We start from the raw sequence: 144,179 nt of genomic DNA on the forward strand, positions 1-144,179 counted from the left end.
TTAATTCTCAGACAAATGAAAATTACAAGTTAAAGAAGCAAATTTATTTTTAATCAAAGCTGTTTAACTTAGAGATATAATACATTCTTTACAATGAAGTTTAAATTATCAGAAAAGCAAACTGTGGAATCTCAGACAACTCTGCCATCATTAAAATGTTACTTTTGGCACACCACCTTACCAATTTTTCCCTCCATTTAAAGAAATTGCTAATGCTATCTTCTTTTCTAAGTCTCTTGGAGCCAGCTTTTAAAGAACTTAGTTTTGTGGCAGGCCTTTCTTATCTCTGAAATTATCTTGATCAAGTCTATAAATGAATAAACTAGTTTATTTGGTGATTTTAGCTTTCTCCAGCTTCCAAACCTTGGTGTAAGTTACCGACGATATTTACATACTAATTCCTCCTTCAGGAAATTCCACCTTTATCAGTATCCCTGATATAAGTTGTTTTTAAATTGTGTTCAAGGCCCTTGAAATGAAAGATGTAAAACAAATATTTGTCAAATTAAGTAAAATGAGTTGTACTATCAACTAAAAGTTATTTGAAATTAAAATATGAATTTAATCATTTGTATGAACGGGTTTATCTTTCTCATAGTGTGAAAAATGTGATTCCTCATTACTAAATAATTAGTAACTTTCCAATTCAGTCTCATTAATAGGATATGAATATTGATTTAAGCAAAAATCAGCATATTTAAAACAGACCAAATTTACTGATTTACTAATATCAGACATAGATTGCTTTCCTTGCTTTACTTATTTTAGTTAATATTTAGTAAAGTGTGAGGATTTAGATGATGCTTAAATACATGTTCCTGCTTATTAAGTATATGAGCTAGCTACACGGGAACGGTAGGTCTTCATGTCTGAGATAGCCAGCATACCTCAAAATCAAGAAAACACAGGGGAAAGGGGGAAAAATAGACACACAGAATTCAGTAGAAACAAGCTGCTCATGTCTTCCTGCTGGGATGAATAATTTCCCCAAGTTTAACTGTTTGCTTTCAAGGTTTAATGAGACCAGTGATGAGGATGATGGGAAAGAATCTTCCTTTCCCGAGTTGTGGAAGGACACACCCCTACCCCCTCCTATTCCTCTTCCTTCAGGGTGACGAAGTGATGAGCAGGGGCTTGTTTCTACTACATCTAAATGGATGCTAGTGAGATTCAACATCCCCTATTTATTGCTTATTCCTTATTTTTAGATGCTCTTAGAAATGTAAAATGGCAAAGTTTCGTCGTCATCGCTCACTGTGGACTTCAGCCAGAAATGAGATCTATTGCTTATTTTGCTAATCAGCTCCTTCCATATCTGCATGCTCATTTTCTGATAGCTGATGAGGCGACAAGGTCATTGGACGTACAAGTACTTATTTAAAAACAGACATGAGAGTGAGATAGAGGTTAGTTGGGTCTATCAGAGCTGTCAATCAATTAATGAAAATTATTGAGCAAGGACACTGTGGGGGAAGTGAACAGAAGGAAGGAAAATGACCATGGAGACAGAACATAGGGAAAACGACAGAACTGACTAAATGTGCTCACGTGAGTGCTAAAAACAGCCGTGCTCACATCCCAAGTGAGAGACAGCTCTGAGAAACAGCGACTGGAGTCGATGCTGCTGCTCCAAAGCTCGAAGGCTGACAGCACGGGGCTTTTGCCCAAAGGTATACCCTGAACAATGCCTTTCCTTAGACGTGGAGGAGAGAGGCAGAATGCCTGATGAATATTTTATTAATGTGCCAAAGACCTGTGGCCAAGATATTGAGTAATTTAAAGACACTATTATCCAGACCAAAATTTGTGGTAAATAGAGGCCAAAAGAGTACCAACAGCCCCCTTATTCGAGCAGAGAAAATATTAGATTCCTACCTATATGACAGACACAGAGAGCAAAACTGAGTCATACTAGAAGGGGCTTCAAAAAGCTCTCTAAATAGCCACTCTGTCACTCCTGTACACCGTCTGCTGGCACCGGACAAGCGCACACTGTTTATCAGCACAAACAAGAAATAATTCCTAACTTGATCCTTGGGGGAGAATGGAGGAATAGAGAACTAAATAAATGAGAGGAGTGAGAGAGAGAGAGACTGAGGAATGAGGGGAGAAAAATTGCCAAGATGCTTGTGTGAATGAAAGATAGTGAGGGAGAAAATGAAAAGGCTGCAAAGTCAAAAACGGGGAGATACTGACACCAAATCTCTGCAAAGCGTTCAAAATTCTCCAGCTGCCACGCTTTTAATTTGCTACCATTCTAATTAAAATGCAAATTAAATTTATAATTAGCCTCAGCGCTTTCTAAAGAAACCTTCTTGTGCGCTGCACAAACATATGGGACGATGCTGTAGTGTAAAGTTTGTAAAACAGAAGTAATGGCACAAAGTGGTGGGGGCGGGGGGCATGAGATTTTTCTTTTCCCTGGGAAATAAGTTTTATGCAGAGGCGGCTTGACTGAAGGGGATGGCAGTGTTTCTTAGAGGAGGCTGGAAGCGGGTCAGTGTCCCATTGCAACAAAAGGATTGCTGAATATGGAAGATGGGCCGCAGGGCCTGGGTGTGACTTTGTGTTGAACCAGGTGTCAAGGGTTACCCTGCATGTCATCGGGATTGTATGAGAGATGCCAAAAGGCAAAAGGGGTCAAAGCTTCTAATCAAAAAGTCTATGGCCAAAATTAACCGCTGCTTGCTTCCAGATAATTAATTTAAAAATGGATGGGGAACGAAGTACCAAAATTACCTCATGATTCGCACATGGATCATGTTTTCAAAGTAAACTCTCTCCCCAACTTGCTCTCCAAGGCTGGGGGCGGGGGGGTGGGGGGGGGGGAGGCGGTGGAGATCTGAGAAACACATTAACCAAAGAGGGAATTGGCATGGTGCTTAATTTGCTTAGGGGTATGCAGGTTGTATCACAATAGTCCATTAAATGTAAATATATTAGTCTGATATTTCTGTTATTTTTTATTCAGAAATTTGGTTGTGTTCAGCGAGGCTCATGGAGCAGAAACAGGGAGCTTGCTGCTGCAGTGGGAGAGGTAAAAATCCCTGCCACAAAGTCACTCTTGTATTCCATATTTTGATTTAAGGGAAACTTTATGAATTAAAAAAATAAATAAAAATCTTCAATCCTCCTGGCAAGTGGGCCTTGCTTTCCAGTGGAGGACCCTACGTGCACCTAAGTGTCTTTAATATTCCAGGGACTCTCCTTTATCTATTAACCAGGCTCTCCATCAGATATTTTAAAATTTGACTGTAACAGGAATGAATATTTCATAGATGTGTGTTAAGCTGTTATTAAACTATAATGTAAAGCAGGATTGTAGGAATATTTTTATATGTCAAAAAGTCAATTAAAATGATAAGCCTGTAATATCACTATTGTGGTGCTGTACAAAATGGCATTTCATATGCACGGGAAGTCCTCAACCACCTAGCATTTGGGTGGGAGGCAGGAATGTTACATATTCAGAGGCCTGTGTACTTCAATTTCATTAGTAACACTTAGGTTCATTTTCGGCAGAGATTAAATGGAGAGCCAAGGGGGATAAATCTTACCTGACTTGATTTTTATTTAGTATTACAAAAATGACACTAGGCATTCTTAAAGGTAGGTGCTTACCTAAATGCACTGTGGATTCATTTGGAAATAAATGTTAATCCCTAGGAGAGTGAGGTACCTGAAATAAAACGTCTAGTGAGGATGGCGACATTGTCTTGAAGAAAAGTGATGTGGTGCCACTTGGGGAATAATATCATCCAAAACTGAAGGTGGAGGTGCAAGTTAAAACTATTGCAGATCATAATAATGGAACACTTTAAAAGAAACATAGATTCCTGTTTGTTGACTTTAAAATAAAAATAAGCTTTGTGCGGGGGAGTATTTTCAGTTATTGCTTGCATGCTTAGGAAGAAGTGTTTAGAAGTGTAGTTGGTTGAATCATACGATGCCTTACAAAAAGTTAAATGCTTTCCCAAACTTCCTTTGACCATCCGTTCTTCCCCGGGCAATGGCCATTGTCAAAAATGGGATGTTAAAAGATGATCTGTTTGACAGATTTGGCATAACTCAATTAATCAATGCTTCACCAAAGAAAGAAAAATAATTCTACCCAAAGGGCGATGAAAAGTGTCTTCTTAGAGTCACAGAGTAGAAGTTCCTTATTTTTTCCTAGTGTCTAAGAGGAATGCAGGCCTCCTAAATAAGTCTTCTGTGTGATGGACAAAAGCCGGAAAACTGTGGCATAAAAGCATTTCTTTGTTTAATTTCTAATTGTTGTCCTTCTCTTATTCAGAAAATGAAGTCACCTTTGTCGTGGTTTCATGAACCGCTGGGTAATCAAAATTATTATGCCGCCACCTGTTGTCTGTTAATTATTCTGAGAAGATACTCATAAATCATAACACCGGACAATAAATCAAACTGTCAGTTCCCAGGTCAAAGGTTACCCATGAAAAGTTATAGGTCACCCACAGGGTGTGAAAGAGCAGGGTTTTAGAGCATCACTCATTGTCAAGCACTGTTGGGAGAAGTGCCATTGGAACAAAAGGAAAATTGAAGTACAGAGGAATTCCAGTCAGGGGACGGGCTCTGGTCCCCTGCACAAGTGGAGTCGAACCTATGTGACATATGGGACCAGCAAGATAGTCCTGCTATGGCCTGGCTCAGAGACTCCCTGTTCCTTTGCAACCTTCTTGCAAGCAGTGTTCCTTTCGGAAAAGTCTGAAGAGCCACGGGTTTGGAACATTATCTTCTCTTATTCCTATTCACTGGAAAATGTGCTAGAGAAGTTCACGTCCCGCTGCATTATTCATCAAGACACTCACAATACGTCAAGCCGTAGTTGATTGGAGATGCTTCAGAATGTCTTACTTCCTAAATTAATTTGGTTTGGAATATGTTTTCCTTGTGGTGTGACAAGAACTTGAACTGCATTTAACATTTTCAACTCATTTATTTTCAGTTCCCTGTATTTAAAATAACATCATCACTTCAAACCAGTGTGTGTTGATGGATATATTTGATTTAAAACCTGGCTAGGGGTAAATTATTTCTGATGTGGTGGAAGCAACTTTAGGAGAAGGTATAATGAAGACGTAATGATAAGGCAGCTGGGAAACAGCACTAATGTTCCAGTTGGGAGATGCATTGCCTGCTGTCTGAATTCAATTCTGTAAAATGGACGCCATGCCTTGATGAAAAATTTCTTTCTAAAATATTAAATTTTTTCTTTGTGTCATTTTATTGTTTTCTGCTCAGATAACCATGGCTTTTCTCATGAGGAATAGGAGACCATCAGAGTGTCAACTGGGGTCTGATTTTTTTAAAGGACACACCACAGTTTCTGTTCAAACCATATATCTCAGAACTGACACTCAAACACTGTACAACACGTAATCTGCTCCCCCTTTCTCCTTCAGTCTGGAAAATCACTATCACTCCATTTCTAGTTGAGGCAAATGAGCCTCAGAACTAGAGGCAGCATTGGAGGTCAAAGCCTGTTCCTTCATCCAACCTTAACCATGGCTGCAAATTTATATACATGCGTCAAATAGTTTTATTCTAAAATGACAATAACCTTCTTTGTGGTTGCTGAAGCCACCATAGAGCCAATTCAGCAGTTAATCCACGAACAATTCCACATGCAATGTCATAAATTATGAAGGTCGTGTTATTTGGCAATTCTACCATCACAATGGAATTTGTCGAAGCTTTTCCCATAATCCTTAAAATTTCACTTTGTTAACATTTGGGCGTGTTCTTGCAGGTTGCTGAAACAGAAATATGAGCAGTGACTTTCCCAGTTTCCTTTCTGAGTAGTTGGGGGCTTCTATTCATTCAAGACAGATGCATTGAGGACCTGCTAGAAGTCAGTAATAGATCGAGTATCAGATATAGAGCTGGAAGAACATGAGCTGCTCCCGGAGCGTAGAGACCACTCTGTTCAGCAGGTCTTCTAGGTTCTTTCTTTTGAGAAAAGCACAGCTTATTGATTTTACTTGGAAAGGGGCTGGCCATCCCTTGATGTCCATACTGAGGATGGGTGCTCCATGCCAGGTGTGTGGGAAATCAGGAGATCTTGTCAGCCTCCGCAAAGTGAGGGTGTGTTCAATTATCAGGAAAGAGCATCCAACCTCTACTCTAGAAAGTTTGGATCATGGACCATTAAGCCCTTGTTATGGGCTTAACTGAGTCCCTTCAAAATTTGTATGTTGACATCCTAATCCCCAGTGCCTCAGAACTGACTATTTTTGGAGATAGGGTCTTTACAGAGGTGATTAAGTTAAAATGAGGCTGTTAGGGTGGGCTCTAATCCCATTTGACTGAAGTCCTTATAAGAAGAGAAGTTTGAACACTCAGAGAAACATTAGGGGTACACTCACAGAGGAAAGACTATGTGAGGACACAGCCAGAAGGCGGCCATCTGCAAGCTAAGTAGAGAGGCCTCCAGAGAAATGAACCTTGTCGACACCTTGACGTTGAACTTCCAGTCTCCAGAATGGTGAGGAAATAAACATCTGTTGATTAAGCCACCTATTCTCTGGTGCTTTCTTATGGCAGTCCAGCCAACCAATACAGCCCCCTTCCTGATGCAAGGGGAAATGGCCCTAGGGATGAATATCTAGAGATGAAGGTTCTGAGGGCAAGGGAGACTGGTGGTCTATGTGAGCCAGGAACACTGTACTCCTTGTCCCTGATGTCACAGATGAGCCACCAGCAGAGAAAACAACCGAGGTGGAGAGAGAGACTCTGGCCTGGAAAACTTCTGTAGGAGTTGGAGAGGTCACTACAAATGCAGCTCAGACAGGAGACACTCCAACTTCCCAGCGTGGGCACAGGTGTGAGCGTTGCTTTCAGTCACTAGTCTCGAGCATCCTTGAGTTTCCTGCTGTTCCTCACACAGGCCAAGCACCCCCTAACCTAGGGTCTCTGCACACACTCCTCCCACTGTCTGGAAAGCACTTCTCTGGGAGTGCCCAGGGTTACTTGTCCACTTCATTCAGGCTTCAGCTTGAAAGGAGATGACTTCCCTTGTCATCCTCCTAAACAGCTCTCCTGTCACTCTCTGTCTCCTTACTTTACTCTATTTTTCTTAATAATACTTTTCAGCACCTGGAATTATCTACATAGCTACACAAGAATGTAATGCACAAGAATGGGGGCCTTGTTATTTTTGTTCCCTGCTGCATCCCAGTGCCTAGAAGAAGGTTTAACCCCTGAATGAAGACCTCTCAGTATGGTGTGAGCATTAATGGGCTCATGCACATGAAGTTCTTACAGTGGTGCTTGGCCCACAGCAGGGCTCCAGAAACCTTGGCCAATATGGATGAAGAAACCATATGAGGAGGAGTCTCCATCTAGGAACTGTTGGGTTCAGCAAAAAAACCTGTATAGGAAGCTTGGACTTCACAGATTTGTCTCTTGAATAGTCCCCTGAGTTTTTGTTCTTTTCATTCTAATAAAACTTCAGTTTTATGTTTTCTGGCCAAAATATGTAAAGGCAAGGCAGTTAGTAGCTGCCAGCAAAATACAAAATTACTGTTCCATGATCTCTTTGACCTTCACACTAAGGCACGTGGGTCCAAGTACCACTGATCCAGGTTTCCATGAACGGTCACAGTCATGAGCATACACTCATGTATCTGGTTTGCAGCACAACCATGGGGGTAGCTGGTTTGTCCCTACACAAATGTTACATTAGTACTCTCTGCCAAGAGCACTTGCTATACATTCATTGAGAATATCTACTGTGCCAAACTTCATATGTAAGGCTGGGTATGGTTTATCATTATCATTCTTCTCATTTTTTCGATGAGGAAACTGAGGACGAGACATTTTATAAAATTAATCCTATTTTTTTTAAGGTTCAGGAAATTTCTCTAATAAGGAGTGGACTATTTGGGCAACTTGGTGACTGGGTGTTCTTGGACAAGTCCCAGTGGCTTTGTGGCTCAGGTTTGTCCTATGTTCAGTAAGGTGTCTGAACTAGATCAAGGTTTGGCAAGTAAGGAAACACATCCCATATGTTACCCACTGTTTGTTTTTGTTAATAAAGTTTTGTTGGATTATAGCCAAGCCTATTCACTTATGCATAGTCTATGGTTACCTTTGTGCCACAACAGTAGAGTTCAACGACTGGAACAGAGACCATGAAGCCTAAAATATTTATTATTTGACGCTTTACGAAAAAGTTTGTAGAGTTGCAGACAGATAAATTCAAAAGTCTTTCATGGTACTATATTGTCCTATGGCAGAAAGTTGCTGCTGTACCCTCAGAATTTAGTAAACAGTTGTGTGCTAATTTTACCAACCATACTTGGAAATGCTGTATTACAGTTTTTCAAAGGCTCTAACTAGTGACAAGGTAGGTGGCTCAGGTGATGGAAATATTTTCCCAGTCAGTTCTGCTATTCTACAGTGAATAGGGAAAGAGGTAATAAGTCTGATTGTATTAGGATAAAGTATTGTAGGGCATTGAATTACTCCTATTTTTAAATATCTTTAATATCTATTTGAAACTAAGTTGTAACTTTTAAGATATTTTAAGCAGTTTTTACTTCAGATGCTCTAAAGTAGGAAACACTGAAAATTTGATCCATTTTGATGTAATTTTTCTCAAAGATAATTTTACACTAAGAATACAATTTTGGAAGCACAGTTTGAAACCTTTTACTTTAATTTGTTATTTCTCCTAGCAATTTATTTCATAGTTGTTAAATCCAAATGACAGTAATCCTCATATAGAAAGCTCAATATTTTAGTAGTCACACAGACACTAATAACGTGAAGACAATGGGCTTATACTGCCAAAGTTGTTAAGAAAATTCCTGCAAATAGGTCCCAGTTACTTTCCGGGACAACTGCGGCTGTTCTGCAGTGGGCTAAGGGCTGCATACTGCCCAGAAAGTGGTGCTTGGAGGGTCTGTGTATCCTGAGGCACAGCGGTGGCCTGGGACAGTCATCCACAAATCATTTTTACTTTGAGTGCAGGAGGATGCAATCAGCATGACCTGGTGGGAGAAGAAAATTCTAGCTACTTCTTTTTCATTCCTTCTCAGCTGTGGTGTAATGGTCAGTTTCTGTCTGACAAAGCTCCTGAGCCAATCCCAATCAGTGTATCAGTTTATCTGTAGGTTCCCATTTAAAGTGTTCTGAGGTTCTAGAATCACTAGAGAAAGGATAAAAGTAATAATTTCTATTTAAGTCAAATAAGTCAAAGATTTATATGGTAATATCTGGGTAACCACTAAAAAAGGAATAAAATAATGTACAACTAACAAGCTAAGAGAGAAGAAGCAATGGGATAATAATAACAATAAAATCATTAATCCCAAAGAAAAGGGAGAAAAAAGGAAAGAACTAGGTCAAATAGAAAAGTAGTAAAATGATAGATATAAGTCCAACTATAACAGTAACTACATTAAATGTAAACAGACTACACATCTTAGTTGAAAGGGATAAAAACCAAAGTCTACATAGACCTAACTTCTTAGAGAAGCATCTGAAATATAAGAACACAGAAAGGTTGAAAGCAAAGGAATCAAAAAATATATATCACATGTACATTACCTGAAAGATAGATCTATTATACTACTATGAGATCAAGCAGACTCTAAGGCAAGAAGCATTACTAGAAACAAAGAGGAAATTTTTTTTTTTAAGATTTTATTTTGTTTTCCTTTTTATCCCCGAAGCCCCCTGGTACATAGTTGTATATTATTCTTTGTGGGTCGTTCTAGTTGTGGCATGTGGGATGCTGCCTCAGCGTGGTTTGATGAGCAGTGCCATGTCCGCGCCCAGGATTCGAACCAATGAAACACCGGGTCACTTGCAGCGGAGTGCACTAACTTAACCGCTCAGCCACGGGGCCGGCCCCAACAAAGAGGAAATTTTTATAATGAAAATAGAGTCAAGAAAATATAATACTTTTAAATACGTATATATACAATAACATAGCTTCAAAATACATAAGGCAAAATTGACAGTATTATGAGAAATAGAGAAATCCATGATAACAGCAGAGTTTAACACATCACAATACCTGATAGAAAAAGCAGATACAAAGCTGGTGAAGCCAGAACATACGTACAGTATCTTTTGTATATTATGTATAAGCATAATCATTGCATCCAACAGCTACATAGAACATTAAACCTAAAATCTCATCATTTTCAAGTGTACACGGCACATTACATGACCTCATATTTCCCCTTTTGGGAATATAGGTGTACCTCTCTTCATGTAGATGTTTTGCCCTCTGGGAGGTTTTTGCCTGTCCATTACCTCTCGTGGCCATGTCTAACGTGGGTATTAGGAAATATGTCCTTCTTGGGGACTGAGAACTTTTCTAAGTCCAATTCTTGACTGTTGAATATTAGAGGACTCAAGATTAAGTCTCAAACCATCTCAAGCTCTTTTATCCCAGGCCTACAGATTCTCAACCAGTACAACTCAAATCTTGGTAGCTCTTGTCTGTTGGATTATAGATAGTGTTCTCCAGCCTGAACTATTGATGTGCTTTCTTACCCTTACCTTCATACTAATGGAATAAAAAGGGAAGCAGCATTGGTCTGTCTCAGGAGGGTGAGAATCGTATCACTGACATGGCATAGAATTGCTGGCACAAGCAGATGATAAAAAGACTGATTTTTGGTTGGTTTTGTAATTGTTTTAAAATTCTCTGTTGATAATGCACCCAGTTATTGCCTGGATATGGGGGAGACAGGTCCCATCACAAAAACCCTCATTTTGCTACATCCCATTACCTCCTTCTTCCATGTTATGTGGAGGCTGTCTCCTTGAGGTAGTCAGGCTTCTGTGGGAAAGCCACATCCTTAATTTTATCTCTGCCCTGAGTTATTTTACTCAACTCAGGCATTTTGACATCTTGGAGGAATACATCTATATTTTTTTGATCTGCCTTTCTCCCTCAAAATCGTTTTAAATTTTCTCTCTTAGTGTTTGGTGTCTAAATGGAAATGACTTTTATATACTGGAAAACCCTAAATTTCTGGAATCTCTCTGTTCTTACTATTGCTTGCAAACTTGTCAATTGTTTTCTAAGTTCATCTCTTTCCTGTAACGCCTTGACAAATGTAGCTATTAACCACTAACACCGACGACTGAGGTATGTCTGTCAGCCTCTTCCCCTAGAGCTACACAGCTACACGCTCATTAGGCATGGAGTCTGCTCTCCAAGCATCCACACATTTACCGTGTATTTTGCTGCATAAAGCAAACAAGCTACAAGTCTAACATGGATAGTCACTTCACATCAGTCTCCTCACCACCTTCACCTTCCAGTGTCTGACATAATTTCCTCCTCTTATATTAGTCAGGTCGGGCTAGGCTTGTATTGTATGACAAACAATTCAAGCCCTCAGAGGCTTAAAGATGAAAATTACTTAGCACTCGCATCAAGTCCACTGCAGGTTAGGCAAATATCCATTGCACATCTGAGATACTGGCTTCTTCACCCCTGTGCCTTTGCCCCGTTAATAAGGTCTCAATTCTTTACATAAGAGAGAGAGAGAGTTAGAAGGTTTCAAAGGGGCTTTCCTCTGCCTCAGTGCAGGAGTGACATATGTCTGTGAGCCAGAACCAGTCCTGTGACCTGTCTCACTAAGAAGAAGGAAGAAGTGCAGACTCCATGAGTTCAGGAATGAGAGAAGAACCAGATACTGGGAGCCCTAGTGATGTTTCTCACAGATATGTACTATAGTCTCCATTTTACAGATGGGGAAACTGAGACTCAGAGGCATTAAAGCAATTTACCCAAGATTCTACGTTAGTAAGTGACAAAGTCCAAAATCAAACTCAGGTCAATCTGATATTCTGCTATGCGACACTCCTCTCCCAATTTATTTGTTTTATTATTTCAAATATTTTAATATTAGATTATTGTCTTATGAAGATCACTGAGAGAATTAAAAGCCAGATGTTTCTTTATAAGATCATAATGGCTCTCCCAATTTTTTTTATATATATAAAACAGTTCTGCTGAGAATACATATATTTTCAATGACTAAGTTAGAAGCATGTATCTGAGAAAGGTGTGTTAATTTCACATGTATCTTCTTCTGGAAGGCTCAGAACTTGCTGCTAATGCGTGAACTTCCCCAGTGCGGTAATGGATAGGATCGCTTTGCAGGCAGCGTCGATATGCTTGTAGCTTAGTAGCTGCAACAAAAGGATTTAGGAAGATCCAATGTCTGGAACAAAAAGGAGGACTTAGCTAATGAGGGTAACTTGAGAGACACCTAGTCAAGAAGGGGTCAGGGTAAGAAATCACTAGATGCAGAAGTCATGGAGAACCACGGGGATTAGATGACAATGGTTGAGAAGATGGAGATTACCAGTTGATATTTAGATGCCAGAAAACAAACAGGCGAGGGGATTGTAATAGGAGGAAGAGTCAAAACATGACAACTAGTTGCCGTGGCTTGTTTTGACAGCTAAAATCTGTCCTTTTTTGTGTCACCGCGTCTGTTTAAGAAAACAATGGTTGCTGCCTGAAAGTTTTCTCTACCAAATTTTATTACTTTGAGGCTGCATAAAAAGGACCTGAAGCATTGGGTATGGGTATACCTTATCTGAAAATCAGGTTTTTAAAAACCAACTCTAAACCTCAGCATAAAGGCCTAATGCAAAAGCCCACAGCTTAATTTCTACTTTTTTCTTTTTTAAAATATTGTTTCATCGTTTTTTAAAAGCACCTCAAGCTCATTTTAATGATTTAAGTCATATTTCAAAGTCCCAACAAAAGTAAAAAAGGAAAGAAAATCATTTCAAAGCCCATCTTTTAGAAATTGCCATAATTAGATGAATAGTTTTTCATATATATTTATATGTCAGTGCTCAGATCCAATAGTATTTAGACAGAAATAATTTTATAAAATGATTTCACACTATTTCTACATTATAATAAAAATTATTAAACTCCATTTTTCTTGAATTTGACTAAAGGATAAGAAGAAACTAAAGAAATTTCTGGACTTTATATACATATTTCCTATTTTTCATTACTTCCTATATGAAATCTCTAAGGAGAAAAAAGAAAAATAAAGAGAAAGAAAACATAAAGAGGTTAAAGCCATCTTTTCATAACGTTTCAACTTTAGATGATGGCAATTGAGCCCCTGCACCAAAAGAAGGAAAAATTGGCCATAACATTTAAAAAAAATTTCTCTTCCCTCATCCCCCTCCACTTTTATGAGCTAGAGAATTGTTTTATATTTTCGAGATGTATAATATTTAGATTCTGTTCTATAGCTGTACCATCCACAGTTGTTTAATCTTAGTTCTATACATGAGTGGGTTCACAGCTCACTTTTGATCGTCAATTCACATCGTGCTTCTCTGGGTTTGATCACTAGGTAAGATTGCTTTTGTTGTTGCTGTTGGTCTCGTAGAAGCTGCTTAGTTGAGCTTTTACATAATTGCAAATGTCCTTACACTCAAAGGGCAATTTAGCTGGATATACTTTTCTAAGGTAATTTTCCTTCCATCAGGGTTATTTTAGGCATCGTTCCACTATCTCTTGGCCTGAGAATTGCATCCATCCTTTTATCACAACTTCCAATCCTTTCCATTTCTTCCTTGATTTTCAATGTCAAGTAATTTTTTAAAAAAGAGTTAGTGGTGTAATATTTCTGTAGGTGGTTCACCTGATTGATGCTTTTACATTTGAAAGACAATTGTATTTATATTTTATATTTCAAAGGCAAATTCTTTCTTGGGTATAAAATTTGGGGGCCATTCTGATCTGTTTTTTCCTTTTATAAGTGATTTGCTTTCTTTGTCTGATATTTGAATCTTTCTTTCTTTCTTTATCTTTAAATTTCAGTATTTAACAAGGTTTTGTCTCTGAGCTAATAATTTTCTATCTGGGAGATAAGGCACCACTCAAATAAGCAAGTAATTTTTTCTTTGGGTTCAAGGAAGTCTTACTCTATGTCATAAGTTATACTCTAAAAGGCTTACAAAGGGCTCACATATATATAGCAATATACAAAGTGGGCTGGGTTACTTGGGGGTGGAGTGATGGTGCCTGTGATAAACTAATCATAGATGCTCTATATTGAAACGCTTAGGCGTAATTTCTAAGAAGAAAGAATGCACGGGTCAAACGAAATACATTTTCCCAGTTTGTGATCCTTGGTTTGTGGCTTTGTATATTTTTTCCGTTCCATTTTTATTGTGTGTTTTTTTTTTTTTCTTACGTTAGGGACAATGATCAACCTATGTTAAACTGTATTTTTTCTGTCTTCCATAATTATTGTCTTCTTTCTTATTACTGAGATATTTGTATCTTCTGTTTTCTTTGTTTCTTCAACCTTTCCTTTGTGCCAGTCATTTACCATTGTCTATTCTCTGCCTTAATTTCTAAAATTTATTTTAGTTCATTAATGGTGTGATTTTAGTCTTCTGTTAGTTTTGTTTACTGGTATTTTGTTATTTAAGATTTGAGCTCTAATTTATTTGTTTGTTTTTCTTCTTTTTAAAACATTTTATAAGTTTCAGGTATAGATATTATAATTGGAATCTATATACACTACAAAGTGATCACCCAAAAGTCCATTCCCATCCCTCACCCTGCAGTCGACCCCCTTCGCCCCTTTGCCCATCCCCTAACCCTCTGCTCCTCTGGTAACCACCAGTCTGTTTGAGCTCTAATCTAATTGTATTTTTATCATTGTTCCTTTTCTATTGAATTACCCAGTAATGGAGAATTTACAGTGTCTTTTGCCAACTTTTTTATAGACTAGGTTCTTCATTTGTCTTTTACGTGTAATCTTTTATTTTCATCTTTTTATTTTTTAGCAGAATGCTTGCGTATTTTCCACGGCATTTCTTATTACCACGTCCAGAGGATGAGTCTCTGGATTTCTGCTTGCTCTGATAAGTGTGGGTGAATTCTCCCTGACTCACATCTAACCTCTGAGTCATGTTTACGTTCTCTGAGCTAATTTTCCACAGACTAATAGAGGATGGGTTCAGAGAGAAGAAGAAGCCACACCTCTTAGCTAAAGCTGAGTGCTGGCCTTGCTTTTGTAATGAGGCTTTGCACTCCCTTTTGAATTTTCTTAACTTGCCTGCTGGCTACCAGGGTTACCTAGCAAGGTGGGCCAGGCTGTGCTCAGGATTCAGGGGCCCCTCCCAGGACAGTGTGAGGCCTGCATCCATAGATCAGTCGGAGTTCGTCCCAGTTGTTCACTTGCTCCATTTCATTCTTTCCTTCCAGGAAACTGTTTCCTCTTTTCAGGCAAATGAAAGAACGGGGAAGCATATGCTCACAGTCCGCAGTCTCTTCAATTTTAGCTTAAGTCCAAAATTCTAAAAGTTGAACATATTTTATTTTGGTGGCATTTCTGGAAGACGAGTTGGAGATATGCACCACAACCATCTTTTTCAAATTACATTAGACTCTTCTCCTTCTTTTTGTCACTTCATCTTTTGAATTTTTGATATAAATATATGCTCCTTTCCTGGTTTGGTTTTTTTTGGTATGTGTTTTATTATTATTATTATTATTGTTATTATTCAGGTATTAGGAGGAAAGAAGTGCAGTTGTCCTTCTTCATGTTGCCATCTGTTCTCAGAAATTCTTTCTCTGTCTCTACTCTATGGAAAGGAAATGTATCTTGTTGGAAGGCATGTTTCAACCTGTCTCAGAGCTGGATGAAATGGAACCATTTGTGATTACCGTAAAATGGTTCCTTGGTTACTAATTTGCAGCTATCACACAAATGGATAGACAAAACTGAAGAATGAAGTACAGACTAGCCCAACAGTTCTGGGGTAATGTATTCCTTCTCTGGTCAAGTTATCTGAATAGGAGGCAGCCTGGGAAAAGACTCAACACCACAAACTTGTAATGGTTTCTAATGAATGAGAGCAGGATTTAAGTGAGTTGGGGCCAGCACGCAGATTGAAACAGCAAAAAGGAGACCTGAGGATGATGAGGGGGCAGGCACTTTAAGGGATAGGATGAGATGCTTTATGAGACCTGAAAGTTTCAGGGTGGTCTTCTCCCTCTGAAAGGACGGCCAATTGGGCAAACACTAAAATAGTGAATTAGCCTGGAGGACATAACTATTAGGAGGATTAATTGGTGCAAATGCTACCAAGTTGGGAGACATTGTATTAAAGCCCAAAAATTCTGATGGATCAGTTTGATCTGCAGATGTTTAATAAGCCTGACTATGGTGGGACTTTTTTCACTCTTGCTCTGATTTTCTGACTTATGTTTATCTTGCTACATGAACATTTGTAAAATGCCTCAAATCCTTATTGGCAAAAGTGAGGTATAAATACACATGTATTATAATACCTTAATTATGTTATTGTTTATAATATATTTTTAAGAACTAAGTCTTCTAACTTTGGGTTAGTCCCAGTGCATTTGAGTGTTATCTCGATAACTAGACACATCACTACCACTTGCAGAGGCTAACCATTTTGAGCATCCCTTGACATGACTGTGTTACTTTTGGTGATCCTTCTTAAAAGATGAAATCTTGATTCAACTTTGAAAAAGTTGTTAGTAAAATGCCATTTAATCTTGGTGGTGAGGCAATGAGGCAGAACGTTTTGCATGTTTGCAAAATAAGCTTCATTTTGATGCATTTGACTTTACTGATTATATTAATTAACTTAACAGCAAGTGTGAAGATTATTTATGATGCATTAAAAATGATTGGTTCTTAATTGCTTCTATGGTAGAACAAGGGACTTGAATTTGAGGGGAAGGTTTGTAAAAAATTTAGCTTGCTGGAATGCAAATTCAAATTTTAGAAATGGTCCTTTGAAAACAAACGAAATCTCATGATGAGGTATAATTACGCATAATATTTCCCTCAGAAAGCTGAATTCAAATGTTTTATATAAATCCCACCTTTTCTTTTCAGTTTATGCTTACAAGGCATCTCTAATTTGTTTTTTTAAAGATAATCATTCATTTATTTTAAGAAATTCTTTCACTTATTTAGTAAAAATATACCAGTGTATATATTTTATTACCTATAATACCTAAAAGCTAGGCATCTTGGGAAATATAAAAATGAGTCATGTGTTGTTATTGGTCTCTGCGGTCTCATCCCTTAGAATGTCTTCAGTTGATTTTATTTCAAAACTTTAATATTTTCATTGTGTTTTTTATTTAAAATTTATTCTAATGCCTTTATAAACTTCTTTCTCTTCCTACACAAACTGAGGATTGGACACTTTTGTGCAAAACATTACTCTTTTTTTCCTGTTTGGTTCCTCATGCACCGTGGGAAGCAATGAATTTCTAGATGGAAGTTTATGTGGATTCTTCAAGTTCATTAGCCCCATGGAACTTGCATTACCTGTTACCAACAGTCAATTTACCACACAGGGAAATGTGCAAATCTCCAAGGAATAAGAAAAGAGTGTTTAATATTCAGTATGTAAAATTTAGCTGACTGGTAAAGATGAGATTAATAATTTCGAGCAATCTTTTAAATCTCACATGTAATGTGTTTTGTTTTCTTCTGCTCTGACGACTGTCCTTCTCTTGGTAGGAGGCAGGTGTGTAGTAGATCAGAAGTTGGTGGGAGCAGTAGAGTAATCTACACATCTTCACCAACATGGCTACTTGAGACCCTAATTATTATAGCTACATAGAACAGGTTCGTGCCTATGTTTTTTGGTCCTTAATGCATTGAAATAGAGTCTGAGGCCGCATAGTTTCTATGAATGCGTGTGTAATGTCTGTTTGATAAGTGTCTTCTCACACCCTGAGGACTTTTGTAGGCAATTTGCATTGCACAATGAGAGAAATCAGGTGGAGAGGGTTTATTGTTTTGTATAATAGAGAGGAGCGTGAAAATATCCCAGTTCTACAGATGGCCCTTCTCGTTAGCCTTGAACATACACATGGGCAAGGATTGTTTTATCTTAACTAATACAGCCACCAAAAAGGCCAGTTTTAGAGGTGAATTCGCAGTTTGGTAGGATTGCAATAATTAGCAGAATTTCTTTAAAGATACATGAAGTACTTGTTTGAACTCCTGACTGTAGAGTGACTTCACGATATTGGGAAGGAAATTTCCCTTTGCTTCAATCTCTTTTAAACAGTAGATTGTAATAAGTCTATAATGCAATCAGCCTGATTTTTAAATAACTCAGAGGACAAATCAAGGCATGTAGAACCAGTGCTGCTGTGTGGGAACTCCTCATTTGTGGCAGCAAGATACAAATGAAAGCATACGCATAAAAGAGTCAAAAATCTGGGTAACAAGACAAAAGTCTCTAAAGAAAATCTTTGAAAGAAAACCACATGCACTTAAAAATGCATATCAACGAACAATAAAATCTTGTCAGAAAACTTGAAGATACTCACAATTTATAAACTTAGCTTGAGTCTTATACTATTCCATCTTCAATTTGAATATTAACTTCTAAATTTGACAGAGAGACAAACGAAAAATGATTCCTATTGATTGATTGATGGTACTACTACCCAATCTGAGTATTTATATTTATCTTTTCATGGAGAAACAGTCACGTATCTCAGCACTTCTCAAACTTTCCGTCTCCTTGTCTCTTTCCATTCTTGGAAAGTGTTGAGGGTTCCAAAGTGCGTTTGTTTGTGAGGGTTGTATCTAGGAATATCTACCATATTCGAAATTAAAACTGGTAACTGTTTTAAGGTGTTTATAAAATAATTTAAAAGCAGCAAAATAAAACAATCACATGCTAACATACATAGCATTTTTATGAAAAAGCAGAAATAGTAAAAAAACAGTAGCACTCACTTTCATTTTTGCAAATCTCTTTAATATCTAGCTTAATAGAAGACTAGGATTTCGTGTCTGCTTTTGAAATCAATTGGTCCTGATGTGTTCTTTCGGTTGAAGGATATGAATCACACCTAGATTTACATTGAAATTTAGTTGGAAGATGGGGAGGTGTCTTAATAGCCCTTTTAGATAATCATGGATATTCTTTGATATTACACCAAAACTTGACAAATGGCAGTTTTTAAAAGATTAATTGAAAGTAGAATCTTAAATTATATTAGTAAACCTTAGAAAACTCAACTACATTAAAATTATTTGATGTATCTCGCACTTAGAATGGATGTGTTTGCCCACACATGATTTACATCATCATGCATTGGTCATTTGTAAAATATTAGCTCACTAAATTATGTCGGTATTATAAATATTGACATATTACAAATATCGACATAATTTATTACCCAATATTTACAAAAATAGACATTCATTAACTTTACCATGAAATCAGAAATGTCTTTAAGTTTTGGGAAGCTATCACACTTATGGAGGTGGTTACAAAATTTCCAAAATTCTTTTTTTTTTTATTGAGTTATTGATAGGTTACAATCTTGTGAAATTTCAATTGTACCTTAATGTTTGTGAGTCATGTTGTAGGTGCACCACTTCACCCTTTGTGCCCACCCCCCACCCCACCTTTCCCCTGGCATCCACTAAACTGTTCTTGGTCCATAGTTTTAAATTCCTCATATGAGTGGAGTCATACACAGATTATCTTTCTCTCGCTGGCTTATTTCACTTAACATAATTCTCTCAAGGTCCATCCATGTTATTGCAAATGGAATGATTTTGTTCTGTTTTGCAGCTGAGTAGTATTACATTGTATATATGTACCACATCTTCTTTATCCATTCGTCTGTTGCTGGGCACTTAGGTTGCTTCCACGTCTTGGCTATTGTAAACAGTGCTGCAATAAACATTGGGGTGCACAGGACTTTTGGGATTGCTGACTTCAGGCTCTTTGGATAAATACCCAAGAGTGGGATGGCTGGATCGTATGGTAGTTCTCTTTTTAGTTTTTTGAGGAATCTCCATACTGTTTTCCATAGTGGCTGCACCAGTTTGCATTCCCACCAGCAGTGTATGAGGGTTCCTTTTCCTCCGCAACCTCTCCAACATTTGTTGCTATTAGTTTTAGATAATTTTGTCATTCTAACGGGTGTAAGGTGATATCTTAGTGTAGTTTTGATTTGCATTTCCCTGATGATCAGCGATGATGAGCATCTTTTCATGTGCCTATTGGCCATCAGTATATCTTCTTTGGAGAAATGTCTGTTCATGTCTCCAGCCCATTTTTTGATTGGGTTGTTTGATGTTTTGTGGTTGAGTTGCGAGAGTTCTTTATATATTAAGGATATTAAGCCTTTGTCAGATATATGACTTGCAAATATTTTTTCCCAGTTAGTGGGTTGTTTTTTTGTTTCAATCCTGTTTTCATTTGCCTTGAAGAAGCTCTTTAATCTGATGAAGTCCCATTTGTTTATTCTTTCTATTGTTTCCCTTCTCTGAGAAGGCATGGTGCCCGAAAAGATCCTTTTAATACTGATGTCAAAGAGTGTACTGCCTACGTTTTCTTCCAGAAGCCTTATGGTTTCAGGTCTCACCTTTAGGTCTTTAATCCATTTTGAGTTTATTTTGGTGAATGGTGAAAAAGAATGGTCAATTTTCATTCTTTTACATGTGGCTTTCCAGTTTTCCCAGCACCATTTGTTGAAAAGACTTTCTTTTCTCCATTGTATGCCCTCAGCTCCTTTGTCAAAGATAAGCTGTCCATAGATGTGTGGTTTTATTTCTGGGCTTTCAATTCTGTTCCATTGATCTGTGCACCTGTTTTTGTACCAGTACCATGCTGTTTTGATTACTGTAGCTTTGTAGTATGTTTTGAAGTCAGGGATTGTGATGCCTCCCGTTTTGTTCTTTTTTCTCAGGATTGCTTTAGCAATAGGGGGTCTTTTGTTGCCCCATATGGATTTTAGGATTCTTTGTTCTAATTCTGTAAAGAATGTCATTGGGATTCTGATTGGGATGGTGTTGAATCTGTAGATTGCTTTAGGTAGAATGGACATTTTAACTATGTTTATTCTTCCAATCCATGTACATGGAATGTCTTTCCATCTCCTTATGTCGTCAACCAATTCTCTCAGAAAGGCCTTGTAATTTTCATTATATAGGTCCTTCACTTCCTTAGTTAAATTTACCCCAAGGTATTTTATTCTTTTTGTTGCGATTGTGAATGGTATTGTATTCTTGAGCTCTTTTTCTGTTGGTTCATTACTGGAGTATAGCAATGCTACTGATTTATGCAAATTGATTTTATACCCTGCAACTTTGCTGTAGTTGTTGATTACTTCTAACAGTTTTCCGATGGATTCTTTGGGGTTTTCTATATATAAGATCATGTCGTCTGCAAACAGCGAGAGTTTCACTTCTTCCCTCCCTATTTGCATTCCTTTTATTCCTTTTTCTTGCCTGATTGCTCTGGCCAGGACCTCCAGTACTATGTTAAATAAGAGTGGTGATAGAGGGCATCCTTGTCTCGTTCCTGTTTTCAGGGGGATGGGGTTCAGTTTTTGCCCATTGAGTATGATGTTGGCTATGGGTTTGTCGTATATGGCCTTTATTATGTTGAGGTAGTTTCCTTCTATGCCCATTTTGTTCAGAGTTTTTATCATAAATGGCTGTTGGATCTTGTCAAATGCCTTCTCTGCATCTATTGAGATGATCGTGTGGTTTTTATTCCTCAGTTTGTTGATGTGGTGTATCACGTTGATTGATTTGCGGATGTTGAACCATCCTTGTGTCCCTGGTATGAATCCCACCTGATCCTGATGTATGATTCTTTTGATGAATTGCTGAATTCTGGTCGCCAAAATTTTGTTTAGAATTTTTACATCTATGTTCATCAGTGATATTGGCCTGTAGTTCTCTTTTTTCGTGGTGTCCTTGTCAGGTTTTGGTATCAGCGTGATGTTGGCCTCATAGAATGTGTTAGGAAGTGTTCCATCTTCCCTAATTTTTTGGAATAGCTTGAAAAGGATAGGTATTAAATCCTCTCTGAAAGTTGGGTAGAATGCCCCAGGAAAGCCATCTGGTCCTGGGGTTTTATTTTTTGGGATGTTTTTGATTGCTGTTTCAATCTCTTTCCTTGTGATTGGTCTGTTCAAATTGTCTGCCTCTTCTTGAGTGAGCTTTGGGAGATTGTAGGAGTCCAAGAATTTATCCATTTCCTCTAGGTTATCCATTCTGTTGGCATATAGTTTTTTGTAGTATTCTCTTATAATCTGTTGTATTTCTGCAGAGTCTGTTGTTATTTCTCCTCGCTCACTTCTGATTTTGTTTATTTGAGCTTTCTCCCTTTTTTTCTTTGTAAGTCTGGCTAGTGGTTTGTCAATTTTATTTATCTTCTCAAAAAACCAGCTCTTTGTCTCATTGATCCTTTTTACTGCCTTTTTCATTTCAATAGTATTTATTTCTGCTCTGATTTTTATTATTTCTCTCCTTCTGCTGACTTTGGGCTTCATTTGTTCTTTTTTCTCTAGTTCAGTTAGGTGTGCTTTAAGGTTGCTTATTTGGGATTTTTCTTGTTTGTTAAGATGTGCCTGTATTGCGATGAATTTTCCTCTTAATACAGCTTTTGCTGTATCCCATATGAGTTGGTATGGCATGCTATCATTTTCATTTGTTTCCAGGTATTTTTTTATTTCTTCTTTAATTTCTTCAATGATCCATTGCTTGTTCAGTAGTGTGTTGTTTAGTCTCCATATCTTTATGCCTTTCTCAGCTTTTTTCTTGCAATTAATTTCTAGCCTTATAGCACTATGATCTGAGAAGATGCTTGTTATTATCTCAAATTTTTTAAATTTGTAGAGGCTTGCCTTGTTTCCCAACATATGGTCTATCCTAGAGAATGTTCCATGTGCACTTGAGAAGAATGTGTATTCAGCTCCTTCAGGGTGGAGTGATCTATATATGTCTATTAAGTCCAATTGTTTTAGTTTTTCATTCAGCTCCACTATTTCCTTGTTGATTTTCTGTCTGCATGATCTGTCCATTGATGTGAGTGGGGTGTTGAGGTCCCCTACTATTATTGTGTTGTTTTTAACATCTTCCTTTAGGTGTGTTAATAGTTGCTTTATGAATCTTGGTGCCCCTGTGTTGGGTGCATAGATATTTATAAGCGTTATTTCTTCTTGATGAAGTGTCCCTTTGATCATTATATATTGTCCCTCTGTGTCTCTCTTTACCTGTCTTATTTTGAAATCCACTTGGTCTGATATGAGAATTGCAACACCTGCCTTTTTTTCCTTGCTATTTGCTTGAAGTATTGTCCTCCACCCCTTCACCCTGAGTCTGTGTTTGTCCTTGGGGCTGAGGTGTGTTTCCTGGAGGCAAAAAATTGTTGGATCTTGTTCTTTAATCCATTTTGCCACTCTGTGTCTTTTTACTGGAGAGTTCAATCCGTTCACATTGAGAGTGATTATTGATGCATTTGGACTTAATGCTGTCAATCTGTCACTCATTATCTTGTTTTCCTGTGTTTCTTTTCCTGTGTGCTTTAGACTACCCATTTAATACTGCAATTTCTTATGCTGGGTTTCTTAGATTTTTCCTTATCTATGATTTGTGACTCTGTTCTGTACTTTATTTTAGTGTCTACCTTGAAGTTTATATTTAGAATCTCGTGTATAATATAGTCTATTCTCTGGTGGTCTCTTACTTACTCGACCAATACTGATTTAGACCTTTTGCTCTTCCCCTCCTAAATAATTATTTTCATTTTTTATTCCAACTCGTCTTATTAATTTGTAGTTAGAGTGCTAAGATCGTCCTTGTTTTGGTAGTTTCCTTATTTTTACCCTAATGCTATAGTTGAATATTTTCTATCCTGTTCTGATTCTATCCATCGGTCTCCCTAGTCTGTGGATTGTGTCCCCTTTCTCCCTTTTTTCTTTTTTCAAGTATGAGAGCCTTCTTGAGGATTTCTTGTAATGGAGGGCTTTTAGTTACAAATTCCCTTAACTTTTGTTTGTCTGGAAAAGATTTAATTTCTCCCTCATATCTGAAGGAAATTCTTGCTGGATAGAGTATTCTTGGCTGAAGGTTTTTATCCTTTAAAGCTTTGAATATATCACTCCATTCTCTCCTAGCTTGTAGGGTTTCTGTAGAGAAATCCGCTGACAGTCTGATAGGGGCTCCTTTATAGGTTATTCTCTTTTTTTTTCTTACTTCCCTGAGTATTCTTTCCTTATCATTCCTATTTGCCAACTTTACTATTATGTGCCTTGCGGTGGGTCTTTTTACATTGACAAATCTAGGAGACCTAAAACCATCCTCTACACACATTTCTCCGTTGATCCCTAGACTTGGGAAGTTCTCTTCAATAATTTCGTTAAGCACACTTTCTGCTCCATTTTCCTTTTCCATATTCTCGGGAATTCCTATGATCCTTATGTTCTTACTCCTCATTGAATCCATTATCTCTCGGAGATTCTCCTCGTTTTTTTTAATTCTTAGTTCTCTTTCTTCCTCTGGCGCCATTCAGCCTGTCTGTCCTTGATTATGCTGATTTGCTCCTCTATGTGGTCTACACGGGCATTCAGGGAATCCGTATTCTGTTTTATCTGGTCCATTGTGTTTTTCATCTCAAGTAATTCTGTTTGATTCTTCTTTATGATTTCAATCTCTTTTGTGAAGTAACTCCAGAACTCGGCTTGTTTCTCTATCTTTCTCTCTACCTCATTGAGTTTTTTGATTATAGCTGCTCTGAATTCATTATCACTTAGTTTACCTAATTCCAAGTCCTCAGGACTTAATTCTGTGTTTTTATTGTTTTCCTTCTGGTCTGGGGCTTTTATAAATTGCTGGATGGTAGAGGAGCGGTTTTTTCTCATGGTGGTAGAATTCAGTTGCAGTTACAGCCTGTCGCCACTAGATGGGGGTCGAGAGAGGCGTGTTAGCTCTCCGCCTTGGGACAAGATGGCTGCGCCCACTGGCTTTGCTGGGGGGGAGGGGCTGTTACTCACATGCGCCAGTCTGGGTTCAGATCAGTTCTGTTCTCTGGTCTCCCAAGGCCCTTGATTTATAGGGTCCCCGCGGACGGAAGCTTTCCCCCCGTCAGCGGGTCTCCCCTGAATCAGCGGCAGGAGTCCTGGATGATCCCCGGGTCGCGCGGCCCCTCCCCCGCTCCTTCCTGACCCGTGCCGCAGCGATCACAGACTCTAGGGGAGGGAGCGATGTTCTCTCCTACCATTCCAGCGCCTCCGAAGGTGTAAGCAAGGTTATGATCTCTGCCTTCTTGGTATTGTAGGTCTCTAACGAGCTGCCATTATGTTTATTCTCTGAAATTCAGTTCTTCCAATCTTTTGTTGTATTTTGGAGGGGAGAGAATCCCGGGTCAGCTCACCCTGCCATTTTGCTCCTCCCACCCTGCTCCAAAATTCTTATATTTGCTGAAACTTCAGACTTTCCCTTTGTCAACAAAGACGGTTAACACCTTTTCTTGAAGAGATAAGTTCGCACTGTTAATTTTTGAGAAATTGTCTGCCAAATGTCTAAAACTAAATAACTCTTTTATCTATCAGTCATTCTTTCAATTAAAAATAATTTTCCATGAAAAAAAAAGTGGCTAGTTAAGTTGACAACTGAAACACTCGTGCTTTTCCTAGGGACAACCATTGGATACACATAAGCAGTTCTTTATGCAGACTTTACACTTTGTCAAACAGAATATTTTAGAAACAATGTGAAGATATATACTCAAATCCCAAGATTTAATAAAATGTATCATTTTTACTGCCTTAACAAGGACATCCTTAAGCGAAATTGACATTTCCTTTTTTGTCAAGGAGTGTCTGATGGTAAAGAATACAGTATAGGACATTTTGATATTATTTGCCTTGATTCAAGTGATGGCACCAACAATTTTATCCCTGTTTCTTTTGCACTACTAGTACAAATGTTAACACAGTGAAAATAGCAAATAATCTCTATATGAAAATAGTTTCGAACTCATGAACCCCCTAAAAATGTATCAGGGATCATCAGGAGTTCACAGACGACACTTTGAAAACTATTGACATCTTCAATCACATGTAACAAAATACTCCATTTGTGTGTAAATGGTTTTTCCTATTAGAAGAACCAAGTCTTCTTACTTCGAGTGTTCTAAACTTTATCATCTGTCTAATTCGGGCCTATGACTTTGATCTTCAACTTTTATTATGAGTGATTTACTAGAACAAGGAAGGACTTTCAAAAGGCAATTTAAAAAATTCCATTGAATACTTCTATAAATAACCCAAAAAGCCAAAACATAACATGTTTTATTTGTTATTTTAGGAGTCAGAATCAAATCAGCAAGAGAGAAACCAGCCTAGGCATTTTAACATCTGGAATTTAATTTAGTGAAATGGATTAATGTCGGGAAGTATTTGAAGGTTCAAATTACAAAAAGATAAGACTTTATATATCAGAAATTATAACTGTAGAGCCAAAGAACTTGAGGAGATGTTCCAGGACATGGTGCTTAAAACTCTACAGGGTTTCTGGCCCTGCTTCTGTTTCTACTTCTAAGGAGGTGTGATGAGGCTCTGAGGAGGAAGGAAGCTGGATGATGATAAGGAATCCCAAAAAGAGAAACAAAAAGTAAAACAATCAAATAATTTTTAAAAAGCAAGTCCCTTTTCTTCTTCTCCCACTCTCCTTTCTCCTTGGAGAGCTTCTGGTTTCAGAGCCTAAGAAGTTAGTTTCAAAGAATTCTGCAAAATGTAATATTCTTAGTCTCAGCCCTAGTGTTACCGAGTGGAATCTAGAAAAGTAGATTTCTAGCTGAGTGACAACAGACAAATGACTGGCATGTCCACCTCTTTGGTCCCCCAGAGTCCAGACTCATCCTTTTACACGTGTTTGAATTGCCATAAAACGATAACAATTTTATGCTTTGATCTAAAAGGAAGCCAGTCCCTCATAGAAACAAAGGTGCTTCCAGCCTCTCTCCCAAAAACAGAGACACAAAATCTTAATAGTCATGGTTCCTACCTCACAGAAAAAGTCAGTGAACATGGGTTCATCTGGGACATGTTTATTCCTCTTGTAGGGCAGTCTCAACCCCTCAGCTGACTAATTTGTAACCTAAACTCAAATTTGGAGACAAAATTCATAGAAAATAGCAAGAGGAGAGGAGGAAGGTAAAATTAGTTGATCCATATGAATACCATATGTATACATATTATATATATAAAATTATGCAAAGAAGAACCTGCTGCAGTCTTTGCTTCTGTAAAGAATTAATTGGTCACAAAGTTCTAGTTGGTATTTCTAACATCCTTCTTCTACTACCCATTCAGGCTCTGTGAAAAATTGCATCTTAATATTGGTTATTGCCAAAAGTATACTGCAGCCTATAAATGAGACCCCTAATTGTTGCAGGGTATTGTTTCCCAACAGACACTATAAACCTGAGATTTCCCCATTTTATCAGGGCAACTGCTACTGAGTAACGGGGTACATGGGAAGATTAGTTAATTCTATGTCCACGAGCCCACTACAGTTAATTTTGTTATTGTTGTTGTTAACAAATGTGTTTCTTGGTCAGAAGCAATGTTAGGTGGAATATGTGATAGTTAATAAGGCATTCCTGTTATAAAGGCCTGGCTGTCATCCACACAATTTGTAATCTTTTCTACTTGATGATTGAGAGCCTGCAATGGTGTCATTTGGTGAGCATTCACATGAGACAATATCTCCAGCCTCTGTGTCTATTCTAAGACTTTCATCTGCAAATTTCTCCCTTTCCCTACTCCTTATCATCAATCTTTTACCCTCTAAGTCTGGCCATTTAGTTATACAGATGCCCATGAATCAATGTGTGCCTATACCTTTGACCATCTTTCAGTTCAGATGAAGTGGATTTCCAAATGCATTGTTTAAAGTTCTCTCCACTGTGGAGGGCCTCCTTCACTATCATCTTTCAGAAATGTTCCTGTTTGTGCCTATAATACTAAAAACACCTCTAGATGGTACCAACATATTGTTCAGGAACATCTATAAACCAGGTTCGAGTCTTTTTCCTTCTCGGTAATGATGAATTTCCCATGAAGTCATAGATATGGATTGAGCAAGAGGAGACAATGAAACAGGCATAGGTGACCTATGAGTCTGAGATACCTACATGGGACTTCAGGATCTCCTAAAGATGATTGTTTATATACCATTTTTACTTGATGGTGGAATCGCTGCTGTGCACATCAAACTTTACTATTATTTACTAAATTGTATGGTTTAGCAGGCCATATAACACCAGAAATCTCAGGTTGCATAGTCACTTGAAGTTTCATGATTATGCGTTCAGTTTTTATCACAGCCCAGGAATGATGTAGAAGCTATTTCTTAAAAACAGAATTGCTATCTGCCAAAAAAGGTGTGGCTTTCCTTCTTTAAACAAATCTCCGTTGGTCTGCACTGTGATTCTTCTATTGTGGTTTATAAGATGCTCCATACAACATGCTGTTTGCCTCAGATGCATAGAGTAATCGAGGCTCTTCCGAATCACTAGGATGAGTTAACAGAGCAGTCTGTTTTACAGAATGGGCAATGAACTGCTTTCTTTTTCCCAGGAATTGGCCACTGTATATGTTACTCTAACCTTTATAGATTCCTGGCTACTTTATAGGGTTTTTTTCTAGAAACTGTCCACTTTTTAGGTTGAACAATAAACAGGCTGTGTCCACACACTCAATGTGGCTCACATTGCCTCTAAAATCCAAAGAGACATGCCCTTCAGCGTGAAGTATAGCAACTGTCTTTCACTTAGAGGGGCTTTCCCTCATATTCCAAGAAACTTCACAATGTAGCGGGTTGTGACTTCTCATGACATTTCCTTCCTACTCTCTGGCATATTTGTGTCTTAATAAGTTATTTAGGGTATTTGGTACTTCTTGCTCATCAGGTCCAATCAGCACCATTGCTATCAATGAGGAGGAGCAGTGTGACAGTTTGTGGGATGTGCCTACAGTCAAGACTTCTGTGAACTGGGTGATGTCCGAGAGCAAAAGACCTGCCATGGCCCTGGGGCAAGACAGTGAAGGTGTGCTGCTGCTCCTGGCAGGTGAAAGCAAACTGCTTCTAGCAGCCCTTGCAAATCAGTATACAGGAAAAAAGTAGCAGATAAATAGCTAGGTGTCAGGTATTATGAGATACGTTGACTTGCTCCACTAAATAATTCATCTCTGGAACAGCCACTGTAATTAATTATCTTATAAAGTTTATGAAAATCTACCGTCATTCTCCAAGATCCGTTGCCTTTTGCACCAGCCCAGTGGCAGAGTTCAATAGAGATGTGGGAGGAAGCCAGCTGCATCTTTCAAGCGTTTGGTAATAACACTAATTCCTGCAATTCACTCTGTGGTAATACATTTGCTTTACCATTCTGATGGAGAGGGGAATTTCAAGGGATTTCTGTTAGCTATTTTTACCATAATAACCCTGCTGATTGTCTGGCCCTTACCTGATCTGGTACTTTATGGCTCAGGGCTCTAATTTTCTTTCTGTGAACTCTTCTTTCCATTTGAAAGCAGCCAACCCAACATACAATTCTTGTGGTCATCATTGCTGCAGTAACAGTAAGCGCATTAGCTATTTGGTCTTCCAAAGCACTTGCTTCAAAAGGTACTTCCTTCCAAACAACCAAAAATGATAATTTACTTATCTTGATGCCACCGCAAGACATGGATTACCAGTATTCCATTTTGTATTGGCAATTTGCTCAGTACTGTGTTTGCAGCCAAAGACATAAGCAAATCGGTCCTAGAGTACCCGCTCTGAGAATCTCACTTATGGTACCAAGTAGTATTATTCAGGGTCTTATCAGGAAAAAAGAAACCATGCCAGATATTTCAACAAAGCGGATTTAAATCGGCTACACAGCTGTTGGGGTTGTGAGAGGCAAAGAAAGAAAAGAGAAAGAAAGGAAAAACACAGAAACAACCAAGACAACTGAGGGGAGCAGCAATCACTTCTAGATCTGGGGGAACAAAGAAAAGAGTTGAACTTCAAGCACCTAGGAGCATGGATGAGGGGCCCCACTGAGAGTCTGACTTATTGCAGCTGGTACCTCGGGGGAAGTTTCACAAGGCTGATTCCTAGAAGCTGGGGGCTTGGAATAGCTGCTTACTGAGCCCAGCTGGCACTGCATGGGCAAGCTGTCGAAGTCCTTCCTCTCTCCTCCTCATTCTAATTTTCCTGTAGTGCCTCTTATTGACCAAACTCATCAGGAAGCCAGCAAGCAAAGGAATCTGCAAAACATAGTTATAAACATCAACATTACATATCAGACTATAGAAGGAGCTAATACACAAATGATTGGCATATCTGGATGTCTTTTAATTTGTCATATCCGTGGTCCAGCTCATTGACGAAGTTAATAGTATATATTGTGGGGAGGCTGTGTGGGAAGTGGCAAGGACTTAGGCCCGGAGACACACTCACTTATTTTTTCTCTTGCTAGTTCTGTGATCTTAAGAAAATTATTTAGCTTCACTGAGCTTGTTTCCTCTTTTATAAAATGAAAAAAAGTTACTTTGAATGCTTGATGTAATGATTAAATAACATAAATGAGTGTAAAGTGCTTGGTACTGTGGCTAGTACATGGAAAGCACTCTTATGTGTGAGTTATTAATTGAAAAAACTCCCTGTAATTTTCTTGTTATTGGTACTCTTTCAGATGGGTGAAAGTTATTTTATTTTCTCTTACTAAATAATTTTCAATGCAATAAAACTTCTTTAAAGCCCAAGCAAAGCAGAGGAATAGAAAAATTAAGGCTGAAATCATTGATTTGTTATTGTCACTTATTTTTCTGAAATTTTCAGCTTTTAAAAAATTTGGGTTCCCTTTCCGTGATAAAAATATACACTGTTTTTACATGTTTAATTCACATTTTAGAATTTTCAATTACTTTTTACATATGTAGGAAATAGGAAGTCTTTTGTGAAAGAAGGTTGGTGGCTTTATAGTATACATAAATGTAATATTATCGTTATTACAATCACAATTTGAGAAACTAACCCAGAAAAGCTGGTGTTTTTGTTTTTGTTTTGTTTTGTTTTTTGCAGGGAAAGATTTGCCCTGAACTAACATCTGTTGCCATCTTCCTTCTTTTTTGCCTCCTCAAAGCCCCAATGTGTGGTTTTATATCCTAGTTGTAAGTTTTATATCCTAGTTGTAAGTCCTTCTAATTCTTCTATGTGAGCCACTGCCACAGCATGGCTACTGAAAGACAGGTGGTGTGGTTCAAGGACCTGAAAATGAACCCAGCTGCTGAAGTGGTGAGAGAGCCAAACTTTAACAACTAGGCCATCAGGGCTGTTTCAAGCTGGTGTTTTTTAAATCCTCACTCATAGCAGTCCCCTTTATAAGGTGGTTTATACTTTTGAATTGACTTCAGGGCATTTGCTTAAGCTATAATCATGATTCTTAACAATTTTAGCATGATAACAACATCAGGATGAACCTAAGTTTCATTTATGAAAGGCCCTGTCAGGCAGCTGAGATGGAAAATATCCACAGCAATTACTCAATTCATACTTGACTCTGCTTCATTCTGTTCTTCCCTGACCTTGCACCTTGATAGCATTTGCTCCTCTCTAGCAGAATGTCAAGGAAAGACTGAGGGACTGAATCTGGAATTTGGGTTACCGTGTTGATCAGGGCGGAAGTTAAACTGTACTGGGATACTCAACCACAGTGATGCAACAAACCTTCACCAGGCCCCTAATATGCTCTCTGAGTCACCCTATCTCTGGTTAGAGAGGAAGTTAAGTGCCTGACTTAGTCTGGTAATCCAGCAGTTGGGCAACCTAATGTGTCTGCTGGCAGAAAAAGCTCACTCTCGGGTGAAATAAATGTGTTTCCAACGTCTTTCAAGTATGTCTAAGTCTAAAGTTTGCACTTAGGCATAGGAATGCATACAACTTTTAGTGGACAGATCTGTTTGACTCTTGGGTGTGATATGTAGCTAATTAGCTTGGAGGATTGGCCAATGCCAAAACTCTAGATGAAAGAAAATATTTCATTGCTCTTATCTTAATTTCCTTGTGTTGTAATGAATGGTGGCAATATCAAAGATTTAGGGGAACATTAAATGTGAATGTTAAGTCTGTGAAAAATTCCAAATTTTAAGCAGGGCTAGGCCTATTTTTCCATAGATTTTGAGAAAAACTGAGTCAGAAACTGTTAATTGACTTCTGGAGTTACTGTGAAACAACAGAAAAGTACCAGAGCAAATAAAGAAGAAATTTGTGCTACTTGCATTTTTTTCATGCAAGTAATACGCATTCTTTCACATAAATAAGAAACTGCAGATAAACAAAAAAAGAAAGTAATGCATAGAAATATAGGAACTTTATAGCCAAGTTCTATACTGCATTTTCTAAAATCCCATATTTTACCTTATTTTATTAGAATGTTATGTGTTTCTTTTAGAAAATTTAAAAGTGCATATTAAAATTTTACTCAATGCAGAATCCCACTGCCCAGAGATAAGCACAATCACCATTTTGGTGCATTTCTTTTCAAATCTATATGTGCATTTTGCAGTGGCACTGCATTTTATTAATATGTTTTACTACTTGGAATTTTATTCAGCTTTATCCCCTATTCTCACCCTCTTCCTGGGAGCAATAGTCTCACTCAGGCTTATTCTCGTCAAGGTAGTGGCAAAGGCATAAGAGAATATGTCCAAGAGAATTGAGTATGCCCAGAAGCACTTCAGTTCTCTGTTTCTCAGTCAGCTCTTATCCATTGGCCAACACAAGTCACATCACAAAGCCAAAATGCAAGGGATGAGGAAGTGCCCTCCCCAACTACAGAGAAGTCACATGGCCAAGCCTAACCTCAAAGGAGATGGGGTCACCCAAGGAGATGGGGCCAGGGAAGGACGTAGATATTTTTGAACAATAATCCAATCTTTTTTTTTTTTTTTGAGGAAGATTGGCCCTGAGCTAACATCCATGCCCATCTTCCTCTACTTTTTTTTTTATATATGGGACGCTTGCCACAGCATGGCTTGATAAGTGGTGCATAGCTCCATGCCCAGGATGCGAATCGGCAAACCCCAGGTCGCTGAAGCTGAGTGGGCAAACCCAACTGCTACGCCACCAGGACAGCCCCCCAATCTACTATTTTGTTCATTCAGATAGATGTTTTTGTGAAATTTCAGTTCAATTATTTTTCCCATTTTTTTTCATTGTGTTCTTTAAGTTTTCTGTACTCATATTTTGGATAAGTGCTAACATTTTCCCAGGAAAAGATCTAATTTTTTTCAGTATTGCAGAAGAGGAAGGAGGAGGAGGAAGAAAGGAGAAAAGGAAGGGAGGGAGGAAGGAGGGAAGAAGGAGAGGAAAGAAGAGAAAATCACTGCCAATAACTCTATTCTGGTGAGCAAACCTTTATTCACCTTCCTTATAACATATTATGATGATAAAATAAGATAACATAGGTAAAGCCCTAGATACAAGTAATATAGTATTATTATTAAATTATCTTTTTGAACTCTAGTTATCAGCACATTTTACTTCTACCTAAGACAGAATCATGATTTGTTAGGGTTCATCAAAATATATTTCATGGTCAGGAAATGCCCTGGGGACTTGGGGGGCCTCCTGATTTTGCTGGGGGATTCATGACAGAGGGCCTGCCAGGCATCCCTGACATTACCCACCTGGTTCAAGAAGATTCAGAAACTTTCTGAATGAACCTTCTTGTTGACAAAGGGGAGGGAGTTCCAGGGCCGTCCACTATCCTAACATCGCAACTCAAACTTGAAGTGTTTTAAGGTTTACAAAGCCTAGTCAAGTACATTATCTACATTTCTGTACCCATATTTTGGATGAGTGCTAATATCTTTCTCCAAAAAGATTTTTCTAATTGAATCCATTATTGCAGAACAAGAAGGATGAGAAGCATCATGCTAAACATGATCTTTGCATGCTTAATATTGTATATTTACATAAACATATGTTTATGTATAAAAGGGAACAAATTAAAAAGTTATTTGCACTTTCCAAAACATTTCATTGAAGAATCCAGAGCTATATTAACTGCCAAGGAGTTTGGCTCATTTTTTTCTTTGTTTCTGTAATGCTTCTCTGCGTTGGGATTATTGATCTACCCTAACCCACGTGAAACTATTATCCACTAACTTGGTGAAATGTTGTTACTTGCTTTTATGCCTTCTTGTCAGCAAACCAGCAAGTCCACCATCGTTTGGAAGAGGTGTTCTAATGAGTCCACAGTTTTCTTATCAAGAAGGCTGATTGCAGAGATGTTCCTCCGAGAGGCATCCTTACATTGTCTCACATTTCTCGGGATTGCTGACACTTTCACTGCTTTCCCAATGCTGTCAAAGGGAAAATACATTTATATTAGAAGAAAGAGGTGGAAAGTGATCAAAATGAGGACTGGATGGGAAGTGTGGCTTCTGCCTATACAGCAGTGCATCCCATTCTGCGATCGTTTCCTTGTTGCCATTCTTCCATAAAATGGGACGATCAAAAATAAAGAAATAAGGTATGTTCAGAGATAAAGCTTATCTGAGAATCCTTAGAACGTTATTTGCCTTTATCAAATGCAAAATTTTTGGATGTATTAGAACTTCATTCTCTGCATTTCAGTATATAAATATTTCTTCCTTAGCCCTGCCTCCCAGGCAGCTCCTCTGCAGCATTTCATCTTGGAGTTTACCGTTAATGGTCTGTTCAGAGCTTCACTCTCGTTCATGGAAAATTCCCGCAGGTAGGGCTGTTCCACTTTCAGCCTGCAGGAGGCCTGACTCCTTTCTTATTTTAGCATCATCTGTGTGTGACAGATCGTGGGCCCTTCTCGATTCTCATCTGATGGAATAACTCAGTTATATTTTAACAAGTACATCAATGGGGCTTGCCTTGCTTAACAAAACAACCAGAAAACCACAAAGAACTAGTACTCTTTCAACCTGAGTAATTAAAGGGAAAAGTCCATTTACTGTTCCTTGAACACACCAGACTCACTCCTGCATCAAGGATTTTTGTACTTGCTGTCCTCACTACCTGGACCCACTTACGCTTAATTGCAAGCTGACCAATGCCTCTCCATCCCCCTATCTTCAAAGAAGTCATTCCCTTTCAATATGCACATAATTTACTTACTTATTTGGTTTATTGTCTGTCTGTCTTCACTGGATTAAAAGTTTAGACAAAGTCAGCCCCCTCACCCCTTTTGGGTAAGTTTTGTTTTATGCTGGATTCGCTAGGTACCTAGAACACTGCTGGACTGCACACAGCATTTTCCAAATGCAGACACCTGAATGAGGAGTGTGGAAGGGAGGGGCAGTTTATACTTTCCCTTTAGTCTGCTTTCCTCTTCAGCTCTTTCTTTACCATCTCATCCTGTGTCCCTCACACCTATCTCAGGTAGCACAGAAAGTATTAGACATTCCCAATCTATCCCAGATCCTATGGGGAGGTGGTGTTAGCTTTCTGGAACTGCCTTCCTCAAAAATCAGTGATTTCCTTGCATAAATATGTGTTGAACGTCTATTTGATACAAATGCGCCCCGGCCCTGAGGAGGAAGAACAGATAAACATGCATGAGTATAGTCTCCTCTTTCTTGGAGTGTAGAAACTGGGGAACAGGCACTGGGAATGGACTGGGACCCAGACGTGATCGTTTTCCCTCGCTCTCATTAAATATGATTAGTAGAAATAGAATAAACAGGGAAAACAGCTATTGAGCACATTTGGCATGAAGTTGTAATTCATAATCCATCCAATGCTGATTTATCTTGATGTCATAGTTTACAAAGCATTGTTAATAGATAGTCTTTGTAATGTTACTATTTTTTGGTCTTCCATTTTTAAAATTGTGTTTCTTGGTTGTAGTGTTTTCTCAGGACACTTGCCAGTTGTTCAGTCTCTTCAAACTGTGCATTTTCCCCCCTTTAGATTTTCCTCTCTGTCAATTCCTGGACTTTATGTCACAGAATTAGAGACATCAGCTAAAACAACATACTTTGTGTTTTGCTTGTACAAATCATAGTATTTAATCTAAAATATATCACTATGGGAGGAGAAAAAATAACTTTTTTCATTATATGCTTTTAAAATGTGTTAGGTTTTCTAATCATAGGCATGGATTTGCTGTTCTGTGTTAAGCATTATGGTTATTTCTGTATTAATTTTCAGATATTTAAGCTCTTATGTTTCTATTTGAATTGTGTAAGTCCTATTTACATTTACACTTCATAGAGCTGTAATAGAATTCAGCAAAATAAAGATTTATATTTATATTACTTTTAGGTATTCTTAGTTGAAGGTATGCATGGTTTCAAAACTATTTTTTTTCCACCTCGGCTAGTTTTCTGTCTTGACCAAATAGAGTACGTTATGTGGTCAGTCATGGAAATTGTGTGACCTTTTCCTCTGGAAAACTGTCTGAGAAAATAAGTACACATATATTTTGGGCAAGCTATTAAACCTGACAGTAAAAATATACATATTATTTCTAAACAAATACCTTAACTCACTGCCGTCTCTATGCCACTTGAAGACACACTTACTTGTGAAACTTTCTATTTTCTATGCTTCAAATTACTCTGAAATTACAGTCTACACAACTGATTATCAGATGGAAACATTGAAACAGAAATAAAAGGTCCTCCATACTCTTCCAAACCTGATGAACCAAATCCGTCATTTCTCTCAAATTAAACAGCTAAATTGAGCCACCTGTGAAGAAAACAATGTGATTTCTTTCCAGTAAAAGTAATTCCCATTCTGATAACCTCAGCCCAAAGCAGAAGCCTCTTAAGGCACTTTCTTCAACTAAACAATTTCTGAATGGCTCTTTATTTTCAGCACCGCTCCTTGGCTCTGAGCATTGGGAAACATCAGTGAATTTTAAGGGTCCGCTTGGATGATGTGTTTTAGTTGCTGTTAAATTTCAATTAAACAGACAGTGTTCTTTTCTGCTAGAAATGTTCTATCATTGTTGTGATAGCTGCCTAATAGATGATTTCCATACACCATCCACAGTGCACTACAGAGGAAAACATTGATGGATTAATACACTCAAAAATTGAGAAAGTTAAAAATATAGGCTCTCCCAGCCATGAATAAAAGGGTTAAAATAGCTTAAAAAAGCACCCTATTTGCAGACTCTGGCAGGAAGACACATCCAAATTCAGAGAGAGGTTTGAATAAGGTAATTTTATAAAATAAATTTTATAACATAATAAAATTACTGATAAAATTATTTAAGGATCATTTATTAAATTTATTAAAATTGAATTATCATTTTTAATAACAAAGGGCTGTATTTGAACTATTTAAGACTCTTTCTGGGTTTGGATAAACTTTAGCTGATTGTCCTTTGGGTTTGTTCTTTCGGATGATTCTTAATATGTTACGTTATTATTTTGTGGTACATAGAAGGGTTTAATAATCTTTAAATGAAACATTGGCTGTACCGTTTTTTATAAACAGAAATACACCCATATGTGCATCTACATCTATGCATATAATTAGAATTATAATATATTTACATTATTTCGGAAAAAGAGATGCGTAAAAAAAGTTGTGGGAAGGGATATATTTCACGGAAGCAAGTTTTTATGACAATTTAGTCATGTCCACTGGCTAGAGTCAACCTGGCCCCCTGATTTCAACTCTGTTTGACTAATTTTTCTCTCATTCTATCAATATTAAAAGTAAACTATATTGCTTATCCTCAGATTTCAGGATGCATTAAAGCGCATAGTAGGTACTTCATATATACCTTATAATCCTCAAAACAGCGCTATTGGGTGGGCATTAATTATATTCATTTCACAGTATTTAAGGAAATGACACAAACATTTCTAAAAGCTTCACATACACAGTGTTCAGTTTAATATTGGAAACAATCTAAATGTCCACTAATAGGATCATGTTTAATAAACTGTATTATATGGGAACTTATGCAGCTGTTAAAAACGATGCATGCAGAGAGTTTTTATCAACATAAGACAATGCTGTTATTTCATTAATAAATGAACATAGCAAAATGTATGTTGAAAATTGTCTCAGTTATGACAAAACATGTGCACAGAAAACAATTGGATCACACTTTATTAATTGTGGTAACCTCTAGACATTTTCTTATATTTCTAAGCCGTTTTTGTGCTTTTAAAATTTTCCCCATAATTATCCATCACCTTTAATTTTAAATAAACTCTGTGAAAATAGAATTTTTGTCACCTTTTCCATAAAGAACTGCTGAGTTTCCAAAGATTTTGTACTATTCAGATACCTGGGGACATGATGAGGGTTGGGACAGCGACACTGCTATACAGTTAATCTTAGATCCCTGTGACAACATCAGCCTATTCCGTGATGTTTTCTAGCTGGCACTTCATCAGCATATTGATTTTAAAGTTTTATCGACTCTTCTGAGACACTGCTAGGCCAGCTGTAAGCTCTTTCTGTAAGCCACTGGTCCCTCTGCTCTTCACTCCTTGGCTTTGATCGAGCTATTGAAAATTTCTTATGTGAAGCCTGGTCCCATTGGTGAGATTTCTAGCCTCTGAAGAATTCAAATGTCCAGCTATGTACAATTTCCTAAACTTTTGCGAAGCTCCATTACTTTTGTGAAAATGTAAATTCTGCACGTATTCACTTCTCTGACATTGACTCTTCCTCCTCCCCCATCCATTGGCTCATACTCTTCCCATCTACAAAGCCCTCTCCATCTATTCGTGAAGCAGACATTTTCTGGAGCTCCAAACATGCACAGGCCTGGGGCTCACTGCTGAGGTTGCAAAGATGATGGAACCAGTCTTCAAAGAGCTCACAGTCTCATAAGGAAAATGACTCAACCATGATATTGGTAGAATAGAAAAAAATGCTATGGGAAATGGAAGTACAGGTGATTTATCTCTCTAAAGAAGTTGGACCTGGACCAACGCGGGGGGGGTGGAGAAGATTTATAATAATCCCCGAAGGTAGAGAAAAATTTAGACAGTGAAAAAGAAAAAGAAAGGCTGTTCAGCCAGAGAAAACGATGTACAAAGAGCAAGAGGAGAGGGAGTGTAGGGTATGTAGAAAGAACCCCATCTGATATCCCCAGAGAGTATAGTGCCTGTGAGGGAGCCGACTGCAACAAAGGTGAAAAGGAGGTTTGCCCTCATAGCTGGAGAGCTTTGAATGCCTGCTTAGGATCATACTTCTCAATCTGGGGCAAATAGAGAGGTGCTGGTGATTCTTAGAGCATCAATTCAGCGGACAATGTAAAAGAGTTGCCATATGTGAAAAGATGCTCAACATCAATTATCATTAGGCGATTGCAAATCCAAACCACGATGAGACATCACCTCACATCCATTAGGATGCTTACTACAAAAAGTACAGAAAATAAGTGTTAGTGAGGATGTGGAGGAATTGGAACCTTTGCACATTGCTGGTGAGAATGTAAAATGGTGGAGCCACTATGGAAAATAGTACGGTAGTTCTCCAAAACATTAAACAGAGAATTGCCATATGATCCTGCAATTCTACTTTTGGGTGTATAACCAAAAGAATTGAAAGCAGTAACTCAAATAGATGTTTATACACTTGCGTTCATGGCAGCAATAGTCACAGTAGCCAAAAGATGGAAAAAACTCAATTTTCCACGGATAGATGAATGGATGAAGAAAATGTGGTATATACAAATAGTGAAATATTGTACAACCTTAAAAGGAAGAAAATTCTGATGCATGCTATAGCATGAATGAACCTTGAACATGTTATGCTAAGTGAAATAAGCCAGTCACAAAAAGACATGCTATATGATTCCACTTACATGAGATACCGAGAGCCATCAAATTCACATAGACAGAAAGTAGAATGGTCATTGCCAAGGGCTGGGAGGAGGAGAGGAATGGAGACTTGTTATTCTGTAGGTATAGAATTTCAGTTTTGTAAGATGAGAAATGTTCTGGAGATACGATGCACAGCAATGTAAATGCACTTAACACTATTGAGTGTACAATGCATTATTGTTGGCTGTAGGTACAATGTTGTACAGCAGATCTCTAGAGCTTACTCAGGAAATTACAAGATCAGATTTGTATTTTAGGATCTTATGGGAGGGGAATGAATAGAAGGAAGATGTTACTGGAAACCTGTCAGAAATGGGGCAAAGACCCAGAGATGGAAATTTATCTCTTGTGCTTCAGGAACAGCAAGGAGGCCACAGTGGTGATTATGCAGAATGCATAAGAAGGGTAGAAAGTCAAGTTGTAGAGGAAGTTAGGAACTAGGAAATAGAGAGGGTGGAAGGCTCTCGTGAAAGACTTTAAGTTTCCTTGTAAGCACGATGGAAGGCATTTAAGGGGAAGGGGAGGGGACAAAATTCGCTACAAACCAGGAAACTGGGAGTCATCATTGCGGTCTTCACTTCCATTCCTCTATGCCCAATTACCACTGGTGTTGATTTGACTCCCTAACTATCTCCCACGTTTGTGTATTTCCAGCAACCATCATCTCTTGCCTGGAATACCATAATCACCTAATTGTAATAACTTTCTAATTCACTATTCACCCTACAAGAAAAATGTCATTTATGTTGAAAATCTCTCCTTTGTTCGCCACTGCTGTTAGACTGAAGTTTGCATCCTATTTAGGGCCTAAAACTCTGCCTGCCTTGGCCTTTGCCTGTCTCTCCAGCTCTTTCTGTCTCCTCTTTCTGTGCTTCAGTCACATTGAACTTACTCAGAATTTTTAAAGGAGAAAGATTCCTTCTTGTCTCAATGCTCTTTCCCCTTGACTTCTTGTATTGTTGTTCCACTGCATCTTTCACATCTCAGCTTGAATGTCTCTTTCTCAAGGAAATGTCCCGGACCCTCCCGACAGACCCAGACCCCTGTCCTATACACTTACAGCTCCCAGCATTACTTCTTCATGGAATCCATCAGAATTGTAACTATTTGGATGATCATGCTTTTATTTGTTTAATGTCTGTCTTCCCCGCTGAACACTGTTTCCTGAGTGCTGAGACCATGTCCATGTTGATCGTTATATTCTCACAGCCTCCCACAGAGCCCAGGACATAGCAGGCACTTGACAAATACTTCATACATGTTTATTGAATGAATGAATTACTCAGTGGATACACTGTTGGATTCTGATAGCACTCCTGGTGCTAGCACATAGTGGCAGATTATTTCACATTCTCTTTCATTTGACCAGATTTTTTGTTTATTAGAGGAAAGGACCTTTTGCATTCTCTACCACATCTAACACTGATAGTAGATGTGAAGCTTGAATTCGGTGGTCCCTTGAAAGAGTCAAATCACCTAATTAGACACTCCTGACTAAACGTAGACTTTGGTTACTATTTGAAGCAAAACGAATGAATGAAGACCAGTGATTTTTCCCCTTTAGAACTCATATTTGCATTTGATGCTTGGTCTTTGCCCCTCTGTCTCAAAACCTTCCCACCCTTCAGACTTCTGCATCCTATCTGACTGCTGACTCTCCATCTGTATCACCTTCCTAGGTCCAAAGAATGGGCATTCCCAGGGGTTTCTCCTCTGACCTGTCTTTTCTCCTCTCCTCAGGTTTTGGAACACAAGCTCTAAATAGGTGGGTAGCCACTAAATTTGTGTGGCCAGTCCCAGTCTGTCTACTGAGGCACAGAATGGTTCTGCTGGATGTCCTTTGTAATGGAAAGCTCAACATATTCAGCAGCTTCTCCTCCCAGCGCTATATCCAAAAACACAAAACATAGTAACAACCACTTGGGAAATAACTTTGACTCTTCTTTTTCTTCTTTGCCTATTTTCCCTAACTTCTCTCACAACTATCTCTCTCTTGACAGTTTATGGTGCGACCCCAAAAAAAGTATTTTTCATACGTCTCTCTGGCTCCTGAGACGGTCTCTGAACAGATTTGCCAACTTCCCATATCTCCTTTCCTCAAACATTCTTAAAAAAATGTTTGCAAGTTTGTTTCCTAAAGTTCACTTCTAATTCTAGGAAGATTTGCATTGGAAATAGCAGTGAGAATCATTGCTGACATTATTGCGTACTTACTATTAGGCACTATTTTAAGAGCTTTATATGATCTAAATCATCTAACCATCATAATGACTCCAAGAAGCAGATACTCTATTACCCACAATTAAAAATGAGGGAACTAAGGCACATATAGCTTAAATACTTGTCCAACATTGTGCAGATTTTAAGTAACAGAACTAGGATTTAAGCCTAGGCATTTTGGTTCTAGCATCATTCTCTAAGAATTAAGCAGGCTGCCTCTCTGTTCTGGTGACTGTCTAGTCTTCATTCAAATCCTTCAGTAGTTCCCTAATCCCCACCAAATTAAGCAGACACTTCAAGGACCCTTATAAAATGATGTCAACTCACCCCTCCAACCTCATGCCCTGCTTTCCCTGTAAGTGAACGCTGCCCTCTAGACAAGCTGGGCTACTTAGTGACCCCTAAATATGCTTTACTGCTATGCAGTAATGATTTTTACACCTCCTAAGAGCCCTGCTACCAGGCATCTATCTCCCTATCTGGATTCTACTCATCTTCCAAAGTCAAATCAACTACAATGATATCTTTGAAGCTTTCCCAATCTTCCTACTATTCTTTGTCTTACTCAAGCCTTCATAGCAAGAATTGTCTTTCTCTGTTATTCAAATAAACACTTTCTCCACCTTGTGTAATCTCCTTCACTATAGAATAAGATCCTTGAATTGGAGCAGTGCCATTTCTGTTTTTGCCACTTGCACAGTGCCCAGCACAGTGCAATACACAAAGAACTATGTTCTGAATTAAATAAATTTCTTGAATTGCCTCCATGACGTGGATGAAACGTGGGTCGCGAAAGCTCTCCCATTAATGCACCATCATAGATCTCTCCCCTCCCTTCTCCCCAGACCAGCTCTTAAAATGTTTTCATTTAGCCTTTGGGGAACATTTTTTCTTAAAGTCTGTTTTGGTGTCACAAACTTTCAGGAGTCAAATGGCTTGTTACATTGGTCATCAGATGATTAATTATGTCATAAATGATGCCTGATACTGAGAATTACACATATTGGCTGAAATATATCCATTTCTAACAAACATGAAACTACCTTTAGGGTAAAAATCAGCCTCCTCCCTCACCATCAAAATCTTGACCTTAAGCAATAAAGCAATCAATGCTTAAAGGAGAGAATGAAATGTGAGCAACAAGGCCTTTTCCAACTTGCACTGTTTTGCTTTATACATTAAGGTTTAAAGAGTTATGAAGTGATGCACGCAAAGAACCTGCTTGACAAAAGCGTTCAAAATTCTGAAAAATGACTTGTTGCCTAGTGAAAGGTCCTATAATTCATGAGCACATTTCAGCGGCTAATGCAGTTTGTGATACTTTATAATCCTTACACATTCCAGAGCCCCGGCTCTTGGAAGGTTAGACCTAAGGGATACACTTCAGAAAAGTTACATAAACAACTGTGAACCCAGGCACGGAAAATGTACACTTTGAACATGTTGAAACTCTCCATATTAAGTCAGTTTAGCACTTTGATTAAAGAGTTTAATCAATCACCATCCTAAGCTGTTTATTAATCACTTTATCAAGCAGTTGATGCATTGCCGGTTTTAATAGAATCCATTTATTTTGATTTCTACCTACTTCATCTTTCCAAAGGGCTTTGCGAATCAGCTGTGATAAAAAGGAGAGAGAGAGGGAGAAGGAGAGAGAGAGAAAGCAGGAGAGAGCGGTTGCATAGAAAACCCGGTGAGAAATCTCTAACTGCACCTAAACGTACTTTATTATCAATGCCCTACGAAGACTTGGCCAATTTATTATGGGTGAAAAAAACGCTCTGGGAAGTGAATGTTTGGGTGAACCACACGGTTTAGCTCAGATAAACACAGGCCATTCGTTTGCTTTCACACCTGACACCCTCATGATATATGATCCTAATAAGAGTAATCTCCACCCACCCACCCCCAGCCCTTCTTTGTTCCAACCTATTTGAGATCTTCCACTTTTCTTCATGGACATTTTCTCCACCTTGGGTTACAGTTTGTGGTTCGAGTTAAAGCCCTTGTTTCCTCACTACAAGGAAAACAAGATTTGTGGGAAGAAAACATTTGTTATGTGGCTTAAATTTTACACAGAGGCTTTTACTTTTTTTATGCCACAGCATGAAAGGAAGTGAGTCTTGGAAGACGTCCCATGCAGCCAGCCACATCAGGTCTGAACGCTGGATCCTTCCTACACTGCGGGCCTTACAGTGTTCTGCAGGCTGTTCCTGTTCTCAACTAGCTATTCTCAACCAATGCCAGGAATTGAAGACGGATAGTGGTTATCTGCATTTCTTTTTATTCTGTTCTTATTGCCTTTGTTCGTAAAGATGACAAATATCACAAAGTTAAACATTTTAACTGTATATTTTCTGTTTCTCCAGTTTAAAATAAAATTCTATACATGTCTCCCTCCTTCATAGTTTTTCCACGAGAGGAAAATAATATCATCGGGAACATTATCTTGAATATTTGCATCATACGTAAAGGGAAATAAGTGAACCCTTGGTGTATCTTTACATGATGGTGCTTGTGTTAAGTACTTCCTATATGCTGTGCCTCATAATTTGGATGACAGGCCTAAGCATTATAATCCCTGTGCTTTGGAGCTGTGTTGTTCAATATAGTAGTCACTAGACACTTGTGGCTACTGGGCACTTGAAATGTGGTGGATTCAAATGGAGATGTGACGTTATAGAAGATGAAAGATGTTGATTTAATTTAAAATCCCATGAGTGACTGTCATAGAGACATTCTTCACTGAGGAGATCACATAGATGGTGTAAAGATTTTTACATCATTGTCTATCGTCATCCAAAACTATGGGAATATTGCGTTCTCTTAACATTTATTGAGCAAATGCTATGTTAGGTGGCAGGAGTACAGAGGTAAACAGAACAAGCCCTGCTCTCAAGGGTTATAGTCCAGTTCAGGGGAAAGCCAAAAAAAAAAAGAGAGAGTGAGGAGTGTCATGTGGTACTTAAAATGATAATGCAGTGCACAAGGCACAATGAGACCAGAGAACAGGAAACCAAACCTTCTGGAGGTAGAGGGTAAGAAGGTGGAGAGAGCTCAGGGATTTTCTAGTGGAGGGTGTGCCTAAAGCAAGGAGTAAAGGATCCTTTGTAAGAATGCCTTATACATTACCTTTCAGACCTGGGGAGGGAGGTGGAGGCTGGTGGAGATGGGTGGGGAGCAGAGACACCTCAGATGGAGGCACAGCTTAGGCAGAGACACTCAGGTAGGAAAGTAGCATGGAGTGTGAGGGGATTGCAAACACTTCAGCATAAGCTAAAGGGAATGACAGAAAACAGAGCTGGAGAATTAGGAAGGGCTTCCCCCTGGGAAGTTATGAGTGTATGTGAAGAATTTAGCCCTTTATCCTGTAGATCCAGGAGAAATCATTGCTGCATTATAAATGAAGAGATGCGGTCAGACTTGCATTTAGATCTATCACTCTGGTGGGGATATACAGAGGATGAATTTGAGGTGGACAGACTGGAGGGAGACCCATAAAACCTCTGGCAGCTGTCCATGTGAGGCATGATAAGGAATTGGAAAAAGGCTCCAGATTCAAGGCATAGCTGGTAAGTGAGATCAGCGGGCACAGCCATTGATTGGATAGGGGATACACAAGAGGATGGCTGGCTTGGGTGACTGAGACTGTAATCATACAACACAAAGGAGGTTTCGTGGAAAGAATGATGAGCTCAGTTCTTGCTACACTTAGTTTGAAATGTCTGTGTACAGTCAAATTGGTAGAGCAATTAGTGGTTGGATATTTCAGTCTCCAGATAGAGGGCTGGTCTTGGGCTGGAAAAGAAGCAGGAGTCAGTCATACGTTGGAGGTTATTGAGGCTCTGAGATGGGTGGGAGCATTGCCCAACGTGAGGAAGGGCCAAGAGCCAAACCCTGGGAGGAGGCTGATTAATGGTGTCCAGAGCAGCAGAGGTCTGGCCAGATGACAACCAAGGTGGGTCTGCTGGCTTTGGCAAGGAGGATGTCGTTAGGTATTGGAAGGCAGATCACAGGACATTGATGAGTCACTGGGGGTAGGCAAGTGGAGAGCTTGAAAGAAGTTCAGTTGAGAGGATGAAAAAAAGAGTTTGATAATAGCTGGAAAAGAACAAAAGGTACAGGGAGGGTTTTGTTGTTGTTGTTGAGGTAACATTGGTTTATAACATATAAATTTCAGGTGTACATTGTTATATTTCAACTTCTGCATAGACTACATTGTGTTCACAACCAAAAGTCTAGTTTCCATCTGTCCTGGTACAAATGTGCTCTTTATCCCTTTTCCCCTCTCCCCAACTCCTTCCCGTTTGGTAACTACCAGACTGTTTTCTCTATCTATGTGTTTGTTTGCTATTGTTTTGTTGTTGTTGTTTATCTTCCACATATGAGTGAAATCATATGGAATTTGTCTTTCTCCATTTGACCTATTTTGCTTAACATAATACCCTTAAAGTCCATCTATGTTGTTACAAGTGGCAAAATTTCATCTTTCTATGGTTGAGTAGTATTCCAATGTGTGTGTGTGTGTGTGTGTGAGTGTGTGTATCACATCGTATTTATCCATTTGTCTGTCAACAGGCACTTAGGTTGTTTCCAGGTCTTGGCTATTGTAAATAATGCTGCAATGAACATACAGGTGCATGTATCTTTTTGAATTAGGGTTTTCATGTTCTTTGGATGAATACCCAGAAGTGGAGTAGCTGGATCATATCATACTTCTATTTTTAATTTTTTGAGGAAACTCTGTACTGTTTTCTTTAGTGGCTGTACCAGTTTACATTCCCACTACCAGTGCACAAGGGTTCCCTTTTCTTCACGTCGTCTCCAACACTTGTTATTTCTTTTCTTTTTAATATAGCCATTCTGATAGGCATGAGGTGATATCTCATTGTGGTTTTGCTTTGCATGTCAGGGCATTTTTTTTAAAATGCACTTACGCTTTGATAAGACGGAGGTCTAAGCAAGTTTTTAGGACAAAGAATAGGAGCGAGGAGGTGATTTCTAGTGGACTTAGTCTCTGGAAGAGAGAAAAAGGGTCAAGGTCAAAGGCACAGGTTGGAGATTTGGCTTTAAACAGACCATGTCCCTGTCACGGTCTCTGAGACAGAACAAAGGGAGGCAAAGATGCATGTAGTTATAGGTGCGTTTGTATGTAGGGCAGATTGAAGATGGTTGACAAAGCAGATATGATTGTCCACTGTGAGTTCACGTGACCTGATGATACTAGGAAAGGTTTGTACTCGTCAATAGGGGAAGGGAAAGTAACTGATCCAAAACAAGTTCAAGAATTGGTGGGAAGTGTTGAGAGAGTGTCTGAGTGATTGTCCCCAGAGCTCAAGGATGTGGCTATAGGAGCAGTGTGGGCAGAAGGTAGAAGGGCCCCTGGTTGGCAGTTGGCTTGGTGGCTTAGTATGAAGACTGGGGCAGCTAGAAAATAAAAGGGGCTGGCGAACTAATGATTTAGATGGCCATGATGGGATCTCAGCTGGGCCGGGAAGGGAAAGAAGCCAAACAGTGGCTAATGGATTGAAGAAATCAGGGGGATAGGCATTCCAATAATTTTAAAGAGTGAGTATTGCTGATTTATTTCACTTTAAATTCCCATGATTTGTTACTCCTCTTCTAGTTTTCGAAAGGAGAGACTGAGGCACAAAGAGCTACCTCTAAAAGAGAGTGGCATTAAGTTGTGGCAATCTTGAGTTTAGGGATCGTGGCTTTTGCATTTCTGTATACCTAGTAAAAAACTAGGTGCTAAATAAATATGAATGAAGCAAATCCTAGACCTGTGTCTTTGGCAGCCTCATCTGCGAGTTCACGCAGGTCACATTATTACAGATAGAACTGAGGAGAAATCTGCATAGAAAAGTGAAAATGCTATGATAATTAATTTCGTTACTTAAATGTCACGTGAATCAATTATTTTCTACTAATACCTTAGATTTGACCTCTGCTATTTCTAGGACGTGGGCAAGGCAATAGACCTCTGTCAGCCTTTCCAGGACCCTCAGGGGCAAGGAGGCAATTTGCGTCTGTGGCCCCACAGTGTATGGAGATGGCTACCTATTCCTGCGGTGCACTGATCGGTGTGGACAGCAGACACTGGGTCTTACTGGTCATTGCATTCTAGTAGCTACCTCTGGCTCTTGTGCATAAGAAATGAGCAATAAATCTTTATCAAACAAATGAATCAAGGAGTGTGAAATGAAGTAATTACGTTAGGCCATTCAGGTGTCTCTGGTGGGCTGTCATGGAGTCCTCACTCAGCTCTGTGATGGATCACAAAGATCACGTTCATTCTTTTCAATCTGACCATCCTAACCCCTGGATCACTGAGAAATCTTGAATACCCTTAGGGATAGGATGCTAACCTTAGAAGACTTGACATCTTTCTTTCCAATTTATTGTTTCTCACTCTGTCATCACTTTTTGTGTCCCTATCATAATTCATTCTCTGTTCACCAAACTTTACTCTTCTTCCCCTATGTAGATCATACTCATTCTCATGCCAAGAGAGACAACCCAAGTCTCACCCAGTTCTGCATCCCGCTCAAAGTCCAAGATGTCTCTGTGATGCACAGTCCCTCCTTCAAGTCTAGAAATAGCTCCCATGGTCTGGGGATATATAAACTAAAAAGAAAATTGACTTTACCCCTTAAACTGTACACCCATCTTAAAACACAGAGTAGAGAAAGAATAACAAGCAGTCACTAGTCTAGAGGACCCCTGAAATCTCGCTGGGCAGACATTGTGAGAAACCTACCTTGGGGAAAGAGGCTTCCTTGACTAGGCCTGATTCTGCTGTCTGTGAGGAGCTTCCTTTTCCATTTATCTCTGTGACCCCTGCTCTACCCTATGAGTTCTTTCTCATTGTCTATTCTCCTACTAGGTCATATTTGAGAGGAGTGTTAAGGAAGTTGGCATCCTTGGAGCAACCCAGGTTTTGTAACCTACTTTCAGCCGAAGGGTTGTTTTAAAGCTCTATCAAACAACTCCAGTCTTTTCAGGCCAAACTTGAGGTTTCTTTGGCAACATAATTCCTTTAGAAACTTAGTAGGAGCTGATGTATTTGTTTCCCATTAGTTCTGTGCATCAATAACCACACCCAATGTTCCTTCTAGACTGTGTCTCATGTATGTTTTATTTCTTTGTACTAGCTCTCAAATATCTCTCTGAATTGAGTGATGACTGCCTTGATTGGGAAGACCACATCCTTCATTTGATCTGTCCTTCAAGGCTGAAACACTGTCCACTGGGAAATCTCACTAGGCTTTTGTCTCTATAAATCTTTCTTAATCCCAGAAGTTACTCTTCAGGGTCTAGAAACAGTTGGTCTTTCTGACCCTGGAAGTCTCCATATATTTGAACTTTCTCTATTCATTTTTAATTTTTGCTTGCAAAGTAGTCAGTATTTTCTAGAGTTCATTTCTGTCATCAAATACCTTGCCAAAGGCAGCCAGTAAAAAACAACAAAGAGCATTAACATTCTGCTTTCCAGCTTGTTCCATCAGAGTAACAAGCTCACTAAGCACATGGTCTGCCTCACAAGTTATAACACTTAGGGTTTTACAAAATATTTTGGTACTACCTAACATGGAATTCCAGCTATCGATCCAGTTATATTCCTTTCTTCACCAACTTATGGCTAAGTTAATGTGATAAAGTTGAAGATCTTATTTGGCAGCTCTGGAGTTCCAAGTGCCATATTCCATATCAGGGTGGACTATACAAAACGAAATCTGAAGTCTAACAGATTAATACAGTAAATCCTAATTGTTTTCTCCCGTCACAGTCCACTGTGGTTGGTGGAGGGGAGATCTTCTCCATGTAGTTATTCAGAGACCCAAAGCTCCTTCCAATTTATAATTTTGCTGTTGTCAACTCATGCTTCCAAGGACCCCCATGGAAGAGTAAAACCCATCATGGAGGATCTCAGGTGGGTTGAGATCAGACTGGAAGTGGTGAAGAACACTTCTGCTCTCATTTCCTTGGTCAGAACTCTGTCACATGGTCTCAACCTAACCCCAAAGGAGTCTGGGAAATGCAGTTTAACTTGTGTGCCCAGGAAGCAGAAATTAACTTTCTAGTCAGTCTTCGCCACACATAGGGTTAACCAGCTCCCTACTTTGCCTTAAATTAAGCATAATTGCCACCAAAAGCAGTCAAAATGTAAGAATTCCTTATTGTTTCCTTTTTATAAGGTACCAGATCATTTAGGTTCCTCCTTAAACTAGATTAACTCAATCATTGTTTGGTAGCTCATGGATTCACCAAACTTTTCTCTCTGACATTGTTCCTCTAAAAGTTGAAGATTTTTAAATGTTGACCCCTTCTCTAATTTTGTACTCCAGTAGCATTTTCTTTTTAATTTCAAATGCTAGTGAGAGGATGAAAATGTTTCATTGTTATAGAGACTAAATATCCTCTCATTATTCACTCGTTTATTCACTCACTCATTTAACATATGTTTGCCAAGTCCTTAAAATGTGCAAGGCTTTGCACTCAGTGCATATACTCTTATTTTTATTATTAGATTTGAGTTGTTCAGTCTACAGATGTTAAGTGAGCACTAAGCTGAGCGAGGGACTGTGGAGACCAAGATAGATGTCACATTCCTGTCCTGAAAGGGCCCTAGTTTAGGCAGGTGACCGGCAGGCAAGCCAGGGTTCTCATGGGCTTATAAATGCTGTGACAGGGGGTTATTTTAGGAAGGGTATGGGGGCATCTACAAGTGGAAGGTTGGTGACAATCAAGCTGAGGCTTAATAGGTAACGTGATAGGTTACTTAATAGGTAACAAGAAAGAAATAGAAAGGAAAGGAATTTCAGAGAAAGGAACCTGCATGTGAAGGCGCTGAGGTGAAGCAGAGACCAGCTAGAATGCAGGGGTAAGTTGGCGAGTGAGTCCTCCAAAGGACTGCCGAGATATGAGGCTGCAGGTGGACATGGGAGTCGAGGCATGCGCAAGCGAACATATCCACTTAAAGAGTTCAGACCGGAGCCTGAAGGTAAGGAGGGTTTGAAATATCGTAAGTATGTGAGCAATCAAGTTGGAGTTATATAATAAGAAATTTGCTTTGGAAATGATATTAATAAGGTTAACAAAGTAGCAGATATTTAGGAAGCACTTTCTCTGTACCAGGCATTGCTATAAGTGCTTTGCACATCGTAAGCTGTATATACATGACAATGACCTTGGGAGGATGGTGACTCTTTTGTATTCATTTTATGGTTGTGGGACTGAGGCCCAAAGGGGATCCATAATTCAGCCAAACTCACATGGCTCACAAGCATTGGAGGTAACAATGATGACCCACATAAGAATACCAGCCAATAATTATGACAGCCTCCAATTATTATGGGTATGTTGACGTGTGTGTGTCTGTGTGTGTGTACATGTGTGGCTTTCTCCTTAAAAAAACTGATGTGCAGTGAGTTAGCTCCCCTCCCCCAAGATCTCACAACCCCTGGGTGGTACAGAAAGGATTCTAATCCAGGTCTGTGTCCCTGCAAAGCTGTCACAGGCATTCATCTCCTCTCCCACTCCAAGTCTGTAATGTTGGAAGAATAGATGATGGATTAAAAATTAAGAGACCCTCCTCCTTCCAGTCTGTCTGGGTGACAACCCACTGGCCTCAGCTCCAGCTATTTAACTTCTCTGGACCTTGTTCTTTTCCTCTGTAACTCAAAGGTGTTAAAACGAAATGTGTTGCAGGGTCTTTCTAGTTGTGCACTATTCCATGTTCTCTTTGGGAACTCTAGGTTGCAAAATGGAAGGCTAGTACTTAGCATGTGCATAGGGCCAGAGAGGAAGTGGGAAAACTCAGGCAAAAGTGCCAGTGACCGTCTAACCATCACGCCCTCAGCAACCTGAGACCATGATTTTCAAAGTCAGGAGCTGAAGACACGATTACATCCCTCTCTTCTTTCTGCGTCTCCCTTCTCTCCATCACCTTCACGTTACATGTGATGGAAGGTGGCTGCCTCTGAGCTCTCTTGTCACCCAGGCCTGGGATCTTCACAGCTGGGCACTCATCTTCCAATAATAAATCCTCTTCCAACTGGCTCGCCACTGGGGTGGCACAGTTACAGGGGCCTCCAAGCAGTGATTCCAGAAATATTAATTATGGCTGAACAAGGCTGCTGAACAGCCCGATTCCAGGCTCCCTGGGCGAGGGATGTGTGGCCCAGCTGTGAAAGCCATTTCCAGGTGACTATCAATTGTAAGGGAATGCCCATCCAGCTGAATTGCGGTAGTTCCAAACATGCTAATTAAGCAGGGGACATCATTGGAAGCAGCAGCTTGTGGCCTCCCCAGGAACTAGCAGCAGAAGGCTCCAGAAGCTGGAAACGTGCTTCTGCTGCAATGGTTTTTGTTTTCATTTCATGTTCAGAATCCAGGGTAAATAAAGCACTTCTGATGCCTGCCTTCCTTCTTTCATCCTTTTCTTCCTCCTCCATTTCCCGTCTCCCTTCCTCTCTCTCCTTAGTTATTTTATTTCACGTTATTTCAAGCCATCTGTGGAAGATGGCACTCTGACAGCCTTGAGGGAGCATTTGAAGTTCTTTAAGATTCCTGGGAAGACTCGGAGCTAAGATGGGACTTCTGTCAAAATCCATTCAGAGGCAGCATTCTGCAGATCTGGGTTCAAATCCATTTCCTGGCGTTGGTCACTCCTGGAGCTAGCATCATCTTTGAAACTGCAATCAATCATGTTGACTTAAGCAGAAGGATTTTGATTGCAAAATTTTCCTAAATTATCTCTGGATGGAATTTAGTTCCATTTGACCTCATGAGAACTGGGGTGTAGAGCACTGGGTCCCTCTCTCCTCTCCTGTGAGGCTGCAGCACCTCTTCGTCCTGTATTCCCCAGTGTCTGCTCCATTCTCTTGTCTCGCTTTACAGTCTGGCTCCTCTGTCCCTCCTAATAGTGATGTGCATGGAACTTTGGCTAACCGCATCTACTTTGCCAACTCAAGCACCTCCTCAAGTCCTTTCTGGCTTAGTAGTTATGAGCACAGGCTCTGAAGGCAACATGCCTGAATTCTGATCTTCCTTCTGTCACTTAACAGCTGTGTGACTTTGGGCAAAGTTCTTTAACTTCTATAAGTCTTACTTTGTTTACTTGTAAAAGGGGATAATGATAGTACTTACTTCCTAGGATAAAATGAGATAATTCCTGTAAAGACCTGGCCTGTGGAAAGTGCTCTTCAAAGGCTGGTATCAGTGGAAAGTGCTCACTTTTATTCAACTCTTATAGTCTCTACATCTCTTAGCTCCAATTCTTGACTGAGAAAATAGGATTGGCTCAACCTAGCCAAAGGATTGGCTCTTCTTGGGACAGTTAGGCAGAGGGGTCCTGTGGGGAAACAGAGCAATTCATAGGGTATATTCTCTGAGAAGAGAGTGTGGGTTGAGGCAATGATTGACAACTGAAATCAATATTATAGTTTTTCTTATTTTCTACCTGTTTGACTTCATTTTCCCTTGGTTAGATTTCTTGATTCTTTTATTCACTTATTCACTCAATATATTCTGAAGAAAGGCAAAGAGACAAAGGAGCCCCAAAAGGAGAGGAAACCAGGACTTTATTTAACTGTTAGCCACCAGTACAACTGCACTGGTTGTTAAAATATTGTAGTATATTTTGTTTATGTAGTGCTTTCAGTGAGCAGAACTGAAGTGTTGGATTGGCATGGGGACAATCGTCTGTGAAGTACTAACACCAAATTTTAGGTTCTTGATCCATCATTTCTTACGTGTGCAAGTGTCTATTTCCCTACCTCCCTTGAAACAGTGAATGTTATGGGCCTTTAACATTTTTTGCCAACTAGTTGACAAAAATTTGGTATCTTACTGTTTCAGGTTGTATTTCCTGGTTACTGATGAGGTTGAACATTTTTTTTAAATGTATATCATAAGCCAGGTTTTTCTACATATTTTCTATCACTATCCTGTGCTTATTTTTCTATGGAGTTGCCCCAAAGAGTTTATTAACGCAGGAAGAAATATTGTAACATTTAGTTAATAGCTTGGAGGAAGATGGTCTTTGGAAAATCTGTAGAAGGAGAAGGGGGGAAGCTGAAGGAGAACCGTGTTGGAGAACTTTTAAAGTAATTCAGAAAAAACCTATTTTTGTTGGAAAATTGAGATTACCTATAAAGTTGCAAATGTAGGATAAGAGAAGCTTAAACAAATAGAAATCAATTTGTCTCATAAGAAGACCAGTTAGATGGCTGTCTTGGTATCATTTCAGTAGCTCAACAATATCAAGACCAACATAACTGCAGTCATTTTGGCTTTCTTCTCATGATTGTTGACATGAATACATTTGTTGCTGCAACTCCAGCCACCACATCTTCATTCTAGCCAGAGAAAAGATATAGATGCAACGCAGGGACTTTCCTAGGAATGAAAAATGATGTCGGCAGATGACTATGCCTAATTGAAAGATCATTAGGAAGAGTGAGTGTTGGGTCAGTGTGTGATTGCAATTATGCTGGTGTTGAAGGAAAATGGACATCTCTAAGACAAGTAAGTTTCCTAGCATTGGAGATTGGGTACGTTTTGATCATTAAGGAACTGTAAGAGAAGAAATAAGTTGATGTATTCCAAGGTCCTCCACATGTAAGGCAGTTAGAAATATGGATCTGCATTTGGAAGAGAGGTTGAAATACAAAGAATAGACTGGGAGTCACTTAGGTTAGAGACTAGAGAGTAGAGTGAAGAGAAAGGGGAGAGGGTCAAGGAGAAAATGTGAAGAAAGTTTTGGAAACACTTTTATACCTTTTAAGTTTCTTGGATTAAGTTCTCAGAATTGGCTAGTGGATTTAAAATGGCACAATGACATTCTTTCACCATTGTCTTGCTTTTTACAGCTTATTAATTCACAAACAACAGACACAGGCACTTTTGCACTGAGGATAAAACTTTCAGAGCTTATGAAGCAGCTCTTAGATCAATAGCAGACTCCACTCTCTAGAACTATTTTTTCTCTCTCACTAGCTCTTCCCTGGTAACTATTCTGATTATGCATTTAAATAAAAGGATAGTAAAAACGAATTCCCTGATACATTTAACTGCCTTGAAGGATAAGAATATGCAGCAGTAAGTGTGATATGTAAAGTGTCTGTTCCTGTGTGGCCACACGTGTGAAGGTATATGCGGTCACCCTCTGCCGAGCCTTTGTACTGGGCTTCAAAGTCATAATGCTGGAGCTCAAAGGCCTGTGGGAGTGGTGGCATCTTCCTCCTTTATACTGAAACTCAAGTGTGAAGGTACTTTGATAGTTGAGTTGGTGTTTAAAAATCTTGGTTCTGGTAATGCACTCTTCTGAATGGATTTTCCATTTCATAATCTCATATTCAGAATACAAATGGAAACTCTATTTACATGAATAGTAAAATGGGAAATTTGCTTTTGCTGAATGCTGAGTGCTACAGAGGGAATGTTGAAGTTGTCAGCTATGATGAGACTGTAAAAATATAAATACCTAACAGGTATTGAACGTCTACGTTTGTTCTAAGCACGTTAATGAATTACTTTTTGCAACCCCTATAGGCATCCTACTTAGCTGATACTCTGATTATACCCATTTAATACCTGAGGAAACTGATGCTTAGATAAATTAAGTGTTGTACTCTCTCTGCTAACCGTAGTAGCAAATAACAATCTACTTTGATTTGATAGGTAGGTGTTGATAAGAAGTAAAAACATAGAGCTTCCAAGAAAAACAACAAATGTCACTGTCAGGATGGACAAATGGTGACTTGACACAGACACCGAGACCAGTGGGCTGGGTAGCAATGCCTGAGCTGCGTTCTGTAATCTAATATGGGCCATGGCTGCTTCCCCTCATCTGTCAGGAGACACTAATAAAAAGATTCTGGGTTGAGGATTGGAAGTGGGAAAAAAACTCATTGCAAATTCAGAAAAAAACCAACATTTCCAATTTTGTTGTAGTGCTCCAGTGGGAGCAAGTAATAATGATTTAAAACTAACACAATTCCATGTATTTAACACAATTCAAAAAGTGTTGTATAAAGCTTGTGGAACTTCCTTGGCAAATCTACGGTAATTATATTTTAAGGAGTATTTGTAAACTCTAGTAATTACCTAAACAAAGACAAGTAAAAGACACATGAGCTATATTATGATAGAAAACCAGGTGTACTATTGAAATAAGGAAACTATTTGAAAGTGTCTTAACATCCTTAAAGGAATTCTCTACACAGAGACTCTGCCTCAAGTCAGGGCAATATTTTAGCTCTTGTGTTTTGTACAATTTTCCTAAACAAATTGAATTTCCATAATGGATTTAGAGTTTTTGTTTTTCCTAGGGTGAGTTGGAGGGCATTATGGTCTAGAGTGGAAGGTGGCACATAAAAAATAAAAAAGAAAGAAAAGAAAAGCTTCATTTTCTTTTGCTCTTCAATTTTGACTCAAAAAAGGCTGAATCTGGAACAGCTGTGAAGAACTGGTTGCATTTACATCCACATATCCTGGGGACTTGAGCCTCCATTTTGAGTTGGTAGAAACTCCTCAAATACAGGGACTTAAGTTTCATTGGGGTCCTAACATTTCTGGTTCCACCTTTCTGTCCACCATTTTTAATTGAGACCCTATGATGTGCCAGCCCTGTGCAAGTTGCTGGAGATGGGACAATGGAGAAGAAAAAAGTTTGAGGAGGCAGATGTCTCTAAGTGGGGCTGAAGTGGGACCAGTGAGGAAGAAGTCATTCATTCTACCTGAGGACATGATAGCCTGCAGGGAATCTTAGTAAAGATTGAAGAAAGGCAACCATTTTAGCAAGTCCACGTATTTCAGGACCATGCAAATTTCCCTAGATTACTCTATGGCCTTGTTCTAAAACACACTGGATGAAATTCTTTTCTATTTGCTTTCGTTGTAAGTTTTCTTTCTTCTTCAGAGCTCTCCAGCTATACGTTTCAAGTGCTGGCTAATCAGGTTTCTAATCCTGTCAGCAAAGTCCCTTAAATCTTGTTGAAAATGAGGGGTCTGGTCTAATGGAGTGAATGAGTGAAAGCTGACTGAAGCCAATGCTTTCAGTACTTGCATTGTTTTTACTGGTGTTCAGCATTCACCCACAAATCACAAAGCCAAAATTCACTACTTAGGATTTGTATTTTACTATCTCAGACAGGTGTTTCCTACCATTGGGGAAGGTGGTATGGTGAAAGACTCCTCACAAGAGTGTGTAGGGAAGAGGTTGAATTCAGAAATTGTCAATAGACAGCTATATTCATTCATCATCAACTATCGGTAGGATACCAGCTTACATTCTAGCCCCATGCTGAGCACTGGGGACACACTAGTGACCAAAAAGGACTTGGTTTTCCCCTCATGAAGTTAGTACATGACTTTAATCATTTCTTCATTGGTTTGCGTTTGCTTGAGGCAAACTTGATTTCCCTGTCCTTCTCACAACATTTACAGTGCTTCTCAACACCTTATGGTCCATCCTTTAGATCCTGTGAAGGGAAGCATGCACCCTCAACAGCTTGTTCATAGCCATGCTGCATTAAGGAAGCTTCTACAAGATCTGTCATCCACCATAACTAGATTACAACCTTTCTGCCCAAAGTTTTAGGCAGAGTGAAAAAAGAAGAAAAACAAAAAGGAGGAAAAGAAAAACGTCAGCCTTGTGACTTCCTGGTCACAGCTGGCGTTGAAGTTTTTAACAGTTGGACTTTCCTATCTGGAACAAACTGGGCCCTGTGTGCCACTAGCATTCTTGCTTTTCCTGTGTCCTGTTAGTTCACTGACTTACAATACAGGGGAGCTAAAGAGGAGAATATAGATCTAGATTCTGTTCAACTTCTCAGGTAGGTCATTTTGGGGCTTAATTTTCCACATTTGTAAAATAAGAGATTTGAATTAGGTGATTTAACTCTTGGAGTCATGGATATCTTTAGGTATCTATTGAAATATATGGATCCACTACACAGGAAAACGAACAAGATACACACAGACACACACACACACACACATGATTTTGCACACAAGTGCAGGAAATTCATGGCATTCTAAGCCCATGATAGGGAACCTGCTTAGGAGTTCTTTAATATCCAGTATTGTCTGGGATTTTCATCATTTTTGCATTCAAAATGACTTTTGCATTTTTTCCATATTTAAAATTGATTCTCAAGTGATGAAAATGTGGTTCTCTGGATGATAGTAAAAATGATTTGTTGTAATTAGAAATACTTTCTATCAGAGGAGACCTATAATAGTTTGATCAATAAAATGATTTTGATAAAATTATCAATGATTTTGGTAAAAATCTTTGAAGCAAATTGTGTTGTCTTTCTGAAAGACAACATTGGTGAGAAAGATATCAGATTGAACATGTTCATACATTTTTGTTAAGAAGTCACGTTATCATATATCACAAAAAGAGAACAAGTGCATGAAAGGTTTAAAGAGTAATACAGAAATGTGTCCTTGGGATGGAGAAGGAGTAGACATTTCTCAGAGGAAGGAGGAGGGAGTCTGAACAAAACAGATGCCGTGTATTGGATGATATTAAAACAGAATTTTCAAAAGTGCATTTAATGAAATACTAGACCCTTGAGACAGTGAGGGAAAAAAGTGTTCCATATTCCATGCTAAAATAACTTTAGGAAGTATTGCAAATATTATATACTTGTGGAACACATTTCAGGTTAGTATACTGATGACTCTGAGAGGTAATATAAGAGGAAAATCTATTAATGCTGTTTAACCTCCATTTTATAAATTTATTGGACAATAGACTACATTTTTATCCCCTCTCAGCTATTAAGACTAGTCTTGCTGAGCACAATTTCACAAAAACATATTGTAAGATGTCCTAGGGAAGAGAAAATGAAGAATTAATTTCTAAAACAAAAGAAATGATGAACTGAGAAAGCATTTATTTGTGAAAAAAATAGAATAAATGTACATGGTTTGTGTGGGAAAGTTGACAACATTTCCCTCCTAGAGTATAGGGATTTGAGAGTGGGATGAAATAATATAAAGAGTTATTTATATTCCACTAGGGCTGTTAGCAAAAGGCATAATAAGACTTAAATACAAGGTATACTGCTTACAAAATGACAGAGTTTTTTCATAATTATAAAGTGTTTCCACAGCTGATGACCTTGGAATGTAAAGATGTTTCTCAATCTTTTAAGAATTCCTGTGGCTAAAAAGACCAAAAAGAGGCAGAAAGTCCTATCCACTCTAAACTAGCAACGATGATGAAGCTATTTGAGAAATCTGGTACATCCCCAGTAGTAGATCCTATCCATCATCTTGGTAAAAGACTGAAGACAGCACTGCCTTTAGAACTTGGCCTGGAACTCATGTGAATCAAGGTATCAGGAGACTGTGCTGCCTGAGTGAGAGAGTTTATTGATGACTTTCAGCTCCGTGTTTCTGATGACAATTAGATAGAGGCTGCCAAACAAGTATTAATAGCTTGATATAATGATAGTAATATTGACAGGAAACATTTGTTGAGCTCTTAGTATGTGTAAGACATTGTTGTATATGATGATTATCTCATTCTATCTTTATTATTTTTATAGGGCATGTTCTTCTGTCTCCATTTAATAGAGGAAGCTACTGAGGCTTAAAGAGTAGAAGTTCTTGCCTAAGACCACACAGCATGTTTGTGAGGGAGCCACGATTTGAACAAAGTCTTCTGACCCTAGATATAGAGTAGACTTGGGAGTTCTGAGGAGAATGGTCATGACTGGTTTTACCTCAGTCACTTTATAGACCTTTGATTGCAGTAGGATGCCACTCTAACCTTAGGATACCCTGCAATTTATCTCCTTAAGGAAAAGCTAATGCTAATTCAGTTGCTACAAGATCAACTCATGGGTGAAAGAAGTTGGTCATAGAGATGGAGCTGAAGACATGCTGATCCCAGAGATTTTGTGTAGCTTTTGGAGATTCACTAAATCAGCAAAGCAAGTAGGTCCAAGGAAACATCTCACTAGTAGATTAGGGACATTCAGGATATTGATACCTTAAGTGTTTCCAAGAAAATGAAGCTTCATTCTCTACTTGGAAAGGAACCTTTGAGTCAAGTTTATTTGTGTTAGTCTCCACTGTGGGTTTGTGGAGGTGGTGGGGCTGGAAATAAATAAGACCCTCACAATCTCACAAGTGATTGAACCCAAGGTGTAGGTGGAAGCTAACAAATGAGCCATCTTTTGTGCTGGAGTTTGAAATTGGAGCGAAGTCTTAGTTTTCTCTTCTTCTCTAACACTGGACTAGACAGTACAATAGTAGCAGAACTAGACCACAGAGTATGTTTGGAAATTTAGACACAGACAAGCAATTCATTCTACATGTTAGGGATGTTATGTGTGATGAAAGGATGCTGTGTTGAATCCTTGACTTGGGATTCTTATAAGGCCTTAAATAAAAATGTTTACTGCACAATCCTAAGGGCACAATTCATAATCTGTCCACTCTGCAAGATGTCCCTGGGACTGACATGGTCATAACACCATTCTAGAGTGGAACAGGACAAAGGGAAGATGAGTCATTTCCTTCCTCCTCTCATGGCTCTCATCTGGCCACAAAAAGAACTGGGTAGCAGCTGCCAAGTAATTTCCAGAATTCTGTAATATCTCAAATGATTTTAATAGCCTTCTTGGGGTGAGGGGGAGATCCAGTTTTTAACAGCTTACCATTCTTTTGCATTATTGATTACATGGTGTAATGGAATTAACCAAAAATTCAGCCTCAGTAGCATGGCATTTGGTTAAATTCTATTTTATAAATATCCCCACTGGAAACCAGAATGCTGGACAAAAGAGCCTCTCCCAGAGAAGGCTGATATTATGTTTTAGATAAGTATATATTTGGAAAAGAAATCATCAGAAAATTATAGAATTCTAGTCTTGATTGAGAAAGTTAAGTTTTATGGAGTATATACTTTATCTGAGAAGCTGTTGCTTAGAGCAAAACCAGAACTCTTTGAGACACATTTAAAAGACAACTCAATTTGAGAACGCTTCTGTCTCTTTTCCCAGATTGATACATGTGGCCTCCTACATTTAAAATGAAAAGTCCTCAGACAATCCTAATCACATTGTCAGTCAGGCAGTCATCTCCTGAAAGGGGCTCCTCCACCTTTAAGGATGCATGTACAATAGTGATATGTAAGCAGCTCAAAGACTCAATACCCCTTTTTTCTGCAAAGCAAGGCTGGGTTAGGAAAAAATCAATATGTTGGAAGTAAAGGTCAGACTAGGAAAAGTGACATGAAACAGAACTAAGAGAACAATATCCTTCATGAAGACTGTTTGAAGTTTCCTTTACCCTTGTGCTAGCTTCAGTGCAAATATATTTTATCCTAGAATAGAAAGCTGTATTCTTGGGGAAAAGTCATATTTTAAATATTTATCTATTCGGCAGCATCCTTATTGCATATTATCTTTGTCCTATTGACTAATACTCAAAAAGAATAGTGGGTACTTTAAAGTGCACATTGCCTGTGAATTGGAGTTGCCAGATTTTTTTTTTTTTTCTTGTAAGCAATGGGATTCGAACACACATATGCATTTACCTACCTTTTTGAACAGTTCTCAATTTACTTTTTCAAGTGGGCCAGATGTACTACTATAGTCCTTAAAAGGGTCAGGACCATCTCCTTATTTCCCCACTCTCTATACTTATTGCTTGGGTATAGCTTTAAAGTAGCCCATGAACCCTTTTCACTCTTGCAACACATTTACCCACAATTAACAATCAAGCCGTCTTCCCTTCATTCAGGCGTCCATTCTCCCCGGCCTCATTTTCCCTGCCTCTCTCTTGATCTACCATTGTGCCGAGAGCTGTTTGTGCCATCTCAATCTGCCCCCCTCACCAGCCGCACAAGGATTGGGTGAAAGAAAGCGCCCGGCATTCAGATGCTGAATAGCAAATTGCTCTTGAGTGTCCTTGCTTCCCCCGGCTCCCCCCCTTCCTCGGGAAGGACAAGGGGGGCGCTGAAAGCAGCCATACATTTTGTTCAGTGCTCTTGAAAACAAGCGTTTCACACCTGAAGCCTTTCACGGCAGCCCAGAAGCACCCCTTCAAACCACTTAATTGCCAATTGCTTCAGAGCTCCTTGTAAAAGTCCATTATGTCAGCCAGCTCCATGGCGGAGACAAAGTATGCGAAATGAAAGAGTCCTCCTTCTTCCAGGGCCAATGCGGCATTAAATATCCCCGATCACTGGTTTTCTTGTTGGTAACAGGCCGTGATTGGCTCCCGTTGGAGATATGCACAGAGACCTTCTAGCGTTATTTGAAAATGAAAGATGCAATTTTCCTTGTGTTCTTTGTCAAGATAGGGTAAAAATAAAGAGGAACCGGAGAGATCCAAGAAAGGGATCTTCACACACTCATTTTCCACACTGGGGGTTGGGGCGGAGAATTGGACGGGGTGAGAAGCACCTAGAATAGTGCACCTATCAGTATTGAGTAGCCTTCTGTTCTGTTTTTGTTTTTATTCATTAGGTTGAAAAATTAAAGTGAGTGCAAATTCTCAAACTTAAGAGGTTCTGTCTTTGAAGTCCAAAGAAACTCGCAAAAAGATATTTCACAAGAAAAGAATGCTCACCTTGAATACAATGAAACAAGGCTTATTCATTGGAGAACTGTTTCAAAGTTGCTGCTGTGGAAATTGATTTTCAAATGACTTGGCTCTTTTGGAGACCTCCCCCGAGCCCTAGTCTTTACTACAATTAGCCACAACACAATCAATTTGATGAAGAACCACACCTGGTAAGCATCTGAGTAATGAATGAAATGTTCTTGGAGAAATATATTTCTGGTAGGGAATGGGACTGTCCAGGTGAGGGAGATAATATTTATATTAATAAAACATGATCCAGTCAGAAAGCCAACAAGCCTGATGGTGGAGGCATGGGGTCGATTGGTTAGGAGATCCAGTATTAGTTCAAGGGAGGTTCTTTACAGTATACATTCTGGTTCTTGGACTCCCACTGTTTTTCTCTTGGCACTTTGAAAACCACAGGCCTGGTGCTAGAGCAGTTTGAATAACGTGTAAGCACGTCTTCCAGTTTTCAGGGTGGTGTGTGGTTTTTCAGATGCACCTGTGTTCCTCTGCTTTGAAAAGGTTGCCGCTTAATCTGATACTTTTGAACTGCGATTCCTTGTGGAATTCCGTGCTTTCCTTCCTGTAAAGAGTCAAGTGGAAAGTGGAGTATGAGAGGGCGAGGAAATGTCTGTCTTCTAATGAAATGTATGTAAGTGTTGGCTTTTATTTTGAGCCAAAACACTCCTCTGACTGTTGTAATGGAAGAGTTATCTTCTTTATCATCTTCTTTATCACATGTAAACTTCCTTTGAATGAATGAACTTCATTCCACTGAATGAACCTTCCCTGACAACATGATTCTACTGTTTTCTTTATTTGTCCCTACATTTTTGATGGGATTGCCCTGTGACTTGCACCTGCCACTCCTTGTGAAACCATTTGGTCCAAGCTTACTCTTGTGACTTCTGAGGCTAAATCACCAGGCTTTCTCTCCTTCCCACCATGATAAGTCTTTAATTATCGGCCCTGGCCCACAATCTACAGTTACTGTGCCACGCTTTAGATCTGCGCTGATTTAGAACCCAGAGCAATGAAAGATGCATTGTGACTTGGGAACGCAATCTTGGTCTGTCCACATCCAAAGCCCTTTAAACAGTGAGGCTCATCCCAGAGTTCCTATAACTCATATTCCAAGAAGGGTTCCCCTACTACTGTGTTTTATCAAGGGCCACATATATGAAATCTATTCTCCGGTATGAAATCTATTGTGCAGTAAGCATTCAACCTATGGGAAGTAAGAATGAGCTTTCACTCAAGGTATTTGCTTTTCTTTTTTCCTGCTCTTTCCCTTGGCTTCTTTTCTTTATGTTTGCTTGCTTAGGTTGCTTCTTTTCTCTTTCTATCATTTATCAGTTTGCTCTACAGAAAAGTTTCCAACAGATCTAGCAGACCTACTTATGTTGGAGGATGTATGATGCATTTTCATGAGATCTTGTGATATTTTTAATGCCAATATGAATTTTTTATGCACTAAAATAGTAAATAAGAAGAAAGCAACATTGACAACCTCCTGCTCTTCTGGCCCCCCTTCCCTTCCAAAGCCCATGAAATAGGGAAGTGTGGATCATGATACTGCAGGGGAAAGCTAGGCGGTGCAGTCTTGTAAAAAGTTTCATCTTAGCATAGAAAGCCTCAGGACAATCCATAACTATAGCAAGGTCAGCAAGCTTTGGCCAGTGGGCCAAATCTGGGCTGCCACCTGTTTTTGTAAATAACACACTATAGGAATGTAGCCACATCCATAAGTTTATGTATTATCTATGGCTGCAATGACTTAGAGTTGAGTAGCTGCAATGGAGACCATATGGCCCGGAAAGTCCTAAAATATGCACTATCTGGCCTTTTTTCAGTCAATGTTTGCTAACCCCTAGAATATAGAAAAGGAACCGCTGAGACCTCTAACAATACATTTCACCCAGGAGAACATGAAACGTTTGCTGAAGACTTAATCAGATATGCTTTTTTCACGAGTCTGATCTTTATGTGCTAGGAGGAAAACACTGATAGACTATATAAGCATATATGCATGTTTAATTAAATTCTATCTAATTAAGGGCTGTTTGCATATCTGTCTCTCCTGGTAGATTGTGATCTTTGAAGACAAGGACACATCTTATCTGTAAGCTGACTGTGGCCATGTCTATCAAACAGTTGTCACTCAATATGTGTTTGTCACATGGGCATCCTTTAAATGAATGTTCTTTGCGAAGAAAAAGCATTTCATAAACCTCTAAGTCTTTAGGTCAAGCTCTTTGTAAAGGGAGCTCATGAAACAGTGAAACAATGCACTGGTGGTTATTTTCAAGACGGGCCCATTCTATCACTCTGCTTCTGGCCATTGCAGAGTGATTTTGATTTCTTAGTGAACAATTGTATGCTTTTCAAATGCATTTTCTTCTTCCCTTGGTCTTCACTTTATTTCACTTACTCCAACTTTCTGGCACTTTTGAAAAGAAGTTAGCACTTTCTCTTAAGGAAGAGGTTTTATGTAATTGCTTTAGCAACAAAAACACCTTTTATTATTCCACAAACAATGCATTTCCCACGATAGAGCCTCACTTCCTCTTGGTCAACACATTCAATATAACATCTGCTTTCTCCGCTTTCCCTTGGCACAAGTGTGCCAACTTTCTTTGCCACTTACCTAGCATCATTTGTTGACGCAAATAGTGGCAGATGTAATCAAAGTCTTGCCAGTACCTCCCAGTGCCAGATTTGTAATCTTCCATTATTTGGGGCTACCGTGGCCATTTCCAAAATGAAGGAATAAAGGAGTTTTCTTTTTCTTGAAAGAGCAACTCTCCATCGGCAGAAAGACGGTGGCGGAATGGTGTTCCCACTCTCAGAATGGCATTCACTCCACTGGGAACTTTTAAACCAAGGGAGTTGAAATCTGTCTAAAATTGTTTGAACTTCTTTCTGAAGCCCAAGAAACTTTGCTTAAATATGTCTAGATTACAACATACCTTCATACATAGTGTTGTTTTTGATCAGTGCTTGGAATTTTAGCTATTGGAAAGAAGTGGTCGTAATATTTTTGAATATTCATTCTGAGTCAAGCATATTTAATTTAATACTCACCTATGTATGTTATTTAATTTACTATTAATAATTGCCCTGGTGGGAAGCTGTTATTATCCAAAATTTACAGATAAGGAAATGGAGGCACACCGAGGCCAGTCATGTTTACAGAGCTCGAAAAGGGCCGTCTCTCTTTCCACTCCCTCAAGCTGTTGCAAAACAATTTCTCTCCTATCACTGGGAGCCCCAGGAAATTGTGGATGATAGTAAACCGTGTGCCAGTGTGCAACTGCAACAAGCTGATATCTCCATATAAGCAACACTTTAGCTGAAATAGACTAGATGTGGTACGTCCACATAGCGCCAAATGAAAAAGCCAGAGGATTTTTCCAAAATGAGCATAAAATTGCTCGGCCTGAGACTAAAAGAAAAGGCTTTGGGTGGGATGGAATGGGTAGCAGAAGTGGATCTAGAATAGACTTTATAAGGAAGGATTGATTATATACTCTATCCACTCTGCATTACGTAAAATCTGTGTTACTACTGAGCTTCAACCTGTGGTCATTGCTTGTGCTTTAAATATTGATGGTACATAGGCTTTGTCCTTTCCTCTCTCATCAACATTATAATAATAGCAACAATAACAATAGCAATAATAATAATGGTTAACATCCATTAAACACTACCCACTGATATTTTATATGCATTAATTAATTTATTTCTTTACCCCATGAGTGGATATTATTATATCTCCTACTGAGGCTCAGGAATGTCAAATGACAGCTTACAGTTATACAGCAAGCAGACATCACAGTAGACATGTAAATGTAAACACTTGGTGTCTGATGCTGAGCGTATATCCTTTACCACTCTACTCCAGAGTATATTCTATATAAGATCCGTGAATGAACTCTCCACAGCCATGGCTTCAGCTACCCCTGAAATATACTGATGGTATACCATCTATGTCATTGCCCAAGAATATTCTGCTAAGGACAAACGTTATCTACACACAGGAGTAGAAGTCTTCACTCATGCCCAGATTTGAATTTGTAATCTTCTTCCCAAGCCCCCTTCTTTATTTTGTCTCCTGATAAATGACATCTTCTGTCTACGTGCCCAAGTGTAAGGCCTGGAAATGATCCCAGTTCCATCTCGTTCACTCTCCAGAGAGATCTCTGACCATACTGTTAAGACTTCCTCTTTGTTTACTCTCAGATCTGTCTCTCCCTCTCCTTCTCATTGCCCAGACCTTGAGTCACAGCTCATCTCTGATCAGTGACTGCCGTCACCTTATGTAGGCTTTCTGCCTCCAGCCTGGGCATCTGGAAATCCATTGTCTGCACTGGAACTGGAGTGATTTGTCTAAAGATGATTCTGATTGCATTCTCCACTGTTGGAATTTATTTAGTGGCTCCCATTGACTCAAGATCTTCTTAATCCAACATACAAGGCCCTTCATGATCTGGATCCTCTTGGCTGTTATTTTCCTATGTTTCTCCCACACTAGACATCAAGCCTCTCAGAGACAGTAGCCATGAATTGCCAGCACCCAGACTGGTTGATGCCAATAAATGGTTGTTGAATAAATGAGTGTGCTCTCAGTCAAAATATTCTATTGGTCATAACTTTATATTTATGGTTGTAACTTCATATTTAAGGTCTTTAGTACAAAAAAAATTTGAGCTAATTTTGGTTTTGTGGGCCAAATGGAAAATTGTTGCAGGCTTATTATTTTCCAAAATTGTTTGCAAGTTAGCAATTAAGCTGTTAACACAAATCTTCATATCATCGCTTATACTTCACTGAGCCATTCTTCTCAAACTTGAGTGAGTGATCGCTTACAGAACACTAGGTTCAAGTCATTTAAGGCACATGCCTAACTTTGAAATGAATTATCTTTTTTATTATTTGAACGAAAGCCAATTTTGTTGTTGTTATTGTTGTTTCCTGAAGCAGTGGCGCATCACGCCTGATCTGCAGATACGAAGTTAAGTTTGCTTGTTCACCAGCAGGATTTGGCAGTAAGCATAGGGAATGGCTTTGGCAGACTTAGTTGAACTGACTTAACCTTGAGCACTGGCTGCCCCTCGCATAGAAATTCCCAAAGCTATTCTTAACAGGCCTCACACATCTAATAGTAAAAGGATTTGCTGATGAGAAACATCTGCCTTAGGGCCTGGTGAAGACTCGATAGAAAGTTATACTTTCCATGCTGCAACTTTATACAGATTTCCCCTACTAATCTTTATCCTGGGGAAAACCCTTGAAATGTTCCCTCGTAGTTTCATCACGAGTTTTTCATATACCTTCTCTCTTTAGCAGAACAGATTACACGGTCTTGTTGTTAGAAAGAACAGAGAGGCTATTAAAGATAATTGAGTTAACTCCTACCCCATCATTGCCCTAGGACCTGGAGCTTTGGGTCTCTGTAGAGTGAGTTTGGAAAATGTCAAAAAGAGAACCTGTATTCATCATAAGACCATTTAAACCAGAAGAAAGTACATTTAAGTAAAATATGAATGTAGCAAGTTTGATCATTTTAGTTTTTCTGATTTGTGTAGAAAAGGGATTTTTGAATGAAAGAAACTCAGCTCACGTACTCTTGAAGCAGTATATTGAGTCCAACCCAAGACCACACATATTGGCACTGATGAAGGTCAAAAAAGTCAACCAATATAAAGCCATCCACTGCACACAGAAAGAAACGTGGACAAGTGCTTCATGAGTGTTAGATTCAAATATCAGATTGAAATTTAGGATCCATGTTTTCTAACTAAAATGGATGATATCGATTTCACAAGAAGTGAAAAATGAAGAACTGTTACTGAAGAAAGACAAATTATTCAGTGCAGGGAGCCTGAGTTCTATTTCTGACACCTACCAAAGAAGCCTCAAGCTATACTACATCTTGCAGAAAGGAGTGCTTCTCTCTGCTGATGCATATTTTACTCCCCCGCTCTCTTGGTAGGAAAAATCTAATTTTAATGTGTGCTTAGGCATGTGGTGTTTATGGGAAAAGTTGTGTGTGTGGGTGTGCACTGAACTACTCAGGAGGGATCTGAAGTATGATTCAAATTTCAGAAGGCTTTCCTACTTCTGAATATCAAGAAACCAAAACAGTCAACTGGATGAATCTACTTAAAAGCCAAGAAAAGCAACAAGACATTTTCATATCACAAAAGTAGGGTAAATTTTTGCCATGAATTATTTAAGAAATGCTTTCCATACCCTAAGCAGATGATCTAGTTCCTGTCCTAAATTGGCAGTTTCCTTTTAAAGACTAAATAAAGCATATTTTGATTAAAAACAAACGAAAACCAATCAGTATGATGTTTTCAATCTGACAGCTCTTCCATCTTTAAAGTCAGAGAGAATGGTACAATATTTAATAAGCTATACTGTTCAGGTATTGTACAGTGTCTAACAAACATAAAACCTAGCTTTTATAACAATCTTGATTATCTATAAATATATGAAATGTATGGATATAAATTTTCATAACCGTTTTATAATTATTTGCTATTTACACAGTTCTTGTTTCTGTTGAATTTTGGAAAGTGTAAGATTTCCATTTGCTAGTGAGCTGGATTCCAAAGTAATGTAGAGACAGCATCCTTTGGAGGCCAATTTCATGATCTTCCCTGGCCTCTGAATGCTGACCTCTTACTCTGAGATGAGCGAGTTGACAGGGCCGGGGGAAGATGGAAGAAAGCATCTAGCCCTGTACAAAGTCATGGCCCCAATTTCTGGTTTTGCTAGTTGGCATGGTGAGTGAGAATTTCTTCCACGCCTAGATGTTTGTAATAGAAATCCCTGGGGTAGAATATAGGCATGCAAAAGCCCAGATACCCTTGATGAGAGTTGCTTCATCAGTTTTGGCACCCACTAGTACTTTTTTCCCAGTCCAAGGATTTGGATAATTATCTTGGTTCATGGTGGGTGGTATCTCACTGCCAAATTGTTCTCTTGAGAGTACAACTGCCTCAGGTTTTTGCAGCTAATGTTCTGAAATTTTTGGACTAATTGATTTGTATTTGTAATACTTCTCTGTTTTATGTAGAAACTGTTGGTGTTAGTACTGAAGGACCAATGTCGATGTGCAGCTTCTTCCATAGAAGCCGACCTCTTTACTTCGCAAAGCTTCCTGAAAGATAATAAGCTTCATGAGTGTAGGGAGCAAGTCTGTTTTACCAGCTTTATGTGCTTCCCCCAAGATCTAGCACGGTATCTGTAACACAAAAATTCAATAAGGGTTTGCTGCTTATTAGCAATATGATCTTCAGCTAATCACTTAACCCTCTAAGCTTCACCTTTTTCGCCTACAAAATGGGAGTATTAGATGATACTGATAATGAAGATACAGTTATCGTGACGATCAAGGGAGAAAATGTACATGTGAAAAAAAAGTGTCCCTTAGAAGGCTACTGTACCATAGAAATCCAAAGTATAATTCGGACTACATATTATAAGGAGAAAGTGTTGAATCTCAGTTTTCATCTGATTCTCTGATTAGAACCACTATTGGTTTTGAGATCCTGAGTCAGGCAACACTTCTGACCCCCACGTTGCCTCACCTGCATTTAACCTGCTTCTCTCCAAGTTTTCTTCCAGGTTTAAACATTCAAGCCATGATTTCTTGATTTTTATAAATAAGAGATCATCAAATATCCATTGGATCATATATTTAAATGTGATGAAGTATTTTAAGTGACACCTAAAACTAAGGACTAGATATACAGAAAGTAAACAAAAGAGGCTGAACACACAACTTGAATTCTGGTACTTTTGTTTTATTTCAGTGAGTGCTCTGCTTCCTGTCCTCATCCTGCCGAGATTCTTATCTATGGGGCTAAAACTCCACACGGTCCAAATAATAAGACAATTAGAGGCATGTTGTAGTGGTGTGGCAGTGGGAATCAACTTGGGTAAAGAAGTTTCTTAGGGAGAGAGATTGTGATTGTTTCAGTGTCAAGATGGGAGAGGTCTGCCTACCTTTCAACACTCAGCTAAAGTGACCCGTTCTCCAAGAAGTCTGCCTGGTCCCTCCCTCCGCTTGTCAGGTGAAATGACCACTGCCCACGTTGTGTGTCCCTCTGTGTTCTGCAGAGATGTCTCTCGTAACCCATCCAATGATTCCCTGTACCACTTGGCTTCTGTGCTTACTTCCCTTTACTTGACTTTCCCTTTAGGACAAAACTGAGTCAGTGGATAGGATATGATGGCCCTTATTAAGGTTAAGTGGTTAAATGAAGGGAAGAAAGAAAATGAGGAATCTGGAGTAAGACGCATAGGCAAATAAGAACTCTGCTAGGCTAGCTGAAGATAATTATAACAGCAAAAACAGAAACCAAAAGGCAAGTTTGGGAGATGTTATAGAAAGAACTGTGTATTGTATGATCTCATGGTAGCTAGATTCGGAATGAGTGGTGGTGGGCAGGTCAAAATGGCTAAGATGGCCAAATCAATACCAAAGAGGCTTCCAGTGGCAATTCAAAATTTTGACATGAGCAGGTTTGTGGGACAAGATGATTTATATTGTTTAATGTATACTCCTATCCTGGGTGATGATGACAGGAACAAGTGTGATGCGGAGCATTGTGAATCCAGCAGGGCAACAAAGGTGGCTTTAGAAATTGGTTCATCCTGTTGGTTAAGACCAGCAGGGCTATGGGATGACACAGAACTTTCTTGAGCCTGATGCTGTCTAGCTGTGTGGCTTAAAAAGAGTTACTTAAACTGCCTCAGCCTCATTTTCCTGATTTTATTTATTTATTTTGGAATGCATATTAGATCTATAACATGATTTCCTTCCTCTTTTTCCCTCAGTCTTTCCTTTGCTTTTTTATTTGTTTATTTGACCATTCTTTTTTTTTCCCCCTGAGGAAGATTTTCCCTGAGCTAACATCCACTGACAGTCTTCCTTTTGTTTTTTATGTGAGCTACCACCACAGCACGGCCACTGACAGATGAATGGTGTGGGTCTGCCCCCTGGGAATCAAATCTGGGCCGCTGAAGTGGAGCACACTAAACTTAACCATCAGGCCACCAGGGCTGGTCCTTCCATATTTTACATTAAGGTTCACAATAATGGTAATTCCCTCAAGGCATTATGAAACTTAAATAAGAAGATCCTTTTAAAGCCCTTAGTACAATGCCTGGTCATACTAGAGATCAACAAATGCCTAATTTTTGTGCATTTGAAATGTTGAAAACTTTGCAAGAATAAGGATCAAGTAATTATGGGGTGAGTCCTTGGATACCAGCTTCTTGGAACTTAAATCTTGAAAAGTTGTCTGCCTTTCTTTCTCTATTTATTTAAAATATTTATTGAATATTACAAGGTGCTGGGTTAGGTTCTGTGCGATACACAACCATAGGCATAAGGTGATGTTCTTGGCTTTCAGTGGCTTACAGTTGCATGAAAGAAAATAAAACTTGTATCTAAAACAGAAAAACTTTTTAAAAACTGCATAGAGTAAAGTGAGAAGCAGAGAAAGGCACTGGTGGGAGAGATCAGAGAACTGGGTTTAAGTCCTAGACTCCTGTTCGTTCTCAGGCCTTGAGTTGGTCTTATTAACATTCTGACCTTTGGCTTCCTTACCAGGACCAGGAGAATGTTGGTTTCCAAGATCTCAAGTTTTCTGTTGGGCCTGAAGATTCTAAGCCCAAGAGGGCTATTGCTGCCATTCAGACTGATGCTGGAAGTCATGGCCTCTCAGGAGTTCAGGAAGTGATTTATGGAGAGAGTGTACATTTAGGCCTGGTCTTGAAGGGTAAGATTTCTCTGACCAGAGAAGGAAGAGAAAGTGATCTTAGAAGACATAGGAGCAAAAGTCCAGAGGTGGACAATGATAGGACTTACTTGTAGCTAACTACACACCTAGAATCAGAGGATGGATGTAGTCAAGTGATTCAGTCTTGGGTTTAACTGAGTTTTATTGAGAATCTCTCCTTAACAAGCACCAGGCTGGGGTTTTGACGTGTATTACCTAATTTAACTCTCTAGCAAAATGGTGTGATGGTTATCATTATCCCTCTTTTACAGATGACAATGGGTACACATGCAGATGACCACATAGCTACACAGATAATGCAAAAGAGTGAAGTAAATTGGAGCAAAATACACATCCTGATTCACATCTGGCCTACGGACCACCAGTTGTCAACTCTTGGTATGTGAGAACTGAAGTTTAGAGAGATTACGTGACTTATCCAATGGAACAGAGTGGTTGTATGCTAAGCTGGGACCCAAATTTGGGTTTCCTAAACCTAAGGCTGGTGACGTTCCCACTATATGATCTTCCTACTAGAAAAATTAGGAGAGAAACCTGGAATGATAGGTAGTACCTAGATTGCAAATAGCCTTAAAATTCAGCCCAAGGATTTAGATTGTATTCAGTGACCAGCTGAAGATATTGAGCAGGATGGAGAAAGAGTCAAAGTGGTACTTTGGGGGCTGTTGGAAATGTAGGGACATAGTTGAGAGAGTACAATTTAGAAGTTGTGTTCTAAGGATTGATGTAGCAAGGTAGATTCAGAATGGAACAAAACAGAAATGGAATGTGAAAAATGAGCTGACTGAATATTGATAGAGCCAAAGAGAGCAGTCAATCAAAGATGGTATGTGTCTGGCCTGGTGAGGTCTTTCTTACGCCATCTTCCCTGTCCTAGTCGAAGAAACTGACATATGCAGAGAGTAGTTGAAACCATGGGAGTGGTTCAAGGAAAATAACTAAGATCCCATGATAGAATCCGTGTTTATGTAGCATAATTCACCAGATCACAAACTGGCTTCAGAGCTTTCCGTTTCCTGTCTCCCTAACAGAGGCAGAGACCCCTTACTGGTTAAGAAATTCATCAGCCATTAACATGGAGTGGGGCTCCCAATTCTAATAGAAAATAAATAAATAAATAAATCCAAGTGTGGTGGAAATTTTGGTTTGGGAAGTGAGCATAACTTTCTGTGAAGGACTCAGCTAGATTAATTTGAAGGAGAAACGATTGTTTTGTGATCTCATCAGTTTCTCTGTTTTAACGGGTTCTTTTGTGATTGCTTATCTGCCAATATCTTGATTATACAGTTGCCCTTCTAACTGCAAATGGATACTTTTTTTTCTGCAGTAGAACTTCACAACTGCTGCTTTGAATTTGAAACTGGAAGATCTGATGGAGAGACAAGTACCAAATGCTCAAGGCACATCTGACAGGGCTAATTTGAAGCATGATGCGTCTTAGTAATGAAAGAAAAAATAGCAAACTTCCATAAAGTACTATTTATTTACAAAATCTACTGAATATACAGGTAAGTTGAGAATATAAAGTGGCGAACCCTTTCTGTTATCTCCAAATAGTGTCAATTCAAACCTAATATTGGGCATAAGTTCATCAAATGGAAATAATCAGTGTAGTTTTTAGCTCCATTTGAAAAATATTTATCTGAGTGTCCATCTTATTAAAAGAGCAAACCCCTTAAAGCATGTTGGAAGGAAGACAATGGCTCTCTTACCTAATGGGACCCTTAATTATATATGATTCATCTATGATAACATTAGAAGGCAGCAAAGCACATCTGAAGGTAATAAAGTGTAATATAAAATGCAAATATATCTCATCTATTACTTTCTTCAAAACTAATCTGAGCCAAAATCCTGTCCTATGTGTCACACACCTCTTCTATTCCTCCCAATTCCTAAAAGTCCAAACATGTGAAGAAATATTGTGATGTGGGAAATTATAATCGGTATCAAATATGCTATGAATCTATGCACAGCGGTTTGTCGAAATGTTAACAAAAGTCACGTTAACCTTATTTTTTATTGCAGAGCTATTCTAAGATTAAAAACTGTATAGTATTCTTTTCCAATATCAACCCTTAATCTGCATATTTATGAGTGTTTTGCTTTACTTTCTTTCTCTTCTTTTTTAAGATAGCACACTTTGAGCTCTCTGAAGCCCTTCGACTTGAAGAAATAGTGATCTAAGACAAGGTCCTGCCATCCAGGAGGATTGTGGGTGTGGGAGAGATTGAAATTGGTGTGTAAAGTTATTACTTTCTTCATTTCGTAACTGCAAAGCAATGCGCTAATAGCAGAGTGAGTCTGTGTGTGCACATGAGCTGCCTGTCAGGTGGCAGGCCTGGTGGGTCACAGATCTCCCCGCTTCCCAGGGGGGTTACAGTCTGTAAATTCATCGTTTATGCTCACTTTGATTTGGTAGTAGTTTGAGATAAAACTTAAAGTCACCGTAATATTTTTTAGCCAGAGTTAAGTTGGATAAACTTGAATATTAGACTTAATCTTTCTCCACTGACTTACTCCAATGTAGAATATTTCCTTTTTTAAAGAGTGCTAAGAATCTTTCCAAGTCTTGCACAATTAATCTCATTTGTAATTTTCTTCCTAGAAGGGGCAATGCAAATGTATTATATGAACTCCAAACCATTTTTTATCAGAGTAGGAAACACAAACTTTGGATGTGATTTTAATTTGATGCATGTGGGTAAAAGATCCCACAGCGGCTACTTAGTACCATCTTTTATTTATTTTTTGCCTGGAATCCTGGATGGGTGGGTCGTTTTCTTCATGAATCGCTCCTGTTCACATTTTTTCCTTTCTTTAAAATTGCCGAAGCTTAGCTGTTGCAATTTGGTGTTGCTCTCCCCTTCTGGTCAGCAATGAATCCCGAGGGTGGAGGAGAGCTTCCTAAAGTTCTGAAGGAGAAAATTTAATCAGTAAAGTAATCACTTCTGCTCTGACGGAAAAAAGGAGGCAGTGTGAATGGCAAAACAGCTGTGGACCACCAAAAAAGTCAACTGGAATTGGAAGGAGGTGGACCTAAAAAAAAAAAATTACTTCGAAGGCATAGCTTTAAAAGGAAAATGAATCAGAAAAGAGTTCTGAAGTGCTAGAATGCACTGCCTAATAACTTTAAATAGTCCATTGAGTCTTCCGGAATTTTTTTTGTTCTTCTTCAAGAATAATCTGCTTACATCGTTAAGACCTCAGCTAAGCTCAGTAACACAAATTACCAGATGTTGTATCCCCTAGTTTTTCCATCAAAAGACCAACCACCAAGCTTGTTGAAAGAGAAAGGTCATTGTCCCTCCCTGGCTATAAAACTATTTTTGCAACTCCTAACAAACGAAATGAGAATACCTTTCAGCTGTTGAAGGAACCTATCTCCCGCTCCTTCGAAGTCTCCCTGTTTCGCTTTGTTATTTTCTAATAATGCACTCATGTGCAAGCTAATAATGTGAACAGAGGGAAAATGAAGAGACAAAAAAAAAAAAAAAGGAAAAAAGCAGAATGAATCAGGGCAATTGAGGTCGCTCTGTTTCATTTTTGCTCGAAGGATTTTAGCCCTAGTTTTTACCTTATCGCTTATTACACAATTTACGATAAAATGAGATGTGATTCTATTCTTATTGTTGTGCTGTAGCCTATTGAACATGCATATATAGAACTCATTTCAGATTTAAACACTATCTTAATTATTAGCTGAATAAAATGGACAACCTATCGGATTCTCTAAATTGCATTCTAACAAATAGTTTTATTTTTTATCACATTTCTACTGATGACATATTGAGTATAATAACGTTCAGGAAATATTCCCTTTTTTACTCAGTGCCTTAATTGTGCCAAAGTATTTCCCATGTGACAACTAATAGTTTTTTTCTGACTTACAAGTTTGAGAACTTTAACCGTGTGTCATGCCTTGCAATAGTTTTCGTGATAGTCTACCTAAAGAAGCTTATCAGGAAATCTTCATATTTTAAAATCACCTAGAAAGAATATACATGTTGTATAATGAAAACATAATAATGATATTACATATAACTTTCTTTAAAAGCAATGCGATCGTTGTTTGTATTTAAGATCTGCGTATAAAAACTTTTCCAACAAAAGCCATGCACCAAATTGGAAATATGCTAATTGCATTTTCAAATGAAATATACATTTAATAAAATAGCAAATGTAACTTTTAAAGAAAACACATATTTACATGAACCTAAAAAGTTTAGTCTTACGTTTATATTTACTTGCTACGAACTGTGAAAATTGCTGTAAATGAAAGTTCTGTAGGTAATTAAACATATAGTTTTATAGTTAGTGTAGTCCTTCCAGCTATAATCTGAGTTAACGTAATAGTATAGGTTCTAATCATCAGAATATGACACAGTGTATTCTATAAGAACATTGATTTGTATTAACAGGATATTTTAAAATGTAAAAGAATCATCATGTTTGGAAAAACCACTATTAGAAATTGTAGACAACATACAACTTTAAATGTATATTTTAATATGTGTAGCATTTCTTGAAGAATTTTCTTACTTAAAATGACTTAAATGTAATTTTACAGGTCAAATGAGTGACTACTTCAGTGACAACAAGTGAAAGCAAAATAATTAGCACTTTAATGTTGCTTGTTAATGTATTAAGTGTACCCAACTACCTTATTTACTGACTAGATATTGTTATACTTTTGTATATTACTCAGAGAAAATGATATACATGTATAAACACACACGCATACTTTAGATTTTTTGTTGTTTCCTTTTTAAGCTTCCCATGCAGCATCTGAAAAGTAAACACGGCCAACTGGTCGTTTAGAATGGAGCCTGGTGGTTCCCGAGTTTGCACCTAGACCATTAAATAAAGCAGTTGTCCCGTGAGACCTTCAAGCCATCCTGCTGTCCACCACTGTTGTCTTGCAGATACTTTTTTGGAACAGTATAAATGAAAGTCGATTCATTTCTCTCTTTCTTTTACTTTAAGCAAGGGGTTGTCCAACACACACAGGCACGCACACACACACACAAATACAATTTTTAGTCATTTTTTTCCATTTAAATGATTTGCTATCACAGTTACTCCATCTTTTATCTCTAAAATAGTTTCAACCCTGTTAATGTGTGCATGTACTTTTTTCTTATCAGCCTCTCAGCAGCATTTGTGATTCATAGCAGCCATCAAAGTGATAATAAACTCATTCACAATACTAACAAACACGGGGCTCCCAGTTATTTACGAGGCAAATGCACTGCAAGGCTGGGCTGTGGAACAGGGGAGAATCAAGATGGTGTTGATTGATAAATTGACAGGTTAATTTACAAGTGGATAATAGGAGTTAGACCCAGAGGGAAAGAGGGAAGATCTGGATTCTAGCTTGGTTGCACTGCCATCTGTCTTATGCCCAGAAATCTGCAGGACTGCTGGCTGTCAGGATCAAATACATAGAGATTCTTCATAACTTAAAGACAAAGACCTCCATTTACTGCTGTTTGATGGGTTTGCTGCCTTGGTTCTTCACACAATTGACCCTCAATATGTCAAAAACAGTGCTACGTCCCAGTGTGTTTTATAAGTACCACTTAGAACATGATTTAGAATAAGTTATTCTGTCAGTTTCACAAAATAAACAAGGAACAAAATTGTTTCAAGATGATATTTCACAAATATTAATTGTCACTTCTCTGTTGATGGTTGAAATGTACAAGCTTCAGAGGCCTTTCTAAGTGTCCTTGTTCTAGGGTATACGTCTCCCCCACCCCCAAAAAAACACACCTTTTCTTTTTTATCTTTGGTATTAGATGGCAGCTGGTCTAGCTATTTACACGGCATGATAAAACAAATTGTATGACTCTTACATTAAACGTTTGCATCATTCTATTTTTCCTAGAGTTTTATTATTGTTAATTTTGAACATATTTGAAAATTTTAAAAAATAAGTTTACAAAGTATTTTTAAAAATGGAGTATTAGTACATTCGTTTATTTTTCTCTTCCAAGGAAACGTTTTACTTTACAGGTCAGCCATTTATCTTATTAGTTCTGGCAGAAAAATCTTCAACAATTTATTTCTTTTAATCTTACAGGTCTGATATAACAGGAAAATTTCATCATAGGTTGTCAGGATGCTGCCTCTTTATCGAGCTAATGCCACTGTTAGTTAGATAGCAAATCTGTAAGTATTGCCACCTCAGAAAGAACCCAGTCTTTGGTCTTTTAAAATTAGCTGGTTGGAGACTGTTCGCAACACTGGCCATGCCCCGTGCCTCCCAGACAGCGGGGGTTCGGTTCTCACTTGCCAGCACCTATATTCATGGGGGCTGAAATTCTCGGGTCTCGACCTGAACCCTTTCTCCCCATTTCACCACATTGTAAGGGAACGCTCTTCTCAGAGTCGAAAGTTCGTTTAATGCTTAGCTAATGTTAAAACTTAGTAGATTTGAACATATACTGGATAGTTGAACACATTTTGAAACAAAATTCAAAAAGGCACAAGAGAGCATATCTGCTGGCTTCTGTAATTCATTACAAAATGCCAACCCTAATATTATTTTTAAACAGATTGTCTCATTAATCAAGGTATTGAAATGAACTATTAAAACTATGCCTTTAGTTGAATAACATGATAAAGCCTGCGGAAAATATCTGATCAAGAATGCATGTCAGAAAAATAAAAACAAATAACTTTGCATGCATGGAATTTTATGGTGTCACAAGGTTAAAAATGTCCCCTTAAAGGGTAAATATCCTTTGAAAAGAAAATGCATTTATGTGTGAATAGGAGGTTGAATGGCTCTTACTGCTTTGTTTAAAAGTAGACAATCTTCTTTGTAATTATTTTGGCAAGTTGTATATTTTTCAAAAAAGATTCATAAAAGATGATAATATGTTTATATTTAAGATTGTTAATTTTTCTTGATACGCTGACCGTTTCATTAAATGGGTGTCTTTTATTCAGAAAAATGTTTAAGTAGTTTTTAAACTTTATAATACACACAGTAATCCTGAATTCTTTCTTCGGACTGAAGCAACGTATTTTATTTCCTGAGGCCTATTTAAATTTTGCACTATATAGTATCTTTCTATTAGAGACTTAGTGACAAGGAAAATGTTATGTAAAATAGAGAAATAATTGATAGCCAGTTTATAGAACTCTACTTTTATGCCATATTTCTGTAGGGAATCTAATAGAAGATAAATGTGTTCAAAAGTCAGTCTAATATTAGTTTTCTCCTAACTCTAAATTTCAATGGTAAAACTATCAAAAGTTAGAAAGCCATAATCTCCAATATGTTATACTTTAATGACTTAAAACGTATAAGTTAACTTCCTAGAGATTTCTTTTTAGTTAATATTTTTAAAAGCCCACGATCCCACTGTGATGTGGCCAGACTCATTTAATCAGAAGCATGTTGATATAGAGGAGAATAAAAACCCAATGCAAGGATGGGCAGGCACTGATCATTTTGTGTGTTCAGAATTTTGAATTCTTTTTAATAAGGCACACTCCCCTTTCATAAGGCAAGCTAAGGAGAGATTTTCTGCCTTTTTCTCTCTGCAGGTACTAAAAGAAACTCTGAAGCAAAAAACAACAACAAAAAGATATCAGATCTAATATCCCACCCAATTTCTGAGTTAAGCCAGTGACAGGTATGTTTCGAAGCAAGACTATTTAGACACATTGATTTTCTCTGTCACTTTCTTCTTATTTCATATGTCACATCAAGGCTTGAAAATTAGATGAATGTAAGAAGGGTCCGCTGATCATTGTTCCTCAGGAGGAATTTTCAAAGTCAGCTAGCTGTACTTGATAAAAGTGGCCTGCACGGAGCTCCACGCTGCCTACAGGGAAGTTTAGGCAAACTCAACTTTACCACTTCACTCATATTACTAAGATTCCTGGTTGTCAAGAAGGCATCTATTTAACTGAAGTCTGGTAAATCTCAAAAGTAAAACATTAAGGAAAAAAAAAAGCTTAAATCATCTTTTTCCCTCTCACTTCAAAGTCCTTTGAAATGAACGTGCAACTCCAATTCTAGTAAACAAATTTTATGAAGTAAGTCATGCAGGTAATGCTTTCTTCCATTGTATGCTTCCAGGATAACATGTTGACATCCAATCTTTGTGTTTTGAAGAGTTTGTAATAATAAATAGAAATCAATCCTGGAGACTGAAGGGTGCATCAATTATGTTTCTTTTATCTCACGGATTCTTTCCGTGTTGTGTCTATCTGTTCCCGTGAATTATTTTTCACTTTGTAAAGTGTACTGTAGTCTAATTGGCAACATAGATTCTGAGTACTGATTGAGCCTAAATTATATTTGACAGAAATAAAAGATGACTTTACTTTATGTGAAATATAAAATATTATCATGGTTCTTGCGTTTGAATAGGGAGATTATTTTTTGGTGTGTCTTATACATAAAAAGGAATTTTGGAACAGGTATGAAAAACTAAACAAACAAATTAAGAAAAATCCTCTTTAGACATTTGTTCTAGGAAAAGCAAAAAATAATAATAATAATGACCAAAATAGTTGAAATATAATAAGTGCAGTGGATAAATATAAAAAGGTTTAAAATTGAAAATATTTAGAAAAAAAAGTGGTTTATTTTAGTCCACTGCAGAAGTGTGTTTCCTTCCTGTGTCCCTGGTTCACTGCAGAAGGGGGACGTTCCAAATGGACTTGAAGTTCAAGACAAGAAGGAAGCTGGTTCTGCACTCTGAGGGTGCTTTGCTTAGTTCTGAAGTGGACAGGATTCAGGCTCCTGGACAGACCTTGCAGATTGAATGGCCAGAATCTCCGTCATGAAACATTGCATGGAGATTTGGGGACAAGAGAAGGATCATGAATGCCATCCTAGTGTAACAGAGAGATTTTCCTTCAGAGCATTTACAATTCCTTTCTCGCCTGTGGTCGGTCTAGCGTCTTTAGGAAATTTTATTTGAGCCCACAGGGAGAGAGCGCTTGCTAAACTGTAATTTCCTATGATTTGAAATATGGCATCTGCAGGCCTCCTGTGTACGATCACTCAGGGAAAAAAACACACACACACACAACACAAAAAGCGGGGCATGTCTTTTAAACTTGGCTGAATACTCAGTCGTTTTTAACTCAAATTCCCCTTAACAACATACTTTCTTTTAAAAGTGTGTCCACATAATTGTGTGAACATTTTTGGACTGCAGCCTATTGGACGATGTTAAGTTGTTTATTAACATGATATTTTTAGCTTAAATGAAATGTTTCTCCTAGACACATTATTTGAAGTATTGAATTAAATTAATTAATAGAGGAGAATGTTAATGTATTAATGTAGATGAGCATTTATGAAAACTAAGATTGATGTCAGAATGCTAAATCAGAGAACAAGTAAAAAAAGGAACTTAGAAAGAATATCTTGGAATAAAAAAATCCTGTAAATTTAAAATTCTAAACCTAGATAATCCTGCAGTCCTAACTTCTCCCAGTCTTTACAAAAGAGGAAGCTGAGACTCAGAGAGATGAAATGAGGTCTCAAGTTCTCATGGGTAGTTCATGCCTAACCAGTGGCCAGGATCCAGGTCTGTGGATTCTTGACTGGCTTGGTTCCCACATCAGCATGCTTGAGAGTGTTCCTGTGGCTGTACAATTATAGTAGCTACAGTGAGCAACAAAAGGCAGCTTGCCACTGAGCCTCAGTTTTTGCATCTTTCAAATGGAGACAATTGTTTTGTCTTCTATTTCTAAACATTGAAAATAATCTTTTAGAATTTTAACTGAACATTGAATTAATGGGGGAAAAATAAGAGAAGAATAGATGTGGTATCATTTATGATAAATGTTGATTCTTTCATCCATCAGTAGGGAATACAAGGTGGAAATTCGGGTTGACCATGGCAGTGATCATCCTAGAGCATACATGTGCAAAGTTATGGGGTAGCTATGGCCTACCATCTTTCCTATGAATATACATACACACACACACACACACACACACACACACACACACACACACAGGAGCATGTGGATTCTTTCTAAGAGAAATCCTTCTGCCATGTAACTATTTTGAATTTCATCAAATAAGAGAAGAGTTTAGGGCATAAGGGCAAATCTCCCCTGGGAAAGAAATTAAAGTCTGTATTTCCCCTCTGAACCCCTGAACTTTAGTGACCCCAAATCCTCCTTGGTGAATTCTCTGTCTGGAGAACCAGGCAGTGTGTGTGTGTGTGTTTTGGAAGAGGAGGGTAGCTAGAATGGCCATTGGGCACTTGAGAACGGAGGCAGGAAGGAGGTGGAATACAATGAGACGAGATGTAAGGCAGTTTTTAAAAATATTTCTTAAATTGGTGTAGGGTCAGTCTCAGATAAGGAACAAGGTCAAAATACCTGGGAAACTGGAATTGAGTTTAGGTCATGTGTAGTCTCAAGGATAATCGGAAGACAGACACTTCTGTGCATGTTTGGGCTGCTTTGGCAGGGCTAGGTGGGCCCATGGGTCAAGAAACAAATGGATTTCACTAAAATGTCACCCACTTGCAGTCAAAGTTATGTATTGATGTGATTTATGCTATTTCTCCGTAGCTCTGCTTGTTGATGGTAGTGGTGGTGATGATGAAGATGACTGCATTTATGCAGCGCTCGTTATGGTCTAAGCACTTTATCATTTCCTATTAGCCAGGGTTCCCCAGAGAAACAGAACCAGTAGCAAATAAGAGATTTATTATGAGGAATTGGTTCATGTGATTATGGAGGTGGACAAGTCCTGTGATCTGCCACCTGCAAACTGGAGACCCAGAAACATCTGATGGTGTATGTAATTCAGTCCAAGTCTGAATCAGAGAAGCAGTCTGTCAGGGAAATAGAGAAATTTTTGTTGTGGATGATTAGCAAAGCGAATTATGCATTTAGTAAATTGCCAGGAAAACCCTTTGTCGAATTTGCATGAGGTCAATCAAATAGATAATGTTCCTAGAATTGTTCACCTGACATCCTCCTTCGTCCCTACATCCTGCATCCATTTAAAAGATTTTATTCACGTTTTCACATTGTCTCCCCCACACCCCGCCCCCTGCTCCATGATAAAGTCAGGGCAGGAAAGAGTTCACCTTTCTTGAATTGGTATGTTTCTTGACACCTGATAAGAGTTCTCTAGCACATCACATTTCTCTATTTATTGTGTTGCTGGGAAACTCAGAACTAAGTTTTGTGCCCATTTCCTATATTTTTTTCTCAGACGGCTCTTGATAAATGATGTGTGTTTTGGGGGATTTTAATGTTTATGTGGTTAATTTTTTTCTATCTCCAGTTCTCTGTGGAAGGAAGTGATGTGGTTGAAGAAATATTTGAATAAACGAACCTCAAAATATCCAGAAAAATCTTCCAAGAAGTAAGCATGGAAAGTGAGTATTTTTAAGCCATTTCTTTCTAAGAATAGCTAGTTCATTAATCTATAAAATATAAATGTCACATTATATTTCCTTATTATAATAATTATACATATCTGTGGCAGAAAATCTCACCACACAGAAGCACCACCACCAGAAATATCCTACCATGAATCTATAGCTAATAAATATCAATAGCTATGTATAATTATATTTGTGTGTGCATGTACAACCTACTTTCTGGCAATTTGGGATCATACTGTGGTATTGTTTTATAACCTGTTTTTCCCATATAACAATATTTTGAGTATTCTCCACATTATTATGTGTCCTCCCAATTATTTTCAAAGATCTCACAAAGGGATTCACTTCACCGCTGGCCTCCTGTAAGAGTTCACACCTTGCATTAAATGTTTATGCATATGTAACACCGTAATCCATGCAATCTTGCATAAATCTCCCTATATAATTAAGTTCATAGACTATTATTGAGGGAATTGTTTTTCTTTACCAGAAAATCAGAGAATATCTTGAATGTAGAACATGCATTCTTCTAACAAAATTACATCAATAATTCCAAACTCAGTCTGCAAAACTCCTCCTCCTTACCTGAAGTTACTGTCACACCTTTGGCCATGGGGGTACCTGAGGCAAGAGCTGTGCTTTTTTCTCAGCTTTCATGGGACTCCAGGAGAAACTGACTCTCAGAGATGAGGAGAAACCATTTAGCTGAGCTTTAGTCTCGCCCCACCTCCCCCCTGCCCTTGCTGCCAGTTCTGAAGGCTCACACTCCATGTTCTCACTTCTAGTCTTCAGAGAACAGGTGCTACATGCATAGTCATGGTAACCTGCCCAGTCTTTCCTCCCACCCCAGACATACAAGCATCTCAGGAGCCCACTCGTCTGTCCCTGGGCAGGAGGACTTTTTATTCACTTTTCTATCAGTTACCTTTAGGACTCTGTTCTCTTTTCATGCTGGTCTCTTCTTCTTTCTAGAAATTTACTTCCTGTTCCCATTGAGTTCTCCAATGGTCTCTCAGCCCACTCAGATCTCCAATGCCACTCCTCTCTATATTAAATTCTTGTTCTTTACTCTCTTTACCTTTTGGACATCCTTTATTAGGAAGTGTGTATTTTAGAAAATTGGTTGACAGAATTACTCCAAGACTGGTAGGTTGAAAATGAATGTGTTGAAGCCAGTATATCATGGAAATTTCGCTGAGAACAATTGAGAAATATGACTAAATTAAAATAAGATGATTAGTGTGTAGCATTTCTGGAACATAGCTATTACCTTAGACTGTTTACATCTGCCTGATGCAGCCACCATTTTTCTAAGAAGCTCAAAGGAGGTGTTACAATATTCTTTGAGAGAACTGGACATAATTAGAAGTGTGTGGAGAATCCATATTTGACTTGTAAAGGGATCTCAATATTGGGGTGAGGGACACAACCTCATAAAAACTTAAAGAAAAATCTGGAATGCTACAATGATTGCCATTCAGAGGAAAAAATATCTCATTGGTTATATATATATTTTTAAATGTATGCTTAGCAACTTTGTTTTTTATTTTTTGCTGGGAAAGATTCACCCTGAGCTAACATCAGTTGCCAATCTTCCTCTTTTTTTTCCCTTCCAAAAGTCCCAGTACATAGTTGTATATTCTAGTTGTAAGTCCTTCTAGTTATTCTAAGTGAGCCACCAGCACAGCATGGCTACTGACAGACGAATAGTGTGCTTCTATACCTAGGAATTGAACTCAGGCTGCCAAAGCAGAGCATGTTGAACATCAGCCACCAGGCCATCAGGGTTGGCTCCTGTTGAGTATATTTAAGACTTAGTTCACAGCTTGGGCCTCCAAGAAATTTCCCCATCTTACATCATTTCTTCCTTGGTCTCTTCCACTTCAGGTCAGAATCTGTCGATGCCTAGAGGTAGTTCTGATGCCTTGAGCTCACCCATGTGATTCTGTTGCTCATGGATTTTTATGATGAAATGAGTTTGTTCTTGAAGAGCATGACTGTGTTCCATCTTCTACAATCACATATCTATTCTCATGCACCCACTACTGTGCCTCTACCCCGAAGGTACTGGGAGCATAGGGATTTTGTCCTTAGCCATCATCTAACTCAGGGTAATGCTAATAATTTAGTGCTGAAATCCAATTTTCAAATGGAATCTGACACTGAACCTCAATATAAGTGCTGATAAAAGAAGGTCAATAAGGCATTTTTAAACCCGTGCCTACTCAGGCCCCCTCTCGATCAATTCCCTTCTTTTGGCCAACCCTGGAGGCACAGGAATAAACTATATGTATGGTTCTGTTGATAACCGTTTGAGAATGAGTGATCTTATGTAACCTCCTAACTTTTCCTGAGAAACTGAGGGTCAGAGAGCTTAAACCATAGAGCCAGGGTGAAACAGCAAATATTAGATAAAGCTGAGTCTAGAAGTCAGGTCTCCTGACACTGCCCATTATGGCTTTCGCTTTGACAGGGACAAAAAATGAGACTAAATAGGAAAAATAGAAAACATTGCTCCAGGATGCAATCTTGGGAAGAGTCTAGAGTTTATATTTTTAAGTTCCGTGTAGACATAGGAATGTTTGGTGATGAGAGTTTTATTCTCTATCTTTTCTATACTCTCTGAACTTACCATTGAATCACATTAGTGGTCTTCTAGATGCATAGGCAGATGGCTCTGTTGGATACTAAATACCACTAGTGTTCATTTAAGACTCTGATATTAATATTATTTTGATGATAGACACTAGCTTGATAAGGATATGGATCAAATGGATTAGATTTTTTTTAAAGCACTCCAAAACTGAGGATGGTATCAAATCTCAAAATGTTGCCAATAAAGACTGTATGATATCTCTTCTCTGAATCTCATGACAGAGAGAACCAAACAGAGGAAGACCAGCCTTCTTCTGAAATACTCTCTGAAATGTTGAGAGGAGTGTTAGCAAGTTGCAATTTAATAAGGCTAATAAACAACAGCTTGTTAGAGTTAAATGCTATTTCTATTTAGGAGCAAGTTAATGAATATTTCTGGAGTTTCTCATCATGGCACTGTGTTCTATGCAAGGTAGGTAATTAATAATGGCAAGTAGTAGAATGAGGGTGGCAGGCTGTCTTCTGTCTCTAGCTGCCTGATCTTGCTGCAGGAGGTAGAAATTGGTAGACTATTTTTTGATAGTTCTAAGCAAGTTTTAATTTACTCAGGTTTCATGTGGGCAGGAAAAAACATGTCAGAGAGAGACATACAATCGAAATATTGAATCATAGAATACTGCACATGGGCTAACTCTGGGGCAAACAGTTTTAGATTGCAAGGGAATATTGGTGAGTGAAGCAAGTATGGAGGGCAGAAGCTTGGCTATCATTTGTGGTTTCTCTTGAGCTCAAGCAGAAGGAGAGAGTTAGAAACTGCTTGTTGTGTCAGAAAATCTTCTCTGATTGCTTGTAGGGTAGAGGATTGGAGTCAAGCAGATACAGCCCATCTCAAACGAGAAATCCTGACCTGCGTCGTGTGGAGCTGTGTTTGCCTGATGAACCTGTTATAACTCCATCTACCCTTATTCCAAGGTAAGGCTTTTCCAAATAAAGAAAACAAAAGTAGAAATTAGAACTAAGTCCTAGCAAGTTTGAAGGCAGTCCAGCTACACAGACCTGTAGGAAGTCGTTTATTAAAATTTTTTCCCAAAGTCTGCTGTAGATAACTTGGTTTCTTTCTGTCTCATCTTTATCCTCCAAGACAAGCTGAGAGTCAACTCTTATTAGTGCAAAGATCTCATATTCAGAGTGGAGCAAACCTTTGGATTCTGTGGTGTTCACTATGAAACTCTAGACGTGACACATATGAAAAGTGGCAGAGACTTTCAATGGCATTGACCTTGATGTCATGTAGACCAGTGCCCAGATTCTCTCTTCTGTCCATTACAAGCTCCATGACCTTAAACAAGTTACCCAATTTTTCTCTGCTTCAGTTTCTTTATCTGAAACAGAGATAATTATACCAGCTTCATGGAGCTGGCATTGCGATTGCAAGACATTCAGTGAAACAAATACATGTGAAGTTCTCAGTAATGGTAGCCATGTTGACTAGACTGTTTATCATCTGTATTGTCTCTCTCATGATGGTTTTCTGGCTATAGCCCCCATTTCAAACTTACCTCAAGTTTCTCTATTTGGAGTCACTCTGTCCCTTTAGACAACTATTTTGGGATTTTTTTCTCTGAAGAACTTGGTGGAGAATAACCTAGAGTACCTAGATGAGGTATGAGTCCTTTGTCATCTGCTATGATGGTTCCCAGATTGTATTCCAGGGATTATCTTGAAAAGCAAACAGCCAGGCCCTGCTGAGGACTCTCCTAACAGCTAGAAGCCTAGTAGAGTTGTGTAGTTTACTGAAACTTTTGATGTCACTAATCTGTAAAATGTGTGACTTCTGAGGTCCGGCTCTTAAGCCAAAATCTTCAGTTGTAAGTCAAAAAACCATAATGAGAAACAATCTATTAATATGTTAAATGGTCTATGTGGAAACCAGTTTTCTCTTCCTTGATTAAGTAATTTCTGAGTATGGTACACCACTTTATCTCCAGGTAGCCTGAGTTTTTAGAATATTATAAACGTGTATTTTTAATTTGCATCCCCACATCCAGTCCCTCAGCAAATCAATTCAGTGAAGACTTCCTTCAAAACACATGTCAAATCTCTCTCCTTCTCCCCAGCAGCACAGGCCATGTCCTCCTGGACTAACAGAGTTGCCTCCCACTTGGGCTTCACGTTTTTACTCTTGCCTTCCTAAAATCTTACCCTCTCCAGAGCAGAAGTAAGTGATCTTCAAAATGGAAACTAGATTGTCACTCCCAGACATAAAAAGTTTGGATGATTTTTCACTGTTTTTATGAGTTCTAAACCCCTTACTTGTCCGCAGAGCTTCACGTGATCTTCCTTTCTGCTCATCTTCCTCTCCGATTTCTCCCCTGTTAGCTTTCTATCCTAGCCATACTGAACTCTCTGGGTTCTCTGACACACCAGGCTCTTTTTGGCTTCATGATGTGTTGTAACTCCGTCTGTCTGGCAAGTGCTTGCTCATTCTCATCTCTCTAAATATGACACCCCAGTGACTTGTTTCTGGAATCAAAAATAAGCATCCTATTATTCCCTTTTGGTTTCTTTATATGATTTATCACATTTGTAATTATATTAAAATAATACAAATCTTGAACAATTTGTTAGCCGTTAAACAAAAAAATTGGTAACCAAAAGCCTCTAAGTTCAGATTGTTTTATAGATTTTTTCAAGCTTTATTAAGATATAAGTGACTTATTAAGTTGAAGCTTTACAAAGTGATGGTTTAATAAACATATATATTGTGAAATGTTTATCACAATAAGGTTAGATAGCACATCCTTCACCTCATATAATTACCATTTTGTTGTCGGTGGTAGGTATAATGAGAATGTCAAAGCTCTACTGTCTTAGCAACTTTCACGTATGCAATACAGTATTGTTAATTGTAGTCACCATGCTGTACATTAGATCCCTGGAACTTATTCATTGTCTTACTGGAAGTTTGTACCCTTTGACTAACCTTTCCCCATTTCCCTCACCCCTAAGCACCTAGCAAGCATTATTCTATTCTCTGTTTCCATGAGTTCGATATTTTCAGATTCCACAAATAACTGAGATTATCCAGTATTTGTCTTTCTCTGACTGATATATTTCACTTAGCATAATGCCCTCAAGGTCTATCAGGGTTGTTGCAAATGGCAGGATTTTATTCTTTTTTATGGCTGAATAATAATATTCATATATGTATAATACATTTTTTTATCCATTCACCCATTGATTGTCACTTAGGTTGTTTCCATATCTTGGCTATTGTAAATAATGCTGCAATGAACATAGGAGCGCATATACCTCTTCCAGGTACTGATTTCATCTCTTTTGGATATATACCTAGAAGTGGGATTGCTGGATAATATTGTAGTTCTATTTTTAATTTTTTTAGGAACCTCCATACTATTTTCCATAGTGGCTGCACCAATCTACATTCCCATCAACAGTGCACAAGTGTTCCCTTTCCACCGGAAACTTTTCATCTCTTGTTTTTTTGATAACAGGCATTCTAACAGGTGTGAGGTGATATCTCATTGTGGTTTGATTTGCATTCCCCTGATGCTTAGTGATGTTGAGCACATCTTCATGTACTTGTGGTCATTTGCGTGTCTTTTTTAGAAAAATGGCTATTCAAGTCTTCTGTCCAATTTTTAATCATATTATTATTATTGTTATTATTTTTGCCATTGAGTTGTATGTGTTCCTTATATATTTTGGATATTAACCCTTTATCAGATATATGCTTTGCCAATATTTTCTCCCATTCTGTAGGCTGCCTTTTCATTTTGTTGATTGTCTTATTTTTGCTGTGTAGAAAATTTTTAGTTTGATGTGATCCCAATTGTTGATTTGTGCCTTTGTTGCTTGTGCTTATGTGTCATATCTAAAAATTCCTTGCCAAGACCAATGTTAAGGAGATTTTCCCATGTACTCTTAGAGTTTTATAGTTTCAGGTCTTACGTTTAAATCTTCAACCCATTTTGAGGGAATTTTTGAATGAGGCAAGATAGGGGTCCAATTTCATTCTTCCAATTTTCCCAACACCTTTAGTGAAGAGATTATTATTTGAGTAGTCTTAGCTCCCTTGTCAAATATTAGTTGACCATGTATGCATGGGTTTATTTCTGTGCTTTTGATTCTGTTTCATTGCTCTATGTGTCTGTTTTTATGCCAATACCACACTGTTTTGGTGACTATGGATTTAAAATATAGTTTGAAAATAGGCAGTGTGATTCCTCCAACTTTGTTCTTTCTCCAGACTATGTTGGCTGCTCAAGGTCTTTTGTGGTTCCATACATATTTTAAGATTCTTTTCTATTTCTGTGAAAAATGCCATTAGAATTTACAGCGATTGCATTGAATCTGTAAATGACTTTGGGGAATATGGGCATTTTAACATTACCTCTTCCAATCGGTGAACACAGACTATCTTTCCATTTCACGTCCATTTCTTTCCTCAATGTCTTACAGTTTTTTGGTGTATAGATCTTCAGTTCCTTGGCTAAATTTGTTCCTAAGTATTTAATGGTTTTTGATGCTATTGTAAATTAAATTATTTTCTTTATTTCTTTTTCAGATAGTTCATTATTAATGCATAGAAATGCAACTGATTTTTATAGTTGATTTTGTCTCCTGAAACTTTGTGAGTTCATTTGTTAGGACTAACCATTTTTAAATGAATTTTCTATATATGACATCATGTTATCACCAAACAGAGACACCTTTACTTCTTCCTTTCTGATTTGGATAACTTTTATTTATTTCTCTTGTCTAATTTCTTGGGCTAGGACTTCCACTACTATACAGTACTGAGAGGGGGCCCACTTGTCTTCTTTCTGACGTTGGAAGGAAAGTTTTCAAACTTTTACTGTTGACTACGATGTTAGCTATGGGTTTGACTTTTACGGCCTTTATTATGTTGAGGTATATACCTTGTATACCAAATTTGTTGAGAGCTGTTATCATGAAAGAATGTTGAATTTTGTCTAGTGCTTTTTCTACATCTATTGAGGTGATCATATGATTTCTGACTTTCATTCTATTAATGTGGTGTATCACAGTTTTAATTTTCGTATGTTGAACCATCCTTGCATCCCAGAGGTAAATCCCACTTGATCATGGGATATGATCCTTTTAAAGTGCTGTTGAATTTGGTTTACTAGTGTTTTGTTGAAAATAATTGCATTTATATTAATTAGGGATGTTGGTCTTTAGTTTTCTTTTCTTATGGTATCCTTAGCTGGTTTTAGTATCAGGTAATGCTGGCCTCATCAAATGCATTTAGGAGTGATCCTTCCTCTGCAGTTTTTGGAAGAGTTTGAAAAGAATTGGTGTTAATTGTTTGTTAAATGTTTGGTAGAATTCATCCATGAAGCCATCTGGCCCTGGAATTTTCTTTATTGGGAGGTTTTTTATTACTGATTCAATCCCTTTACTTATTATTAGTCTGTTCAAATTTTCTATTTCTTCATGATTCAGACTTGACAAATAGTGTTTTTCTAGAAATTTAACCATGCTTCTGGGTTGTCCAGTTTGTTGGTATATCATTGCTCACAGTAGTTTCTTAAAAAAATTTTTTTTAATTAAGTGAAAAAAACTCCAAAATGAGTTCACACATTTCTCTCACCACTCCAACCCTACCTCTTGCAACCACAATCTGTTCTCTGTATCTATGAGCTTGGTTGTTTTCACTTATTTATTTATTTTTTAGATTCCACATACAAGAGAGATCATATGGTATTTGTCTTCCCCTGTATGACCTAGCATAATGCCCTCAAGGTTCATTCATGTTGTCACAAATGGCAAGATTTCATTCAGTTTTATCGCTGAATAGTATTTCATCATATATATATATATATATATACACACACACATACATACATATATATACAACATACATACAACATACATACATATATACATACGCATATATATATACACCACGTCTTCTTTATCCATTCATCTACCCATGGGCACTTAAGTTGTTTCCATATCTTGGCTATTGTAAATAATGCTGCAGTAAACATGGGGTGCATATATCTTTTTAAGTTAGTGTTTTTGTTCTCTTTGGATAATTACCCAGAAGAGGAATTTCTGGATTATATGTAGTTCTATTTTTAATTTTTTGAGGACCCTCCATACTGTTTTCCAGAGTAGAGGCACCCGTTTACATTCTCACCGACAATGCACCATGGTTCCCTTTTCTCCACATTGTCACCAATACTTCCTATTTCTTTTTTGATAATAGCCTTTCTTACAGGTGTGAGATGATAGCTCATGTGGTTTTCATTTGCATTTCTCTGCTGATTAATGCTGGCAGAGCATATTTTCATGTATCTGTTGGCCATCTGCATGTCTTCTTTGGAAAAATGTCTATTCAGATCATTTGCCCATTTTTTAATCAGATTGTTTTTTGTTTTTGCTTTTTACTATTGAATTGTATGAGTTCTTTATATTTTGGATATTAGCCCTTGTCAGATTCATGATTTGCAAATATTTTCTCCCATTCAGTAGGTTGACTTGTTATTTTGTTGATGGTTTTCTTTGCTGTGCAGAAGCTTTTAAGTATGAGGTAGTCCTCCCACTTGTTTGTTTTTGCTTTTGTTACTTTTCCTTTTGGTATCAGATTCAAAAAGTCATTGCCAAGATCTAAGTCATGGAGCTTATCGCCTATGTTTTCTTCAAAGGAGTTTTATGGTTTTGGGTCTTAGGTTCAAGTCTGTAATCCATTTTGAGTTAATTGTTGTGTATGGTGTAAGATAGTTGAAAAGCATCATTGTTTTTCATGTGGATGTCTAATTTTCCTAACACCATTCATTGAATAGATTGTCCTTTCTCCATTGTGTTATTTGCTCCTTTGTCAGAAATTAATTGACCTTATATGCATGTATTTATTTCTGGGCTCTTTAATCTGTTCTGTTGATCAATGTGTCTGTTTTTACTCCAAGACCAGACTGTTTAATTACTATAGCTTTGTAATATAGTTTGAAATCAGAGAGCTTGATGTTTCCTGCTTCATTCTTCTTTCTCAAGATTGCTTTTGCTATGTGAGGTCTTTTATGATTCCATACAAATTTCAGGATAATTGGTTCCATTTATCTGAAAAATGACATTGAAATGCTGATAGCGTTCACATTGAATTTGCATGTTGCTTTGGGTAGTGTGGATATTTTAATAATATTAATTCCTCCAATCCATGAGCACAGAATATCTTTCCAATTACTGTGTCTTCTTCAATTTCTTTCTTTAATGTCTTGTAGTTTTCTGTATATGTCTTTCACATTCTTGATTAAATTTGTTCCTAGTTGTTTTATTCTTTTTTGATGCAATTGTAAATGGAATTGTTTTCTTAATTTCTCTTTCTAATAGTTAATTGTTTGTGTGTAGAAATGCAACAGATTTTTGCATATTGATTTTGTATCCTTCAACTTTACTGAATTTGCATATTATTTCTAACAGCTTTTTTTTAATGGAGTCTTTAGAGTTTTCTATAGGTAATATCATATCATCTACAAAGAGTGATCATTTTACTTCTTCCTTTCTAGTTTGTATGCATTTTATTTCTTTTTCTTGCTTAATTGCTCTGGCTAGGACTTCCAATACTATGTTGAATAAAAGTAGTGAGAGTAGGCATCTTTGTCTCATTCATGATCTTAGAGTTAAAAGCTTTTCACCATCAAGTATGATGTTAGCTGTAGGCTTGTTATGTATGGCCTTTATTATGTTGAGGTACATTCCCTCCATGCCTGCTTTGTTAAGAGTTTCTTTTCATAAATAGATGTTGAATTTTGTTAAATACTTTTTCTGCATTTATTGAGGTGATCATATGATGTTTTTCTCTTCATTTTTTAAATGTGATGTAACACATTGACTGATTTGTGAATGTTGAACCATCCTTGCATCCCTTGAATCAATCCCACTTGATTGTGGTGTATGATCTTTTTAATGTATTTTTCAATTTGGTTTGCTAATATTTTGTTGAGTATTTTTGCATCTATGTTCATCAGGGTATCGACCTGTAATTTTCTTTTCTTCTGGGATCCTTGTCTGGTTTTGGTATCAAGGTAATGCTGGCCTTGTAAAATGAGTTTGGAAGAGTTCCCTCCTCTTCTATGTTTTGGAAGAGTTTGAGAAAGATTGACATTCATTCTCCTTTGGATGTTTGGTAGAGTTCACCAGTGAAGCTGTCTGGTCCTGGACTTTTGTCTTTTGAGGAGTTTTTGATTACTGATTCAATCTCCTTACTAGTAATTAGTTCAGATTTTCTATTTCATCATGATTCAGTCTTAGTAGGTTGTATGTTACTAGGAGTTAAATAATTTCTTCTAAAATGTCCAATATGTTGCATATAATTATTCATAGTAGTGTCTTATGGTTCTTTTTTATTTCTGTGATATCATTTTTAACATCTCCTCTTTCATTTCTGATTTTAGTTATTTGAGTCCTCTCTTTTTTCCTTGATATCTAGCTAAATGTTTGTTAATTTTATCTTTTCAAAGATCAGCTCTTAGTTTCACTGATATTTTCTATTGTCTTTTCAGTCTCTATTTCATTTGTTTCTGCTGTGATCTTTATTTCCTTCTTTCTACTAACTTTAGGGTCAGTTGTTCTTTTGTTTTTATGTCCCTAAGGTGTAAAGTTAGGTTGTTTATTTGAGACTTTTCTTGTTTCTTGAAGTAAGCATTTATTGCTATGAACTTCCCTCTTTGAACCACTTTTGCTGCATCTCATAAATTTTGGTATGTTACATTTCCATTTTCATTTGTCTCAAGGTATTTTTTGATTTCCCTTTGATTTCTTCTTTGACTCATTGGTTGTTCAGTAGCATGTTGTTTAATCTCTACATGTTTGTGAATTTTCTAGGTTCTTCATGTAATTCATTTCTAGTTTCATACCATTGTGGTTGGAAAAGATGCTTGATATGATTTCAGTTCTCTTAAATTTATTAAGACTTGTTTTGTGGCCTAACATATGATCTATCTTGGAAAATGTTCCATGTGCACTTGAGAAGAATGTGTATTCTGTTGCTTTTGGATGGAATGTTCTATAAATATCTGTTCAGTCCATCTGGTCTAATGCATCCTTTAAGGCTGATATTTCCTTATTGATTTTCTGTCTGGATAATGTATTCATTGATGTAAGTGGGACATTAAAGTCCCCTTCTCGTATTGTATTGCTGTTTATTTCTCCCCTTAGATCTGTGAATATTTGCTTTATATATTTATGTTCTCCTATGTTGGGTGCATAAATATTTACAAATATATCTTCTTGTTGTGTCCTTACATCTAAAGTGAGTCTCTTGTAGGCAGCATATAGATTGGTCTTATTTTATATCCATTTAGCCACTCCATGTCTTTTGATTGTCTAATTTAGTCCATTTACATTTAAAGTCATTATTGATAGGTTTGTGCTTGTTGCCATTTTGTTAATTGTTTTCCAGATGTTTTTGTAGTTCCTGTCTGTTATTTTCTTCTCCTCTTGCTGGCTTCCTTTGTGGTTTGGTGATTTTCTTCAGTGGTACACTTATATTCTTTTCTCTTTGTGTTTTGTGTATTTACTATAGGCTTTTGCTTTGTGGTTACCATGAGGCATACATGTAAGAACTTATATCTATAAGTCAATTTTAAGTTGATAACAACTTAAGTTTGACCCCACCATAAAGCTCAACCTTATTACTCTCCCCCACTACATTTTATGTTTTTGATGTCACATTTTACATCCTTTTATCTTATATATCCCTTAAGTAATTATTGTTATAATAGGTATTTTACTGTTGTTTTTTACCTTCATACTAGCTTTATAAGTGAGTAATATACTACATTTACCATATATTTATCTTTCCAGTGAGATTTATTCTCTCATATGTGTTCTTGTTACTAATTAGCACTCTTTCTTTTCAGCTTAAAGAAGTCTCTTCACCTTTCTTGTAAGGGCACTTTAGTGGTGGTTACGTCCTTTAGCTTCTGCTTATCTGGAAAATTCTTTGTCTCCTTCAATTCTGAATGATAACTTTGCTGAATGGAGTGTTCTTGGTTGGCTTTTTTTTTCTTAGCACTTTGACTATATCATGGCATTTCCTTCTGGCCTGAAAATTTCTGTTGAAAGATCTGTGGATGTTCCTATGAGGGTTCCCTTGTACATAACAAGTTGTTTTTCCCTTGCTGTTTTTAATATTCTCTCCTTGTCTCTAATGTTTGAAATTTTAATTATAGTGTGTCTGGGTGTGAGTCTCTTTGTATCCTCTTATTTGGGATTCTCTGGGGTGCCTGGATCTAGATGTCTGTTTCCTTCCCCACGTTAGAGAAGTGTTCAGGGAAGCCATTATTTCTTCAAATAATATTTCTACCCCTTTCTCCTTCTCTTCTCCTTCTGGGAGCCCTGTGATGTGAATCTTAGGCAATTTTATGTTGCCTCATAAGTCCCTTAAGCTATCTTCACTTTTTTCGTTCTTTTTTTCTTTTTGCTGTTCTAATTGTGTGAGTTTCATTGTCTTGTCTTTTAGTTAACTGATCTTTTCTTCTGCTTCATCTAGTCTGTTCTTGAACCTTTTAGTGAACTTTTCAGTTCAGCTATTGTATTCTTCAGCTTTGTCACTTCTATTTGGTACTTTCTTGTATTTTCCATCTCTTTGTTGAAGTTCTCACTGTATTCATCCATTCTTCTCCCCATTTTGGTGACCCCCTTTATGATAATTACTTTGAACCCTGTATCAGGTAAATTACATATCGCTATTTCATTAGGATTTTTCTTTTGTCTGAGGTTTTATCTTGTTCTTTTATGTGGAACATATTCCTCTCTTTCTTCAGTTTGTTTGACTTTTTGTTGGTTTCTATATAGTAGATAAAACAACCACCTCTCCCAGTCTTTAAGGAGGAGACTTATGTAGGAGGTAAACATTGTCATTTCTCCTTCCCAGAGCTCTTGGTTGTCTCTCAAATTTTTGTTCTTGTCCAAGAAGTCCATTATATTTTTAATGTCTTCCAGTAGTTGAGGATATGCCAAAACCTGCCAGTGTCCCAAAGGAGAGGATCTCAGCACCCAGATTCAAGCTGACTAGAAACCAGATCCTCCTGCATCAGCTTTTAAAAGCATGCAAATATATACAGTCCTGTGGGACCACAAGTGTAAGCCTTGCTGGCCACAAGGGCAAGGCAATCTGGAGATGTCCCCTGGGTGGCAGTCACAAAAATCAGGACTCCAGATGAGTGCATAAGCTCTTTTCTGGGTGACACCTGCAATCTGGAGCAAGGCAAAGGGAGAGTGCCAAGATGGCATCCATAGCCTATGTTCCTTGAGAGCAGCTTCATAGGCCACTAAGTGTGTGCAAAACCTGAAGTCTGCACCTCAGGCCAAAGTTCCAGGAAAAGCAAAGTGGCCTCCTTCACAGAAAGACTGAGAGGTGTGCTTCAGTCTGCTATCTTTGCAGTGCCCTGGGTGAGGCAGCCTGACAAGAACCATCTATCTTATTGCCAGAGCCCTGTGGGGCCCTGGAATGCAAACCTCCCTAGCCAGCAGAGTCAGGCAAATAAGGGGCTGTCCCCCCTGGAGGCAGTTGCAGAAACTTATGCACCATATGAGTGTAAAGCTCCCCTTCAGGAGACACTTGTGTTCCAGCATGTGCTTCAGCTGAGCATGAAGATAGCACTTGTCATCTGAAGTCTTGGGAAAGGATTACAGTCTGTCCCGAGATGAGTGTTTAAATAAAAGCCTGCCCCTCAGATGCAGTAATGATGAATAGCTAATAGGCCTCCTTCACAGAAAAACCGAGTTCCTGGGACTGTTGCCTCTTACTGTGCCCAGGGGATGGTAGCTGTTTAAGAACTCTTTCTCTGTTGGTTATAGTCCTGTAGGACTACCATAGTAGTCTCTTTTAATCCTTTGTATTTCTGTGGTATCAGTTCTAATGTCTCCTCTTTCATTTAAAATTTTATTTATTTGAGTCCTCTGTCTTTTTCTTGGTAACTCTTGCTAAAAGTTTATCAATTTTAACTTTTCAAAAAGCCAACTCTTAGATTTGTTGATCATTTCTATTGATTTTTATTCTCTATTTTATTTATTTCTGCTCTGATATTTGTTATTTCCTCCCTTCTGCTTACTTTGGGCTTAATTTGTTCTTCTTTTTCCGGTTCTTTGAGGTGTAAAGTTAGGTATTTATATGAAATGTTTGTTTTTTTCTTAACATAGGCATTTATCATTATAAACTTTCCTCTTAGCACTGCTCTTGCTGCATGCCTTGAATTTTGGTATATTTCCATTTTCATTTATTTAGGATTTTTTTTGATTCCCATTTAATTTCATCTTTGGCTCACTGGCTGTTCAGTAATGAATGGTTTACTTTCCACATATTTGTGATTTTTCCAGTTTTTCTTCTGTTATTGATTTCTAGTTTCATACTACTGTTGTCAGAAAAGATAGTTGGTATAATTTCAATCATTTAAATTTCCTGAGCCTTGTGTTATGAGGAATGTGTGTTCTGCTGCCGTGGGATGGAATGTTCTGTATGTCTTTTAGGTCCATTTGGTCTACAGTACAGTTCAAGTCCATTTTTTCCTTATTGTTTTTCTGTCTGGATCATCTATCTATTTTAGAAACTGGGGTATTGAAGTCTTCTACTATTCTTGTATTTATCTGTTACTATCTTCAGATCTGTTAGTATTTTCTTAATATATTTAGGTGTTTGATGCTATGTGCATATGTATTCACAATTATTACATCCTCTTGATGAATTGACCCCTTCGTCAGTATATAATGGCCTTTCTTTGTCTCTTGTTGTAGTTTTTGACTTAAAATCTCTTTTGTCCAATATAAGTATAGATAGTTCTCTTCTCTTTCAGTTTCATTTTCATGGAATATGGTTTTCCATCCCTTCACTTTGAGCCTATGTGTGTCCTTCAAGTTGAAGTTAGTCTCTTGGAAGCAGTATATAGTTTGGTCTTTTTTTTATTCAATCAGTCAATCTGTACCTTTAGGTTGAATAATTTAATCTATTTACGTTTAAAGTAATTACTGATTAATCAGGACTTGCTATTGCCATATTGTTAATTTTTTTCTGACTATTTTATAGTTCTTTTGTTCCTTCCTTCCTCTCTTGCTGTCTTCCTTTGTGAACTGATGATTTGCCATAATGGTGTGCTTAGATTACTTTCTTTTTCTCTTTTGTAAATATACTGTTGGTTTTTGCTTTGAGGTTACCTTGAGGCTTACTTGAAACATGTGTAGATATTCATTTTAAGCTGATAACAACTTATCTTTGATTGCATACAAAAACTCTGCCGTTTTATTTCCCCTCAATTTTATGTTTTTGATGTCAGAGTTTACATCTTTTTATCTTATGTATACATCAACAAATTATTGTAGCTTTTGCTATTTTTAATACTTTGTCCTTTATACTTTAGTATACTAGAATTAAGTGATTAGTATACCACATTTTATCTTTTAAACTCTATACTAGAGTTAAGTATTTAACACACCACCATATTACATTATTACGGTATTCTGAATCTGAGTATATACTTACCTTTACCACTGTGTTGTATATTTTCATATGTTTTCATGTTACTAGTTAGCGTTCTTTCATTTGAACTAGAACACCTTTCAGCATTTCTTTTAAGGTAGGTCTAGTGGTGATTAACTCCCTTAATTTTATTAATTTGGGACATTCTTTAACTTTCCCTTATTTCTGAAGGACAACTTTGATGAATAAGGCATTCTTTGTTGGTAGTTTTTTTTCTTTCAGCACTTTGAATATATCTTCCAATTCTCTCCTGGTCTGCAAGGTTTCTGCTGGCAAATCAGCTGACAGCCTTATGAGGGGTCCCTTGTATGAGAGATATTTTTTTCCTCTTGCTGTGTTTAGAGAATTCTCTAAGAAGAATTCTCTCTTTGTTTTTGACTTTAGTCAGTTTTATTATAGTATGTCTTGGAGAAGATTGTTTTGGATCAAAATTTTGGAGTGAATTATTATTATCATCACAGACTTGGATGTCCAAATATCTCTCCAGGCTTGAGATTTTGTCAGCCGTTATTTTTTTTAAATAAGCTTTCTACTACTTTCTCCCCCTCCTCTCCTTCTGGGACTCCAATGAAATGAAGATTGTTTCTTTTAATGGTGTCTCATAAATCCTGTAGGTTATCTTAAATACATCTCAATATTTTTTCTTTTTGGTCCTCTCACTGGATAATTTCAAGTGATCTGTCTTTGAGCTTACTGATTCTTTCTTATGCTTGGTCCAGGTTTTTAAATCTCTCTATTGAATTCTTCAGCTCAAAAATTTCTCTTTTGTTCTTTTTTTATGTTTTTTTATCTCTTGTTGAACCTCTCAATTTGCTTTTGTGTTGTTTTCCTGATTGTTAAATTGTTTTACTGTGTTCTCTTGTAGCTCTCTGAGAATTTCTTTGAATTCTTTGATGGTAAATTCCTATATTTCCATTTCTTTGGGGTCAATTTCTGGAAATTTGTTGTGTTCCTTTGGTGGAGAAATGGTTCTGTGATTCTTCATGGTCCTTGTAGCTTTGCATAGGTGTCTGAATGTTTGAAGAAACAGTCACTTCCTTCAGAATTTATGAATTAATTTCAGTAAGGAAAGACTTTAATCTGTGAGTAGGGTGCATGCTGTGGCCCCAAGTCTAGTGGTGCAGGACACCAAGGGTGGGGGCATTTGGCAGCGCTGGGTCTGAGAGTGTGTGGTGAATTATCATCTCAGGCTGCTGAGGTCCATAGCATCCACAACTGCATTGTCTTTGGTGAGCACTGTGGGGGGTCTGCTGAGACTGCAAGGGCTGTTGGGGTCCTCAATGGAACCCACTGGTCCAGCAGTTATAGGTCAGGGCAGACATTGGTGGTGGCCAGAGTCAGTGGTGTGTACATACTTGGCTGAGGTGTTCAGCTGCAGGTGCCTGTGTAGTGGCAGGGGCCAGTTGTAAACATACACATATTGTGGGGAGCCAGGGTAAACAGCAAGGGCCAGATCCAACTCTGGTCACACTGCAGGTGTAGGGGCCCTAGCTGTCAGCATACACTACCATGGCTGCTGGTTCTTGCCATGGGCAAATGGCAGTGGAGACCAGTGTTGAAAGTTAGGTTGAGGGCATGCAGGGGCACAACTGGAGTGACTAGCTGCAGGTGAACCCAGTCAGCAAACTGGTGACCAGAGATAGGGCCAAATCCAGGCCTGCAAAAAGCTGTGGGGGCCCTGGCTGTCAGTATGTCACCTGTAGCTGCATGGTCTCCTCATGGATGTTTGTACAAGACCAGTGGAGGCTGGTGACAGTAGTCAGTCTGAGAGTGTGCAGATGGTCAGCTGTGGGGGGCTAGTTGCAGGTGAGGCCCGTGGTGCAGGCCAGTGACAGGAGAGAGGGCCAAAGCTGGGCCCACGAGAAGCTGTGGGAGCCTTGGCTATTGATGTGCACTTCAGTGGCTGCAGGATCTTGTCACCGACGTGCACATGTCAATGGAGGCCAGTGATGGGCGTCACACTGGCAGTATGCAAGTACACAGTTGGAGGGACTATCTCTGAGCATGCCCAGGTGGTGGGAGTCAGCTTTGGGGGTCTATACTGGTGTTCTTGTATTCACACATCTGCAGAGGCCTGGGCTGGCTGCCAGTGCAGGTCCTGGGCTCTTGTTGTGGCCAGGGGAGAGGGTAGGCAGGGATTCATGCAGCTGGTGTCAGCAACCACAAATACCTGTAGGGTGAAAACTGATGAAATCTGCAGGCAGTCCACAGCAGCTGTGCTGATCATTGGTTTCTTCAGTCGCAAAAGCTGCTGGGATGGTTTGCAGAACAGGTCACTGGGAACTGTGGTTGCTGCCGCTGTGTGGCTGCTATTGGTAGCCTCTGTTTTACTTCCTTGTTCCTAGCCATGTATGTCTCAGCTTTGCCAGTCTCTGAGTGAAACTGATGTGGGACCTTTGTGCAGTACCGTGAAATGCTGGGGAAGATGGTTGTTCAGCCTGTTCAAGTTTTTTGATCCATTGTGTTGCTGAAGTTTCTTCAGTGGTCTCCAGAGCTCTTGCAGAGCTGTTTTTATTCATGGATGGTTGTCTAATTGTCACCCTTTAGGTAACTTTCTATCAAATCATCAAGCTATAAGTAATCTCTAGCTTATACAAACTACTTAATAGAATAAAGAGAAGAAGCTACAATAATTATTTTATGAAGCTAGTACAAAAAGAATTTGCCAAGCAAAGTATAAGAAAAAAATTATAAACCGGTCTCATATATGAACACAAAAGTAAAAAGCTCAAATAAATACTAGCAAATTAAATTCAACTGTGTATATATTTACACATCCACATATCTACCTCTCTCTCTATTTATTTGTTTATAAAAACACATCATATGTGTGTTTGGGTGGCAAAATCCTAAACTACTATAAGAAAGAATTCCTGAAATGTAGTTTATATGTCTTACACCAACAGTCATAGTGGGAGAGGTCTTTTTTGTCAGGTGGGTAAAATCCGTCCATCATCTAGGGAACCAGGTTCTCTCACTCTTGTTGTTGCTCATTTATTACACAGGGCGGTGGTCCTCACACTGTGATCCATGAATCAGCAGTATCTGCATCACCTAGGAACTTGTCAGAAATGTAAATTCTTAGGACCCATCCCAGATGTACTGAATTGCATCTATTAGTGGAGCCAAAATTGCTTTAATAAGTTCTCCTGCTGATTCTGACACCCATTATAGTTCGAGAATTTATGCTTTAGGGCAGGAGTCAGCAACCTTCTTGTGTGAAGGATCAGATAGTGGATATTTCATGTGTTGTGTGCCAGATGTTCTTTGTCACAGCTACTCAACTCTTCTGTTGAAGAATGGAAGCAGACATAAACAATGTGTAAACAAATGGATATGATTGTATTCCAATAAAACTTTACTCACAAAAACAGTTGGAGAGCCAGATCTGGCCCTTGCGATAGTTTTCTGAACTCTGCCCTAGGGCGTTGTCCTCATCTACATGGTCGAAAGTGGGTTTTGTTTCTGCTTGTTGGAAGGGACAAGAGTGGAGCTTCAAGAAAATGGCTTGTCTTTTAAGTTGATTTGCATGTTGTATACATCACTTGTTCTCTCATTTCATTGACCTGAACTAAGTTACACAGACATATCTAGCTGCAAGTGAGACTGAGGAATGAATTCTCTAGTGTGGGCAGGTACAAGCTTATCTTCTGTTACTACATAAGAACAAGAAAACAGAATTTGCTGGAAAAGTTAGCCAAATCTGTCCCCATGATCTAGTAATCTCCCTCCCCACCCAGAAATTCAATTATGGTTTAATATTAGAAAGTCTATGAATATACCCTACCATAGAACATGACACATTGACATTGCAAAGCTCCAGGACAATCCATCCACGCTGCAGTTTGTGGGGAACTATTTTATGGGGATGGCAACATCCTAGGTTGGGTGGAGCATGGTTTGCACAGCTGAACATGGCAGCCCTGATCTTGGATTAACAGATTGAACATGAAAAGCCATGGGATCATCTCAACAAGTGCAGAAAAGACATTTGATAGAGTTCAACACTCATTAAGTTAAGAACTCACAGGGAATTAAAGAGAGAAGAGAATTTCCTTAACCTGATAAAGGATACAGTTCAGAAATCTACAGAAGACGTCAAATCTAGTGGTGGAAGTTTGGAAGCATTATCATTAAATTTAGTAATGACAAGAATGCCCATTATCAGTATCTCTATTAAAGTTCAAAACTAGATACTTTAAGCGATGATAAGGAAAAGAAATGAGATATAAGAATTAGAAAAAGAAAGAGATAAAACTACGTTTACTTCTAGAAGATGTGAATTAACTACACAGAAAAAGCAAGAGAAACTACAAACTATTACAACTATGAAATTTCACTAATAGTATAGATAGAACAGAATTATAGATAATAAATAAAATCCTATTCATCTGACATAACTTCCTATAAAATGCAATATAAAATAACCCATTCACATGTGGTACCTCTATTGAAAAAATTTAAAAATATCAGTACGGGATATAAAAGGATACACAATTAAAAGAGATATAACATTTCCACATAGAAAGATCAGCATCAGAAAGATTTCCATTTTTCCTCAACCAATCAATAAATACATTTCCCATGCACAAAAATCAACTCAAAATGGATTAAAGACTTGAATGTAAGACCCGAAACCATGAGACTTCTAGAAGAAAACATAGGCAGTACGCTCCATGACATTGGTCTGAGCAGCATATTTTCAAGTCCCATGTCTGACCGGGCAAGGCAAACAAAAGAAAAAATGAACAGGGGCTGGCCCCGTGGCCGAGTGGTTAAGTTCGCGCACTCCGCTGCAGGCGGCCCAGTGTTTCGTTGGTTCGAATCCTGGGCGCGGACATGGCACTGCTCATCAGACCACGCTGAGGCAGCGTCCCACATGCCACAACTAGAAGAACCCGCAACGAAGAATATACAGCTATGTACCGGGGGGCTTTGGGGAGAAAAAGGAAATAATAAAAAATCTTAAAAAAAAAAAAAAAATTGGCATCTCTTTAAAAAAAAAAAAAAAGAAAAAATGAACAAATGGGACTACATCAAACTAAAAACTTTCTGCACAGCAAAGGAAACCATCAACAAAATGAAAAGACAACCTAACAATTGGGAGAAGATATTTGCAAACCACATATCAGATAAGGGGTTAATATCCAAAATATACAAAGAACTCACACAGCTTAACAACAAAAAAACCAACAATCCAATTAGAAAATGGGAAAAAGATCTGAACAGAGATTTCTCCAAAGAAGATATACAGATGGCCAACAGGCATATGAAAAGATGCTCAACATCATTAGCTATCAGGGAAATGCAAATCAAAACTGCAATGAGGTATCACCTCACTCTGGTCAGAATGGCTATAATTAACACGCCAGGAAACAACAAATGTTGGAGAGGGTGTGGAGAGAAGGGAACCCTTGTTCACTGCTGGTGGCAGTGCAAACTGGTGCAGCCACTATGGAAAGCAGTTTGGAGTATCCTCAGAAAATTGAGGATAGATCTATCATATGATCCAGCTTTTCCACTGCTGGGTCTTTATCCAAAGAACTTGAAAACACAAAGGCACCCCTATGTTCATTGCGGCATTATACACAATAGCCAAGACATGGAAGCAACCTAGGTGCCCGTCAAGGGCCGAATGGATAAAGAAGATGTGGTATTTATACACGATGGACTACTACTCAGCCATAAGAAATGATGAAATCCTGCCATTTGTGACAACATGGATGGACCTTGAGGGTATTATGCTGAGTGAAATAAGTCAGAGGGAGAAAGTCAAATACCATATGATCTCACTCATAAGTAGAAGATAAAAACAACAACAACAACAAAACACATAGTATTGGAGATTGGACTGGTGGTTACCATTGGGGAAGTGGGGAGGGCGGAGGGCAAAAGGGGTGATTAGGGTCACATGTGAGGGGATGCACTATAATTAGTGTTCGGGTGGTGAACATGATGCAATGTATACAGAATTCGAAATATGATGTACATCCGAAAAAAATAAAAATTAAAAAAAATACATTTCCCATAAGAATCCTAACAGGTTTTTTGTGAAACTGGGCAAGCTGATTCTCAAATTTTCATGGAGTAGCTAAGGCAATTTTTAAGAGCTAAGTAAGAATCTTACCTTACCACATTTCACCCCTTATTATAATGGTTACAAAAGTAAAAATTGTTACAGAAATAGTATATAGAGTAATGGAGTAGAACCGAGAGCTCAGAAACAGATTTGCCTATATATGGAAATTTAATCAGATAGAAGTGATATTATAATTAAATGGTGAAATTATGGCAACAAATAAGTTGTTTTAGGTCATCTGGTTACCCATAAAATATTACATCCTTTCTATAATCCATACATGTAGATTAAAAAAGCAAATGTAGGAAGCAAAACTTCAAAATTTTAGAACAATTTTAGGAGTCTAGCTTTATGATATTGGTGTATGATAAAATTTATACAAATCGTAAAGGATTACATAAATTTAACTACAGTAAAATACAATACAATCCTACTTCTTTTTGACAGAAACACTTTATACAAAGTTAAGAAGCACAGTCTATAGCTCAGGAGAGCACACATAGCTGTTAGTATCAGGAATTTATAAAAAAGCATAATGAGAAAAAATGAGCAACAAAATAAACACAGGGAAAAAGACATGAACATATATTCACATAAAATAACACACACCTGATCAATAACTATCAGAATAGATTTTTAAACTTACTAATGGACAAAAAATGCAAAGTAAAATTATGGAATACCATTTCACAGATTGTCAAAATTTCAAAGTCTGATAATAACAAGAGCTGGTGATAATGTGAGGAAATAAACTCATAGATTTCCAGTGAATGTGTAAATTGGTACTACTACTTTTAAGATCACTCTGACAATATCTAGTGAAATTGAATATGTTCATAAACTTTTATTCAATATTTCTAAATCTACTAGAAACTTATTTATGTGCACTGCATGTCCACTGTAGTATTGTCTGTTACAAAGAAAAATTGGAGATTACCTAAATGTTCAGCAAAGACAAGTGGATAAATGTTATATTGGTAAGAAGGAATCCTACACAGTGGTTATAATTAGCGATTTAGAACTCCAGTTATCAACATGGATTCTTTTAATAGAAACTACTGTATTAAGCCAAAAGAATAAAATTGTACAATGATGTGGATATTGCTGGGCCATCTATAAAAATTTTAATAACAGCACAAAATTGTATATATATATGAATAAAATGGTATATATATTTTATGGATATTTACATAAGTAATTATGTAAAGCAGGCAAGGTAAAAGGACTTGCCCTTTAAGATTGTAAATACAGAATTCAGGATAGCGGTTGACATCCCAGGTAGAGGATGAAAGGGTAATGTGAATGGGAGAAAAACATAAGGAGTTTCAACTTTATCTGCAATGTTTCATCACTTAACAAGGTCAGAAGCAAATACAGTGAAATGTTAATATGTGATAAATTAAAAAGTCAGGAGGTGGGTACTCAGTTGTTCAGTATATTAGACTTTATAACATCCCATGTGAAATATTTTTTAACATAAACATTTCAAGTTTTTCTTAAGGGATTTGTTAAAATGTACTTTTATATCCACTCTTACCACCCCTACATTTTTCATCCACTTTTAAATAAAATATAGGCTGTTAAAGTGTAGAAAAAGTGAAAACAACATTAACAACAAATTAAAATGCACATTCAACTTTCTTTGAAAAAGTACACATGTGGTTTATTATCAGTTATTCCATACAATTCTGTATTTTTCCATATAACATTCTTGTTGCATACTAAAGGATTTTATCCAATTGTTACTTCCAGAACTTTTGTCTTGACTGGGTGTTTGTCACCTTGGTCAAATATCCAGGTTGGGATCTTTTATTTCCTTCAGTAGCCCATGTATCAGAATATAATAGAGTCAAGCTTAGAGCTCAAAACCAGCTCAATCAATATTTGCCTAATACTCCATTAATTGAACATCTCAATCTTGTGTAATTACGTAAGTAAGACAAATACTCATAAGACATTTGGAAAACTGGAAAATTATGAAAAACAAAAATGAAATAATTTGTAATTCCGTCTCCCAGCAATAATTTCCCTTAATCTATTTATATATTTATTTTCAGCTTTTTTTTACATATATATATGTAAAAATCCACATGTGGATAGATAGCAAATGAAAATGCAAGACGCCCAGTTAAATGTGAATTTCAGATATGCAATGATTACTTTTTGACTGGGTACAATCATGTGAAAATTTTCCCAAACTTTTTCATTGAGATTTGATTGCAGAGAATCTTACCTTGCATGGACAATAAGGGTAATTCACTAATAATTCCACTGGGTAATTCCACTACCCAGAAAACATCTTCAACAAACACATTACCATATTTCATTCAGGAGACTGTTGGGGAAAATGCAAATATCCATTGCTGCGGGGACATATAATATCTTACAAGCTGGGTATCGCTCATCTTTCATTCTGTTCCATCATTGCATAGCTCTATGATCTGTCTCTAATATAAATTTTTTTCCCCAGGAAAATACTTTAGTACCTTAAAACTGTCCAAAACCCATTTGATGTCTAACCATTCTTTTTCCATCATCAAATAACGAGTCTCTGGGGAAAGACTTCTCCTACTGATGTGCTCTATAGGTTGTTCTTGACTGGCTGGTTTCTGCACTAGCTGTGCTCTCCACCTCACCCGCACTTTAAAAGACTTCTCAAAGTCACACCTAATTAACACTGGCTCTGTACATAAAAAGGCTTTGTTATGACTCTTTATAGTCAATGAAGGTAATTTTTTTTAGATCTTTCTGATGTATTAAATGCATTGTAATAATGATAAAGCCTAATATCTAAAATATGCATATTACTTAAACCGCTTAAGTGTCCCTTTGCCTTGTTTCTTTTGGTATTTTTCCCCACTTATTTGCAGTTCATGCTCTTCGTAACCAGCTCTCCTCAATTCAATGTGAATTTTCATCAGAAGAAAGCACATTTTTAAGTCCCTCAGAATCCAATATTAAGGAACCAGATTATATCAGATGTTTAATATCTTTCTCAGAATTCTTGTTGAAATGTTGTATTTATGTATCTGAAAACATCATTATAGTTTTGAAGAAAACTCTATAGATGTTTGAATTTGAATAGGTTTCTGAGCAAAACGAAAACTTGAGGGAAATGAAATGGGAAAAAGCAATTTAAAAGCTTCCTATGAGGAACTCCTTATCCAATCGATCGCTTGAATAAACCTGGATTCCTTGAGTATCTTATTAACTATTCCTCATTAACCAGATCTTCAAATCTGTCATTCACATGGCCGCCCTAGTTAACTCCCTACAACCGAAGTCAGTTGACATTTCTCCCATTCATATAGTCTTCAGGGGCTGGCAGCCTGAAGAATAAAGTTGAAATGCATTACAATTGCATTGAAGACCTTCTGTAATCTACTCTCAAGTTCCGGCCTCATCTCCCACCAAATTTTACCAGTTTCACCACTTGCGCTCTATTCCTTCTGTATAGTGTGCACATTCAGAACTCACGTCTGTCCTCACGGCGTTCCTAAAACTCCCATGTGCAAGTGCCACTGATTTATGGAGCCTGCTGACTGCTGTGGTCACAATCAGTTCTTCCTTATTCTGCCTCAACTGTTAAGCTGTGTGATCTCGTCTGAGACATTTTATTTTACCTTCTGTTTTATTGATTGATTTGTGTTTCCTTCACTGCAAAATAAATTCTCTGAGAAAAATTAGTTTCTTATGCAGCTTTGTCTTCTCCCAATACCTGGGACAGTGTCCTTGATGCATGTTTGTTGAATGATTCAGAAATAAGTCTTTTTACTCAGTTCAAGGTCTTATTAGAATCAACATGACTTTAGAGAGTGATATTTTCTATTTTCATGCCTATGTTCTTTTGTCCTTTGTGTTGAAGAATTCTGAACAATGAACTGTTCAGTTATCAGGAATGCTATGTGAATGTCACTGCGTCTGAACAAAACTGGGGTGGCATTGAGACAATGATCAGAGCATAGAGATGGGTCTAACAGATGGGAATAAGTGCAGGATAAATGTATTTAAATACAAAGTTTAATTGTAGTGTCCATATCAACAGACATAAGAAGGTGAAAGTGTCGTTCAGTTTTTAAGAAACTGAGGGGCTAGCTGATTATCCTTAGGTTATCTTCAAAAAGACTAATTCTCATAATTGACCTCTCGTTTTCTAAGATGAAATTCCAACATATCACCCAGAGTTATGGATGATCTTTGCAGTGTCACAAGCTTCTTCCCACCAGTGGAAGTCAGCGAGCCCAGCCCAGTCCATTCAACAGAGAGTGGCTAGTCGACTGAGCTTATAAAGCCGTAAGAAGTCTCCATTGTGAGGATCTCCACTGATCTGGTGACCCAGAGATTCACCTCTGATTGGTGGAGGAAGAAGCTGTTCACCTGCCATTACAAACGGGGATCACTGAGCACCCCAAGGCTTGTGAACACAGAAAGATACCATGTTCACCAAAGATGCAGAAAATGTGACAACTGGCCGATGACTCTAGACTAGATTTCAGCACAGTTCGTCTGCCAGTGCCGCCCCCCCAAAACCACAAAAACCCCAATGTATTCATCATTAAACCAGCTTTCCCTTTTACCTGGAGAGACTTAATCAATCTTAGCAGGTATTTTTTTTTCACTCCCTTTAGTAGGTAGACATAGAATGGGAGAATTTGATGTGAAGACGAGAAAATGAATCCACAGGTGCTAAGTGTATATACCGAGGTGCAGAATCTGGGCCATAAGCCAAGTATATGTCCAACTTTTAGGACATTAATGCAAATTCTTTATCAAAGTGATGGTACCATTTTATGCTTCCACAAACACAGTATAAGAGTTAACATTTCGTGGTATCCTTGCCTAAATTTGATGCTTTCTGACTTTTAAACTTATGTCAATGAAGTGAGTAAAGTGCTATTTCATTATGGTTGTAATTTGCTTTTCTCTAATTACTAATGAGGCTGAGCATGAAATACCTGTTCATATCCTTTATCCTTTGTGTTTTTTTGGATTTCATATATATCTATGTATATATGTAAATAAAATCATATATATGTATATGTACATATGTATACATAAATAATATTTAGTATAATATGTAATTTCAATATATAAATACATAATATATATTAAAATTACATATTATAGTGTATAGGATGTTTTTCCTTTGAAATTTGCTCATATTTTTCAATACGTATGTCTTGGTAATATTTTCTCTATTCTATGTATCATGGAAGATATTGTGCATATTCAACATTTTGGAAAATGTTTGATATGTTCATTAGATGACTATGCTTTTGAATCTTTTATCGCCTTACTGATTTTTCATTTGTTTGAACTATCAATTATTAAGGATATTATATTAGAGTTACCCATTATTATGGCAAATTTGCCAAATTCTCACTGCTAATTCCCTCATCTTTTCCCCTCATATCCTGAAGTATATATAATATATATAATATATAACTGTATGTGTATATATATAAAATGTATATATAATATGTATATATATGTTGTATATATAATATGTATATATAACTGAATTGTTAGGTGCATATTCATATTTTTTTCTTGTTGAAGTTATATTGTTACTACTTCTCTTTTTATCCCTAGTAATTTCCCTTAAAGTCCAATTTTCTGACTTCAATATTCCCATCAGCTGATTTTCTGGCTTTTGCTTACTTGATATATCTGTTTCAGTACATCACTTTCATCCTGTCTGTATTCTTTTTATTTTTATTTTTAAATCTAGTCTGACAGTATGTAATTTTTAAAAGAAAAGTTAATAAATTTACATTTATTATGATTATTGATTACTTGGATTTATTTTGTGCTTTATATTTGTCTCACTTTTCTCTTGTTCCACTTTTTTCTCCATTCTTATGATTTTCCAAATCAATGCATGTTTTCTCATTCCATCCTCCCTTTACTGGTTTAGATCATATAAATCTTATTTCCTTTCATTAGTGGTTTTGCTTTAAGTTTTAACCCACAGACTTCATGTAACAAAGGCCAAAGAAGTGTTACCAGCCTCCTCAACAAATGCCTTGGGCTATTTTAACTCCAGTTAACCCTCTCCCTCCTTTCTTACAATGCCTGTTCATAAGTTTTGTTGTTTCTTTTAACACACCAACTAGGCATTATTATCATTATCATTTGAATACTGGTTTAAACAATTTGGACACATGTTAAGTATCTCATATACGTGCCAGTCCCTTTTATGTCTCTGAATGTCCTTTAGGCTCATTTCGCTTCTTCTTGATGTAATTCCTTAGAAATTCCATTTTTGGCGGGAAACACTTCCAGTTTTGTCTTCTTGAAAGATTGTTTCACTGGATTTACCAATTTTAAATTATAGTTATTTACCCCTAGCCCTCCAAAATGTAAGTCTACATTCTTCATTTTTTCATTTTTACTGTTGGGAAATTGTCAGAAAAAAATGTCATTCCTTTGAAGGTATCCATTTTATTTTTTTTCTCTCTGACTGATATTGTTTCCTTCCTTTGCTGTGAGGTTCTGAGTTTTGCTACCATATATCTGTGTGTGGATTTTTATTTATCTTGCTTGACACCCACCAGGATTCAAGAATCTAAGGACTTGTGTGTTTAAACACACATGGAAAACTCTCAGATGTGATTTCTTCAAGTATTTCCTTCTTCTCATTCTCTATATTTTCTTCTTCTAGGAGTATAATTATGCACATATTTTTGATTATGTATGTATTTGATTAGATTCTATTCTCTATGTCTCCCTAACTGCACTTTCATATTTTCTCTTTAGACATTATTGTTGGTAATTTCTTCAGATCAATTTTTCAGGTCAGTAATTCTCTCCTTTATTGTGTCTAAACAAATATGTAAACTAGTTTTTGATTTTTTAATTTCAATTATTATATTTGTCATTTCTGGAAATTTTCTTTCACTTTTATCTGCTTGGTCATGTTTTGATAGTCATTTGCTCCAAACTGTTTTTTTTGTTTTTTCTTGCTCTTAACATGCATTTTTTTTAGTTGTGTAACTGATAATTCCAATAATTTAAGTTATTACAGATTTAATTTTGTTCTAGGTTTTTTCTACTGACTTCCACTTTATGATGGCTTATTTTCTTTCATAGTTCAGGATTTTATTATGGGCTTATGTTTTGTTTAACCCACTATACAAGTTTTTTGACACCTGCTTTGAGGATGCAGTCCTCCAGAGAAGATTTATACATTTCTTCCAGGCATGCAAAGGCACTAGAGAGCTAGTCCATTTTAATTTATAGTTATTTGTTTCCAATTTTTAAAGACAAGAAAAAAATTGTAAGCTCAGTCTTCAATCCCGTGTGAAGCCAGGCTATTGGTCATGTTGTTGATGTTGCTCTTTTCTTTTATCTTCCAACCAGAGGCAAGATATACTGTTTTGTTGACTGTCTTAAATGATTGTTTTCCCATATTTAGTCTTTTTCTGAGGGCGAGACCTATCTGGGGTTCCACCTTTACATAGGGCATCTCAATCAATAATTCCACAGTATTGTTTGCAGTTTCCCCTTGCCACTGGTGCTCTAGCATCTTAGAATATTCTCAGGATAGCAAGTTTCTTTATTGCCAGCTTTTCTCCTTAGTCTATGTTCCTTTCTCACTCGTGACCCTTTGTTTCCCTTACTTTCTTTCAGGTGCATCCAGTCATTTAAAACATTGTTTACATTATTTTATTAAACACAATGGATTTTTTTTTTAAGTGGAGAGGGGTAAATATCAGTATCTCTACTGATACCATTCCATTCTGAAAGTGGAAGCATGATCTTTTTTCCCAAAAGTAATGGAGGCAGTACCAAACCTGGAAGATTTCCTTAGGTCTTTCCAGGCAGAAAAGATTTTAAAGAGTTTAGGTCAGAAGAGGGACTCATTTTGTTAGATCTCAAAATTGTAAAAATTAAATGACACAATAAAATGTGGTTCAAGTCCATGGAAATTCCGAAATTTCAGTAGTTGTCACCAAAAGAGGCAATTGCAGGTTGTATAGAAGCTTAGAGCTGGGTATAATATAGATTGAAATAAGAAGAGAAGATTTACTTTTGGAGAGAAAAGTAAAGGACAGGGCTGGCAGAGGTACTTTTCTTGGTTCCCCCCAGCTTGGAGAGTGAGAGAAGCATGACTGAAAGGACAGCAAAGGACTTCGTATCATCCAGACTTGGACTGGAATGATGCACTACCAAACTACTGCAGGTATTAGTTAAATTATTTAACCTCCCTAAGATTCTATTTCTTTATCAATATATTGAGGATAATAATGGGTTGGTAATAAATTTTGAAAGAACTCATTGATGTAAAGTGGCAAGTAAAGTATTTGGCTCAAAATAGGCAACTAACAATTATTATCTGCTATGGTATTCTTACTAGGAACTTCACCAATGCTCTGTTTATAAGGGATTGAAGATAAACTCTAGAATCAAACTTGGGATATTTGTATATTTTATATTTTTGTCTAAATTCACTACTAACGATATTTTGTTTGCACCATATTATTAATTAAGCTGTTCTCAACAAACTTTTTTTAATTGAAGTAGAATTCATATAATGTAAAATTCACCATTCTAAAGTGTACAATTCAATGGTTTTAGTACATTCACAAATATTAAGCTACCATCACCACTATCAAATTCCAGTATATTAGCATCACTCCAGACAGGAACTCTGTGCCCTTTAGCAGTCATTTCTCATTTTTCCTTCCTCTCTAGACCTTAGGAATCACCAGTCTACTTTCTGTTTCTATGAATTTTCCTATTCTGCACATTTCATATAAGTTCATACAAATGAAATCACGCAATATGTGGCCTTTTGTGTCTTGTTTCTTTCAGTTAACATAATCTTTTCAAGATTCATCCATGTAGCATATATCAGTACTCCGTTTCCTTTTTATAGCTGAATAATATTCCACCATATGGATATACTAAATTCTGTTTACTCATTCATCAATTGATGGACATTGGTTTGTTCCACTTTTTGGCTATTTTAAATAAGCTTCAATGTACAAGATTTTTGTGGGAACACCTATTTTCAATTCTTTTTGGTATATGCTTTGGAATTGAATTTCTGAGTTCTGTGTTAATTCTGTTTAACTTTTTGAGATATTGCCCAATTGTATTCCATAGCAGCTTTACCATTTTACATTCACATCAATTATGTACAAGGATTCCAGTCTCTCCACATTCTCACCATCACTTGTTATTTTCCTTTTGAGTTAATTTTTGTATATGGTTTGTGGTAAGAAATCAATATCATTTTTTTGCATGTAATATCTAGCTGTCTAAGCACCATTTGGTGAGAGGTCTGCTTTTCCACATTTAATAGTTTTAACAGCCTTGTCAAAAATGAATTAACAATAGATGTATGAATTTATTTCTGGACTGTCAAATCTATGCTTTGATCAATATGTCTATCCTTATATCAGTACCATACTGTTTTGATCACTGTGTCTTTGTAGTAATTTTTGAAATTAGGAAGTATAAGTCCTCTTTTGTTTGTTCTCTTTTTCAAGATTATTTTAGCTAGAGTCCCTTTAAATTCCGTATTATGTTTGGGATTTACATGTCCATTTACGTTTTAAAAAAAAGATAGTTGGAACTTTGGCAGAGATTGTATTGAACCTATAGATTGCTTTAGGAAGTGTTGTCGTCTTAACAATATATGTCTTCCAATCTATGTACAAGGGATGTCTTTCCTTTTATTTAGGTCTTCTTTCACTTCTTTCAGAAGTGTTTTGAAGTTGTCAGTGTACATGTCTTTCACATTCCTGCTTAAATTTATTCCAAGGTATTTTTCTTTTCTTAGATACTATTGTAAATAAATTGCCTTTTAAAATTCTTTTCAAATTTCTCATTGCCAGTATATTGACACGCAGCTGATTTTTTTTTTTTTTGAGGAAGATTAGCCCTGAGGTAACATCTACCTCCAATCCTCCTCCTGGGGAAGACGGGCCCTGAGCCAACATCCATGCCCATCCTCCTCTACTTTATATGTGGGATGCCTACTACAGCATGGCTTGACCAGCGGTGCACAGGTCTGCACCCAGGATCCGAACCAGCAAATCCTGGGCTGCCAAAGCGGAATGCGCAAACTTAACTGCTGTGCCACCAGGCCAGCCCCAGACTCACAACTGATTTTTATGTGCTGAGCTTACACTCTGCAATTTTGCTGAATTCACTTATTAGTTTTAGTTGTGTTCTTTGGGATTTTCTATATATAACATCATGTTATGTGCCAATAGAGATGGTTTTACTTCCCTTCCAGTTTGGACACCCTTTATTTGTTTTTCCTGCCTAATTGTTCAGGCTTCAGTTTGCAGTGAGATGTTGAATAGAAGTGGGGAAAGCAGACATTCTTGTCTTTTTGCTAATTTTAGATGAAAATTTTCATTCTTTCACCATTAAGTAGGATGTTAGCTATCAGTTTTTCACGGATACCCTGTATTAGGTTAATCGATTTTCTTCTTATTTCTAGTTTGCTTTTTATTAAATCATAGAAGTGGTTTTCAAATTATTATTCTGTCGCAATTAAGATGGTTGTGTTATTTATCTCCTTCACTCTATTAATGTGGTTATTACATTGATTTTTGTATCCTACTCTTACGTTCTTGAAATATATCTTACTTGGTCAAGGCATATGATCCTTTTAATGTGTTGTTGGATTCATTTTACTAGTATTTTATTGAGTATTTTTACATCTATATTGATAAGGGATATTAATATGTAGCTTTTTTTCTTTTGATATCTTTATGGGCTTTGTTGTCAGAGTAATGTTGGTCTCATAGAATGAGTCAGGAATTATTTCTCCCTCTTGTATTTTTTGAAAGAATTTGAGAAGTATTTTTATACATCATTTTTAAAATATTTGGTAGAATTCACCAGTGTAGCCATATGGTCCTGTGTTTTGATTATTGATTTAACCTCTTTGTTTGCTGTAAATCTATGGAGATTTTCTATTTCTCTTGAGTCAGTTTTGGTTGATTGTATGTATCTAGGAATTTATAAATTTTATCAAGGTCATCTAATTTTTGGTGCTTATTTTTCCATAATATTTTCTTATAATATTTTTATTTCTGTAAGGTTGTTATTTATGGCTCCACTTTCACTCCCAATGTTAATAATTTGAATCTTCTCTTTTTTCTTGGTTAATTTAGCTAAAGCTTTGTCAGCTTGTGGATCTTTTCAAAGAACCAACTTTTGATTCTATGATGCTCTCTATTGTTTTTCTATTCTTTACTTCATTTATCTCCCTTATTGTTCACTTGTGTTTAATTTACTCTCCCTTTTTAATCTCTTCAGGTGGTATCTACCTTTCTGTTATGTGTTTACAGCTATAAATTTTTCTCTGAACACTGCTTTCACTGCATCCCATGAGTTTTGGTATATTATGTTTTTCTTTTCATTCATCTCAAAGTATTTTCTAATTTCCTCAGTTATTTCTTTATAACCTATTGGTTGTTTAAGAGTGTATTAGTATCTACAAGTTTGTGAACTTTGCAGTTTTCCTTCTGCTTTTGATTTCTAACTTCATCCCATTGTGGTTGGAGAAGATACTTTTTTTGTATTATTTAAATTTCTTTAAATTCATTGAGACTTGTTTTGTGGTCTAACGTGGTCTATCTTAGAAACAATACTACTGTTGAGTGGAGTGTTCCATATATGTCTGTTAGGTCTGCTTGGTTTGTAGGATTGTATGAGTCTTCTATTTTCCTTGTTGATTTTCTAGTTCGTTGTTCTACCCCTTATTGAAAAAGAGGAATTGAAATCCACAGGTATTATTGTTGAACTATCTATTTCTCCCTTCAGTTCTCAATTTTTGATTCATATATTTTGGAACTTTGTTCTGTATATATATATATATATATATATATATATGCTTGCAAGTGTTATATCTTCTTGATGGATTGACTTTTTTATCATTATGTGGTGTCCTCTTTTTTTCTGATAACTGTTTTTATCTTGAAGAATATTTTTATGATATTAGTATAGCTACTCCATCTCTCTTGTTTACTGTTTGCATGCAATATGATTTTTCACCCTTTTGCTCTCCTCCTCTCTTTATGTCTTTGTGTTTTTGAATCTACGGTGAGTCTCTTATAGGCTGGCATAGATCGTTTAAAATCCATTCTGACAATCTCTGCCTTTTAATTGAAGAGTTTAATCCATTTCCACTTAATATAATTACTGATAAGGAAATATTTGCTTCTGCCATTTTGCTGTTTGTTTCTGTATTGATGAGACATCATTCCTATGGTTTCATTTAGTTCATTGTACATGATTTCCTTTAGCCCTTTGAGCATATTTTTAAATTGTTGATTTAAAATTTTTGTCTAGTAAGTCTAATGTTTGGGTTTCCTTAGGGACTGTTTCTATTAATTGCTTTTTTTGCCCCCTGTGTATTTCCTCTCCCAGGGTTTGTTGTTACTGTTTGTTGTATTTGTTTAGTGTGTTTGTTTAGTGATTTTTTTAAAACTAGTTTTGTAAAGTATGGCCACTGATGTCTCTGTTCCATTGGCTTAGTGGTCACCTTAGTGGGAGATTTCCTTAAAGATCTGTAAGCAAAAAATCCCATAAAGAAAACAAAACACACAAAAACTCCCAGTCTTTGCAGATGGGCTCTGTGTGGTAGAGCACCCTTCAATGCTCAGCCAGACAGTTTACCACTTCGCCTTAGCCTTTACTTCCTGCTTGTGCGGATTCTAAAGGTTAGCCAGAGATGGGAGCTGAGAGCCTTCTCAGGTCTTTTGTGAGCATGCACACACAGCCATTTAGGTTACCAGGAATATGTGGGAGCTTTTCAAAGTCCTTATTCTCCAAAACATCTCATTCCCCAGTCTTTCTTCCCAATCTTTTAATTTTGTCTAGTGTTTTCCCAACTGTTCTCCCTTGTTCCAGGTGGTAGTGGCTAATACATTTGCCTTCAGGTTTTTTCAACAGCTATTTCCTAGATGATTGCCCCAACCCTGAGAGAGTTTTGAGTAAGGGAAAATCTTTGAGCTAGTTCTTCAGGGAGCCACCAGACAGGTCAAAACAACAGTAGTTCTTTGAGAATAAGGTCTGTACTTCTCTCTCACATACTAGGAACCTGTACTAGGAACATGGAGTATTGTCTTCAAGGCTACCACTGTGCTAGGAGTGGGGGGATGTTGCTGGGGTAGCTTAAAATACCACAAAACTCTATGACCAAGATTCAGTTGATTTTCTTATTAAGTGTTCCCCTGGTTATTTTAAGCATTTGATTGAATTCCAAGTCCCCAAAAATGGATTCTGACAGTTTTTGCTGGATAACTTGTTGCTTTTGTGAAGGTACAGATTTTGCACTTCCCTTCTCCACCATTTTTGCTGATGTCTCAGTGAACTTTTTATTGTTTTGTTTTGTTTTGCTTAGATTCCTTGACTGAAACAATCCTTTCAGGTATTTTTAAATAAGAAAAGCCTGCATCAGACATTTGGCAAGATTAAATTGCGTGGAGTGAGTAAATTAGGCCAGGGCTACTCCTGGCAGAAAAAGGCATCTACAGGACTTAGAAGCAGGCTTAGAAGCATTCCACTTCACACTGCCTCTCTCTTTACCTCGAAAAGCAAACATCAAGTATATAACTTTTATTTGCCAATCAAGTATAATTATCCTAATAAAGAAAAAAGTGTTTATGTATGTGCTCTACTTTGCTTGAGTGACTTACGAATTACCTGTTTAAGTGAGTGCACTTGATGAGAATTTTCTACCACAGAAATTACAATGTGTTCTAGTAATTATTTTCCTAAAGAGCCTTACCATTGTATCATGTGCTTATGCAGTATGAAGTCAATAGTAACTGTAGAACTACCAAATTTTTATGTTTTAGGCCTTTATTTTTCTTTAGGATACATTTAAGTGATAAATTATTCATTGTAAATGGATATTTGGGGAGCTAAGTGCTAATTAGGAAAATTTTTTGCAGATTGCGCCTCAATGACTTGATTAGCATTAATAGAAGTATATTTGAATGATGCAAATTTAATGGTTTAATTTTACTAATTCAGTTAAAATAATAAATGCATCAATTCAAAGAACAAAAGGAATTTTACTTCTAATAGTGGTCACTATTTCACTGGTGGAGGGGACACTCAGTATTTGAACACATTTGTTTTTTTAATTGATAATCCCATTGTGGAAGTAAAATATAAGGCCTTGGTATAAAGGTTCACACTGCTAGATCCTATTTCTGTCCACTCCCTGGAAACTAAAGTTAAGGCATGTTAGATATTGGTTTATTGGATTATATGCTCTGACTAGCGTTTATATCCTATGGAAGTATGGAAGGCGGAATTCCAAAGATGTTTTCCAAGATTTCCAAGCCATGGTCATACAAAGAAACATTAATCTACGTACTACTGTGAGGGACGTTACAGATGGAGTTAAGATTACTAATCAACTGACCTTAAAGTATGGAGATTATCCTGGATTATCTGGATAGGCTCAATGTAATCACATGAATCCTTAAAAACAGAAGAAAAAGGAAGAAAATTCTGTCAGAGAGATGAGGTAGAAAAGATGGGCAGAGGCAAGTTGAGGTAGAGGTGGAGGTCGGAGAGATTGTAAGCATGAGAAGGCCTTACTTCCCATTATTGGCTTTAATGCTGGAGACAGGGGCCATGAGCTAGAGGATGGGGGAGGCCTTTAGGAAGCTGAGAATGACCCACATTACTTGCTAACAAGGAAATGGGAACCTCAGTCTTACAACCAAATGGAACTGAATTCTGCCAACAACCTAAATTCACTCAGAAGCAGACTCAACCTCCAGAAAAGAATGCAGCCCTGCTGACACCTTGATTTCCATCTTGCAAAACCAAGAGCAGAGAACCAGCTCAGCCATGCTGTGCTTAGAGTTTTGACCGATGGGACTGTAAGATTTAAACTGCTGAGTTTGTGGTGATTTATTGTGGTAGCAATAGAAAACAAATACAAAAAGCAATGTAAAAACATAGACAGCATTTAGAAAGCATTCATGGCAGAGGCAATGGTGTCAAAAGTGGTGATGGCCTCAAGGATGCAGCTGCAGCAGTATTCGGGAGAGGTGCCCTATCTCTTCCATTCCTCTGCTTTAACGTTGTATGTTTTCCTGCTCGATAACCTCTTTGGGTCCTTGACCATTTTCTATTACCAGTTTTGCCACAAACTCATTCTAAAAAAATTCCTATTCTGTTTAAGAGGGACAAAGTTGGTTTCTGTTGCTTGTGACCAAGAAATCTGAACTATTATAGACATTGGAAATAGAGAATGGCTTGTAAGCAATGGAACCCATGGTTAATATGGGTATTTGGAATGACTTATCAGTTATTTGGAGCTAATATTGTCTTCTAAGTTGGGAATGTAGAAGCCCATGGTATGTAATAGGATACCATTATTGATTGCTTGTGGTCTCTTAGAATGGAGTGCTTCCTGCAGGCAAGTTGCTTTTTTTTTTGAGGAGGAAGATTAGCCCTGAGGTAATATCCATCACCAATCCTCCTCGTTTTTCTGAGGAAGATTGGCCTTGAGCTAACATCTGTGCCCATCTTCCTCTATTTTATATGTGGGACACCTGCCACAGTGTGGCTTGATAAACGGTGCATAGGCCTGTGCCAGGATCTGAGCCAGAGAACCCGGGCCAGCCGAAGCAGAGCATAAGAACCTAACTGCTATGCCAATGGGCCAGCCTCTGCATTTCTCATCTTTGATAGTAGCACTAATCACTCCCTGGAGGAAAAGATTCCCCTAGGGATGGCATAGGTCCACACCTGGGATGCGAACTGGTGAACCCCAGGCCGCCAAAATGGAGTGCACAAACTTAACCACTATGCCACTAGGCTGGCTCCCTGAAGGCGAGTTTTTGAATGGCCATTTTGCCACTGCTATGAATGAAAGACAAGAAGAAGTCAAGGTGGCTGTTGAAAGAGAAAAACAAGTTAAAATCCTGAAAAACCTTGTTCAAGGTACCAGTTGAAATCCAGAAACTTTTTTTTTTTTTTGCAGGGGAAGATTCATTCTAAGCTAACATCTGTTGCCAATGTTCTTCCTTTTTTTCCTTCTTTTTTGCCCCTCGAAGCCCCAGTACATAGTTGTATATAGTTGTGGGTTCCCCTTCTTCTATGTGAGCTGCTGCTACAGCATGGCTACTGACAGATGAGTAGTGTGGATCCACGACCGGGTACCAAACCTGGGCTGCTAAAGCAGAGCGCACCAAACTTTCACCCTTAGGCCATTAGGGCTAGCTCCAGGAACTTTCTTGATCTCATCTCATGCTTCCATAGAGTGGAAGCAGCCAAAGTTTAAGCTTAATGTTTTAACTAAACCACAATATCTACTGGACTCACAGCTTCTCTATTTCTTTTATATCAAATTTTGGGAAATTATTGGGAAAGGTTAAAACCATAAGAATTCAATTGGGGATATGTGGAAAGATTCAGAGATCTTAAACTTATCTTGGGGACCAGAAGAATCTCTCATTTCTTGTTTGATCTCATGTTGACATGGAGATGAAGTAGCCATAATCTAAACTTGGTGTTTGATTTGCAAACACTAATGATAATATCAGTTAAATTCAAAGCTTCACCAGATTTTAGATCAATAGGGCAATTATCGGGGAAAAACAGAATTTAAATGAGGGTGTATGGGGGAGATTTAGATGATTTCAGTATGCCGTCTGATTCCCTGGGATTGATGTTAATTGTTTCCTTGGATCGATGCCTAAATCTGAAACTTGGAACTCAAAGGGGGTCTGCACTTAAAAGAAAGAGAGCAGATGAAACAGCAGAAAAGCCTTGGTATAACACAGAGAGGAAGTCCTCCCGACTTTGGGATTAGAAGATTGGAATGCGTTTATCGTGTATTACTCCAGATCATTTCCTAACTCTACCTCCTGAGAAACACCAGAAGACACTTTTTTTTACCAAGACTTTTAAAAAATATTGTGTCATGAGAGCAGCAATTTCTATGAAACATGCTTATTGATAATTTATTTAGGATTCAAGATGCTTATGAGAGACTGTACTTGAAATAGTTTCTTGGTTTCAGCGGGTAGGAAGATTGCAGAGGAACAGATGCCAAGTGGTTGCAGTTAATCTCCAGAATAAAAAGCCAGCATAGTAAACGGATCCTTAGCCATCTTTGACCTTGGTTAATCATTATGAGATCCCTTAGGAGGAAGATTCAGAGTTGCTAGAAGCTTCCTAAATGATACGGGCAGTAGGTTGTGTATGTTGGGGGAGGGTGGAGCTTCATGTCTGGTGAACTTAGGAGCCATGATATAGATTTGTTACCCTAAACCTAATTCCAATACCTAAATCAGTTCCGAGACCCACTCCTCCTCGAATGAGATGGAGGCAGGTAGCATCAGGATAGGATCCTGTAATTATCAAAGTATGTATCGTGATTCTTTCTGCAAGTCTTTCTCAAAGAGATATAGAGCCATTTACTGCTGGGAAAAGGGAAATACCCAGACCCTTTGTGGATTAGTGGATGCTAGCTCAATGCTAACATTATTTCTCATAAAACCCCAGAATACCACTGCAATCCGTTAGATAGAGTGGTGGCTTATGGCTATCAGATAATAAATAAATATTTGCTCAATGGACTCCAAAGTCACTCTGATTCCCTTTTCTAATAATATAGTATATATTTAAAATTAAAAATTCTATATTTGAAATATCACACACACACACACACACACACACACACACACACATATGGGTACTGGCAAAACTCCACTAGTTTTTGTGACGCGTAAAGTAAAGGTTATTATGGTACCATTGCGTCCCGTGGGACTTCTTGTTCTTAATGAAATAGTAAGTTAAAAGCAATATCCCATCCCTATGGGAATCTTTGCCTCCACAGAGTGACTGGTGCTACTATCAAAGTTGATAAATGCAGGGGTTGGCCCAGTGGCATAGCAGTTAGGTTCTCATGCTCCATTTTGGCGGCCCAGGGTTCGCCGGCTTGGATCCTGGGCACAGACCTATGCACCACTTATCAAGCCATGCCGTGGCAAGTGTCCCACATATAAAGTAGAGGAAGATGGGCACAGATGTTAGCTCGGGGCCAGTCTTCCTCAGCAAAAAGAGGAGGATTGGCAGCGGATGTTAGTTCAGGGCTAATCTTCCTCAAAAAAGAAAAAAAAAGTTGAGAAATGAGTGGTGATTCCTAATAAAACGCCACTTATCTCTCCAATTGTGGAGGTGCAGAAACTGAGGAACCTCACACAATGAGTGTGAATTATCTTAAATGAAATACATTTGACTCCAACTGTAACTGCTGAAACCAGATGTGGTTTCTCTTCTGGGGAAACAGCACACTCCCTGGCACCTGGAATGCATCTGTGGATTTGGGAATGCTTTTTCTTTTTCTCCTAATAAATAGAAAATATCAGAAGAGGTTTGCCTGAACAGACAAGGACAGTAATATACCCTCCCTATCTTGTCTATGTTTTCAACCATGTCCAAATTAGTTCCAGAGCCCTTGACTCGTTCATCAATCCCAAGGACACTTTGCTGGTCTACTACGTGGTTAATATCATATTGATAACACCTGTAAAGAAAGAATTAACGGGCATCTTAAATGCCTTGGCAGGACACATGCAGGCCATACGTTTGGAGATAAACCCCACGAAAGCACAAGATCTTATCACCACGGTGAATTTTCTATTGCTCCACTGATCTGGCAAATGGTCTGTCCAGGGGGTCAGGGGCCTGGAGGAGCAAGCTTAGAAAACTGTAACAAGGGGAATTCGGGAGAAGGCGTTTGTCTTTCAGAAAGATCACACATTGTGAGGTTGTTCTGGAATGCTCAACAAACCTCACACCCACTGCAGAGGAGGCTCCTAATAATCAGTGGTGATTTTCTTGAAGGGTCCTTCTCTTGCTCTAGTTACATATTTCAAGTGACCATGCGACAAGGTTAGATGCTCAAGATGGCTTATAAACATGGACTTCCCCTTTACCAAGACCATTTAGGCTACTCCCACTATTGGATGTCCAATTTCCGCGGATGTCCACCATGAGTGACACTGAAATACAGATATGTACTACATCCTACAAGGAGGAGCCAGGTGTCTGGTAACAGGATAATGACATCAAAACCCTTCCAAGATAGGTTCCCTCACTTTTCCTCACTGGAATAGATAATTAATATTGATTTGGACTTGCATCCTTGACCATCAGACATCTGCAAAGGGTACTGTGAGTGGACTGGCTTACTGCTCTAACATTGCTACAAATTTCAACATATCATTGCTTATAATGAGGAAAGAATTTGAGAGGAAAAAAGGCAAATGACTATTATATTTTGATTCCTTAGCCTTACCATATTTGCCGTAACCCAAAGTATCATTCATTATGAAATCTTTGAATGGCCTATTGAAGTCTCAGTTACAGGGCTACTTTTAAAAGTTTTTCTTCTTGTTCCCATAAGTTTGGGGTCTGCTGGTTTTGACATATTAGTCCATAAAGGAAGAATATTTCAACCAGGACACACAACAATCTTTCCACTGGATTAGAAGCTAATATTGCCACCTGACCATATTCAGCTTCTTATTAATTTAAGAAGAAAGCAAATGATAGGCATTTTAATATTGGCTGATGTGACTGATCCTGACTGTGAAGGAAAAATAGGGTTAGTACATTACAATGGAGAAGGAGAATCATGGGGGGAATGCATGTGGTCTCTCAGAAGGCCTACTTATCTTACCATTTATGATAGCATAGTTCATTGAAAGACAAAAATAATATACTGGAAAGACTGCCAAAGGCTTGGGTCCAACAAAAATAAAGGTTTGAATAACTTGCGAGGTTAAAAAATGAAAACAACCTACCTAGTCAACTGGGATGCTGTTAAAGGCAGAGCATGTGGAATGGGCAATGAAGGAATGAAGTCTTAAACAGCAGCTCTGTTTTCACACCCAGTTTTAGAAATGAGAGTGATAACCCTGATATGTCTGTTTTTGCTGTGTGATGAATTTTTTTTTTAAATATTTTTTCATTTTCCTTCAGTATTGTATTTGGTGTATGCTGCTTAACATTTGGTTCATGAAAGCAGAGTTTCACTGCTGGTTGGAATGTAAATTGGTGTAGCTACTATGGAAAACAGTATGGAGATTCCTCAGAAAATTAAACATAGAAATGCCATATGATTCAGCAATTCCACTTCCGGATATTTATCCAAAGAACACAAAAAAGCTATTTTGAAAAGATATATGGATGCCTTTGTTTATTGCAGCATTATCCACAATAGCCGAGACTTGGAAACAACCTAAGTGCCCATCAAGGTATTAATCGATAAAGAGGATGTGATATATATATATATATATATATATATATATATAATGGAATACTACTCAGTCATAAAAAAGATGAAATCTTGCCATTTGCGACAACACAGATGGACCTTGAGGGTATAATACTAAGCAAAATAAGTCAAATACCATATGATTTCGTGGTAGAGATAACCAAATACCATATGATTTCGCTCATATGTGGAGGGTAAACAAACCAACATATAAACAAACAAACACATAGATACAGAGAACAGATTGGTGTTTCCTAGAGGGAAGGGGGATGGAGGGAAGGGGAAAGAGGTAAAGGGGCACATTGGTACAGCAATGGATGGCAAACTAGACTTGATGGTGAATATGATGTAGTTTACATAGAAGTTGAAATATAATGATGTACACCTGAAATTTATTTAATGTTATAAACAAATGTGACTTCAATAAAAAAAGCAAAATTTCAACATGGGATGGTGACTGCATGGGAGGAATGAGCTTCACCCAGTGATCCTGGACTTTGAGCTGGGTGAAATAACTGACGGGACATTGAGTTGTCTCCCTTTGGGGAAATAGTGAGTGTGCTTGTTGTTGCATGGTTGTATGATGTCCTGAGTATCCATTTCATTTTTCCTTTCTGGAAGTGTAAGCATGGGAAGAAGCACCTACACAGGTGGTGGCCCTTTTCTATTCTCTTGGCTATTCAGCATCTGTATGATCTTTGTGGTTCGGTGAGTTCCCCTTTGTGTTGGTTTTAGTGAGACTCCATTTCAGAAATCAAAAGGACCACATAACTCTATCTTCTCACTCCATGGTAGCTGGAGTGAGGTTTTTGTCCCAGGCTCAGCTAACTGTGACTTTATGCTGAAGGAGTGATGCAAAGATATGGGGCATTTTAGAAATAATTTAATTTGGTTTTTGAACTGTCGGGACCAGTGGTTGGGATGTTGCAGTTCTAGAAGCTGAGCTGCTAGATATGGTAGAGGCAGTGAAGCCAGAGTAGGTTCTTATCCAGAACCTTCCTGTGCTGAGTCCCTGTCTATTTTTGTACTTGCCAGCAGCCCCCACATGACACCCTGACTCCAAGATTTGAGCTCTCTGATATCCTTTGTGGTCAGATTAAGAGAGTTGGTTTCTGTGGCCTCCAACTGCAGCTATTGCAACAATACTACTTGTGTTATGTTAACACTTGTATAGTTTTATATGTGTGTGTGTGTAGTTATATATATGTATAGGTAAACACATGCATAGTTTTATATATATTCATATATATAACACAATATCAAGTAATTGCTAAGTCATCATAACATTTTTTTTCATTTTCTTTCCATTCTTTAACCTGACATCCACTATTGGTATTCGTGAGATGATAATGGCAAAATCATAGTTTCTCCGTAACAGTATTCTTCCCCTGAATGAGGAGCTAATGTTTATTTAAGTTAAACAAGTATCAAATTCATTTCAATTTTGCCTTTTGCAGTTAGATTCCTGATCTTGATCACCGAGCACCTTTCTGCACGTGACACTATGCTAAGCGTGAGGAAGACTGAGTAAACAGACACGGGGACATCCTCCCTAAGTCAGCTTGCAGCTCAAGAGAACCAGCAAGATTATAAATAAACATGAACATTCATAGACCAGAACAGGCATGGGGGAAATTAATATTTTTATCTATTTATTTGATATGGAGTACAATGGTTGGGTGTCTAAAGGAAGATTTTGGAGAGAAATAATATTTTTATATAAGAAAGGAACATAGAAAGTTTGAGAGCTTTTTTCCCAATAGTCAGTGTAATTATTCAACTTGGTGGTAACTTTAAAGATTCAGAATCAGTTTTTCCTCTCTTCGTTAAGATAGCATCACGAATGCTTGGCGTAGACAGCATATGTCTGTGCAGGGCAATGTGCTGTGTCTGACTGCTAATAAGTCCCTCATGAAGTTGAGTCTTCTGTCTTTATGACATTTGAGCTCCTAGCATACTAATTTTTTCTGGCACAACACAGTCAGATCCCCTGGATGTGTCTTCCTATCGATCAGTTTCACATAAATAGCTGGTCTTTGTTCTTTTTAAGATAATATCCCAGAAGGAGCTGTTGAGTGAGTTATGACAAAAAACTGCATTCACTTTTGCCTTAACAGATATAGTTTGAGTTCTGAATAATTAAATAATGTTTGATCTTAGAAAATGCTTAGCAGTTGGATGTTTTACCAGCAATTAAGTCTTCAGAAGGAAATTGACACATTATCACCTAAGTTTTGTGTAAAATTTGACAAATTCAAAAATAATTAACATTATGCTTGTTAAATCTCAATTAGGCAATGACTTGATCTTCACAAAAAGTATCTAAAATAAATGTGGGAAGTACTGTTCATTGGCTACAGACATCAACTCCTATACACTTGCCCTTCTTGCCGGTAGCCATCTATTTCAAGAGAAACTGTGCCCTTCTCCAAAGCAAGCAAGAAAATGCAGATTGGTCTGAGTTAGCCACGGTGGTTCTATGACCCTGTGCCCAGTAATTGGTTCAGAAGTGAAGTTGTGAGTCCGGCCGGTGAGACTTAAGTAGAGATTCTGAGAAAGTTTCTTTTGCTGTTAAAATGGGAAGAAACAGGGGACAGCCTGGTGGCGCATTGATTAAGTTCGCATGTTCCGCTTCAGTGGCCCGGGGTTTGCCAGTTCGGATCCCGAGTGCTGTGGCAGGCGTCCCACATGTAAGGTGAAAGAAGATGGGCACCGATGTTAGATCAGGGTTAGTTCAGGGTCAGTCTTCCTCAGCAAAAAGAGGAGGATTGGCAGCAGATGTTAGCTCAGGGCTAATCTTCCTCAACATAAAAATAAATAAATAGGGTGGGAAGAAACATTTATTGCCTTTGGAAGGTTTTGTGTGAGAATATGGTGCTTGGGACCGCTGCAACCATATCACAACCAAGAAAAATAAGTCATGAGGACAAAGGCCAGTATGTCAAGATTTATAGAGCAGGAAGACAAAAAGAAACTGGATCACAGATTACATCATTAAGCAAGTGAATTATCCCTGAACTGCCCTACCCTTGGACTGATTATTATGTGACATATAAGGGTCATTAGCTGGTAAGACACTTTTTGTCGGGTTTTCTGTACTTGCAGCTGAAATATCCTAACTGATTTAATAAATGTCTTCATTACCGAAAGAAAACTAAAATTACTATTCAAGTGTGTGTAAGTTAGAGTGACATGGTTATAGGGGTAAGTATCAATTAGAGTCTATGAGAAAAGCAAATCCTCTCCAAACTTGAGTACTTTTCATTGGTGTGTTGTTACACCATTGCTGAGAATTACTGAGAACATTCTGGAGTGCATACAGGGAATTCTGCCTCATGGTCTAGTCTGCCATTGATCAAGATGGTTTGGCTGCTGTTATTATTGTCATCATTAATATAAGCTCTGGTATGAACCACTGGTGCTCTCTGGACCTCAGTTTGCTTAAACATGGTGAAGTGATTATTTAAGCTGGTTTCTTAAAAATCCCTTCCAGCTCTAGATTTCTAGCAAGATTTATTTATTTTAAAATCAGAATATGTTTTCTGTAAGAAACAATTTACAAAATTCCTAAATTCCTGGGAAGGTTTTACCCACTGATTTCTTTTGCTTTCTATGAGATGAAAAGTTATTTACTTTGATATGAGCACTGCAGCAGACACTGGAAATGAAACATTAGACAATAAAGATGCCCTCTACGCCCTTGCTGATCAATGGAAGACAATAACTTTTAAAAAATTACAAATATAGGGGCCGGCCCAGTGGCGCAGCGGTTAAGTTTGCATGCTCCACTTCAGCGGCCCAGGGTTTGCCGGTTCAGATACCAGGCACAGACCTAGCACCACTTATCAAGCCGTGCTGGGCAGGCATCTCACATAGAGGAAGATGGGCACAGATGTTAGCTCAGGGTCAATCTTTCTCAGCAAAAAGGGGAGGATTGGCAGTGGATGTTAGCTCAGAGCTAATCTTCATAAAAAAAAAAAAAGAAAAATTACAAATGTAAACATTCAGTGTGATCGAGAGGGTCTGAGAATACTTGCCCAGGGAAATTAACCTGAGGCTGAAGTTTTAGGGATACGTAGGACTCAGCCATTTGAGGGGGTCGGGGTTTAGGAACAGTGTGGGTGAATGTACACTGTGGAGCGAAAGTTGAATACATTTGAGAAACAGAAGGAATTGCAGTGGAGTCAGGGCAGTGGGGAGAGATGTGTAAAACAAAGGTGGAGGGAAAGGCAGGGAGTGGTCTTAGAAGAATGTTAAAGAGTGTGTTCTTCATCATAAGGACAATGGTTATTGTATTTAGGAGTATAAGAGGCAAAGTTGGAGGGATCCACGCTCTTGCCTCTCCAGGTGTACCTGCTCCTTTGTCTACTCTGGAACATGGTCCAACCACTTTGGAATACAGCCTATCTATCTTTGTGAAAGCTGCGTTGTCAACACCTTCACTTCCAGTACTAGGCAACCTTGCATACGAGGCTCATCAGTTCAGCAGAGGAAATCAGAGTAGAATGAAGAAGAATAGTTTAGGAATGGTCTGGTGTCCCAATAAATACTTTCCCCTTTTTCTTTCTCCTTTTTGAATGAGCTATTAGATAATTTGAAGTGGTATGTGTGGCTCACATTGTATTTGTATTGATCACAGCACTGTGTAAAGATGAATCAGAAACAGACTGGCCCTCATGAAGACTTGACTTGAGATTTGAACTTGATCACTTCCAGGATAGATTTAAGATGATCTTTACTTCCTCTGCCCACCAAAAGACAAGAGAAAAATACTCTCTGGAGGGAAATAACTATAGTCAAGACCTTAGATAGCTGTTGTAATATATTTTTTTTAAATTGGCATTTAATCAATAATTATCAGGCCTATTAAAAGATAAGACTAAATGATTATAAAACAACAGAAAAAAAAACACAATAAAAATAGACCCAGGGGCCAGCCCGGTGGCCGAGTGGTTAAGTTCACATGCTCTGCTTCAGTGGCCAAGGGTTTCCTGGGCGTGGACATGGCACCACTCATCAGGCCATGTTGAGGTGGCATCCCACATGCCACAACTAGAAGGACCCACAACTGAAAGTATACAACTATCTACTGGGGGGGAGGGGGGGCGTGTGGTTGGGGGAGAAAAAGCGAAAAAAGAAAAAAGAGGTTGGCAAGTTGTTAGCTCAGGTGCCAATCTTTAAAAAAAAAAAAGAAATAGACCCAAAGGGGATCCAGATTCTGACATTATCAGACATAGACTTTAAAATAAGTGTGATTAATAGGGTCAAGAAAATAGATGCCAAAATGGATAATTTCATCAAGTAACCTACAATAAAAAAATCAAAGAGAAAGCCTGGCATTGAAAAATAAAATAACCAAATTAAGAACTGAAGAAATGGGGGGCAACCTGGTGGCATAGTGGTCGAGTTTGCATGCTCCACTTAGCGGCCCAGGGTTCACCAGTTTAAATCCTGAGTGTGGACCTACACACCATTCATCAAGTCATATGTGGTGGTACCCTACATACAAAATAGAAGAAGACTGGTATAGATGTTAGCTCAGTGACAGTCTTCCTCAAGCAAAAAGAGGAGGATTGGCAACAGATGTTAACTCAGGGCCAATCTTCCTCACAAAAAAAAGAATTGAATAAATGATTTTAATAGCAGATTAGATGTAGAAAATGATGAGTTAACTGAAAGACAATTCTAAAGAGATCCATACTAAAGCATAGAGACAAAAAAGTGGAAAATACTAAAAGAACACAAGCATATTTTTAATTAAATTAAAAGTTAGAAAATGCATGTTATTTGAGTACCTTAAAAAGAGGAGAGCGAGATGGTCCAGAAGCCATGTTTGAAGTGGTACTGGTCAAGAATTTTCTAAAACTGGTGAAAAGCATCAAACCTCAGATTTTGGGAAGCTTCATAAGCATAGATCAGGATAAATACAAAGAAAACTGCATGTAAGCACATCAGGAGTAAAAGACTAAAAGTCAAAACAGAGAAAAATCTTAAATGCAGCTAAAGAATAATGAGACATTACCTCAAAATACCAACAGCAAAGGTGGCAGTTGACTTTACAACAGAAATGATGGGAAAGAGAAGAAAACTGAATGACGTTTTTAAGGTGTTTAAAATAACTGCTAACCTAGAATGCTATCCACCAGAAATAGTCCTCAAAAATGAAGGTTACAGGGGCCGGCCCAGTGACGCAGCAGTTAAGTTCACATGGTCCGCTTCGGCAGCCCAGGGTTCACCAGTTCGGATGGCCAGTGCAGACCTAGCACCACTTGTCAAGCCGTGCTTCACAAATAAACAAAGATGGGCATGGATGTTAGCTCAGGGCCAATCTTCCTCAGTGAAAAAGAGGAGGATTGGGAGCAGATGTTAGCTCAGGGCCAATCTTCCTCAGTGAAAAAGAGGAGGATTGGGAGCAGATGTTAGCTCAGGGCTCATCTTCCTCAAAAGTAAATAAATAAATAAATGAAGGTTACACATGTCTTGGTACACATACACACCCAAGAGAATTTATTTCCAGTGGCACACACTAAAAGAACGATTAAAGGGAGCTCTTTATTCATAAAAAAATTAGTTTAAGATAAGAAAACTGGGGAAAGAATAGAGAGGAACAAAAATAGATATTAATGGTATAAATATGTACATACATTTAAGTAGACTTTAAATATACAAAATAATAATGATAGTGTATTCTTTCAGTTATATAAGGGCCTTGAACTCTCCAGGAAGTGATAAGAATTAATATATATCAGAACCTACAATCAAGGATGAAATTGGGTATCTCTATGATAAAAAATGAAATAAAGGAGAATATATAACTACAAGCTGAGAGAGGAGAAAACTAAAATAATAAAAATGCCTGCTTCATCCAAATGAAGACAGAAAGAAGAAGAAAAAAATAAAATAAGTTGACAATTAGGAAAAATGGTAAGATGAGGAATTTAAACTCAAATATATCAGTAGTAACGAACCACATCACATATAAATAGATTAGATGCTCTAATGAAAAGATTGGATAAATCTTAAAAGGTTGGACAGATTTCTTTTTTTTCTTTTTTTCGGGGAAGATTAGCCCTGAGCTAACACCTGCCGTCAATCCTCCTCTTTTTGCTGAGGAAGACTGGCCCTGAGCTAACATCTGTGCCCATCTTCCTCTATTTTATACGTGGGACGCCTACCACAGCATGGCTTGCCAAGCGGTGCCATGTCCTCACCCGGGATCTGAACCGGTGAACTCCCGGGCTGCTGAAGCAGAACATGAGCACTTAACCACTGCACCACCAGGTGGCCCCTGGATACATTTCTAATAAAGATGATCAGATTGAATAAAGCAAGTAGACAAGGGCCAGCCCTGTGGCCAGGGGTTAAAATTCCATCCACTCCACTTTGGCGGCCTGGGTTCATGTGTTTGGATCCCTGGTGTGGATATACTCCACTTGTCAGCCATGCTGTGGAGGCATCCCACATACCAAAAAGAGGGGAAGATTGGCACAGATGTTACCTCAGGACTAATCTTCCTCAAGCAAAAGAAGAGGAAGATTGGCAACAGATGTTAGCTCAGGACGAATCTTCCTCACCAAAAAAAGAACAAAAAACAAGTAGACAATTATACAAACACATATGTATACATAGATATGAAACATATAGATGATACATATGACTTTATATGCCATATATATGTAGGATATATAAATATATATAATTTCATTCCCTATATCAATATCTATAGGTAAGTATAGATAGGTATCGATATAGATAAAGTTTACGAAATTGAAATGGAAAGTTTATGCCAGGCATAGACAAGACCGAAAAAGGAAATGTAGATGTAGCAATTAGAACGGCAGACAATGTAGACTTGAAGCAAAAATACTTCACAGTGATAAAAGATTCAATCCAACGGGATAATCCAAAAATTCTAAATTTGTATGCACCTGAAACTATAGCCCCGTAAAAAGAGAAATTGATAAAACTAAATGGACAAATAGATCATTTACAATTAACATGTGATTTTAACCACTGTGTTCAGCAATGGATAGAAGGAACAGACAAAAATTAGTAAGAATATAGGTGATTTTAAGCATATGATTATCAAACGTGACCCTATTTGCATACATAGAAACCTACACTCTACAACTTAAAACCATGTGCTGAGCCATAAAGTAAGTCCTGACAAATTTCTAAGCATTGAAATGACAGCGAGTATATTCTCTAAACATAGTGTAATTATGCTAAAAATCAATAGAAAAGAAAGCAGCAACAGCTCTAATTCTTGAAATTCATCAATACATTTCTAAAGAATCCATGGGTCAAAGAATTCGTGATGGATATTAGGAAATAGTTTCTGCTGAATGATAAATAAATGCAACTTTACAACACATCTGAGATGCAACTTAAACAGTGCATAGAGGGAAATGGTGGTCTTGAAAGCATATATTAGAAAAGAAGAAAGGCTGAAAAATCAATGACCTGAGTCTCCTCTGATGAAGTTAGAAATGGAAGGGCAAATTAAACTCAAAAAAATAAATGGAAGGAAGTACTGGTTAAGAGCAGAATATATTCACAAAATGAAAAAAATACACTATACAGAAAATAAAGTTAAAAGCCCCCTTTTTTGAAGACTGCTATCATAGAAAGTAAGAAATGACATATTACCAAAATCAGGAATGGGGAGAAAAAAATCTTAGTAAGATTATAGGGTGTTGTGAACAATTTGTACCAATGATTTTGAAGAGTTATATTAAATGGACAAATTTCTAGTAAAATGTAGCTTTGCAAGTCTGATATGAGAAGAATTACAAGCACTGATTATTTTTACATTAAATACATCAAACATGTTATTAAAAGCCATCCTCCAAAGAAAACTCTAAGACCAGATGGCCTTACTGTTTGTTTTTTCAAACATTTAAGGAAGAGATAACATCGTACACAGATTTACCCAAAGAACACAAAAACAAAAAAAAGGGAAAAATTTTCACTCATTTTACAAGACCAGTACAACTCTGATCCAAAACAATAGAAGGGAGAAACAATTGACTGTATCAATGGTATATTTCCCCAATGGAATACTATACAGCAATTAAAATAAATTAACTATAATAGATAAATATCACCAACATAACATTGAACTAAAGGGAGCCAAGCAAATGAGAACACATACTTTGTATTATTCAAAAGAATACATTGAGTGTGATTTCACTTATGTAAAGTTTAAAAATAAGCAGCATGAATCTGTGGTGTGAACCGTTAGCATATTGGTTACTTTTGGCTAGGAGGGTGGGTTAGTAACCAGGAAAGGAGATGAGAGGAACTCCTGATATATTAATAAAACTTCATTTTCTTATCTGAATGGTAGTTACATGTATGTGCTCCCTTTGTACAAAGTCATCAGCTTGCACCCTTATGATTCTGTGCACTTTTTTTTATGGAGGTTGCATTTCAATGAACGTGTTTATCTAAAAGTTTACAGATGTAACAAGTTATGAAACTAAAAGATACTTTTCCAAACCATCCGTAAGAAAAGAACCCTTCAGTTAACCATGTTAGAGGAAAAATGAATTATCCTTCTATTGCCTCTATAGAAAATTATATGACAAAAGTGTTGACATATGAAAAGCCACTCAAAGATAATGCAACCAAAAGTATAGGAAAACACTGCTAGAGGAGTGTTCCAGGTTCTTAATTGATAAAAATATTATTTTTTCTGGAGAAGTTCGGCATATATCATTTAGGATGCTTTTAGTTGTGCATAACAGAAAAACATCTCACATTGGTTGAAACAGTAATAAAGGGAAACCAGGAGCTCACCAAAGAGGAGGTTTAAGGAGAACAGTCTTAGGGTTGTGCAGACCCTGACTTCTGCCTTCTGTCTGCTCTGCTCTACTCAGAGTTTAACTTGCCCCCAAATCCAGATACTGGGGTGACTTGCAATGGTCATCATCAGGCTTCATGATTTTTGTACATGTCTGGTCACAGAGTGAGGTGAACTGGCTTCCTTTGGCTCTTCCTTTTTCTTTTCTTTTAGCTTTTTATAATTTTATTGTGATATGTAATTTTTAATTTTGTAATTTTACTCCAACATAAAAGTTGTTTAACTTTTATTTTTAAACCATTAACTTTTATTTATTTTTCTTTTATTATTTAATATTATTTTTATTGAAGTATAAACATACACTGCTATATTAGTTTCAGATACACAACATAATGATTCAACATTTTTGCATATTACAAATGATCGCCACAATACGTTAATATCTATCACCATACATTTCTTTTCTTTCTTCTGATGGGGGTTTTTAAGATCTACTCTCATAGCAACTTTCAAATAAACAATACAGTATTATTAACTATAGTCACCATGCTGTACATTACACCCACATGACTTATTTATTTTATACCTGGAAGTTTGTACCTTTTGACCCCCTTCACACATTTCATGCACTGTCCCGCCTCTGGCAACCACATATAAGCGAGGTTATGCATTATCTGTCTTTCTCTGTCTGACTTTTTTCACTCAGGACAATGCCATCAAGGTCCATCCATGTTGCTGCAAATGGCAACCTGGTTCCTTCTTAAAAGCAAGAATTTGTCCCCAACTTCTAGCATCTCATTAGCCAGAATTGGATCAAATGGTCAATCTTTAAGCAATCTGGAAATGGAATAAAAATATCCTTAGAGCAATCAGACTCATCCTTGACGGTGGAACTCAGCTTCTCTAAGGCGAGAGACTGTATGAGGGTGGGCTGGGATCTGAATAAAACTGAAGATGTGTTCAGTGGTAGAATGGGATAATGGACAGTGAGTACCTCACGCAGTCGTCAGATCCTCTAGGAAATATGGATGCAACATATTCATAACAGCCTCCTTATATTTATGTTTTATCCACTAGGATATTTCTTACCTATTGAGAATTGTGCCTTGAATATCCTCTGCAATTAGACAGCTTTGATTGAGATTTGTCTAGAAGATCATTTAGCATGTGCTTTGAAACCCACGTAGGTATATTTAAATTCTTGTATTAAATCTTTACATGAAATGCTTTCGTTTTTCAATCTTATGTGAGCTTCAGTCACATTAATATGTGCATTTCATGCTGACCTTTGGTTTCTTAATGCCATTCCAGTGCACTGAGGACTTAGCATAAGCTCTGCCCTCACACACCACACATTTTCCTGGAGGAGTTGAGAACCATGCTCAGAGTGCAGACTTGGCAGAAAGGTACCTGGAAAAAGAAGCAATAGCAGAAGATAAAGGAGTATTGGCTCCGGATTTGGCCATCCTGGGAACTCAGAATTCTGGCATTTTGCATCAACAGGAGTTAATATTTCCTAAATGTGGGTTAGGACTTTTGCGCAGCTTCGTAGCAATGGACCAAAGATCAATGTGCCAGATTCTTTAACATCATCAGTGCAAGAAACCTCACTCTGAACCTCAGCTAAAAGAAGCGGATATTCATCAACCATCCTTGACTCAATCAGCCATAGGATAAAGCATCTGATTTTATTTCTTATTTGCAATAGATGGGAAATACCTCCAAACTCCCCAACTTTCCTCTATGACAACTTGTTATCCTGTTACCTGCCAATCACAGACTGCGGTTGTCATGCTATCAACCTTCACTTATCACAGAAATGTCTGTGTGTGTGTATATGCACACACACATGGGAAATTGGAGACACCAAAGTGAGATTAAAAACATAATTATTTCAGTTCGAAATATCCATTTTTAAAGAATAATTCACATTATTTAAATAATGAATTTCCCTATACATCTGAAATAGAATTTTATTCACAACTTTTATTTACACGTAAAATCAGTGTTTATTGCATTAATGTTGCCTACCAAAACAAAACAAAATTTTCACAAGATGAAAGCAAATACACTAATTCTAGAAACAATGATCATTCGACCCTTAACTGTCTGAATATTGTAGAAGGAAACAGATTTTATGTTTGAGATATTGTTTCAATACACCCTGTGCTGTCTGGGGATCTGATATTGAGTCACTTAAAAAGGTTCAAAGAGATCTCTAAATTTGCACACAAAAAAATAGAAAAAACTATATATAAACGCTTCACAAGATGGCAAAGAGGACTGAGGCTGGATCTGCTCTTACGAAGTGTAGAATTGAAGCCTGAAATTGATGACAACTTTTCAAATAACAGCTTTGTTGCCTCCCTGAGCTGTGGGGACACAGCATCTCCTCCAGGGCTGGGTAAACCTGGTGCAGATCTTGGCTCCGCAATTTATTAGCCGCGTCTCTTTGGGAAAGTTACTTCACCTTTCTTGGGCTCCTTTTGCTCCTAATAGAGATCATTTGGCAAATTGCACATGGCCTCTGGGCTCAGTCAGACCCTCAAATTTCACCATCACCAATCAGTAAAGGTGGCAAGCTCTTTTACTTTCTCAACGGTTTTCCCATCTACAAAATGGGAGTGACGCCTAACTTGCACGGTTCTTGAGAAGATTAAGTAAGTATGGTTTTTCGTGCAGGCATGGAACCCAAAGTCATTTGTTAGTAAGATCAGTCCTCTACCACGTGGGAGGAACTTTTTGAGGAACCAGCGATACAGACATGAATAAATGGCAGCAGAGCCTCTGACCACAAAGAACTCACCAAAACTGAGTTGCTGTTTATAAAAATACCTAGTACACGTAAGCACTCAAAACATGCTACTTTTTCCATTTTTTAAGTTTATTTGATGGAAGTGAAGTCCTGACGCTCAAAGGCTCCATTTAGAGACGTTTAATGAACAAAACACCTTAATAAGTAATTTTCACATGTTAATAGTTTACATCCAATTTTTTAAAAAACTCGTTGCACGGTGTGTGTGGGTCTCATTTATAACGCTAGTAGTTGTTTTCCCAGCATCCACAGTGGCCCATGCAGTTTCATTCCGAACATATCCCATAAAGCTCTCCACAGCTTTACGAGGGTGTATCAGCCACATTTTACTGACTGAGAGAGGCTCAGAGAGGTTAAGTGACATGTCTGAGGGCACGCATGCACACATACATACACACACACACACACACACACACCCATCCTGCGGCATGCTGTGTCTCCTAGATGCCCAGTGTGAGCTGCCTGGCACACTGGCACATTGGGAGCAGCCCAGGGCACCTGTCAAGACACAGTTTAGGGAGCCGGCAGCTGCAGGCTTGCGCGCCTGGTGCCTGACAGCTGGACTTGGAAAGGAAACTAGTGCAAGGCAGTGACTGCATTATCCAGGGACCAGAAAGGGCTGGGGCCGCTCTCTGAGGCTCCCTCTGCCCTGCTGCTGTCGGTGGTGGTGGTAGTATTAGCAGGAGTAATCGTCGTGGTAGTAATGGCATAACTAGTAGCATCGGTAGTGGTTATAACAATAACAACAGCAGCAGCAGCAACAATAATGATACCGCTTTTCAGGGAAGATGATCTAAAAGGGTTAAGAATCCGAGGAAAGAGACGACAATATGGACAGGCTGAAGACGCCCCGCGGAATGCGACGGTAGAAAGAAGCCGAGAAGCGGCTAGGGAATAATAAAATAAGAGGGAAGCTAAACCAGTGACCCTTGTCGGCAGTGAAAAGCGGCAGATTAGAAAATGTTTCATGCTAATTTCCATGGAGATTTCTTTAATTTATCGAAGATTGCTGCCCGGCCCGGCCCGGCGCGCGCCGGCCGCGTCCTCGGTGGTCCTTGGTGGTCGCGCCGCAAGGGCTGTTGGGCGGCGCGGAGCGCCGGGGCGCCTCAGACAGACAGACCGACGGACGTCTCTATCAGCCTAGCCCCGCGCCGCCCGCCCGCCGCGCCGCCTTCCCCGCTCGCGCTTTCTCTCTTTCCGCCGCAGGCTTAGGATTCTTGTCACATGATGGCTTCATCGGGCCCCTCTCCTGATCCTTTCAAGCTCTTTCTCCTGCCTGGCATATCAAAGGAGATTTGTGGGTCACCGAGCCGGGACGCGGCATATAAAGTCATCAGCCTGCTAGGCACCACCTCGATCATTTGCCACATTGTTCTTGCAAGAGGCCCGGGCTGGCTGGGTCTCTTTAATAACTAGATTAGTAGTTAAGCGAAAAATGTTAGCTTTTAAAGATATAAAAGAATATAAAGGTAGAGGCAGTCCGAGAGTTTAGTCACACTCTCCCAAATGAAACATTAACAGCCTGCCTGTGGTAAAGAAACACATCGTATGACTTAAAATGTTTTACAGAATTCTTAGTTAGCATTATTATTATTATTTTAGGGTTTAATTAACAATTTAAATATTAAATCCTGTGACAATTCGGCCATAAAATTATAAGCTGAATGGTTTTTCTTTTGTATGTATATGTGTGCACAAGCCTTTTAAAGAATAGCTGTTTTAAGTGTACCAGATAATTGAGATTCACACACTTTCGCCATAATAGTAAAATGCACTTTAATTGGAAGTGTTAGACAAAGTGTATGCATATGGATGGATGTGTGGTTGTGTGTGTATAGTGTGGCAACTGATCTCCAAAATAAGCCCCCAGAGATAGGCTCAATATTTCAACTGCTTTCCAGGTAAAGATGCTCTTGTTTGCAGAATTATGAAGCACAGATAAGAAGATTGCCTCTTCGGACCGCCTCGCTGATTTTCCTCCACTTCATCCAGCTCTCTTAAGGCAGGCAATGGGCACAATTCCCACCGAAGCGACAACTAAAGCCTGAGGCGATGGCTTCAGTGGATATTTTGTTGGAGTGAAACTTCTGCTAAGTCATTTTTGATCAAAGACTGTTGCAGAGCTCTCCCTGCTCATACTGTCTGCATTCCCTTCACTGCGTTTCTCCTATCTTTGAATTTATACCTTCCAGGCTGCATTTCCAAAAGGGTCACCGCCGTGTCTCTTTACTTTGTGCAGGCCTGATTGTTAGTAACATGCTTTAGTTAGTCACATCTTGAAAGAGCAGGGCAAGTTTCTTCAGCATTAATTATCTATTGTAAAATTCTGCCTATAAAAAAACAAAAGGTACCCTTAAAATTTTCCTTCATGATAGGATATAGGATATAAATTCCCAGTCACTGAGATGTCTTTGGGAAAGTACAATGCAACTTAATGTAACTAAATGTAGCAAACAAATACATTGTATATCTTATGTTATATAAGATATATGTATATCATATAATATCAAAAAATATAACCTTTTCTATGTCACGTGTAGATAAATTCACAACTACTATATTTAGCTAACGAAAAGTTCTTGAAGCCCTTGTCCAGAACTTTGCTGTTTAATCACTAGAAATTATTCAAAGCTGAAATGGCAATCATGTGACATTTATGCCACCATTTCCTTCTTCCATGCTGATGGCGGAGGCTAACAAGAAATCCTGTTCTGGTTCGCACGCGTCTCAACAGCTTCTCCAGCCCTCCAACCAGGATCCCAGGGCCTGTCCATCAGATGAATTCTATTTGTACACCTGATCCAGGTTAACAGGCATATTTTCAGATTGCAAACTATTAAAATTGTCCCTTACTACCTGTTCTTAATTATTTAGAAGGTAAGGTTTTTATTCAACGGTCCTTACAAGGAGAAAGTTGATTTCACATGTGTGATTTTGGACAGAGTTGGACTTGACTTTGCGGGTCCACTTTGAGAATATCCAGAACCTCGTTCATGGAACGTAGAGACCCTTTAGATGAGTCCCTGCATCTGAAAGTGTTGCTCTGTAAACTGGGGTTGGATTTTGAAAATGATAAAAGGCATTAGCATTTCCAGTTGGCTGCCATGGTCACTTGCTGCCTACAGTTGTGAATGACGCAGTTACAAATATCCACAGCTCGGAACTGTGATCCATAACCAATCATAAATATTTTTAATAATAGTATATTAAAATCCTTCTTCCTACCTAAGAAAATGTGGACAGACTATTAAGGAGTTGTTCTGTCTTTCTTTCCTATTTCTAACATACATACATTTTGTACTTCAGATGTTTATAGTGAGACATGGAGTCTGTGGTAGACATATTAGTCTGGAAATGGAGCATATATTGGATTTATAGGATTTGGGATTTGTTACCCCCTCAATCATAACAGTAGGCATGGGTCACTTTTATAAAGATAAAGCCTTAGCTGGCATGTTGGGGGAGAATACCAACATAGTTGTTTTACTTTGTTCTCATTAAGCTCCTGTATTTAATATACAACTAGGTCTCTCATATTCATCTCTTTGTCACCTCTTCAAAATTTCAGATTACTCTTGCATTTAATTCTGGGCTTAATGACTGTGTGTTCCCACAGAGTCAAATACCATCAACCAGAATTAAAGTTAGGGGCGATGGTAAGGGTTATATCATTAATTTCATAAATATGCAATAGTAAAATTAAGTGGTACCCAGTACTGTCAGTGTTCGTCAAATTCCTTCGTGTCGGCTATAATATATTAACTGACCATGTGCCTGGGATATTAGATATTCACACTTTGTAAGAAGATTTTCCAAAAGTGATTTCGCCCCCTTTGTTTAAGGGTTGTATGGATTGTCAAGATAGGAAATGAGGAAGGGGGATTTTATATCCCATCGCAGAGCCCCAACCAGATCTGTCACCACTTTCCACTGTCAGTGGAAATGTTCTTAGTGGACTCAGAATCCTTATAACACACTTTTATTCTTACATTAATGCTAATGAAAGCTGAGGTATAAGCCAAGAACTATTTATTAGTGTCTTAATGCAGATGATAGAAGCAAAATAATCTCAATATTCAAACGCAATTTTAGGAGCTTTAGTCCTACTTGCCTTATATGAATAATTCTATTTTTATCTATTTTGGTAATCTGCAAGGTTTCCATTGATCAATGTGGATATCTCCACTCTGTCTTGTTTATGTTTCTTGGAATGAAAAGACGGAAAGCAATAGCCTGGCCTAAGACAAAGAGGTCCTGGGTTCATACGACGATAGAAAGTTCCAGATAAAGAGAGGAGACATTGCTGTCATAAAGGCTTTTAAAATTTTCAGTACATATGTGTGCATTTTACCCCTCTTCCCATTACTGCCTTGCTCTACCTCTTCAACTACCAAACAAAACAAAAGTTTTTGAAGATTGAGTGAGAATAGTATCCCAAGACCCAGAAATGGCACATGGAACTCACTTCTTAACTGCCTTCAGAACCCGAGAATAAATGGTGAGCAAGCACAGAGTTCTGAGAATAGACCCTTCCCAAAGATTTGCTCCTGGGGCAGGGTTTCTAATCTGTGGCCCTGTTGACATTTGTGCTGGCTAATTCTTTGCGGTCGGGCTGTCCTGTGTCCTGCAGGATATTTAGCAGTATCCCTACATTCTAGTCTGCCCCTACCATTCCCCTTGAGACAATCAAAATGTCCCTAGACACTGCCAGATGTTCTCTGGGGGGCAAAATGGCCCCGTGTGGAGAACCACTGTTCTGGGGTATTTTACTTTTTCACTGTGTTTGGCATTTTTCCCATCTCTTCCCTTCTCCATCCCATCCTTCTCCCCTAACACCTTTTCTGGGTTCTTCCTTCTCATCTTTCAGGTCTTAGCTGACAAGGCAGCTCCTCTGGGAAGTCCTCCTTGACTTGGAAAAGATTTAGATGTCCTGCCCTGTGCCCCTGGACCCAGCATACATCAGTCTTTATGAACTTCCACTTAACCTGCAAGGGTGTGCTAGGACAGGAATGGAGTCTGGCCCCCATGGACCTTCTGCGCCTAGCACAGTGCCCAAGACGGGAGAAAAAGTGCCCACGAGGGGGATGCTGAAGACTGAAATTACAGGTCTGCTTTGCATATACTAAACCCTTTTTTGACATAGGCAAATGCCAAAACAATCTTCCTTTCTTAGTAAATTCAGAGCCCCTTTTGGAGCTGTTTTCTGTAACTGGCTCCACAGCAGCGTAATGAAGAATACAATTTCTAAGGTGACTGGCTGCTTTATTTGGCTGTTATCTTCCCAAAGAACTCATTTAGGAATTTGGGTTGATAAAAATGTCAGCTCTGCCTGGTGCTTTTCATTTCAATGTGG

This window comes from Equus asinus, chromosome 2 (assembly GCF_041296235.1).
Source record: "Equus asinus isolate D_3611 breed Donkey chromosome 2, EquAss-T2T_v2, whole genome shotgun sequence".
NCBI lineage: Eukaryota > Metazoa > Chordata > Mammalia > Perissodactyla > Equidae > Equus > Equus asinus.